The 144,179-nt window shown below is 43.8% G+C and overlaps 1 protein-coding gene and 1 pseudogene across 1 annotated transcript; both read right to left on the bottom strand.

The window, feature by feature from the left end:
* Positions 1-36,494: 36,494 nt before the first annotated feature.
* Positions 36,495-123,792, bottom strand: LOC126209944 (cytochrome P450 4C1-like). Its single transcript, XM_049939060.1, has 6 exons — positions 123,653-123,792; positions 108,142-108,343; positions 90,542-90,778; positions 65,344-65,574; positions 52,703-52,903; positions 36,495-36,923 (listed from the first exon to the last, which is right to left on the bottom strand). Exons 1-6 carry the CDS (start codon positions 123,790-123,792, stop codon positions 36,495-36,497), a joined length of 1,440 nt encoding a protein of 479 aa, XP_049795017.1.
* Positions 123,793-142,016: 18,224 nt separating this feature from the next.
* Positions 142,017-142,134, bottom strand: LOC126211004 (5S ribosomal RNA; annotated as a pseudogene).
* Positions 142,135-144,179: the final 2,045 nt, after the last annotated feature.

Here is a 144,179-nt window from a genome sequence, read left to right as displayed (position 1 = left end):
ACGACAATGTTACAGCCTTTCGATTATTGAGGCAAGTTAAAGAAGAATGAGGTAATAAACACACAGTCTTTATGAAAAGCACATTGTTTAAGTTACTCCTGTATGGCAAAGTATAAAACAATATCTTACCTGTTAGTCTGCGAAGTCTTGATTCAGAGACGTAGAAAATTGCAGCACGTCGCAGAAAATACTCCATACGGCACTATCGGCGTCAGTGCACTATATTTTACTTCCTAGTCGTTTGGAGCGCTAGTAGTATGCACACGGTGCTGCTACCTAGATATGGGAATTTAAACTAAATCATTTTTCATCTTGCCCCGCTCGTCAACTTGCCCTTGTCTCCCCTACGCGATTTACTGGACGGCTCGATCACGCACTGGCGTGTAACGTATTTCAAATCGAGCGCGCGGGTTTCAGTTTTCCCTACTGGGCTAAGCGACTCTTTTGGAATAACGTGATGTGTCTATCTCACGTAAAGTTTAAATGAAACTGGATTTACTCTCTATTCGAGTCAAGATAGCAAAATAAAATACACCACATACGTCAGCGAAGTCTACACATGCAGTTTTAGCACTCTAAGTGATTACTCATCTCAGAGTAAAAGCCGCACATAAATTCACGCTTTTTTATGCATACAAAATTTAAAACACCTTTATATTAAACAAATAAAATATAGCATTTAATTACTAATTAAACATTTCTGATTCTGAATAAACTTCCAGAAATTGTATTTCATAATCAATAAAATTTTATCGCCTGAGGGAAATTATTAGTTTACTAAAACCGATTCAGATTACACTCAACTCGTGTCTGGACGATGACGTCACAAATCGACACTTGCTTGGAGGGACGAAATACCTGTACTGAAAAATACTGTCCGTCGAGTAATTTACTGACTCTTATACCAAATTTGGTGCCCCTTACACCATTACAACTCTACAAACTGGTTCGAACAAGATTGGGACAAGGTATCTATGGAAAGTTCTGAGAGTCAGGTGATGCTGTCTTTGTTCATGTGTTCAAAGACAACTTGAAGCAGACCATCCATCTCTGGTGGGATGCTGTCCATCATCTGCCACTGTACCATTAGGACAACTCCAGACCAGTGGCTGCTGGACACTGAAAATTTCAGACATTTTTCTCTTCTGTACGCCAGTGCTTCGAATTCTGTTTACATAATTGTTCTGATTTTCTCATGTGTGCTTAGACAGAGCTCTCTTCCCCAACAACAAGAATGTTTTTATGATTAACAGTGTTTACGCAAGCATGCACAGATATGATCGGTAACATGTGATGGTTAGCGTGCTTCGTTAGAACCATCAGGAAGAATGCATTCAGTGCTATTCTGGTCTATTTTCGTAAACAGGTCCTGTTAATACAAGAATTTCCGTGTGGACTGGCTGAGACATCACAAAAGCTCCTACAACAATAAATGCGACCGTTAACTATTTCTGTGACACTTTATGATTTCTGAGAGGGAGACTTCTCTCCTATTTACATATAAATGTGACATCAGAATAAACTGACAACTATTAGTTGAGCCTGCGAGGGTGCGTTGCTATGCGAACATCTCTTTCGGCACTGGACCCACAGCTATGAAAGCTGAGCATGAGCCGCAGTGGCTAGGTAAACACATGAGTTGCCAAAGGCATCTCACATGTGGTATTGGCCATCCCATTAGGATCACTAGGAAGAATGTATCCAGTAACCATTCCACCTTGGAACTCTGTAGAGAACAGTTCACTGATATGTCACTGTCAAACATCTTAACGATAGACCAAGAGCGTTTTTACATGCATTGAGTGTTTGTGCACTGAATTATTTCGACTGTTTAAGCATCGTGGGCGTGTTTGCAGAGCGTTGTACATGCATTATTTTGCCAATTTTACGTGTGTATTAGTTTACAGCATTATTTTGTGAACATGTCTGTAGGCTCTGAAATGCATTATTTCGACAGTTTACAATTAGTGGGTGTGTTTGCAAAGAATTTTACATGCATTATTTTGTCAAGTTACGATGTTTTTGCATGTCTGTACATCAGTGTACTACATTTTTACGGTAATTTTCGAGCAGTTTGCGGGTCTGTACGCTATCTACTGTGACCCTAAGCACGCCAGGGAGATTGTTTAGTATCAGCATAATAAATGAACTATGTGAAATCCATCCCTAAATAAATTCTTCCATCTTCCCACTGAAGATAAATACAGTACACTCCCTCCTCTCCAGCATCTGGACACATACTGACTCCTTTTCTCGACATTTTTTCCCAAGGTAGACGTCTTGGATTACATGATGGGAGGGACAACAGTGCCCTCTGGTGGCGGTACTGTGTACTAGGTCAGTTGGACTCCATTCCTCATGGTGAACACACTGGTCGGAGCTACTGCATGGGACAACTCAAATTGTTTACATAAACAATGCATGTAAAATAAAGACTTATGTCAATCCTATCCAGCAGCCCAGCACAGGCTGAGTCCTTTTCCCACCAGTTCCAAGGAAGATGTAGTGGTTGGATGACTTAAGTTAGTGGGGGTAGCCCAATGACCTTTTCTGTCGCCAAAATTTTCCCACGATTTTCTAATGTTAGTGGAGGTAACACAAGTGACCCTTTTTCTGCCAAAATTTGAACTTCCCGCCATTTTCTTGGGGATTGGGAGGGGGGAGGACGAGGAAGGCGTTAGGTTAGTGGAGACAGCTCCGTTGACCTATTTTCAAGCCAAAATTTGATCTTACCACCATGACATCATTGCGATGTTTCTACGTCTATCGCCGCCATGTTGGATCCGCCATCTTGAATAAATTTGGCAACAATACAGAGTGGGGTGATACGAACGTTTCCCTACTACTATCTGACAGGATTAATGGAGTACATCGAGAAAGTTCAATGAAGAGCTGCACGTTTTGTAATATCTTGAAACAGTAGAGAGGGATTCACTGAGATGATACAGGATTTGGGGTGGATATCGTGAAAACAAAGGCTACAGAATCTTCTCACGAAATTTTAATCACTAACTTTCTCCTCCGAAAATATTTTGTTGATTCCTACCTACATAGGGAGAAATGATCATTATAATAAAATAAGGGAAATCACAGCTCTGTTGGGAAGATATAGGTGTTCGTTTTATCCGCGTGTTGTTAGAGATCGTAAAAATAGAGCCAAATGCACTGGCAGCCTTCCGCGAGGCGTGCATATACACAAACATACAGAAAACAGAGCAAACGCTCCCCAAATGAGTGACTGGATACGGTCGAGTACAGTGCTATATTACGCCTCCCAATCAGTATATTTGGGGTAGGTGTTGGCAGCTGTGTTACATTTACAGGCAATTTTAGAAGACAGAACGAGAGGTTGTGTCATGACCGCATGGATATATCTCACATAAAATCGATAGAATTGCGAAAAATGGCGAGTGAATAAGTATAAATTGACCAAATATACACAGATATGCAGGGAAATTGAGGAAGTACTTGAGTATCTTCTGGTTCGCGCCGAACAATTTGTGCATGGGAACAAGAGGAATCCGAGAAAACGTCGACATCGAAACGAAGGGAATCAGGGAGGCAGTCAATTTTTTTTTTCCGCCGAGGCAGCATTATACTGTATGTCTATTGAGGTACCAGTGATACACGCGAGTTGACTATTGCATTTGATGCTTTTCAGGAGTACTGAGAACCAGTCACCTCTAAACTTACTTTTATCTGCATTAAAGGATAACAGAGAGTGGACGCGCTGATCGATTGAGATGGAGCTGTAACGAGGTACGATTTAATGGTTGACTGATGCATTCTAGAGAAAGGGAAGTTGCTGCAGGTAAATTTTTCCATGTTCTGTCCAGGTGAATCAGTCGCGCGACATAGCGTGCGTTCTAGTCGTATACAGCCACGTGTTCTGTATGTGGTTTAAAGCACTGTCTGCTTGCGATCGTTAACGGTAAACCCGTCGGTTATCAGAGGACTTCCATCTCATGTGTGATGATACTTGACACATTCCACTAAATTAACTTTGATTTATGCGATATACTCCATCCCCCCTGTCGCATCTCTGGTGGTAAATCGAGACTTCAGCGTCATAACTAAGTTAGCGATAGGTGTTTGTGAGCTGCTGTAATGCCTGTGTACACATCTTCCTGACAGATGTGTTGCTTACAGAGTTAGTGACGGAATGACTTGTAATTTTCACTTGTCAGACGCTGCTGCTATGCGTTTATCTGTTTCCTTGTAGGAGGTATCCCCCGCTTCTAACGATCATTTTATATACCTGATGCAGGCATCGTATAGCTTCTGAACAACGATCAGATGTGAACAGTGCACAGAAAGCTATATTGTGCTCGTATCACACAGAGCAAGTGTTTTACGGAAGTGGTTTTTTCCGTTTTACGGTTCGATAACATAGTTTATCGTAGAGAAACCGGGAAGAAGGATGTATGTCATGCGCTTGAAATATATTTCTCACAATGAAATATAAACAACGCTACATTCCATATGACTGATAGGTCGAAAACGTAGGTGATCTAACATTATAGCCTGTTTTAAGTGCAGAACGTTGTAGCCTTAGAAGTGCGTGTGTTTTATCTTGCCAGGTACCGATCCTAGACTTTAGAACAGTACTTTAGAGTTAATAGTTTGGTTGACTTACGTAAAAGTGCGTCGGACTCCATCCATCTGGAGCTCCATCGCGCATAAAAATCATTAGTTTCTTGTTCTTCTTAACTGTCTGCTATTACATCGTGGCACTTTGAAATTTGTTACTATAAATCGATAAGGAGTGCTAAGCTCCTCGACATGGGCACATCTTGAGATGTGTGAGGACTCGGAATGGACATATTTGGACATATTGCACAGTCATCTCTTCATGTTCGCAATGATACTCGGAGAGTGGAGAGGGGGGGGGGTTAACCTATGATACTGAAGATGGGGAAACATGCTGTCACATCATTAGCCTGTGTTGAAATCCCATCCGTGCACTGGCACGGTTACCACATAATGTTTGACTGATATCGCTTGTTTGAGTTGGGCAAAGAGTTCTACTGGATCGACAGCACCTTCTGGGGTGGATAACACCGACACCGATGGCGTACATGAGGGCAGTACGAGGAATCAATAGAAAGGGAATGCAGAGGCATCAGCTATTCCATCTGTGTGAGAGACGATTCTACACTGCTGGCCACCGTAAATGCAACACCCTGAAGAAAGCATCCGAATCAAGTAAAATTTACACCATGGGTTTGCAGCGATGAAATATGCAACTGATTAGAATTTCAGCGCAGACGCACATCACGCGCGCCTGTGGCGCCACCTCATAGTGCCATTTAAGGCTTGGCGATTTCGACGAGTGTACGTTCGGCACGTGTGTTTACCTTGTGGTTGTTTCACAAGACGATCAGTTATGCCTCGTAGACAACAGCGAACATCTTTTTATCAAGTACCCGAGTTCGACAGAGGAAGGATAGTGGCTTACCGAGATTGTGGATTATCATACAGAGAAATCGCTAGTCGTGTTGGACGAAACCAAACAACTGTAATGCGGATATGTGACCGTTGGATGCAGGAGGGTACGACGGACCGATGTGGTCGATCGCATTCACCTCGGTGCACCACTGCACGTGCTGATAGGCAAATTGTGCGCATGGCAGTGACTGATCGCTCAGTGACATCCCGAACCATAGCACAGCACATTGCGTCTGTAACGCATCATCCAGTGTCTGCGCGTACCATTCGACGCCGTTTGCAGCAGAGTGGTCTGTCCGCAAGACGTCCATTGCTTCGTCTACCATTGACGCAGAACCACAGACGTCTCCGTCGCCAATGGTGTGATGACAGACGGATGTGGACGGCAGAATGGAATGACATTGTCTTTACTGACGAGGCACGCTTCTGTCTGCAGCACCACGATGGTCGGATTCGAGTGTGGAGACACCGTGGAGAGAGGATGCTGGACAGCTGCATTATGCACCGCCACACTGGTCTTGCACCGGGTATTATGGTATGGGGCGGTATTGGATATTACTCTCGCACGCCTCTAGTACGCATTGCCGGTACTTTAAATAGCCGGCGCTACATATCCGAGGTGCTGGAGCCAGTTGTCCTTCCTTACCTTCAGGGCTCGGCCACAGCCATATTTCAACAGGATAATGCGCGACCACACGTGGCACGCATTGTCCAAAGGTTCTTCGTCAATAACCAGATTGAATTGCTTCCCTGGCCGGCTCGCTCTCCGGATCTTTCGCCGATAGAAAACATGTGGTCCATGGTTGCTCAACGAGTGACCCAGATTACATCCCCAGCTGCCACACCAGATGATCTTTGCCAAAGTGTGGAAGCTGCTTGGGCTGCTGTACCCCAGGAACACATTCAACGTCTGACTCAATGCCGAGACGTGTGGCAGCGGTGATCTCCAACAATGGCGGCTACTCTGGCTACTGTTTCTGGCAGGAACCACATGTCACGGACGTCTGTAAACGTAATCATTTGATACTTGGTCAACATGTTATCTACAAAATAAATTTTGTTGCGCTACCTATTGTCTTTCTTGGTGTTGCATTTACGGTGGCCAGCAGTGTAAATGCAGAGCTCGTGAATCACCTTCGTAGTGTCGTTTGGAAACCTACGCAAACGCCGTAAAACTCTTCTGGTTTCCTTACGTTATAACTATCTTTTATTTAATATCAGTTGATGTGTGGCGTGTTATGCTATCCGCCATAAGAACATGATTTACGCTGTGCAACGTCTAGTTTTCTGGGAAATGCCGTGGATCAGAACTTCTTAATGTCAGTTTAGAACCAGGCACAGGTCTCGAAGTCGTGGCAGAAAAACGAAATGTTTGGCATTGTACAAAATCATGTTAGAAAATAGTATTTTAAACAACTAAACAGGACCAGAGTGAGCGTCTCATGCGATTTAGTATAGTCTGTGGGATACGATCATTCGCCTAGAGTATAGGTGATCGAACTTTAAAGTGGCCTCTGCAGTGCCGCACACGCGGTAGCAGCAGCAGTTTGAGGTGTAAATTCGGTGCGGGACTGGGTATACCGTTAGGAATGCTTGGAGGGCTGCACGCTGCGCTATTCTGTGGAAGCATTGCGAAATCTCCCTCTCTGCACTGGAGCCGCACCACAGATATGCGTCATCGCGTGAGCAATGGTGCCTAGGTGAGTTCTGTATCGGACAAAGTTAGTGAACTTCTATAGCTCTTAATTTTTCTCTGTTTTGGGGTAGAGAATAACGATGATAGCATGTTGGGGTGATAGATTTGAATGGACGCGGATCTGTAGAACTTGTATGTAATTTGGGGATGCACCAAAATGCGCGTATTTCCATCGAATGGTCAAAACATGCTCCTGTCGCACTAACTCCGGTCGCTCTGTTTCTACATGGGTTGCAGAAGGTGGTGGGTACGGTTTTCTCTGATTTTTGTTCAGTTCCGACTTGAAATGAACGATAACGTGCGCGAAGCTGTAGAAATGGGCACAGCTGCAAGATGTGTATGGACTGGCTAAAACCAGGTTTAATTTTACTGTTGAAGACATGTTTGAGGAAGGTGACTTGTTGCGAAATATGAGAGTGCCACAAATATGATTCACTTGTGGGTTTCATACGATGCAGGTATGTGCTTGAATGGAAAGACCTGATTCGAAATCATGGACATCATTTGTAGCGGATAGCATAACACTAGAGATCTGAGAAGCTAGTGTACATTTTCTTACGACCTCAATCAACACATCATCTACTGCTGCTGTTTGTGTTCCTTCTCAATCAGCCGTCGCCTATAGCTCAGTGGATATATCACAGAACATCTGATATGGTATCGAGACAGAATGCGCTACAAATACTATAGAATTATCTAGCTGTGGCGGTGTGAGGGAGTCGCAAATACCGCTTACATAGCACGTTCCTTAGCCGAATCACTTTCAAAATGCGTTAATTTTATCACGAGGTTGCATTGTGGGCTATGTGTTGGTCTGATAATACATATCCCTACGGTCACCGTCATGGTATTTGTCTGGAAGAAACCACCTCATTCAGAGGTAATGTCGTACCTCAATTTGTTAAGTGAGTATAGCTTTTAACGTGGATACTTGCGTGCAGCTGTAGAACCAAGACCGCTTGTGACGGTAACATACAGTAGTTGTTGTGATTGTTTTTTTTTTTAACATCTGACCGATTATGTCTTTCTTTCTAAGACACAGTGGTAGCACTCCCAAGAAAAAGGGACATGCCCACCCATCGTTGATTTTCCCCCAGTATTATTTTGTATCGTGTGGAATCATTTATTGGTCAAGTATTATTATAGTATTAGTGGGGGGTGCGTGATATGTTATCATTGGAGTATCAGGCTTATAATGTATGTGTTCCGATGATGACTATGTCCAGTCGTAAGGAAGGTACAGATATTTCAATTTCCAGAGCCACAGCCTTCACCAGGATGTATTTCCGATACTTGCCTCACTGTCGAATGCCGTTAAATTGAGACCAATATCACAACATTTAATTGTAAGTATAATGATAAAACATATATGTGACCGGTTTTCTACAATGATTCAGTGTATGCATGGCCTGTGGTGGGAATGATGCACGTTTCCCGTTAACAGCAGCAGCCGTCCGATTGCAGGGCCTGTTGGGGTGCAGGAATGTATCTGAGTTAACTTTGCCGTCGTCTAAAAGAAAAAAAATGCCAAGGGGGAGGTTACCATGAGAAAAAGATTGAATAATCAACGAAAGGATAACGTTCTACGAGTCGGGGCGTGGAATGTCAGAAGCTTGAACGTGGTAGGGAAACTAGAAAATCTGAAAAGGGAAATGCAAAAGCTCAATCTAGATATAGTAGGGGTCAGTGAAGTGAAGTGGAAGGAAGACAAGGATTTCTGGTCAGATGACTATCGGGTAATATCAACAGCAGCAGAAAATGGTATAACAGGTGTAGGATTCGTTATGAATAGGAAGGTAGGGCAGAGGGTGTGTTACTGTGAACAGTTCAGTGACCGGGTTGTTCTAATCAGAATCGACAGCAGACCAACATCGACAACAATATTTCAAGTATACATGCCGACGTCGCAAGCTGAAGATGAACAGATAGAGAAAGTGTATGAGGATATTGGAAGGGTAATGCAGTATGTAAAGGGGGACGAAAATCTAATAGTCATGGGCGACTGGAATGCAGTTGTAGGGGAAGGAGTAGAAGAAAAGTTTACAGGAGAATATGGGCTTGGGGCAAGGAATGAAAGAGGAGAAAGACTAATTGAGTTCTGTAACAAGTTTCAGCTAGTAATAGCGAATACCCTGTTCAAGAATCACAAGAGGAGGAGGTATACTTGGAAAAGGCCGGGAGATACGGGAAGATTTCAATTAGATTACATCATGGTCAGGCAGAGATTCCGAAATCAGAAACTGGATTGTAAGGCGTACCCAGGAGCAAATATAGACTCAGATCACAATATAGTAGTGATGAAGAGTAGGCTGAAGTTCAAGACAGTCAGGAAGAATCAATACGCAAAGAAGTGGGATACAGAAGTACTAAGGAATGACGAGATACGTTTGAAGTTCTCTAACGCTATAGATACAGCAATAAGGAATAGAGCAGTAGGCAGTACAGTTGAAGAGGAATGAACATTCTAAAAAGGGCCATCACAGAAGTTGGGAAGGAAAACATAGGTACAAAGAAGGTAGCTGCGAAGAAACCATGGGTAACAGAAGAAATACTTCAGTTGGTTGATGAAAGGAGGAAGTACAAACATGTTCGGGGAAAATCAGGAATACAGAAATACAAGTCGCTGAGGAATGAAATAAATAGGAAGTGCAGGGAAGCTAAGACGAAATGGCTGCAGGAAAAATGTGAAGACGTCGAAAAAGATATGATTCTCGGAAGGACAGACTCAGCATACAGGAAAGTCAAAACAACCTTTGGTGACATTAAAAGCAACGGTGGTAACATTAAGAGTGCAACGGGAATTCCACTGTTAAATGCAGAGGAGTGAGCAGATAGGTGGAAAGAATACATTGAAAGCCTCTATGAGGGTGAAGATTTGTCTGATGTGATAGAAGAAGAAACAGAAGTCGATTTAGAAGAGATAGGGGATCCAGTATTAGAATCGGAACTTAAAAGAGCTTTGGAGGACTTACGGTCAGATAAGGCAGAAGGGATAGATAACATTCCATCAGAATTTCTAAAATCATTGGCGGAAGTGGCAACAAAACGACTATTCACGTTGGTGTGTAGAATATATGAGTCTGGCGATATACCATCTGACTTTCGGAAAAGCATCATCCACACAATTCCGAAGACGGCAAGAGCTGACAAGTGCGAGAATTATCGCACAATCAGCTTAACAGCTCATGCATCGAGGCTGCTTACAAGAATAATATACAGAAGAATGGAAAAGAAAATTGAGAATGTGCTAGGTGACGATCAGTTTGGCTTTAGGAAAAGTAAAGGGACGAGAGAGGCAATTCTGACGTTACGGCTAATAATGGAAGCAAGGGTAAAGAAAAGTCAAGACACTTTCATAGGATTTGTCAACCTGGAAAAAGCGTTCGACAATATAAAATGGTGCAAGCTGTTCGACATTCTGAAAAAAGTTGGGGTAAGCTATAGGGAGAGACGGGTCATATACAATATGTACAACAACCAAGAGGGAATAATAAGAGTGGACGATCAAGAACGAAGTGCTCGTATTAAGAAGGGTGTAAGACAAGACTGTAGCCTTTCGCCCCTACTGTTCAATCTGTACATCGAGGAAGCAATGATGGAAATAAATGAAAGGTTCAGGAGTGGAATTAAAATACAAGGTGAAAGGATATCAATGATACGATTCGCTGATGACATTGCTATCCTGAGTGAATGTGAAGAAGAATTAAATGATCTGCTGAATGGAATGAACAGTCTAATGAGTACGCAGTATGGTTTGAGAGTAAATCGGAGAAAGACGAAGGTAATGAGAAGTAGTAGAAATGAGAACAGCGAGAAACTTAACATCAGGATTGATGGTCACGAAGTCAATGAAGTTAAGGAATTCTGCTACCTAGGCAGTAAAATAACCAATGACGGACGGAGCAAGGAGGACATCAAAAGCAGACTCGCTATGGCAAAAAGGCATTTCTGGCCAAGAGAAGTCTACTAATATCAAATACCGACCTTAATTTGAGGAAGAAATTTCTGAGGATGTACGTCTGGAGTAGAGCATTGTATGGTAGTGAAACATGGACTGTGGGAAAACCGGAACAGAAGAGAATCGAAGCATTTGAGATGTGGTGCTATAGACGAATGTTGAAAATTAGGTGGACTGATAAGGTAAGGAATGAGGAGGTTCTACGCAGAATCGGAGAGGAAAGGAATATGTGGAAACACTGATAAGGAGAAGGGACAGGATGGTAGGACATCTGCTAAGACATGAGGGAATGACTTCCATGGTACTAGAGGGAGCTGTAGAGGGCAAAAACTGTAGAGGAAGACAGAGATTGGAATACGTCAAGCAAATAATTGAGGACGTAGGTTGCAAGTGCTACTTTGAGATGAAGAGGTTAGCACAGGAAAGGAATTCGTGGCGGACCGCATCAAACCAGTCAGTAGACTGATGACCAAAAAAAAAAAAAAAATCATTTCAGATGGTTCGCTTAAGCCCTAGAATAGATTCTTACCTCAGCAACGGATGCCTCGGCTCTGCTATGAATAACTCAACTCTACTTTGTCTGCACATAATAATTACTTGGCTAGTGTTGGCAACAAAAAAACCTCAACACTAATTCCATTCTGCAAAAGTGTCGCCTCTCTATAAAATTAGCTCATCCTTTAGCCTTACGCATTAGGCAACATCTCTGTATGGCACGTCCACCATCTAGGTTGCTCACACTGCTATGAAACTCCATCTCTCTCCCCCCCCCCCCCCCCACACACACACACACCAACCACACACGCACATTCCCTCTCTGGCCAGTAACTGCTTCCTTCGCCCGATCGAGCTCTCTCAATAATACTGCAACGTTTGGTAGCCACAGAACACGTTTTAGTCATGTGTTCAGATGTGCAATGATGGTTACAGTGGTAAACGTTCCAAATAAGCTGTAAAATGTACCAAACAGTCATTTCACATGGTGTGTTCGAGCGGCGTTCAATAAGTAATACAACGTATCTTTCCTCGGCGAATTCAGGTTTAAAAAATGCGGAATTTGTTAGGAACATCGTTGTACATTCCCGCTTCAGATTTAATGCTTTCGTGAAGGTCCCATAGGTTCGGGTGCTATACGTAACCTTCAAAATGGCGACTTTATCGGAGATGCGATCTAAGCAGAGAGCTGTCATTGAGTTCCTTTTGGCGGGAAACCAAAGCGTCGCAGACATTCAGAGCCACTTGCAGGATGTCTACGGAGACCTGAAAGTGAACAAAAGCACGGTGAGTCGTTGTGGAAGGTGTCTATCGTCATCGCAACAGCGTCACGCAAACCAACCGGATCCCCCGCGTGCCAGGCGGCCGCACACAGTTGTGACTCTTCCAAAGTTGAAACGTGTGGACACTCTTATTGAAGGTGCTCGTAGGATCACAATCAGACACCTCGCTACTCAAGTGGACGTCTCTGTTGGTAGTTCTCACACACATTCCCACCAGCTGGGGTACTCAAAAGTGTGGACCCGTTGGGTTCCTCCCCATCTAAAGGAAGATTATAAAGAGCAACGAAGGACCGTCTGTGCGAAATTGCTTGGTTGTTACGAAGCTGATCGGGACAATATTTTGTCGCATATTGGCACAGGCGATTAAACGTGGGTTGATGACTTCGAACCGGAAACAGGACGGCAATCCAGAGATTGGCGCCACACCACCTTCCCCCAATGAAAAAGTTCAAAACTGCACTCTCGTCTCTTAACGACATGGTGTCAGTCTTCTGGAATTCTGAAGGGGTTATTCTGTTTGATGTCTTCACTCACGCTGCAACGATCAACTCTGAAGTGCATTGTGCTACCCTCAGGAAACTGAGGAAACCAGTTCAGCGTCTTCGTCGCCACAAAAAAGCAGATGAACTCCTCCTTGTCCGTGACAGAACAAGGCCTCACACATGTCTACGCTTCCCAGAGGGGCTCCGAAATTTCATTGGTCTGTTCCTTCTCACCTACCCACAGCCCGGATCTCGCACTGTTGCACTACGTGGGGAGCAGTTTGTGTATGATGGGGACGTTACTCATGTAGCAGGACGTTGACTCTGACGTAGAGCAGTGGGGTGCGGTCTTACGGGCCCTCCCAGTAAGGTGGGGTAAGAGCGTCGCATTGAAGAAATAATATGGTCTATTGGAATCCTGAACAAAACTAACATGATTTCAGGGGAAAAAAATGAGTTCCACTACTAATCGCATTCTCTGTGCGGTGCCTCTGCCACCTGAGCTTCTTGGTCTACCGTGACAGAACCCTCTCTCCCCTTCTACATCTACATCTACATTTATACTACGCAAGCCACCAAACGGTGTGTGGCGGAGAGCACTTTACGTGCCAGTCATTACCTCCCTTTGCTGATCCACTCGCGTATGGCTCGCGGGAAGAACGACTGCCGGAAAGCCTCCGTGCGCGATATCTCTAATTTTACATTCGTGATCTCCTCAGGAGGTATAAGTAGGGGCAAGCAATATATTCGATACCTCATCCAGAAACGCACCCTCTCGAAACCTGGACAGCAAGCTACACCGCGATGCAGACCACCTCCCTTGCAGAGTCTGCCACTTGAGTTTGCTAAACATCTCCGTAACGCTATCACGCTTACCAAATAACCCTGTGACGAAACGCGCCGCTCTTCTTTGCATCTTCTCCATCTCCTCTGTCAACCCGACCTGGTACGGATCCCACACTGATGAGCAATACTCAAGTATAGATCGAACGAGTGTTAAGTAAGCCACCTCCTTTGTTGATGGACTACATTTTCTAAGGACTCTCCCAATGATTCTCAACTTGGTACCCGTCTTACCAACAATTAATTTTATACGATCATTCCACTTCAAATTGTTCCGTATTCATACTCCCAGGTATTTTAGAGAAGTAACTGCTACCAGTGTTTGTTCCGCTATCATACAATAAAGGATCCTTCTTTCTATGTATTCGCAATACATTACATTTGTCTATGTTAAGGGTCAGTTGCCACTCCCTGCACCAAGTGCCTATCCGCTGCAGATCTTCCTGCGTTTCGCTGCAATTTTCTAATGCTGCAGCTTCTCTGTATACTACAGCATCATCCGCGAAAAGCCGCATGGAACTTCCGACACTATCTACTAGGTCATTTATATATATTGTGAAAAGCAATGGTCCCATAACACTCCCCTGTGGTACGCCAGAGGTTACTTTAACGTCTGTAGACGTCTCTCAATTGAGAACAACATGCTGTGTTCTGTTTGCTAAAAACTCTTCAATCCAGCCACGCAGCTGGTCTGATATTCCGTAGACTCTTATTTTGTTTGTCAGGTGACAGTGTGGAACTGTATCGAACGCATTCCGGAAGTCAAGGAAAATGGCATCTACCTGGGAGCCTGTATCTAATATTTTCTGGGTCTCATGAACAAATAAAGCAAGTTGGGTCTCACACGATCGCTGTTTCCGGAATCCATGTTGATTCCTACAGAGTAGATTCTGGGTTTCCAGAAATGACATGATACGCGAGCAAAAAGCGTGTTCTAAAATTCTACAACAGATCGATGTCAGAGATATAGGCCTATTGTTTTGCGCATCTGCTCGACGACCCTTCTTGAAAACTAGGACTACCTATGCTCTTTTCCAATCATTTGGAACCTTCCGTTCCTCTAGAGACTTGCGGTACACGGCTGTTAGAAGGGGGGCAAGTTCTTTCGCGTACTCTGTGCAGAATCGAATTGGTATCCCGTCAGGTCCAGTGGACTTTCTTCTGTTGAGTGATTTCAGTTGCTTTTCTATTCCTTGGACAATTTCGATGTCAGCCATTTTTTCGTTCGTGTGGTGAATTAGGGAAGGAACTGCAGTGCGATCTTCCTCTGTGAAACAGCTTTAGAAAAAGGTGTTCAGTATTTCAGCTTTACGCGTGTCATCCTCTGTTTCAATGCCATCATCATCCCAGATTGTCTGGATATGCTGTTTGATCTACTTACTGATTTAACGTAAGACCAGAACTTCCTACGATGTTCTGTCAAGTCGGAACGTAGAATTTTACTTTCGAAGTCACTGAATGCTTCACGCATGGCCCTCCTTACGCTAACTTTGACATCGTTTAGCTTCTGTTTGTCTGAGAGGTTTTGGCTGCGTTTAAGCTTGCAGTGAAGCTGTCTTTGCTTTCGCAGTAGTTTCCTAACTTTGTTGGTGAACCACGGTGGGTTTTTCCCGTCCCTCACAGTTTTACTCGGCACGTACCTGTTGTTGGCCTTCACTGGCCAACAGCTGCTCTTGAAACCTACCCCGCCCGAGCTCTGCTGGGCTCAAGTGTTCAGACACCCAGAGATGCTCGTAGTGGTAAACATTCGAAATTGTCAAATGTACCAAAGAAACAGTCATTTCAAATGAGACGCACATCTCCCATAACCATTTATCCTAACATCTTCACCTTTGAAAGCCCTTGACTGGCTTGCCTACTCCCCCGATTTGTGATCCACTCAGTACGTCCGGGATGCATCGAGAAGATGTAAATTTCCATGACGACCTCCAGTCAGGAAATTTCGTGGACGAACACAGTACGTGCCTCAGGCATGGCAAGAAATCCCTCAGAGCCATGTTCTTAAGCTGTGTCCTTCCATGCCACGACGATTTTTTTTCCCTTTCGTATCAATTATCTGACTGGTTTAAAGCGGACTGCCATTATTTCCTAGGCCAGTATTACACTATCATATTTCTTTGACAAAGATTTGATCAAAGATATCATCAAATATTCGTCAAATTTGTGTGACAAAGATATTTGATGTGGCGCTGAAAGGGGGACATTACATTGTCATCATATTTTTCGTTAAAGTTTAAGACGGCTGACAACAGAAACTTGTTATGCGCAGCAGTTGCATGTACCACAACTGTACTGTCTGCACATTTGGAAGAGCACCAGGAAAAAAAAAAAAAGAAACGTACCTGAACCATGGACCTTGCCGTTGGTGGGGAGGCTTGCGTGCCTCAGCGATACAGATAGCCCAGACGTAGGTGCAACCACAACGGAGGGGTATCTGTTGAGAGGCCAGACAAACGTGTCGTTCCTGAAGAGGGGCACCAGCCTTTTCAGTAGTTGCATGGACAACAGTCTGGATGATTGACTGATCTGGCCTTGTAACAATAACCAAAACAGTCTTGCTGTGCTGGTACTGCGAACGGCTGAAAGCGAGGGGAGACTACAGCTGTAAGTTTTCCCGAGGGCATGCAGCTTTACTGTATGATTAAATGATGGCGTCCTCTTGGGTATTCCGGAGGTAAAATAGTCCCCCATTCGGATCTCCGGGCGGGGACTACTCAAGAGGATGTCGTTATCACGAAAGAGAAAACTGGCGTTCTGCGGATTGCAGCGTGGAATGTCAGATCCCTTAATCGGGCAGGTAGGTTAGAAAATTTAAAAATGGAATGGGTAGGTTAATGTTAGATGTAATGGAAATTAGCGAAGTTAGGTGGCAGGAGGAGCAAGACTTCTGGTCAGGTGAATACAGCGTTGTAAATACAAAATCGAATAGGGGTAATGCAGGTGTAGTTTTAATATTGAATAAAAAAATAGGAATGCGGGTAAGCTACTACAAACAGCATACGAATGCATTATTGTAGCCAAGATAGACGCAAGCCGACGCCTACCACAGTAGTACAAGTTTATATGCCAACTAGCTCCACAGATAACGAAGAGATTGATGAAATGTATGATGACATAAAAGAAATTATTCAGATAGTGAAGGTAGACGAAAATTTAATAGTCATGGGTGACTGGAATTCGATAATAGCAAAAGGAAGAGAAGGAAACGTAGTAGGTGAATATGGAATGGGCGTAAGGAATGAAAGAGGAAGCCGCCTGGTAGAAATTTGCACAGAGCATAACTTAATCATAGCTAACACTTGGTTCAAGAATCATGAAAGAAGGTTGTGTATATGCAAGAGGCCTGGACGTACTGGAAGGTTTAAAAAAAATGGCTCTAAGCACTATGGGACTTAACATCTCAGGTCATCAGTCCCCTAGACTTAGAACTACTTAAACCTAACTAACCCAAGGACATCACACACATCCATGCCCGAGGCAGGATTCGAACCTGCGACCGTAGCAGTAGCACGGTTCCCGACTGAAGCACCTAGAAGCGCTCGGACACTGCGGCCGGCGGAATGTTTCATATAGGTTATATAATGGTAAGACAGATATTTAGGAACCAGGTTTCAACTTGTAAGACATTTCCAGGGGTAGATGTAGACTCTGAACACATTCTATTGGTTATGAACTGTAGATTGAAACTGAAGAAACAGCAAAAAGGTGTGAATTTAAGGATATGCGACCTGGATAAACAGACAGAACCAGAGGTTGTAGAGAGTTTTGGGGAGAGCATTAAGGAACGATTGACTAGAATGGGAGAAAGAAATACAGTAGAAGAAGAAAGGGTAGCTCTGAGAGATGAAATAGTGAATGCAACAGAGGATCGAGTAGCTAAAAAGAACAGGGCTAGTACAAATCCTTGGGTAACGGAAGATACATTGATTTAATTGATGAAAATGAGAAAATATAAAAATGCAGTAAATGAAGCAGCCAAAAATGAATACAAACGTCTCAAAAATGAGATCGACAGGAAGTGCAAAATGGCTAAGCAGGGATGGCTAGACGGAAAATGTAAGGATGTAGAGGCATATATCACTAGGGGTAAGATAAGAAAATTAAAGAGACTTTTGGAGAAAAGAGAACCACTTGCATGAATATCAAAAACTCAGATACTCAGTTCCAAGCAAAGATGGGAAACCAGAAAGGTAGAAGGAGTATATAGGGGCTGTATAGAAGGGCGATGTACTTGAGGACAATATTATGGAAATTGAAGAGGATGTAGATGAAGATGAAATGGGAGATATGATACTGCGTGGAGAGTTTGACAGAGTACTGAAAGACCTAAGTCGAAACAAGGCCCCAGGAGTAGACAGCATTCCATTAGAACTACAGATAGCTATGGGAGAGCCAGCCCTGACAAAAATCTACCATCTGGTGAGCAAGATGTATGAGACAGGCGAAATACCGTCAGACTTCAAGAAGAATATAATAATTCTAATCCTAAAGAAAGCAGCTGTTAACAGATGTGAAAACTACCGAGTTATCAGTTTAATAAGTCACGGCTGCAAAATACTAACACGAATTCTTTACAGACGAATGGAAAAACTGACAGAAGCCGACCTCCGGGGATCAGTTTGGATTCCGTAGAAATGTTGGAACACGTGACGCAATACCGACCCTTCGATTTGTCTTAGAACGTAGGTTAAGGAAAGGTAAATCTACGCTCCTAGCATTTGTAGACTTAGAGAAAGCTTTTGACAATGTTGACTGGGGTACTCTCTTTGAAATTCTGAAGGTGGCAGGGGTAAAATACAGGGAGCGGAAGGCCATTTACAATTTGTACAGAAACCAGATGGCAGTTATAAGAGTCGAGGGGGATGAAAGGGAAGCAGTGGTTGGGAAAGGAGTGAGACAGGGTTGTAGCATCTCCCCGATGTTATTCCATCTGTATATTGAGCAAGCAGTAAAGGAAACAAAAGAAAAATTCGGAGCAGGAATTAAAATCCATGGAGAAGATATGAAAACTTTGTTCGCCGATGACACTAATTCTGTCAGAGACAGCAAAGGACTTGGAAGAGCAGTCGAACGGAATGGACAGTGGCTTGAAAGGAGGATATAAGACGAACATCAACAAAAGCAAAACGAGGATAATGGAATGTAGTCGAATTAAATCAGGGAATTAGATTAGGAAATGAGACACTTAAAGTAGTAAATGTGTTTTGTTATTTGGGAACAAACTGACTGTAATGGTCGAAGTGGAGAGGATATAAAATGTAGACTGGTAATGGCAAGGAAAGCGTTTGTGACGAAGAGAAATTTGTTAACATCGAGTATAGATTTAAGTGTCAGGAAGTCGTTTCTGAAAGAATTTGTATGTAGTGTGGCCATATATGGAAGTAAACGTGGACGATAAATAGTTTAGACAATAGAGAATAGAAGCTTTCGAGACTTGGAGCTAGAGAATAATGCCGACGATTAGATGGGTAGATCACATAACTAAGGAGGACGTATTGAGTAGAATCGGGGAGAACAGAAATTTTTGGCACAACTTGACTAGAAGGAGGAATCGGTTGGTAGGACATGTTCTGAGGCATAGAGGGATCACCAGTTTTGTATTTTAGGGCAGCGTGAAGAGTGAAAATCGTAGAGGGAGACCAAGAGATGAATACCCTAAGCAGATTCAGAAGGATGTAGGTTGCAGTAGGTGCTGGGAGATGAAGAAGCTTGCACAGGATAGAGTAGCATGGAGAGCTGTATCAAACGAGTCTCTGGACAGAAGACCACAACGACAACAACAACCTGGGTGAAGCCGTGCGTTTTACGACGAGACGATAAAAGCATTCATCAAAATTGGTTAGGTGAGCTCTAGTGGAGGACGTTAAGTCGTGCATAAATTACTTAAGAATGGGTGAGCATACTTTTCAGTATTTGCTCAGTGAAGTGTCCCGTCATATCATATTTTCATCTGTGAAAATAAGATTATAGTTCACCCTGATTTAGTAATGCCGATGGGTGTAATCGGAGTTTGATGATGAAAGAATGATGCCGATGTGTTCTACTCCATGAGTATTGCACGATAACAACGATTATGTATTTGGGTTTCGAAGTATTTGATCAGTAGACATCGATACAGTTTTAAATACTGCTTTCAGTTTCCTTTGACAAACGGTATAGAGCAGTACTGACTTCTGCACGTACAGGAAATAATCATTCACTTTGAAGTTAATAGTATTTTGTCCGTAGTGCAGATAAACAGTAACATAAATAGTTACATAAGTTGTGGTGTAAATAGGACCGATATTGTTCCTTTGATTACATGACGCGTTATCGCGAGAGACTTCGGCCTGTTAACGATTACCAGATGCCAAGAATCCGTACAGATTCTCACGGTTTTCCATACTGTGGTTGATGATTGGCCTCTAGATTATGTGAATTCATGTACTTGGATGGACACCCCTATATATGGAGATTTGTCCGGTAATATTAATTATAAGGTAGTAGTTCATGTGTTTGTGCTCGGTTGTACCTACTATGGAGTTCACTAAGGGGTGAATTCGATAGAGAATCCGCTTTCCCTTTTCAGACTCCATACTGGACACATTATCGTCTTTCGCTGTTACGAGTCAGTTTCATCTTAATCACTTAAGAAGCCTTGTGTTCAGAATAATTTTACTTCCCACTCTTAATACTTGCTCTCGTAATCAGTGGACAGCTTATATTTCAACAATTAAATTTATACAAGAACTGATGTATATGGATAAGCGAAACGAATAAGTACCCATGGTGTAATGGTAATATTGGTTGTTAGACTTTCCGCCATTCTAATAAGTAGTGATTAAGCATATCATTGAATGTAATTAACCTAATCAACCTTTGACTAGATCACATTTACAATACGAGTGTTATACGCTGTATACTTTACTGTATGTCTGCGTTCTGGTAAGTGTTTGTTAGAGGAACAGCAAATATTTTACAGTGTGACGAATTGTTTCGACTGTCAATACATAGTTCTTTCCCTTGGAGAATTACTATTAACTTGATCGTTCTACTGACCATGTAAACATACTAGAATTACACTACTTGTGACCAAGGTTACTGCTGTCGATCAGACCAAGACGTGGAAATAAGGTATTTTAGTTGCATGTTAACTTACATTTTTATTCGAATGAGTAGATTTTAGATTGCTTAGTATGTATTGTACACCACAGACTACCTTTCATTAACTAGGTTCCATACTCGTTTTCCGGGGTCTTATTATCCGTTTTGCGACGTTATGATTGACGTTGTTTCAGTAACTTGCTTCACTGTCAAGTGGCTCTGAGCACTATAGGACTTTGGTCATCAGTCCCCTAGAACTTAGAACTACTTAAAGCTAACCAACCTAAGGACATCACACACATCCATGGCCGAGGCAGGATTCGAACCTGTGACCGTAGCGGCTTCACTGTCACTTTAGTGTGATGACAATGCAGTGTTATGCAAACATAACTCTATTTCTACCTTTCCCTCCCTTTACTATTCTTTAATAATGGATCTTACCCTATATGTGTCTGATTAGCAAGCGTAACGGCTTGTCACCTAAGGTTTTTTTATATATACTCCCATTTCATTTAATGCTTGACATTCATTTGTAATAAAAACGATCATGTATATATAATTTCATTTGTACTTATTGGTACCACATAAAATCTTAATTTCCTGAATAACTGCATTTAATGAAAACGGCCAAAATATAATTAATTTTATTGAATTCGTCCATTATGTAATATGTCTATAATATATTTGTTTACATAATAACACATAGATTACTGATGGCACATTGGTTGTTGTATGTATGGTATATTTTATAGGGCCTGAAGTTGACGTTGTTACAACGTTGAAACTAGTTGCCAAAATAAAATCGACACTTAATTTTCAATATAAATTTATACCAACTGACGTCCCGCTGCTCTCCATTTCAACTATGGATGTACGAAGATGTCAGATATGTAGTTGAGACTATTCTTAGGTTTATGAACGTATCTTTTCAACATTGATTTGGGTGCGTTAACCTCCTTAGATGCTTTTAAATCTCTCATTTCAGAAGATAAAAAGCCTGAAACAGTCATTTCCATTGTGTTAATATCAAGTTGCTCTCTACCCGTCTTTGTAATGGAAATTTACATCTCGAAAACAATGGAAAAAACAGAAATACATAGTTAGAGATCTACCCTCGCCAAAAAATGAAGGGGCAGAATGGGATACTACCCCCTTCTGCCTTGTCCTGTTCCGCTGAAGGAGCACATTTTAGTTGAATAACTTTTATGAAGCATAATAACCGACCCATTTAAATGTGTTATATAACTAATATACAGCGAATGGCATGCCGTTTAAGAATATGTCATTCAAGAGTGTAAAATTAACTGTTAACGGCTTAGCTATCAAAACACAACTGAAAACTAGATGGACAACCGTTCACTTAAACTTCACATCCCAAACCAAGGCAAAATGGCTGTCCCATCTTCCCTTTCATTCAGAGTCGTAGCTACACGTTGCAGCATTCTCCAGCCTAGAGAACAGCACATTCCCTTTGTTCCCCGCCTACCGTCCTACACCGAGTTCCACTTTTCTTCCACTTTGTCGATGAATATTTCTAATTTACGTCGTATAATCTGATGTCGTTTAATATATCTAATTTATGTCGTATATTCTCATTCCTTTTAAGATCACTTCTCGAGAAATCTTTGACAGATCTTAAAAACCTCATTAAGGTTGTTGTATGTTGCTTTTGTTTTACTTTTGTACGACTTTAGTTTTGTGTCGTTCCTCGTCTTGTTACACGAGTGTGCCTTCGGCTCCGAGAGCCCATGTCGACGATGTTGTTACACACTGAAACGCCAAACAAACTGGTATAGGCATGCGTATTCAAATACAGAGATATGTAAACAGGCAGAATACGGTGCTGCGGTCGGTAACGGCTGTATAAGACAACAAGTGTGTGGCGCAGTTGTTAGACCGGTTACTGCTGCTACAATAGCAGGTTATCAAGATTTAAGTGAGTTTGAACTTGATGTTGTAGTCGGCGCACGAGCGATGGCACACACCATCCCCGAGATAGGGATGACTTGCGGATTTTTCCGTATGACCATTTCATGAGTGTATCGCGAATATCAGGAATCTAGTACAACATCAAATCTCCGACATCGCTGCGGACGGAAAAAGATCCCGCAAGGACGGGACCAACGACGACTGAAGACAATCGTTCAACGAGACAGAAACGCAAACCTTCCGCAAATTACTGGTCCATATGTCAGCTGGGCCATGTGTCAACGATACATTAGCTACATGGGCTCTCGTAGCCGAAGGCCCACTCGTGTACTGTTGGTGACTGAACGATACAAAGCTTCACGCCTCGCCTGGGCCCGTCAACACCGACATTGCACTGTTGGTGACTGGAAACGTGTTGCCTGGTCGAACGAGTCTCGTTTTATATAGTATCGGGCGGATCGACGGTACCGGTATAGAGACAACCTCATGAATCCATGAATCCAGGATATCAACAGGGGACTGTTCAAGCTGATGGAGGCTTTGTAATGGTGTGGGGTGTGTGTAGTCGGAGTGATACGGGGCCTCTGATACGTCTAGATACAACTCTGACAGGTGACACGTACGTAAACGTCTTGTCTGATCACCTGCATCCGTTTCTGTCCATTGTGTATTCCGACGGACTTGGGTAATTCCAGCAGAACAATGCGACACACCACACGTCAGTAATTGCTACGGAGTGGCTCCAGGAACAATCTTCTGAGTTTAAACACTTCCGCTGGACGCCAAACTCCACAGATATGAACATTATTCAGCATATCAGGGATGCCTTGCCACGTGCTGTTCGGAAGAGAGCTCCACCCCATCGTACTGTACGGATTTATGGACAGCCCTGCAGGATTCATGGTGTCAATTGCCTCCAGCACTACTTCAAACATTACTCGAGTCCATGCCACGCCGTGTTGCGGCACTTCTGCGTGCTCGGGGGCCTCTACACATATTAGGCAGGGGTACCAGTTTCTTTGTCTCTTCAGTGTACGTATAGTTTAACATACGTGCTGAAAGTGATTAATTTTGTTAGCTGAGAAACGGCATTGCCCAGGTTGTCAGTTTCTTAATATTCTATTGGAAACGGAGACTAAAAAATGAACTGTTTGTAGTGCAATATCCCGCATAACTCTCACTGTCTTCCAAGTGGGAATGTCTTGTAAATGATGTACTAACTCAGGAATGTACTTTACAGTTACCTTGTTCAAGAGAAGCAATTGAGCTCCGAAAAACTGAATGTATTCCTTCAACCTAATGAGACCACCATTTTGCAACTATTACACAAAATTTCAGCTTTCAGAAAGGAACTAATATCGTGAACAAAAAGTTGGATGAAATTAAAACAATTAGTGTAAAATCCCCGACAATTTATGTATGCTGGGGGCAGCTGCTTCACGTCCCTACAGCGCAATTTTGAACACACATCTATGGCAACTCCTCTTAATAGCTATACAGACGGCGACTTTTTCCCCTGTAGCCATCACCGCTTCGCAGTTGAAAGCTGCCAAAAAGCGCTGCCACGAGTCAGGGATTTCCTTAAGTTGACTCGACTGTAGGAGTGTTTTAATAGCGAAGAATAAATGTATTAAAACTTCATCCATGACGCGACATATTATTACATATCTCAGTGTTTATGACATCGTATCTCTTGAACTATATGTCATAGAATGTATGCGAAATATGTTCCGAACAGAGCAATTAGCAAAGAGGACACAAATTTAAAAGTCGTGTATGATGTGCATCTCATTGTTTATGACGTCACATCTCTTAATCTGTGTGTCATGCACTGATATAATTTTGTAACACATTCAGCGTCATGTACGGATACTGTCTGTAAAATGTGTTGAGAATAAAGACAGTAGCACAGATGTCATAAATTTAAACATCATGCACTATACAGCAGTATTTTACAAATGTCATTGTTTGTGGCGTCATATCTCTTGAACTATGATAGGTAGGTACTTCTCACCCAGACAGCGATTGTTGCCTGATCGTAGTGCAAATGTGAACCAATTTTTTATGATGTCGGTCCAGTGGTTTAGGAGGAGATGAGGAAGTCACACACACACTTACATCCATTTTTATAATATGTGTGGACCTTGTACTTACATTGATAGCGCATACTAAATATCTTACACTGGAGATTTGAGTTAGTGCCATTTTTGGCAACAATTTTTGATCTGACTGTTTTCCACAGTGAGCTATAAGTTTAGTTTTAGTGGTTGATATTTTTAGATTGTAGTATTTTCTTCGTAGTTCACATAATCTACTCACCGAATGCTCCAAGTTGACTCTCTTATTCTGTATAAAGACTACGTCATCTGCATATAGTACAGCGTTCAGATGATAGCCTGTACTTAGTTGTACACCCCCATGTACTCTATTCTTCCATTTTTATTATGAAATCGTCATTATGGAGGTTAAAGAGTGTCGTTGACAATCTGTTTCTCACATTATGGCCAACGAGTAGAGGACTGCATCTGTTCCCATGGTGACCACACCTCATACCGGTGACGAAGATGGACGCTAGGTCTGAAAGTAATTAAAGTGTAATCATTTGATTGCCGTTGTATAATGAATCTCTGCAGATAATTTGACCACTATTTCTTTCCATTTCCGAGAGCATATATGGACCGGCGGTGAACAAGTTATCTGCTCGCGGCTTCCGCGTCTTTTGGCTGACATCACGTACGTCTCCGTCGCCCTTCTTACAAATCGGCAATGAAATTTATATCTCGACGCTGTGCACCACAGCATTATGTCACGAGTCACCGGTTACGCTGCTTTTTAACGCACGTCGCTATTTAGACGTCTGTCCATACCAGAAGCGTCTTGTATTTAGTCGTGACCAGTGAGTGAGAATGCGTGGATCGCACGGATCGGCTTGGAACACTCACGTAAACGCTTTTTAGCAGGGACACCACTTAGAAGCTAGCGACAGGTCTCCTAGTTTGGATGCGGGCAGCGTCTAGAGATACACGTTACGCGCTGAGTGAAAGCGGCTGGCTTTCCCAGACCTGTTTCTTGCGACAATCGCGCGACAACCTCGCGATATGCTGCAGATCTTGTGCGTGCCCGGGATGCGTGAGCGTCCTCACGCACTTGCGTGGCCGACATTCCACTCCAGTATAGCGGGAGGTTTTCCAGTACGGCGAAATTGCCGCGGCAATGAGGAAGAGCCGGGACTCGAAAAGACTCTAAAACAAACACTTCGTGTTACGTGTTGGTCGACTCAGCAGCTCGCCCCGACACGTGGACGCAGTACGCTGCCCATTCGCTGCGTCTCCTGAAGACATACTGTACACTATCATGAAAGCCTCCACCATTCTAGAAACTACGTTCTAAGGGGGAGGTTGGTGTGGAGGGGGGGGGGCGGCGAGGAGGGAAGGAAGGGCGCACCACGAAGGAGTTATCCGAATGGGACGAAATCAATATATGTGATGTACATGTACAGACAAACAAATGATTACAAGATCAGAGAAATTGGATGAGTTAATCAAGAGAAAGAGTTCCACAAACTGAGCAAGTCAATAACTTCTCGCCATTTCAGCAGCTTGACATTGGTTGATAGCGTTCTTGGATGTCTTCTTCAGGGATCTCGTGCGAAATTCTGTCGAACTGGTGCATTATTAGATGGTCAAACCCCCGAGCTGGTTGGATGGCACTGCCCATACGTTCTCAATTGGGGAGTGATCCGGTGACCTTTCTGGCCAAGGTAGAGGTTTGGCAAGCACGAATACGAGCAGTAGAAACTCTCGCCGTATGCGGGAGGGAATTATCTCGCTGGAATGTAAGCCTAGGAACAATTACCATGAAGGACAACAAAACGTTGCGTAGACTATCGTCTGTTGCTGTGCTGCCAGAGTTCTGCACATGAAAACCAAAGACGTCCTGTTACGAAAATAAATGGCGTCCAAGCTCATCACTCGTGCTTGTCGGGCTGTATGGCGGGCAACAGTCAGGTTGGTATCCCATAGTAGTGGGACAAAGTTCGTACCACACTACGTTGTATTGCTGCCATATTTATTCAAGATGGTGTATCCAAGATGGCGGCGATAAATATGGCTACATCGCAACGACGTCATGGTCGGAATTTCAAATTTTGGCGGTAAAATAGGTCAATTGGGCTACCTCCACTAACCTACCACCTTCCCCACCCCCATCCTCCCCCCATAAAATGGAGGAAAATTCTAATTCCATCACAACAATGCAACACACCATGGCTACCTGCACTAACTTAAGAAAATGGCGCGAAAATAGGTCACATGGACTACCTCGACTAAGTCTTCCTACCGCTACCTCTTCCTAGGAACTGGCAGAAAAAGGACTCAGCCTGTGCTGAACTGTAGATGAAGCCCGACCAATAGCCATTACATGCATTGATCAAAAATGATAGTGCATTGAGAATGGCTAGTTTCTAGCTGAAATATAGATTTGCCAATAAAAATTCCAGAGGATGACAGAGTTGAAACCTATTATTTACAAGTTTTTTGAGTGTTATACTTATGTCACAGAACTCCAACACGTACACCCACCACCCGCCGTCCCCTGTCCACTGGACTGCACAGGACACTACCGCACACACAGGTTCTCAGTGTTATTCTGATGTCACATGTCTATGTAAACAGCAGGCAAATCCCCCCCTCTGGATGCGCTATAGAAATCTGTTCCAAAATAACATAGACTGCTTTCTCACTACAAATCCTAACGGGACATGCAAACTGTGTCTAGCTGTGCATGTGTGCTTACATGCTCAGCATGGCTGACGCATCACAACGAAATGATCATCCTGCTGTCACCATCCACTTCAGAAACGTAAGTGTTCTCACCGCTAAAAGCCTTCATCATGTCTGTGCACACCCACAAAATCACCATTAATCATAAAAGCATTCTTGTTGTTTGGAAAGAGAGCACTGTCTAAGCACAGACGGGTGAAAGTCAGAATAATTACGCAAACAGAATTCGAAGGTCTGTCTTACAGGAGAGAAAAATGGCGGGAATTTTCGGTATCCTACAGCTACTGCTGTGTGCTTGATATCGAGAAGTACCGCTAAAATGGTATATCATGGTAAACCGTGCGAAAATACATGAGTTCTTGTAATCCCGGAGTCTGGAGATGGAAGTAGAAGAAAAGCAAGCAAGCAGGAGCGGACCAGAAACAGTAACGCGTTAGTGCCGATGGGGAATGAATCCGAATTTGTAGAACGGTTCTGAGAGTGACTTCAGTCCACTGAGGGCTCTCTAGTCACCTGTCGGGAGTGAATGACCGCTGAACTTCGTAGGGAGATATACAGTGCTGTCTGTCTTTGCAGTATATGTATGAATGATGTAAAAGGGATGCGTTGGAGATCGGTTTCGCACTCTAATATTCAAACTCCTGTCCTCAGTGGGAGAGCAGTGTAACTGAGTAAGGGTCTTTCCGTATTTGACGATATGTACTGGACCTTTGCACGTTTTAATTGTCGATGCAAAATAGCGATATTTTTTTTTCCTCCCTGAAAGTCTCGTCTGCAGAAAGAAAGAAAAGGCGGATAGTGCTTCCACAATGGCGGAATCAGTAATTCGGAGGGTAAGTTCGACAAGAGCCAATCATAATGCTCAATTCATTCACATGACATTGTTTGTGCTGGGATATAGGAGTCTCTACATAGGTGTGAGAACATATTTCTAACACCTCGAGCTTAGTGCATAATTTACGATCTATTTCTATGTCCGTGGGATCCACAGGGCATTCTCGAGGTCTTAGAATAAAATTAGAGACCCTGTACAGTGGCTTTGATCAGCCCACCCTAGAGCACCATTACTGATTTAATCTGCAGCTGATCAGACGTAGACCGCTACATTCCACATCTCTTGAATGAATGGAGCTTAACAAGAGGGAGAAGTTGTAGCAGGTCATTTGACCATTATTTCCTGATGTTCTGTCAAGATGCATCATTTGTGTGAAATAGCCTGTGTTCGACGAGTATACAACTGTGTGTGCCGTGTGGGTCTTAGATCAGTGTCTACTTGCGATCATTAACTGTAAACCTCTCAGCAGAGAACTTCCATCTCAAGTATGATGAAATGTGACACATTCTTCTAAACGAATGAAGATTTATGGGACGTACTCCATTCACCTGTCGCATCTTCGGTGTAAAATCGATACTTCAGTTTCATAACTAAGTTGGCGATAGGTGTTTGTGAGACATTGCAATCCCCGTGCATACATCTGCTTGACAAATGTGCTGTTTACAGAGTTAGTGGCGGTATGACTTGTAATTTCACATGTCAGACGCTGCTACTATGCGTCTATGTGTTTCCTTGTAAGAGGTATCCTCCATTACTAATGATCATACACTGAACTCGCATTCGGGAGGACGACGGTTCAATCCCGCGTCCGGCCATCCTGATTTAGGTTTTCCGTGATTTCCTTAAATCGCTCCAGGCAAATGCCGGGATGGTTCCTTTGAAAGGGCACGGCCGACTTTCTTCCCCGTCCTTACCTAATCCGATGAGACCGATGACCTCGCTGTCTGGTCTCCTTCCCCAAAACAACCCAACCCAACTAATAATCATTTTATACAGAATTGATGTGGGCATTATATAATTTCTGAACCATTATCGGACGTGAGCAGTGGACGCTATGCATCTGTGGAAAGCTATATTGTGAATGTATCACACAGAGCCACTGTTTTAAGGAAGAATTTTTTTGTTTTACAGGTCGTTACCATAGTTTATCGCGGAGAAACCTGCAAGGAGGAAGGAGGATGTATGTCATGCGCTGGAAATATATTCCTTACATTGAAATGTTAACAGCGCTGCATTCACGCGATTGATAGTTCGAAAACTTAGGTGATGTAATATTATAGACTGTTTTACATTTCATTGTATTCATCACGACAGCCACTATCAGCAAATAAGAACAAACTATAGCATCCCAGTTAAAAAAACAAAGTTGACTATACTGTGATGCGACCCCACCTAGCAAAAAATAACCAACGTCATATTATGTCCCCCTTTTTCCCATGCAACATTTGTCCCACAAATTTTTCAGCTCCTATAATACTTTCGTAGTTATTCTAGGTGGCAGTAGTTAGTGACTCACAATATATATAAGTCCTACAAATAAATGGAAAGGCTACAAAGCTCATTCACTTCGAATTTTTAGAAATTAAGAAACAGATATTTATTACTGAATGAACAAACTCAATTCTAGACAATATTGCAACTCCTACATTTCAGAAAAAAAAAACTTGTTTCCTCATCCACATAACAAAAAATTCCATTACTGCGCATAGATCTACCCCAATGTATGTTTAGTTACAGTTATTGGAAATGCTGTACAAATCAGGTTCGTAATATTGTCCTAATGAATTTTGGTAAGGAATGTGTAATTTGTCAAAAGTGTCAACGGACAGCTTTTACAGTTTAAGTCAAGAATCAATAGATTTAAAAAGGTGACGTGTTTGCCTTTGCTTCGTTCTCATCCTTGGGATCAATCATGTACTAGAAAATGGACTTAAAGCCCAAAACATCGGTTATTGAAATCAGGCTTTTCATTTAGTTAATACAATTATAAATGAGTTCTTCCTCTAAAGTGATAAATCTTTCATCGTTTTACTAGCTTTAATCATAATTCTGCTCTAATAGTTATAAGTTCATAAATATGCATTTACTCCACTGTTCTTAATAGCAGCGCCGTATTTTCTTGTCACCACAGAGTTCTGTCAGAGATAAGAGCTCAGAGACGACGAACCGACGAGTTAAAATTCCGCAGAGTGGCCAACAGAAGTGTTACGGCACTGACAACGTTAACTCGGCCGCCACTTTCACGGCAGTCCCAGGCCGCAACGAGTTCAGATCACAAAGGCGCGTCAATTCCTGGTTTTCATTAAGTCTTCAGAAACCGACGCATCCCGATAATTTTTGTTGAGTAAAATTGTTATTATAACCTCATGGTGGCATTTCTTTCTTTTTTGCTCAATGGATCTGTTTACAATTGTCACAGTTAAGGTCTTCCAAGTCCAAAAATAGCTGAAAGCACAATACGACAGTTCAAGCAGACAATGCACTACTAGTTTGCTGAATAGTGAAAAAGTAACAGATCTGTCGAAGGAAACTTCAAGCTAGTGGAAAAGTATATATTCTCGTAAAATAAGGAAATTGGCTCTGGCTCTCCATTTTTATTCTGAAGTTAAAGAGAGTTCGTTATTTATAATCAGTGACCGTGTTTTTACGGAAACAGAATTTCAGGAAAAAGCGCATTATGTGTAATAAAAAAGTTCACCTCAAACACTATTCTATCTGCAGAGTAAATCGTTTATGTGCTCCTAAATCTTTTGAGTAGACATTTAAAGCTGCAAGACAACTATATAGCTAGCTTATTTTATTTAAAGGTTAGAGAAAACATTACCCAAGCAGAACGTCATTGAAAACACTGTAGAATGAAATGCCACAGTGAACATTGTAGAAATGAAATATAAATAAAACATTGTAAAATGAAACGGCAATAAGTTATTTGTTTGCGCTTTAAGTCATAATTATTATTATTGGGCTACTTGTGCTAATTACTTATAATACACGATTTTTTCAAAGATATATCACTGATAGTGGACTAGTTTGCTAATTAAGACACAAACAAAAGTACAAAATTTTTGCCAGAGCCGCCGTTTCTATTAGCTAACCCTACAGCGTTTGGAAGATTACTATATAATCTTCATGTAGTAACTACTGAAGTTTCATTGATTTACTTCCAGTGTGCGAGTAACGGGAAGTTGTCGCGAGCAGACGAAGAACTATTCAGCCGTATTGCAGGTTTTCGATTGAAACTTTACTTACAGTTGCTGTTTTACACTGAATTCGCTGATGTTTTCTGTTTTCTGAGAAAAAATAAAATTTGCGTGAGCTATTCGCAGTTAGTTGCAGGTAATTTCATAGAGGTGTGACAAAGCACACGACGTCCTTGACCACGGAAAAAGTCGCGGACGGGAAATCGATTTGCTTCAGACATGGCGGATGTATAGCCACCCTATGAAATTTAAACTTGTTGTGGCATACCCTCAGGATTGTGCGGCCTCGCTGATGCTGCAATAAACTCTGCGATCGACGGTACGCCAAGACCAAACGGACGATCTTGGTAATGGCTTTACTCCAAAATTTCATATCAGAAAGTATAAAAATAAAATTTAATGTGTTGAAATTCCTCACTGGCTGTCCACAGTTTGACAATTTCGGGATTGGAGTTTGATGTTTATTTAGGACAAAACACAGATAGTGGTGTCAACAGCACACAATTTTTCCAAGTTTATTTTATCACAAAGTGTACATTTAGTTTAGTTCACACACACACAAAGTGTAAAATGCGCGAGTGGCCCATACAGTCGGTCAGATACTATCTGCCTAAACTTCATTTTTATGCACACAAAAGTCGATTGCTAAAAATCTCTGAGGAACAAAATTACTGTTTGATACACTTCAGCATTTAATTAATACAATTCACAGAGTTCTTATCAAGAATTCTCTCTTATTAAAACTCCATCTTCCAAGCAGCTCAAATTCACGAGCACAGTCTTTTAATAATATTTGTGTTTAACACAGCAATAACCTCCATTTGCATTATAATGCAGCATAGAAATTACTATACTGCAGCCTTCACATCGCTTTCATTTAGCCAAATACTGAAAACAGTCATATCATAACATCCTCATGGCACTCTGTATATATTCTCGCGTCCTCTGACATATTGTATTGTTTCAGCAACGAAATATAATCAATACTGACAACATATTGCATAGATAAAATCTATCCCCAATTGGCCATCTCATTACTTCACATAGAGTATAATACTTCCAGATTAGCTTATTAATTACAACATAGACAATACCCAGACACATCAAAAACAGAAACAGTTCTATACTTGGTCAGAACACATGCGTTAACAACAGAAGCGATATTTTACACAATAAAATTGGTGAATCAACAGATTATTGCATATACAGATCAGGATGTGCATCTTAATAGAGAAATCTCCGTTTGAAGTGCTCATCAGAAACCACTCATCAGATAAGCTGCAGCTTGTTGCCCATCAGTGTGGAGAGTAGTCATATGAGCTGCCTGCTGGAGGCACCTGCAGAGATGTGTGGGAAACCATGTCAGGTGGACAGTGTGGAGGCTGGCAGGCGGTGCACTGTCCCCTACATCATTCTAGCTGCTCTGCAGCAGAAAGCAGAAGCACCTCCTGATAATGAGCAGGAAGACCCTCAGCTCCATCCGTGCTGGAATCCTCCAGAGGCATGAAGGAAGCCCTGATTGTCCAGTGTGTATGGTACTAAGCGGGCGTTGTGGTGCAGATCATCACAGCCCCAGTGTGGCAGGAAGTGGGAGAGGTTCAGGATGGCGTCCATGAAGACCTTGAGTTCCAGTAGTGTGGAGTGTTACGGTACGCAGTTGGCTCCTATAGAGGTATGCAAAACACTCCATCTGCGTGGATGGTGTACACTCGGTCCGTGCATAGGCACATACATACAGGAGGCCCTGATCAGCTGGATAGTGTACTGTCTGATAGAGAGTACACTGTCTACCAGGTCTATTCCAGCAGCTGCACAGCAGGAAGCGGAAGCACCTTAGGCCATTGGCCAGGAAGACCTTGGCCACCATCAGCGTTTCTTATTGTGGGCCACTGCAGAAGCATTAAGCATCTCTAGATTAATGAACTGGATGTTGTGCGCTCCAGTGGAGAATGCACTGTGTGCCAGGCCCTGCCATAATACCTGTAGTATGAAGGGGAAACACTTCAAAATTTTGGCCGGGAAAGATTTCAACTACAGCAATATGATTATATTAGGCTTTTCGAAGGCACAGACGAGACGTTCATCAGATAGATGATCTATAGGGTGATGAAGAACGTATTATCCTGCAGTTCCTTCCAGTGAGCATGTAGTAGAAAACAAAACCTCCACTGGGCACTGGTTATGGAGACTGAGGGATTTAGAAATTTGGAGGGTGATTTATGCGATGAGACCCTGCTTAGGCACACAAGAGACCCTGACTGAATGCATTAAAGACTGATCAGGCAGAACATAATGATCACCGACTTACTGTCGATACAAAACCGTCGAGGCGATACCAACGTCTCCTGGCGAGGAATGACTGTTAGGCAGACACACGTATGGTGCATGTGGCATCAGTGAGTGTGCTGTCTGTGTATAGAATGGGGAAGGCGAGCAATGTATCTGTTTCACTGAGGGCGGATTGTGATGGCCTTGAGGCTCAGCACGAGCGTTTCGGAAACTGCACGACTTGTTTGGTGTTCGAGGAATGCTGCAGTGAGTGTTTCAACAGGTGGCGAAAACAAGGTGAAACCACGTCCAAACTTCGTGGAGATGGGCGACCACCCCTTGTCACATATGTCAGATATTGTAGGCTGGGCAGACTGGAGAAATAGGACAGGTGGAACTAAGATCTGGCTTTAATACTGGGCAGAGTACAAGTGTCTCTGAACACACAGTGCACCGAACATTCCTAACGATGGGCCTCCGCAGCCAACGACGCATGCATGTGCCAATGTTAACCCCAAAACACTGGCAACTATTGGTACTTGACGTTTCAGCAGTGGTGGACCATTACATGGTCTGATATATCGTGAAACCTTCTTCATCATGCCGATGGGAGGGTGTGAATCGGTCGTCTTCCAGGGGAACAACTCCTCGACACCTTTACTGTGGGAGAGAGACAAGATGGTGGCGACGCCATTTCGCTCTGGGGAACATTCACATGGGCATCCATGGGTTCAAAGGAGCTCGTGCAAGGCACCATGACTGCCAAGGAGTATCATACAGTGGTTGCATTCCATGTACACGTCTTCATGATGATCATGTTTTCCAATGGCAGTGGCACTTTTCAACACGATAACTCTCCATGTCAGAAGGCCAAGAGCGTGAAGGAGTGGTTCGAGGAACACAGTTGCGAGTTCCAATTGATGTGTGGGCTCAACAAATCGCCCAAACAGATCTCGGGTCACTGATCGTGGCGTCAGAGCCCAGAATTTGTGGGAGTTAGGTGACTGGTGTGTGCAGATGTGGTCTCAACTACTTCCAGCGACCTACCAAGGCCTCATTGCTTCCATGCCACAATCCGTTGCCGTTCTTATCCACACCAACGGTAGACATACCGGCTATCAGGCAGGTGTCCATTAAGTTCTAGCTGATTAGTGTATACAGTCTGAAGGAGAGTGCATTGTCCTCCACTTCCTGTAAGCTGCTGTGTAGCGGGAACTGACAGTGCCTCACACCAGGCACACTTGTTTTTCAATTTACTGGTTGGCTGGTTGGTTGGTTTTGGGGAAGGAGACCAGACAGCGTGGTCATCGGTCTCATCGGATTAGGTAAGGATGGGGAAGGAAGTCGGCCGTGCCCTTTCACAGGAACCATCCCGGCATTTGCCTGGAGTGATTTAGGGAAATCACGGAAAACCTAAATCAGGATGGCTGGACGCGGGATTGAACCGTCGTCCTCCCGAATGCGAGTCCAGTGTCTAATCACTGCACAATTTACTGGGCCTCTGCAGAGACACACTGGTGACCCTAATCACCTAGACAGTATATAGGCTGAGAAGAATGGGATGTACTCCAGGCCATCCCAATAACTGTGTGGCAGGAAACTGAAGTGCTTCAGGATGATAAACAGGAAAGAAGAACTCCAGCAATGTGGAGTGCAGTGCTATATGGTTGGTAGAATGCAGAAGATGTGATGTTAGGAATGTCACGAGAGCGAACCTCTGCAGAAACACACAGGAGTACCTGATCAGATGTAGTGAAGGCTGGGTGGATGGTGCACATTCTCAAGGAGAACGCGTTATCCTCCTTGGCCTAGCCTTCAGGTTGTCCCTGATCAGAGGCTGTGAAAGTTGTGTTTAGTAGGAAGCACATGACTTCTTGGATATGTACCAGGAAGTCCAGTAGTGTGTTAGGTGGTGATACAGGCTGGGCTCTTCTATGGGCATGCAGGAGGCCATGATGACACTATATGGATGGGTGGAGAGCTGTGCAATAGGAAACTGAAGTGCCTCAGGACGATGGCGTCAAAGAGAATGAGTTCCAGCAGTGTAAAGTATATTATTATGTGGTCGGTGCCATGCAGTAAAATCTGCTCAGATGGACTGTGTACAGTATTAAGGAGAATGCGTTGTCTTTCAGACCTTCCCAGTGGATGTGTAACAGGAAGCTGAATCTCCTGTGGGAACTGGCAAGGAAGACAATGTCACAAGAGCAATCTAATGTGATAGGTCCAGCAGGAGCATACAGGTGTCCGTGACTCTTTGGTGTGAAGGCTGATGTAAAAGGGTGTAGCACTCCAAGTGGCTGTTTAGCAGGAGATAGGAATGGCTCTCGCTGTTCATCGTGAACATACTGAGGCCCAGGGGCATATTGCGCTCCTACACAGACGACACCTGCAGACGCACACAGGAAACAGTGATCAGCTGGACTGTGTGCAGGCTGAAAGAGAGTGTGTTGTGCCCCAGGTCCTCTCAGTGACTGTGGATCTCCTGTTAACACTGAATAGGGAACAATGAGCTTTAATAGTGTCATGAGAGCGATTCTAGCAGGAGCGAACGGGAGTCCCTGATTGTAATGTGTGAAGGATGATGGAAAGTATGTAGCGTTTCAATTCCTCCCAGTGGCAGTGACCAGATAGCAGAAGGACCTCTGGTTGTTCACAACCCAATGAAGTCCGAGGATGTGTCGGGTGGTAGCACTACAGGCCAGACTCTTGCAGAGGCACACAGTAGACCTCGATCGGCTTGACGGTGTGTAGGGTGATGGTGAGCGCGGTGTGTTCGAGGTCCTCCCAGCGGCTGTGCGGCAGGAACCGGTAGCGTCTCAGGACGGTCGCCAGGAAGACTTTGATCTCGAGGCGCGCGTACTGGGAGCCCACACAGCTGCGTGCGCCCAATCCGAACGGCAGGTAGCTGCAGGGGTGGTCCTCGTCGCCTCGACCCTCCAGGAAGCGCGAAGGGTCGAACCTCAGCGGCTCTGGGAAGAACTGCGGCAGGCGGTGCGTGAGGAAGGGCACCATGGCCAGCATCGCGCCCTTCGGGACTAGTACCCGCCCTCTGGATAACCAGATGTCCTCCGTGACCATCCGAGGGATCAGCGGAACCACCGGGAACAGCCGCAGCGTCTCCTGTGGTATCATCCCAGGCACTGAGATACAGATTGAGTATACAGGCTTCTCCTTTCCCTACGTACCAACAACACCCTACTCCAGATTCTTTAAGGAATCGAAGACCCATGTATAAAACAGCATCAGACGTCTGTTCCTTTGCAAATCGGCTTTGTTAAATATATGATGTTAAGCGGGTAAAACCTTTATGCTTGAACACACAAAACAGTAATTATGTTGGTTTCATTAGTTTCGGGTTATTCACCCATGCACTAGTGAAAAATACGATACCATTTTTTTAAATTCGGTTGGTAAGCATAGACCACATACTTTCTTTAGTAGTTTACTTATTTAACCTGATCTGATTAGAGCCAACAGGCCCTGTCTTACGTCAGACCATGATGCTACACATACAGCACCTTTTTTATATCATAATTACCTAAGAAATAAATGAGAGTGTGTGAGTCAATGTCAGTAAGTAACACTGACTATGAACTGCGATACTTCTACTACTGTTGCTGCTGCGACTGGTAATAATAATAATAATAATAATAATAATAATAATAATAATGACAGTAGTACCAATAAAGATAGTGGAACATACAAAAAGAATTTATACAGATGTTTTCTAATACAGTGAGTTCTGAGGAAAGGAAATTTAAGAAGACTGCATCAGATAAGTGTACAGAGAAATGAGGAAGATGTGTTTGGAAACAAGTACGTACAGGAATAACGAGTGCGTACAGGGAGAATGGCTGTCATTATTGTTGCTCCAGGAGATATGCCATTAACTGCATTCTGAAGCTAGATATGTTATTCCGTTCTCTAACATAACGCAGGAAGTTATTCGGTAGAGTCATATGAGCATTACCTTCCAACAGACATTTTCTTATTCCGTAACTATTTATATGAACGATACTGACACCTATTTACATTTCTTTGGAAATGTAGTTCCTCTCCTAAACTACGCGTCGTACAGTGATAAAATATTGTAGGTATCATCAGTGGTATATGTAGGTACTGCCTGCAAACTGAATACCGCTTTGAGTTAATAATAAAGAAATAATAAACTGAGGTATCATGCTTAATGCATTTTTAATTATTGTATCTAAGTAATTCTATTTAATTGTGCTCTTACAAAGCATATAAATACATAGCAACATAATTAAACAGAATTACTCACATACAATAATCAAAAAGAAAAAGAAGATTTTAGGTCAAAGACAGACTAGCGACAAGGTTGTGTTGGCAACACTACGAAACGCAAACCACTACACATACTTAGAAGTGTAAAAACAAACAGAAAAAAGTGGTGTGGGAAAAAGTGTGGTGTGAAAAACAAAAGAAATGCATACTGCTGATAAACAATTAAAAACTAGACAACAACTACCACTGTCTACAGAAGAAAAAGATCAACCATGGGCTAGCAGACGGCATTTCTCGATGTTTAGCGAGAAATCAAGCGAAAATCACCGTAAGTACAAACAAACGTACTGTTAACGAACTGTTTTTCGATCTTAAAGCAAATCAAATTGTAAATAACTTAATTACATATTACTGATGATGCTTTACCTCAATAAAGCGAAACGTGTCTGGTGAAAAAGAAACGGATTTTTGTAGTTCAACGACCGAACACAAATACCCTGGAACTTAATGGACTGGTTGATAATTAATAACAGAAATTAGGTCTTAATACTTAAGCATTGGTTTAGCACATGGAACGAACCCTCATGGGCCATTGAAATAACTCTTGGAAGCATTTGTCACATCCTGAGAGGCACTTGTTGATCGATTGAACATTCCATGACCTATCGAAAAATGTTTTTCCTTACTGCGTTCGTTGAAAGACGTCTGCATTCCTGATGTTGATAAGCTTCCTTCTCAGTCACTGCATATGTGAACAGATGCGTTTCACAATCTTGTCAGCTTTTTCAACAATAGTTTCTATGGGTTTGGTCAATGTTTTCCATTTAGATGTCATAACACGAAATGCACATTCAAAGGTCCTCCTGAATCTTGAAAGACGATAATTATACACTTCCTACTCATCTGAAAGCTTCATAAGGTGCGGTTTCAGTGGGTGGGCATCATCACCGAGTAAAACAAAAGGCGCGTCAGCTGCACTCCCTGGAAAGCCAACAGTCAGTGGCAATGTTTTATCATAGTTTCCAAGAAACCTGTACAGACTGGAAGCAGGAAAAGTGCCTCCGTCGCTTTGCTTTCCATATATGCCAACGTCGTGATCTGTGACACCTTGCAAAATAATAGAGAAATGTTTTAGTAGTTATAGTACATAGTTCCACTGTTAGTAGGACACTTAATCACAATGTGCTTTCCATCTAAACCGCCCACTGCATTTGGAAAATTCTATTTTTCTCTGTAGCCATTTTCAGTTTCCGTCCATTTTTTACCGTCTGGTATTGCTAGATGCTAGGCAACAACCTTCTCCAAAACAACGTGGATAACCTGGATGACTATTTGTCCTACAGTTGCGTCGTGCATTCTGAACTGTTCTCGAATGGGGCGAAATGTCTGGAATGGATGAAAATACGAATCAGAAGATACAAACGACCGTGGTAGCATCCGTATCCAAGAAGAAAGTTCCAGTGTCCAAGTAAACATGAAAAGTATTAATTTCAGAGGAAACAATAAAAAGAACAAAACGATCATGGGACAGGAAACAGTGGAATTGGAAGAGCGAAAAGTACAGCTTCTAGAAAAGCGCTTTGAAACCAAGCGATACGATAAAAGTGGTGATGGTGATTACCATTATTTAATGAGTCTTTTGCCATCCATAAGAAAACTGAACAAAATGCAAAAAATCGGCTGTAAGATGGACGTTCTTGGTGCAGCTGCCAAGAACGTGAAAGAAAACGTAAACAAAAAGGAAAATTTTCAAAATAACAATTCTACATCACTAGCACAAGACTACGGTTCAAATGGCTCTGAGCACTGTGCGGCTTAACATCTGAGGTCATCAGTCCCCTAGACCTTAGAACTACTTAAACCTAACTAACCTAAGGACATCACACACATCCATGCCCGAGGCAGGATTCGAGCCTGCGACCGTATCGGTAGAGTCTTTCCAGACTGAAGCGCCTAGAACCGCACGGCCACAGGGGCCGGCCAAGACTACGGAGCAACTAGCAATGGTTCAGTCACTGGAGGTAGTTCAAGAAGGTGGAAGTACTGAAGAAACAGGGACCACTGCCATACTGTCAGCAGCGAATGCAGATGAACTGTTGGTGCTACACAATTGTCATTTTGTATGCAGCCACGGCGATTCCACCCACTTGCTTGGCCGACAGTGGAACAAGGCTGACCGCCAGAATGGGGACCCATTAACCACTGCCCTCCCATATCCACGGCCCTTTTTGGTGACTACAAAGGAATCTCGGACTTGCTTGCTGCTCTGGAAAAGTTCTATAGCTGCCCCTAATGCAATGGTCACGTCCAGCGTCCAAAAAACTGTATATATAGTCGAGTTTAACTTTACTACTGCTACTCAAGTAATGCAAGTACTGTGAGATCAATCAGTCGTTTACCCTGACCCTAATAGTCCATCAGATTAATATCAACCAGGAAACATTTAGATGCACCAAAGGCAAATGAAATTGTATGATAACCATCAAAACAGAATGAAAGGGGAGGTGCTTGACTGGTATTACCATGGCAGTGGCCTGCCTGGAAGGCACCGCCGTCTTTCAGAAAATGATCGTTTTGGAGGTCCAAGTGCTACACAGTGTGGAGGCGCAATGTCGGATGGGCGTGCTGACCTCCTGATCTTTGAACGAGGTTGGCTCACCGGTCATCGTAACTGTGTCGCTGTACTCTTTCCCCATGAGCGTCTTTTCAGGGGTGCACTCGGCCCTGACTTCATTTTTTACAGGTAATAACACCACATCGAACAGCGCAGGTGGAGGACCTCTTCGAAGTAGATGATATTTGGCGAATGGACTGGCCTGCCCGTTCTGTCGACTGAAACCCATCAAGCACACGCAGTGTGCTTTGGGGGACTATACTGCATGACACCCAAATGCATCAGCGACCATTCAGCAGCTGTCAGTACAGCTGGGGGGAGAAGTGGAACCGCCTGCCATTGGAACTCCTCGCCAGCCGCTTGGCCAGCGTGGGAGCATGATGAAGAGCACGTTATGCCATCCACGGTTGTTACACACCCTACTAAGAACCATGTCCCACCTTTTGTAATGTCCACGGGGCCATCGCGAATCACAGTGGCTTCAGTGTAACTATACTCCATTCATCATTAGAATAAACATCATGTAAGCAACACACTATGTATTCTTCTGCGTTTGCTGAAACCTAATTGGACTTCGTTTCACGTGGAGCAGAAGCCAATCTGTCACGATTACAGTCAAGTACGATAACGAGGATGCATTTTATGCTGTGCGTTACACGTACAATGACTCAGAGATAATAGAGGAGAATAGCTATACCGACGCATTCAACTTGGAAAGCACTGGCCAGCTACTTGGTCCAACTAACCTACAGTGATGTGAACTGAAGTATCTGTGCTCGCAGAATAAAAGCGCAGTGCTGGGATTTCGCCCCGTAATTAAATATTGAAGCCACTGAAAGTATTAGAGCCAGTCGCCTGGTAATCTCTGAACTTCTTCCATATCGGACTCCGAGGAAACCCGTGCATTTCAGTACTGCTACGCTGATAACGAGGCGATCAACAACAGAATCTCAAGCCACCATAAAGTCCACATTTCCTCCTGTTCTGCATTTCCCCATCGTTCGGCAGTGACGTGTCACAAAGTTTCGTGCATTATTTCCAGTGAGTTTGGCAGCTTAAATGTATTGTTACTTCTCGGGACAACTACCTTAACTTGGCTCCAGATCAGTTATGTTGGGTTCAGACAGCAGTAGCACGGTGACAACTGTAAAAATGCAGCATTTGTACCGTGTGCTCGACGCCGTGAAAATTACTGTTTCCCATTATTCTGCAACGGTTTTCACTCTGGCTCCTATGAAACAGTGGACATAGAGTACTTGATTTTTCATTTTTCACAAAAAAATTGTGTACTGTTTCCTTAACTTCAAAATCCGTAACAATCTTTTACAATGCATTGATAATTAGGAATGTGTATTTACAATGAAAACCAGAAGTCTACGTGTGATATGTAATTAGAAAGCGGATGACGTGCATATTTCTTTAAAATATGATGGTTAACTATATGTTACTTACCACATATTGATAAATTTCATATTTAAATCAGTTAGGTATTCAAACGGAACAAAAAAAAATTGTTAGATAACAGGATTCGAACCACCGCCCACCCGTTCTAGTTTGAAACAATGACGCTACCGATTACGCCAACATCATAATTAAAATGGCTGTTCTTATATTTAGAACATCATCTTTCTCAACAAAGATTAAAGTTCATTTTTCTCTGTAATGTGAAAAACATACTTCAACTTCTTTCTAGCCATTAACGGTATTCCGAGCGCGTGGTTCTGTAGGAAGCAGGAAGCTGTGTTATCCATTTTCACAAGCGACTTCTAATCAAGCTGCGGGCCTACGGGGTATCGTCTCACTTGTGCGACTGGATTCGTGATTCCCTGTCAGGAAGGTCGCAGTTCGTAGTAATATACGGCAAATCATCGAGTAAAACTGAAGTGATATCAGGTGTTCCCCAGGGAAGCGTCCTGGGACCTCTGCTGTTCATGATCTATATAAATGACCTGGGTGACAATCTGAGCAGTTCTCTTAGGTTGTTCGCAGATGATGCTTTAATTTAGCGTCTATATAAATGACCTGGGTGACAATCTGAGCAGTTCTCTTAGGTTGTTCGCAGATGATGCTTTAATTTAGCGTCTAGTAAGGTCATCCGAAGACCAGTATCAGTTGCAAAGCGATTTAGAAAAGTTTGCTGTATGGTGCGGCAGGTGGCAGTTGACGCTAAATAACGAAAAGTGTGAGGTGATCCACATGAGTTCGAAAATAAATCCGTTGGAATTCGATTACTCGATAAACAGTACAATTCTCAAGGCTGTCAATTCAACTAAGTACCTGGGTGTTAAAATTACGAACATCTTCAGTTGGAAAGACCACATAGATAATATTGTTGGGAAGGCGAGCCAAAGGTTGCGTTTCATTGGCAGGACACTTAGAAGATGCAACAAGTCCACTAAAGAGACAGCTTACACTACACTCGTTCGTCCTCTGTTAGAATATTGCTGCGAGGTGTGGGATCCTTACCAGGTGGGATTGACGGAGGGCATCGAAAGGGTGCAAAAAAGGGCAGCTCGTTTTGTATTATCACGTAATAGGGGAGAGAGTGTGGCAGATATGATACGCGAGTTGGGATGGAAGTCATTAAAGCAAAGACGTTTTTCATCGCGGCGAGATCTATTTACGAAATTTCAGTCACCAACTTTCTCTTCCGAGTGCGAAAATATTTTGTTGAACCCAACCTACATAGGTAGGAATGATCATCAAAATAAAATATGAGAAATCAGAGCTCGAACAGAAAGGTTTAGGTGTTCGTTTTTCCCGCGCGCTGTTCGGGAGTGGAATGGTAGAGAGATAGTATGATTGTGGTTCGATGAACCCTCTGCCAAGCACTTAAATGCGAATTGCAGAGTAATCATGCAGATGTAGATGTAGAAGTATGAGCTGCCACACAATCAGAGCACAAGTTGCTCTTACAGAGACTGTGACTGTTCACGATTTTTAAATAAAAGTTACGTAGCTAAAGTAGGATTAAGAAAAGCGTTGATGGCTGTTAATACATCAAAATGTCTTAGGTTTTCACTTACACTGACACAGTAAAAAGATATCTAATACACATGTAAAACCTACTTCCGAGACCGGAAAAAGACCAGTGTATGATAGCTACGGCTGCTGACCAATCATCACGTTTGTGTTTGTTTGCATCTTACCATGAACGGAGTATATTGTCTTTGAATGAAGGTGTCATTTCCATTCGTCACATTGCGTATTTCTTTCAGTTACCTCCTGCACTATACCGTAGCAGTTCTTTGCCTGTAAGGCCCAAGTTCCATAAAGCTATGTTAGTTAGCAGAGACACATCCTGCGGAAGCCACTGCCATCTTTAAGTTTTGCACAGCAGCGTATTATACCCTCGTGCAGTATAAGGTCAAATGTAGTATACACATCAAGAGAACTTTTGCATTACCTCGGTTACGAGAGTTCCGGAACCTGTACAGAAAATTGGAATAGAGATCAACATAAACATTATTTCCGCCATTTTTATTGCTCATGAATACCACACACGGCATACACCATACAGTGAGTTCAGAGGTGCTGGTCCTGATAGCTGTACACATCGGTACCTCTAATACCCAATAGCACGTCCTCTTGCACTGCTGAGTGCCTGTGTTCGTCGTGGCATGCTATCCACAAGTTCATGAAGGCACAGTTGGTCCACATTGTCGCACTCCTCAACGGTGATTCGGCATACATCCCTCAGAGTGGTTGGTGGGTCACGTCGTACATAAACAGCCCTTTTGAATCTGTCCCAGGCATGTTCGACAGGGTTCATGCCTGGAGAACATGCTGACCACTCCAGTCGAGCGATGTCGTTATCCTGAAGGAAGTAATTCACAAGATGTGCACGATGGGGGCGCGAATTGTCCTCCATTATGATGCCGATATGGTTGCAGTATCAGTCGGAGGATGGAATTCACGTATCGTACAGCCGCTACGGCGCCTTCCATTACTACCAGCGGCGTACGTCGGCCCCACGTAATGCACCCGCGAAACAGAAGGGAACCTCCACCATCTTCACTCGCTGGACAGTGTGTCTAAGGCGTTCAGCCTGATCGGGTTGCCTCCAAACACGTCTCCCACAATTGTCTGATTGAAGGAATATGCCTAATCGGTGAAGAGAACGTGACGCCAATCCCGAGCGGTCCATTCGGCATGTTGTTGGGCCCATCTGCACTGCGCTGTTGTTGCGAAGATGGACCTCGCCATGGACGTCGAGAGTGAAGTTGCTCATGATGCAGTCTATTGTGCACAGTTTCAGTCGTAACACGACGTCCTGTGGCTGCACGAAAAGCATTACTCAACATGGTGGCGTTGCTGTCAGGGTTTCTCAAAGCCATAATCCGTAGGTTGCGGTCATCCTCTGCAGGAGTAGCCCTTGGGCGGCCTGAGCGAGGCATGTCATCGACAGTTCCTGTCTCTCTGTATCTCCTCCATGTCCGAACGACATCGCTTTTGTTCACTCCGAGACGCCTGGACACTTCCCTTGTTGAGAGCGCTTCCTGGCACAAAGTAACAATGCGCACGTGATCGAACCGCGGTATCGACCGCCCAGGCAAGGTTGAACTACAGACAACACGAGCCGTGTACCTTCTTCCTGGTGAAATGACTGGAAATGATCGGCGGTCGGACCCCCTCCGTCTAATAGACGCTGCTCATGCGTGGTTGTTCGTATATTTGAGTGGGTTTAGTGACATCTCTGAACAATCAAAGGGACTGTGTCTGTATTACAGTATGCACAGGCAACGTCTGTCTTCAGGAATCCTGGGAACTGGGGTGATGCAAAACATTTCTGAAGTGTGTATTTAAAATAATAGTGGGCGCATGCTACGGATCTGTTTAAGAATGTTCTCACAGACTTGTACTACTGGAGTGCCATGTTTTCTTATTGTGACATCACGGCAGAGTGGTAACATTGCGCTTCACGTAATTGATAGGACTACTGTGATGATCATGTTTACACACGAGATGATGATTGCCACAGCATTTAGCATTTAGCAGCTTTGTAACATGTACACACGATGTTCTGTGTACTGGAGGGAAAGGTACGGTAGCTATGATTTTGTGGAGGATTACACGGGGGGGAGTCAAAAAGTAAAGCTACTATTGCAGTTTATCGTCGTAGGGCTTGGTAGCACTGCAAGAAATTCTGTACAACGTTTCAATCTTACTTACGCGCTAGTCGCCGTATTGCAGCAGGCCGTGAAACGTGGCAGCTCCATCGTCGATCTGCACCGAGGTGGCAATGAGGGTTGTGATTTGCTTTATGTTTGGGAAGGGTGTTAAACCTGCGGAAATTATTCGTCGAATGCAAGCGCAGTACGGTGACAGCTGTTTATCACCAGGTAAGATATACGAACAGATAGAGCGCTTCAAACAGGGAAGAACAACTATGTGTGACGGGGAAAGACAGGGCAGGCCATCGACGTCGATAACTGAGGAACGTTTGGAAGTCGTTGAGGATTATGGCGATCGAAAACAGACGAATCACATTGCACGAAATCGACAGTACTTCACAACCAGTCAAAGTTCAGCGATAGGCTAAGTTTTCGGAAAGTGTGTGTAAGGTGGGCACCGAAATAATTCTCAACTAAACATGAGTTGCAAGGGCGGACATCTTTTGTAAACATCTGGCCCATTTATCATCGCGAGGAGATGGATTTTTACAGCAAATCGTTACTGCAGACGAAAGTGTGTGTATCATCACGAACCGGAAAGTAAGTTTGTGAGCACGGTTAGGAACACCCATCATCACCAGAAATTAAGAAATTTAAACGTCAACCATCAGCTGGTAAGATTATGCTGATAATACTCTGGTACATGGAAGGTGTGGTAGCCGTTCATTTTAGCCCCAAGAGTGAGAACTGTTGTGATATGTTGCGGACTGAACTGAAATCTGCAATCAGATCTAATCGTCGCAGAAGACTGAGAAAAGGTGTCATCTTGCAGGAAGATAACGCTCGGTCACATTCTTGCAAACGGACGGCCGAACCGGTAAAGGAGCTGGGATTCAAATTGCTGGAACACCGGCTATTCAGCCCAGACCTGGCTCCAAGCGACTTCCATATATTTAGACCATTGAAGGAAGCGCTCAGGCGAAGAAGATGCAGAAGTCATTGACGTGGTGCGAAGCTGGTTACAGGTGCAACCAAAATCCTTTTTTATCCACGAATTAAAAAAAATTGTATCATGTTGGACAAAGTATGTTGATGTGCAGGGACGTTATAAAGAAGAGTAATGTATACTTCATTTTTCTATCATTAGAATAAATATTCCTTTTCTCAAAAGCCCCTTTAATTTTCGACTTACCCTCGTAGTTAAATGATAAATATTTTCGACATTCTTTGTTTTCTAGAGCGGCATCATTTTTAATCAGTATGGAAAGTTTATACTTTACTCATACATCGTTTGATGTTCACAAGCACAATGTGTAAGTAATCTTACGTCGCCCTCCCGGCTAGCTGCGCGGTCTAACGCACTGCTTCCCGAGCAGGAATGTGTGCCGGACCCCGGCGCGCATCCGCCTGTAGGGGTAAGTGTCGAGGTCCGGTGTGCCGGCCAGCCTGTGGATGGTTTTTAAGGGGGGGAGGACGTCAAACGGGCCGACTTGGAGCAGGAGAGGCACCACAGGACATTTTATATTCTACTGTCTATACTTTTACAAATTAATTCATAAAACTTTGTCAGCATGACCAGGAAGGATTCGGAATTCACACTCATAGCAGTGGAAGTTCAAAAACATAACAAAATAATTTTTTTTACATGTGAAATTTTTTCGCTTACTATTGGCTGCATTTGTTGATATAGGAACATTTTTCTTCACAAGTAAGAGAGATTCCTCGATGAATTTTGCACAGCATACAAACCACACTTACAGGTGTATGAAACTCTAGAATTTTCCAAATCTATTAGAAACTGTGGTAAAAATTGAGATAATTAACCATAAAATTTGATTTTTTTTCTAAACATAAAGTTTAAAACGTAACAGCTCATTCATTTTTTCATAAATTAAATAGATTCTAGACTTTCAGACACCTGTAAGTGTCGTTTGTATGCTGTGCAAAATTCATCGAACAGTCTCTCTTACTTATGAAGAAAAGTGTACCTATAGCAACAAATGCAGCCAATAGTAAGTGAAAAAATGATAAAACATCGCATGTAAAAAAATTTATTTTGTTATGTTTTTGAACTTCCGCTGCTACGAGTGTGAATCCTGAATCCTTCCTGGTCATGCTGACAAAGTTTCATGAATTTATTTGTAAAAGTATAGACAGTAGAAAATAAAATGTCCTGTGGTGCCTCTCCTGCTCCAAGTCGGCCCGTTTGACGTCCTAGCCCCCCTCCTTAAGGCGGTTTTTCATCTGATTCGGCGAATGCGGGCTGGTTCCACTCATTCCGCCTCAGTTACACTATGTCGGCGACTGCTGCACATACACGGTCTCCACGTACTTGCACACCGTAATTACTCTACCACGCAAACACTCGTTTGGTATAAGACGTTCCTGGGGCAGAACCGCACATTAACACTGGGTTCGGTATGGGGTGGTGGTGGTGTGAGTGGACTGCTGTGGCCTGTTGTGGAGTTGAGAACCACTGAGGGCTACGGAGGTACGAAGCCTCTCCGTCGTTTCTAGGTCACTGGTTCAATACACAATACACAAAATCTTATGTCTCTACTTTAGTGTACACAAAGTGTAATTACGTTAACCGCGCTGCTGCTACGGTCGCCGGTTCGAATCCTGTCTCGGGCATGGCTGTGTGTGATGTCCTTAGGTTAGTTAGATTTACGCAGGTCTAGCCTAGGGGACTGATGACCCCATATGTCTAGTCCCATAGTGCTTAGAGCCATTTGAACCATTTTTGTAATTGAGTCATCGGCGTAGCTCTTTGTACATCGTTTGTTTATCCTCTATACCAGATTCCACTGATGAAGGGCTGTATGCCTAATTACCAGTCTGGCTAATAAACGCATCTGAAGTCAGCAACCACGAAAAGTGGTTGAAGGATAGTGAAACCGTTGGTAGGAGACAAGTTGTTGGGTATCAATGCCTAAAAACAGATTGTAAAGGTAACTCTGTAAAGCAGGCGTGACGACAGAGTGCAACGCTGGCGCAAGCGCACGTTTTCCGGTGCACACCGCTCAGCGTGCATTGTTGAACACGTGGCTCAGCGGGAGACGACGACCGTGTGTTCCCATGGTGACTCACCGACATCGTCAACTGCGACTGCTGTAAATGCGCAATAATCTAGACCGATCTGTACCTGATGGATATCTCTACTGGCACCACCTATGCACACATCAGCTACAGGACTGTAATTCATGCATTCTAAAGGTAGACCAACACACACATGGTCATAATTGTTGGGCTTATTAGTGTATTTAGGTATTGACTGGAATACTCTCTTTCAAATTATAAAGGTGGCTGGGGTAAAATACAGGGAGCGAAAGGCTATTTACAATTTGTACAGAAACCAGATGGCAGTTATAAGAGTCGAGGGGCACGAATGAGAAGCAGTGGTTGGGAAGGGAGTGAGACAGGGTTGTAGCCTCTCCCGGATGTTATTCAATCTGTATATTGAGCAAGCAGTGGAGGAAACAAAAGAAAAATTCGGAGTAGGTATTAAAATCCGTGGAGAAGAAAGAAAAACTTTGAGGTTCGCCGATGACATTGAAATTCTATCAGAGACAGCAAAGGACTTGGAAGAGCAGTTGAACGGAATGGACAGTGTCTTGAAAGGAGGATATAAGATGAACATCAACAAAAGCAAAACGAGGATAATGGAATGTAGTCGAATTAAGTTTGGTGATGCTGAGGGAATTAGATTAGGAAATAAGACACTTAAAATAGTAAAGGAGTTTTGCTATATGGGGAGCAAAATAACTGATGATGTTCGAAGTAGAGAGGATATAAAATGTAGACTGGCAATGGCAAGGAAAGCGTTTCTGAAGAAGAGAAATTGATTAACATCGAGTATAGATTTAAGTGTCAGGAAGTCGTTTCTGAAAGTATTTGTATGGAGTGTAGCCATGTATGGTAGTGAAACGTGGACGATAAATAGTTTGGACAAGAAGAGAAAAGAAGCTTTCGAAATGTGGTGCTACAAAAGAATGCTGAAGATTAGATGGGTAGATCACATAACTAATGAGGAGGCATTGAATAGAATTGGGGAGAAGAGGAGTTTGTAGCACAACTTGACAAGAAGAAGTGACCGGTTGGTAGGACATGTTCTGAGGCATCAGGTGAGCACAAATTTACCGTTGGAGGGCAGCGTGGAGGGTAAAAATCGTAGAGGGAGACCAAGAGATGAATACACTAAGCAGATTCAGAACGATGTAGGTTGCAGTAAGTACTGGGAGATGAAGAAGCTTGCACAGGATAGAGTAGCATGGAGAGCTGCATCAAACCAGTCTCAGGGCTGAAGACCACAACAACAGGTATTGCAGATTCTTCTAGGGTGCATGGTTTGTTAATGCAGTTGCAAGACATGGGAGATAAAGGGTAATAGTTCAGCTTGGTGGTGCTCTCCAATAGCACCACCTTAAGCAACAGTAAATCCAATATAAATTTAAAAAATATCCACTACCTTCGATGCATCCTCTCATTGTATATTTTGTGACAGCAGTCCCAAAACGTGGAAGCCAGTGGGTACTCTTCATCTCAGAGGTGCTTCCGAAAACTACCACAACCAACAACATAAAACAAGTGTAGAATGAAGTCCAAAAGCAATTTGGAAACTTAAGGGCCAGGGGACGGGGGCGTAACATTCTCTCACTGCAGACCTTGCGCCTTCAGTTTGGAATACCGTAGCTCGTGTCTAACAGCTCAGCTTGCTGGTGTCCTCTGACAGCACCACAGCCGAAGACGACGGTAAATCTAATATGAGGTCCCAGAATAGTGGTCCACATGTGGAACCTATCAACTGACTTTCCTCACAACTGCAGTCATAAGCCGTGCTACATCTACATCTACATCCATACTCCGCAAGCCACCTGACGGTGTGTGGCAGAGGGTACTTTGAGTACCTCTACCGGTTCTCCCTTCTATTCCAGTCTAGTATTGTTTGTGCAAAGAAAGATTGTCGGTATGCCTCTGTGTGGGCTCTAATTTCTCTGATTTTATCCTCATGGTCTCTTCGCGAGATATACGTAGGAGGGAGCAATATACTGCTTGACTCCTCGGTGAAGGTATGTTCTCGAAACTTCAACGAAAGCCCGTACCGAGCTACTGAGTGTCTCTCCTGCAAAGTCTGTTCTCCGTTGGATCTTCTCTATCTCTTTTATCAACCCTATCTGGTGCGGATCCCACACTGGTGAGCAATATTCAAGCAGTTGGCGAACAAGTGTACTGTAACCTACTTCCTTTGTTTTCGGATTGCATTAATTCTTCCAATGAATCTCAGTCTGGCATCCGCTTTACCGACGATCAACTTTATATGATCATTCCATTTTAAATCACTCCTAATGCCTACTCCCAAAAAATTTATGAAATTAGCTGCTTCCACTTGCTAACCTGCTAGAAGAGGATGGGACCTATGTCTGTATGGGGAACCAGAGGTGACATAAGCGTAAAATTTGTCGTAGACCACGTTGCACACTATTTCTGTTCTAGGTATTGTCGTAGCGGCATCTTATCATTTAGAAGGCCCGCACAACATACAAGCAAGGTGGGCTGCTGACCTCCCTTCAAGAGTTCATATCAAAACATCGCCAGTGAATGTAAACATCAACAGACTTTCCTCATAAACACGGAACTACTTAGTGAAAAGCCGTTTGACGGAGATCCAACAATTGGAAGTAATGTGACTAAGTGTAGCACTGCGCAGAATCGGTGTTATAAGCATGCCAGAAGAGTCAGACCGTCAGTGTGTACCTACAGCTAGGACAGCTCTGGCCAATACCTACACCAGATCTAGCCCAGTAAACACTCGCCGTAGTCTTTTGTAGAAATTTGTATCTTGTTGGGCGTAACGCCACTTTGGAACTATGTAGCGTAATATTTTGGTTGTTATTATTTCTTTTCATTGTCTTGTAACTTTTATCCAGCTTTCACCACCACAAGATTTATTGTCTTTCTTGTTGTTCTTGAGTCTGGAAATTAGTGCACGCCAACAAGTTGTTTTAGTTAAATAAAGCGTGTTCAAACTTCATCGTTTGTTCGTTCCTGCCGACCGCAGGACGGCAGAGTTATGGATCAGTGCCTTGGCGAAGCTACTGTAAGCAGTAATTCCTAATCCTGTGTTGCATGCTGTTGCCATTTTGCAACAAAACCGTAAAATTACGTGTAATATTAAGTATACCACTTGTATCTCCGTAATGTTGGCATATGGCAACATACAATCCCGCACCATCGAGCCACACTCCGTTGGGCGCCATAATGTTGGCAGAAACAGTTCAAAATCGATAATCTTTGACAAAGGTCGAGTGTAGCTAAACGAGACTGTCAGCAAATCTAAAGTACTGAATAAATCAAAAGTTCAGTATTCAAGCTATTACATAGTATTTTGTCTGTCTGACCCTATCCTCAGATACTTTTTTTCAGTGAAATTGGTTTCCTAAAGAAAAGCCGTGCAGTGGTGGGTTAAATGGTTACACTAACTGAAATACTTGCTTGTAAAGCTTCTAGATGTCGCTCTCCAGCGCAGCTATCACTAGCAACAACAAATTCAGTCTGAAGTCTCAAATTGTGGACATTCTCTGATGAGGCAAGGTCTGACTGTATTTGTGAGACATAGCAATTACTGGCTAACTGTTTACCTCGGTACTACCGCCATCAACAGCGAATCAAAGCTGAAGTCTCAAAATAGAGGTACACATGTACAACCTTATGCGCATACTCCCATAGCGTGATTACTGACTACAGGTGTGAGATATTGAAATTAGTGGGTGACTGCCCACCTTGATGGTGTTCTCCAGTGCTACTTCGACCACCAACAAAAAATCTACTCTGAAGTCCCAGAATGGTGGTCCACACATGAAACTTAGTGGGCTCCTCTAGATGCACGACTTGTGACCTCACGGATCGATTAGTGAGTAGCGGCTCACCTTGATGATGCTCTCCAAGACCCTGAGGCTGGCCAGCTCTGCGATGCTGGCAGCACGCAGGTAGTCGTCTCCCTCGCCGAAGACGTCCTTCAGCTCCCGGTGGGCCGCGTCCTGCCACTCTGGGTGGAGCGCCAGCACCGCCAGCACGTAGCTGATGCACACAGCCGTCGTGTCGGTGGCGGTCAGTGCCATAGTCACCAGCTGCAAAAGTGTCACAGTTACTTTAGCTTCGAGGCACGGTTCACTGCGCACAATGACCACAATTAATCCTCATGGATATTGAAAATACAGACTCCAACACCACCCCAAAGCTACTCACGAATGAGGAGAGGAAAATTGTTAAAACTACTGTACAAGGAATGATAGAACATCAAAAAATTTTGCTTATTTGGCGTTTGTAGTATAGTGCATTTGAATACAAGATTAAAGTTGCAAGTGAGTTGAGGACATAACGGTGCGACATGTAGCGCGCAGAACTGCCAACTCTGGCGGCAACAGTAGCCCTGAATGATATTTTCACTCTGCAGCGGAGTGTATGCCGATATGGAACTTCCTGGCACATGAAAACTGTGGGCCGGACGGAGACTCGAACTCGGGACCTTTGCCTTTCGCGGGCAAGTGCTCTACCAACTGAGTTACCTAAGCACGACTCACGACGCGTCCTCAGGACGGTAGGAGACGAGGCAGTGGAGGAAGTAAAGCTGTGAGGACGGGTCGTGAGTCGTGTTTGGGTAGCTCAGTCGGTAGAGCACTTGCCCGCGAAAGGCAAAAGTCCCGAGTTCGAGTCCCGGTCTGGCACACAGTTTTAATCTGCCAGGAAGTTTTCACAACAATGGCCCTAACTGGGCTTGTGATCGAGTCGAAGTAGCCGCGTGGGTCCGCCACTTGCTGTCGCCTGCCTTCCCATTGCCCTCACAGCAAAGGGGATAGTGTGGTGGCGTAAACCCCCTGATCACCAGTCTCTGCAATGATATCCTGCCTTAAATTCCAAACCTCTCCACAGAGTCATATGAACTGAGAACTTCAGACACTGGTGATGTGAACTGTCCATCGAATGAGAACATTAAGCTCATGAGGGGACTGTACGAACTTTCCCTTACCGATTTGATTCATACTGACAGGATGTGTAGCGCACAACTAGGACGTCAACATATGCAAACAGGAAGACGCAACTCTCACCCGTTTTCATGAGAGTCCGATTGCATCTACATCTACATCCACACTCCGCAAGCCACCTGACGGTGTATGGCTGAGGGTACCTTGAGTACCTCTATCGGTTCTCCCTTCTATTCCAGTCTCGTATTGTTCGTGGAGATATTCGTAGGAGGGAGCAATATACTTCTTGACTCTTCGGAGAAGGTATGTTCACGAAACTTCAACAAAAGCCCGTACCGAGCTACTGAGCGTCTCTCCTGCAGAGTCTTCCACTGGAGTTTATCTATCATCTCCGTAACGCTTTCGCGATTACTAAATGATCCTGTAACGAAGCGCGCTGCTCTCCGTTGGATCTTCTCTATCTCTTCTATCAACCCTATCTGACACGGATCCCACACTGGTGAGCAGTATTCAAGCAGCGGGCGAACAAGCGTACTGTAACCTACTTCCTTTGTTTTCGGATTGCATTTCCTTAGGATTCTTCCAATGAATCTCAGTCTGGCATCTGCTTTACCTACGATCAACTTTATATGATCATTCCATTTTAAATCACTCCTAATGCGTACTCCCAGATAATTTATGGCATTTTCTGCTTCCAGTTGCTGACCTGCTATATTGTAGCTAAATGATAAGGGATATTTCTTTCTATGTATTCGCAGCACATTACACTTGTCTACATTGAGATTCAATTGCCATTCCCTGCACCATGCGTCAATTCGCTGCAGATCCTCCTGCATTTCAGTACAATTTTCCGTTGTTACAACCTCTCGATATACCACAGCATCATCCGCAAAAAGCCTCAGTGAACTTCCGATGTCATCCACAAGGCCATTTATCTATACTGTGAATAGCAACGGTCCTACGACACTCCCCTGCGGCACACCTGAAATCACTCTTACTTCGGAAGCCTTCTCTCCATTGAGAATGACATGCTTTGAAAATTTTAGGCGTCCTTATACAGGGAGTTTCACAGTTTATGTTGCTCGCTTCCAGACGTTGTAGAGGGCCTTAGTAAATCAAGTTTTACATAGGAACCAATCTCCAGAAACGGTTGTTTTCTATGTCACATGGAAAATAATATGTACAGATTTCACTCCTATTTACTATGATGTTATAACAGCTGTTCGATATGACAACCACCAAGTTCGATGCACACAGTGTGAGTCGTGCTCACTCCGAACTATGCGTTTCCTTGACTTGGCTACCTGTGTTTGGTTTCCCGTCGTTGTTGCGCTTATGCTGTGGTTCTTCATCCTTCTACGTGTGGCAGCAGCGATGTGTATCGATATTTGCACCGTGTACCATCTTTCGTCTTGTTCATATAGTTTTCGGCCAGGGGGTGTGCGGGCAGTCGGTCGGTTGGTGAGGACCAGAGAGGATATCTCAGTGTGCTGCAGTCGGCTGGTTCCGCTGGCGGTGCCTGCGCAGTGTCGGAGCGTGTGTGGATCTGTCCGATAGCTACGAGCTTCGTGGCCCACCGACCCAGGACGTCAAAGTTGGGTGGTCTGTTAAGTACCCAAGTCACGTCGGATCATGTTGTGTCGTTCGTTTCGGTGGTTCGCTGTTCGGGAGCTTTTCCTGTGAGCAACACCGAGTGTTTGTAGTGGTGAAATCGAACCGCCGTGCGGTAGAATTAACTATATTGGTTCACCACAATTCAAGTGCACTAGCGAAATTTTCTGCATTGTGGCCATTAGTGTTCCGGTTACCCGCCCTGGCCACTGACGTTAATTCAGGCAGTTTTCCTTTTTGGTGAAGTTAACTATATTACCTTATTTCAAATTTAAGTGTACCAGCGGAATTTTCTACCTTGTGGCCACTATTTTTTAAGTACCGGTTGGTGGCTAGCAAGTCGTTCGGTCGGTCGGTCCGTAACTGTCTCTTGGTTGGGTTACCGACGGATCAAGTGTAGTTGGGCCCAGCACCTGTTTCACCTAAGCAAACGTTAATGTGTCGAGGGCAGCCACCCTCCCTCCCTGTAAATCAATTTATGTAAATCAATTGTGGGCCTTCAGCCGCTTAAAACCTTATTCTTAAATTTAGTTATTGTCGTTGCGTTGCTTTTCCATTTAGTATGCGTTCAGCCATTGAAAACTTAAAGGCTAAGGTATTTTTTGAATTTTTGGAAGATCAGCTGTGGGCCTTCAGCCGCTTAAAGCCTTATTCTCAAAATTTCCACTTAAGCGAAAACATTGCTGACTTCTGCCTTAAGGGGCTCCGGAAAGGCTCAAAATCATGAAAACAACTACTTTAAAAATTTTTTTGAAATGTGTTCTACATGGGCGTGACCCACTGTGGCGCTGTTAAACTGTTGTCAAATGGTGTTATTATTAACGTCCGTGTTCATCAGGTACATTTTAGTCATGTGAGATAAAGTATGTGTTGTGGCTAACCTGTGATGGTTCAATATATATCGCTGGTGTGATTGTCGATTGTTTCATGTTTATTTACTCTGTCGTTATCTCGAAAATATTCGTAATTAATTCTGTTTCTTGAGTCTCTGTTTTGTTGAAGTATAATAATGAGTAAAAGTAAAGTTATTAGAAATCCTCTGAAGACTTTTAAGAAAAGGAGAAATGTTGAAAAGCCAAAGGTATGTGTTATTACTGTAAACAATAAAGACGATGAAAATCCCCAACATAGCTTGTGTCCCAAAGAAGAAGACAGTTGGTGTAAATATAACAAAGGATTGCTAACTGGTGAAGTGTACACTCATAAGCATAGTCAGTCTCATGCAATAATGGCGGTGATAAAACCTATTTTCAGAGACTTAGCAGCACCTGAACTGTTGAAAAAGTGTATTCACGGAAAAACTCAAAACCCCAATGAAAGTGTAAATAGTGTTATATGGTCGAGAATCCTCAAGACTCTATTTGTTGGAATAGAAACACTTCACTTTGGTGTGTATGATGCTGTTGCGACTTTCAATGATGGCAACATTGTAAGGTGCAAGGTATTTAGAAATATGGGAATGAAGATAGGTTCTAACATGGTACGAGCGATGCTTGCTTTAGACAAGGAACGCCTTCGGGCTGCAGACAGGGCTGTAAAGAGTCTAGAAATACAAGCAAGAGTAAACAGGAGGAGGAACAAGAGGAAGCTGGAGGAGGAGTTTGCAGAGGATGAAGAGAATCCATCTTATGGACCTGGAATGCAATAAAAAGTTAATCCAATCTTTGTCGCTCGATACCCAAAACTTTTATTTTCTCATACTAATTACATGTTTTCTAAGGATCTTCCAAACATATTTGTTTCAAACTTTCAGTAAATGTTACACAGTACCTTCTGCATAATTTAACACAGCCTTTTTCCAAAAAACTGTATATTTTTGAATATATAAATAAAAAATTGCAAAAAAATGTTGTGAATTTTCATTACAATTGAAAAAAAATCATCTTTAATTACTGAACTAAAATTTTGTAAAATCCCTGTGTTAAGTTGTAGCCCATATTCCAATAAATAATCTGTAAAATGTTCAACTTCCTACCTCAAATACTTTGTGAGGAAAGATGTAACTTATAAGCGTTATTTTAACATTGCAAGTATAGGGCGTTCCGGAGCCCCTTAAAAGATTATGGTAATATATTTCAAAATTTTGAAATTTAATTGTAGCCTTCACCCGTTTGTATTGCACCTTATATATGATATTTTTGTCAACTTTTGCCTTGAGGCTTTCCGCCTAGCTGTGATATATATATATATATATATATATATATATATATATATATATATATATATATATTTTAATTATTTTATTTGCAATTATAACTGCATGTCTTCAGTCACTTTACATTTATCTTGTTGCTTTTTAAGATTTATTGTTTGGAGACCTTCAGCCGTGAAAGAATTGGGTTTTGAAACTCGTAGTTGTAAATGTTCGGCAATGTGCCGTTTTGGTTTAAAGGTGTTATTAAATTACAATTTTAAAAGTGAAACTGACCGACAGCTTATTTGGCCCTTTCCACAATCCTAATCACCTCTTCTGCCCAGCGGGTTTGTGTTTGCGCAGTAAGTTCGCATAAACTCCGTCGAACATGCGTGGTGTAAGGTTCATCACTTCATCAGCAGCCACGATCTGTGGAACCAGATCCTCCTTCGACTGGACAGGGGTCTCGTCTACGAGACTCTTCATGTGGCCCCACAAGAAAAACTCCGAAGGGGTTAAATCTGGGGACCGCTGTTACCGAGCACGTGATCCACCTCGACTGATCCACCTGTCCCCGTGATTTCAGACGAGGACTACAAAATGAATTGCCACGTCATCGGGCTGGGACCACAATTACTGCCGAATGTCCAGTGGCGCACCTTTCAAAAGCTCCGCCATCACTTGTTGCAGGCATATCGAGTACCTGACACAGGTTGGGAGCAAGGATGAACGGCCCAGTCACACGACCATCGCGGATACGAGCAGCTGCCCGAACACTGGTGCCGAAGGTATGCGGAAATCTTCGTGTGCAAATGGCTTTGGAGTTTTCTTCAGCCCGTATGTGGTTGTTTTGAGCGTTCAAAACAGTTTCCATGTTTAAATACGCTTCATCGGTGAACAAGATTCGCGTTGGAAACTGAGGAAAATCCACGCAATGGTGTAGAAACCAAGTACAGAAATTGACAAAAGGCACAAAATCCGCCGCGAGCGCCGGCCGAAGTGGCCGTGCGGTTAAAGGCGCTGCAGTCTGGAACGGCAAGACCGCTACGGTCGCAGGTTCGAATCCTGCCTCGGGCAAGGATGTTTGTGATGTCCTTAGGTTAGTTAGGTTTAACTAGTTCTAAGTTCTAGGGGACTAATGACCTCAGCAGTTGAGTCCCATAGTGCTCAGAGCCATTTGAACCATTTGAACCGCCGCGAGCATAGCGTGTGCCTTCTGAGGCTGTATGAGTGGTGTTACTTCTCGTGCAGAACACTCCAGACAGACGAGTGAGAGACATCCAAGTCACGTGCAGTGGCTCGAGTCCTCGTCGATGGGTTCTCTTCAACTTTACGAAGCACCTCCTCTTCCAGTATGACAGTGTGTTGCCATCTTGGAACACCCCAGTTTGCTCTATTGCTTGCGAATTTCTCACTTTCGCGCAGCCGTTGTTCTACTCTGGCAAACATGCGATGTGATGGAATCACACGATTTGGAAAGTACGCGTGGCACAGACGTTGAGATTCTCTTGCAGTACTACAAGCTTCACCATAAATTAAAGACATATCGGTGTGTATATGTATGTATGTGTGTATTGCACCAGGGACCTAGAAACTACAGGGAGACTTCGTCTCTCCGTAGCCCTCAGTGGTTCACAACCCCACAAGAGGCTACAGTAGTCCACCCGCCCCACCGCCGCCCCATACCGAACCCAGGGTTCGGCCCCCAGTGGACCTCCCACTCCCAGGAACCCAAATGGTAGAGTAATTATGGTGTATGCATACGTAGAGACAGTGTCTACGCAACAATCGCCGACATAGTGTAACTGAGGTGGAATAAGGGGAAACAGCCCGCATTCGCCGAGGCAGATGGAAAACCGCCTTAAAAACCATCCACAGGCTAGCCGGAATACCGGACCTAAACACTAATCCGCCGGGCAGATTCGTGCCAGGGACAGGCACGCCGCCGGGCGGGATTAACCGAGCGGTCTAGGGCGCTGCGGTCATGGACTGTGCGGCTGGTCCCGGCGGAGGTTCGAGTCCTCCCTTGGACATGGGTGTGTGTGTTTGTCCTTAGGATAATTTAGGCTACGTAGTGTGTAAGCTTAGGGACTGATGACCTTAGCAGTTAAGATTTCACACACATTTGAACTTTTTTTTGTTTTAATAGGCACGCCTTCCCGCTTGGAAAGCAGCGCTTTAGGCTCGGGGCTAGCCGGGCGGGCTCATATCGTTGTACTCTGCAAACGTGTACTCAGGCATCCTGTCACTACAGCACGACTGTAGTCACTGTGATGTGAACTGACGCATCACCAGGAACATGAACACAAGGCAGACGGAAATAGAGGACATTATGTGACATCGCATCATCGTACCATTTGTGAATGTGAGTAGTCTACCATAACAGGCGAACTGCGTAAGAAACATCTAGCGCGCGACTGGGTAGCTCTTTTTCTCCTTGTAATATAGAGACGAAACATTTCCGGACATGGGTTCCTATGTATAACGTAATCTACTAAGTCCTCTCTATAACCTCTAAAAGTCCGTAACATTAACTGCGAAACGCCCTGTATCAATTGTATGGTCCCTAGCCCCCCATCAGTTCGCAGCCGAGCGAGATAAACGTTAGCTCTGTAGCTCCCTTTCACAACTGTTATAAGTTGGCCTTCTGTGTAAATAGTAGGTGGAAGGGGGAGAAAGAAAAGGAAATAGAAGGGGTTACCAGTATCAGCAGCATCGAGACATTAAGTGGACTGTTCACTAGGTGGGTGTGGTAACCACCGTGTCATTACGGACGCAGCACTCAACAAATCTCCCTGGAAATCTCGGCACGCCTCACTGCCGACCCATACTCCCACTGAGTGCCATATACCCGCAAAACCTGTCCATATATTCCATGCTCGCTACTCTAAAGGTTCTCGTAAGAGGTTGGACATACTTGTGCATCGACATCGAAGGAGGTGGACCCATTACCCATCTGAGTGAACGAGTTACCTGAATGCGTGGTGTGTCGGTTTAGTTAACATGGTAGCTTTCTCCAAATTTTTGGGTGTTCACATTGATGACAACTTTAACTGGAAGAAGCATATTACTGAGCTTCTCAAACTATTAAGTTCAGCTTCTTTAGCTTTTTATACAATCGCTAGTCTTGGTAATAAACAGATGAGCCTCCTAACGTACTTCGCATATTTCCACTCAATAGTGTCTTATAGAATAGTTTTCTGGGGTAACTCAGCACTTAGACGTAAAGTACTTATTGCACAAAAGAGAGCAGTGAGAGTAATTAGTGGTGTTCACCCAAGGACGTCATGTAGGCACCTATTCAAGGAGTTAGGTATTTTAACTGCACCATCAGAGTACATATATTCGCTAGTGAAATTCGTTATAAATAATCCATCTCAATTCGCGAAGAACAGTGATGTTCATACGTACGCCACTAAAAGGGAAGAATGACCTTTCCTATCCGTTATTGAAGCTGTCAGTTGCTGAAAAAGGAGTACATTATTCAGCAACAAAAATATTTGATCATTTCCCCAAGAACATAAAGTGTCTGGCTGGTAGCAGATCAAGTTTTAAATGTAGCTTAAGATCATTTCCTTCGGACAACTCCTCCTATTCCATGGACGAGTTTCTGTTTCAGAACTGGGTGAATATATATATATAATCTTGCAATCTGACTTCTTCTACATCATATCGATAAAATAATCGTAAAAATGATCTACGGAGCTTGACATAACTAAACTAAACTAAACTAAGTCAGAAGTCTTCAGGTCCCCTCTGACCGATCCAGCGCTGAGGAACGAAGTCATCCAAAACGCTACATCACAGTGCCAATGCGGTGCAGCTGCATCCTGCTGGAAAATGAAGTCCTGGGAATCTTCCATAGCTTGAGAGAATAGCCATTGTTTCAAAATGTCCGGGTGTGTGATTCCCGATACAGTTCTTTCCACAAGGAAAAATGGTCCATAAACGTTTGTGCGGGATACGCCACAGAACACATTGATCTTCGTTGAGTCTCTTTGGTGTTGCAATGCTAAATGTGGATTTTCCAAACCCCATATGCAAACACTGTGTCTGTTGGCTTTTCCACCAAGGTGGAACGTCGCTTCATCGCTAAAAGTTACACATTGTAGAAGTGCGTCATTCTCGAACTTCGCTAGCACATAACCACAAAATGCGAGACGCTTCTCTTTATTATTGTGGTTGAGAGCCTGCACAAATTGTAAACGGTAGTGGTTGTACAGCAAACGCAGTATCAGAACCTTCCATACAGATTGTGACGTTCACCTGCTTTATTTCCTCGCTGATTGTGTCGACATACTACGTTGCTATGGGGGGTGGAAGTTCAACACTGACTACATTAAAAGATGTAGCCGACAGGTGAAAAACTGCGTTTCACAGTTCTTTACTTTCACTGTTCGCAACCCTCCCCCTCACCCCTCCTCCCCCCCCATAACACGCAGTTATATTGCCAGTTAACTACTGGCAAAATTTGATAAGCCTCATTAATACACTCCTGGAAATGGAAAAAAGAACACATTGACACCGGTGTGTCAGACCCACCATACTTACTCCGGACACTGCGAGAGGGCTGTACAAGCAATGATCACACGCACGGCACAGCGGACACACCAGGAACCGCGGTGTTGGCCGTCGAATGGCGCTAGCTGCGCAGCATTTGTGCACCGCCGCCGTCAGTGTCAGCCAGTTTGCCGTGGCATACGGAGCTCCATCGCAGTCTTTAACACTGGTAGCATGCCGCGACAGCGTGGACGTGAACCGTATGTGCAGTTGACGGACTTTGAGCGAGGGCGTATAGTGGGCATGCGGGAGGCCGGGTGGACGTACCGCCGAATTGCTCAACACGTGGGGCGTGAGGTCTCCACAGTACATCGATGTTGTCGCCAGTGGTCGGCGGAAGGTGCACGTGCCCGTCGACCTGGGACCGGACCGCAGCGACGCACGGATGCACGCCAAGACCGTAGGATCCTACGCAGTGCCGTAGGGGACCGCACCGCCACTTCCCAGCAAATTAGGGACACTGTTGCTCCTGGGGTATCGGCGAGGACCATTCGCAACCGTCTCCATGAAGCTGGGCTACGGTCCCGCACACCGTTAGGCCGTCTTCCGCTCACGCCCCAACATCGTGCAGCCCGCCTCCAGTGGTGTCGCGACAGGCGTGAATGGAGGGACGAATGGAGACGTGTCGTCTTCAGCGATGAGAGTCGCTTCTGCCTTGGTGCCAATGATGGTCGTATGCGTGTTTGGCGCCGTGCAGGTGAGCGCCACAATCAGGACTGCATACGACCGAGGCACACAGGGCCAACACTCGGCATCATGGTGTGGGGAGCGATCTCCTACACTGGCCGTACACCACTGGTGATCATCGAGGGGACACTGAATAGTGCACGGTACATCCAAACCGTCATCGAACCTATCGTTCTACCATTCCTAGACCGGCAAGGGAACTTGCTGTTCCAACAGGACAATGCACGTCCGCATGTATGCCGTGCCACCCAACGTGCTCTAGAATGTGTAAGTCAACTACCCTGGCCAGCAAGATCTCAGGATCTGTCCCCCATTGAGCATGTTTGGGACTGGCTGAAGCGTCGTCTCACGCGGTCTGCACGTCCAGCACGAACGCTGGTCCAACTGAGGCGCCAGGTGGAAATGGCATGGCAAGCCGTTCCACAGGACTACATCCAGCATCTCTACGATCGTCTCCATGGGAGAATAGCAGCCTGCATTGCTGCGAAAGGTGGATATACACTGTACTAGTGCCGACATTGTGCATGCTCTGTTGCCTGTGTCTATGTGCCTGTGGTTCTGTCAGTGTGATCATGTGATGTATCTGACCCCAGGAATGTGTCAATAAAGTTTCCCCTTCCTGGGACAATGAATTCACGGTGTTCTTATTTCAATTTCCAGGAGTGTAGTTTGCAGGCATACGTCAGCATACTGCTACAATATTTACTGTTGAATATCTATGAACAGTAAAACCTTAATCACACAGTTCACAATTCTTGCAGAATAATATGGTACGTATTGAACAGACAATGTTATTGTTTCAACATACAGCCTATTTACCTTACATTTATTTCACAGTTAAGTTGATGCATTGTTGTTGACCTAACCAGCACGGGTGACTCGTCTGAAAATCGGCCGTGGACTGTCTCGAGCCCAAAAATTCTGGCCTTTATATATCATCACAATAATACGTACTGAACTATACATTGTTCGATATTTAAGTTACAGAAATTACAAATGAAACGTACTTCATTCAATTGACTGCATATGTAGAAAAATTGCATCTTTTGAACAGAATTTATATTTGTTTATACGTCAACAATAGACCTAAGTTAGGAAATAATTACTGTTTTCATCCTATAACAAAAGATACTAACTATGAATGGTCAAAATAAATTAGAAAATCAGTTACATACATAAAAGTAAGCACAAAATTAGATCTGGTGTTATATTATTTAAGAGAGTCAACCTTTCTATTTTATGAAAATGCCGATTTTACTCACGTATATTAGTGGTAATTAGTAAAAAATGAAAAAATGAATTTAAGGAGGCAGATGGTGTTGTGTCGATTCCCTAAGGTCTCGACACAATGAGTGGCTAGGTGCACGCGAAACTAACGCAGACGGGCGTAAATTCTGAAACAGGAGACTGGATGAAAAACTATAAAGAAAAGAAGAGAGATTGTCATCTACTTAACTTTTAATGATGTTCTTCTTGTTGAAATACATCTCTTGCATAGTAGTAAGCAATTAGCAATGATACACATGGCGCCTTGCTAGGTAGTAGCGATGGACTAGCTGAAGGCTATTTAATCTGTCTCTCGGCAATTGAGAGGAATACTTGGTAGGTCTAGTCGCAAGCTATGTCGTCCGTACAACTGGGGCGAGGTCAAGTCCGTGTCTTGTGACCTGCCCTGTGGTGGCGCTACGTTTGCGAATACACAGTGGCGACACGCGGGTCCGACATGTACTACAGGACCGCGGCCGATTTAAGTTACCACCTAGCAAGTGTGGTGTCTAGCGGTGACACCACAGATGGCAAAACAAGAGAGGAAGTAAAAAGATCCCAGCTTGCTTCGCCAGAAGTTGGTTAGGGTATTTCAAGTTCTCGAGTGGTACTATTGATAGACTTACTGGGACTGCACACAAAACTTCCTTGAATCCGTCGGACATCATTCTCTGACACACGTGGTCGGCTGTCCTTTTTCCTTTACATACACTCCCAGTCTGTGTAAATTTCTTAAACCAATGACTAATGATTTTGCGAGTTGGTGGTTGAATACCGAACAAGGTGCGAAATGCCTGCTGCAATGCAATTTGCAACACACTTTTCGCGAACTGAATAACGCAGAAAACCGTATGCTCCACCGTCGCCGTATCACTCACAACTGACAGTGAATTGGAATGACGGCCCTATTGCCGACCGAGCTCTACCGGCCGCTTCTGAAACTATCACCATCCGCCCGCCAAGAACTTTGAAACTTCCTCTTTCGATTGGTATAAAGGTTGTTCATTTTGGATCTGTACTTGAATACAGACAAATTTTTGAAAATTGGTCCATAATTTAGAATAACCCTGCAATAATAAGAATAGTAATAAAGAAGTGGGGAAGAAAGGCAGAGAAAAACAATCAGGATGGAGAAGAAGAGGAGGAAGAAGAAGTTGACAGAAGAACAGGAATGGAAGAATAAACAGAATTAAAGAGAAGGGGAAGGAAGAGGACAAGAAAGGTTGAAATGAAGAAGGAGAAGTCAGAGGAGGATAATCATTGAGAGGTGTGATTAGAGAGTAATTAGAAGAACAGCGTGGCACCAGCCCAGCCGCCTACGCCTCACCTCGTCCCGGACCTCCGAGACTGGGAGGACGGTCTGCCCACCAGGCTTCACCAGAGTCTCGAGCAGACGCCGCCGCGTCTTGGCTGGTCCCTCCTTTGTGGCCGCCGACCTCATGGCGATGACCTCCTCTACCCGCTCCCGCAGCTGCGCGTAGTACTTGAAGATGGCGCGGCCCTGTGAAGTCAGACGGAGCAGCAACTTGCTCCGCAACCACGGCCGCACCATCATCTTCTGTGAACACCACCGACATTAGACAAACATAGTTTCCATTTGGGATGAGGTACTCCCTTGCAAGACTGGTCCCCACTAACCACATAAGTCACAATAGTATTTCATGATGAATAGACCCATTCCAACTGTTTCGACAAATCCTTTACTTGGATAAGCCAGGTAAAAATGAAATGTCGTGTGGCTAGGGCCTCCCGTCGGGTAGACCGGTCGCCTGGTGCAAGTCTTACGATTAGACGCCACTCCGGCGACTCGCGCGTCGATGGGGATGAAATGATGATGATTAGGACAGCACAACACCCAGTCCCTGAGCGGAGAAAATCTCCGTCCCAGCCGGGAATCGAACCCGTGCCCTTAGGATTGACAGTCTGTCGCGCTGACCACTCAGCTACCGGGGGCGGACATAAGCCAGGTTTCAGGAAGTAAATCTCATCTTCAGGCGCCACAAAAAAAGACAAACTGAAAGGTATCTTATTTAGAATTCATTAACAGTAAAAGGGTCCCTAAAATGTGAATATTATGTAATGCCTTGATTGCGTACGAGAAAATCGTACAAGTCACGTAAAAAATCCATCAAAATTTATCACGTAACGTGCGAGATCCCGCGCGGGTGAAGCATGAAAATGTTCTTCGACAGAAGCAGTACTGCATTAGCTGAACGGGGCCTAAGTGGAAAAACCATGAACGTAACAACAAAAAAACACTCACTGTCAGCCTAATGTAACGTATCAACCGACTGCAAACGACAGGATATGTGGCATGGCCTAAGAAAGTAAGATCAAGGCATAAATGCCGTTGAACGCCAATTTCTGCACCTCAGAAGTACCTTACCGTGCAAGTGTCGATCCCGCACCACGTTATGGACGCCCAGCAAGAGCGATCAACACACTGACGGGCTGACAACAGCCACTTCGCTCAGGTCACGCTTACGTCACAGAGCGGCAGCCGCCAGAACGAGCATCGAGGGCGCGAATGACGACAGAAGAAATCGTAGCTCAAAACACGGCCGCATCCCCGCGTTTTCTACCAAATCCCACCCGCTACTAACTGCGTTAACACCACATTACTTTACGAAAGGTGTTAACTGAGGTAGAGCTGATACAGAACAAATACTAAAAGAAAAACATGCAATGTGTATTGCAATTGTCAAGAAGTAAAAATATTAAAAATGTGTTATGAAATTCTATAACAACAAAATAATAAACATTCATAATGACATTGTCATGAAGTAAAAATAATAAGGCCATAGTACAACATAAAAAAGGGGACAAACCGACACACCACAAATGAAACGTAATAGTGGAACAAAATCAATATACAGAGTATGAAATATTGAAAATACAAGGCTATGGATGTCGACAGTGCAATACTACGTAAAAGGTAACCTACGTAATCATGGTGCATAGAATCTCCAGTAACGGAGACGTCAATGTGACTGATAAACACCTAAAAATACTGGATATATACAAAGCTGCAGAGCTCAACATTAAATACAAAACTGAGGAACGATACACGCTGGTGTCCAAAATTAAAGCAACAAACCATAGTTTCCCCTTCCTGTGTATAATTGACGATATAATCATACAAACTGTCAACCAGATCTCCGTACGACCGTGTCCTGCGCGGAAGATGGCATTCTGGTCAACGGGCAACCACGCCAACGATGACGTCAGGACACGTATCAAACGGGACAGTGGTTTTCGGATAGTCGCGCATCCACAACCGCTGTTGCACGGTCACATACGGCGCAGTACGGCTCGGAGAAGCCGCCTACCAGGCTCTCTGCGGTGGCCTCGGCAGAGTTGTCTTTACTGTCGGGGACCTGCTGTATGTGTACCTCTGACCCGCCTTCACAGAAGGGAACGACTAGAGAGGAGTCGTCGACATGGAACGTGGATCGTCGAAGAGTGGACCAATTTTCTTTTCACAGAAGTCGCGATTTGGTCCGGACAGTGGTTCTCGGCGGATTCACAGCTGGAGCGGGACGCAAACATTGTGGAAAGGGACCGATATCGAGAAGAATCCCTAATGGCGTGGACAAGGATTACATTTACTACTCGAACCCCTCTTCATGAAATTGTACTGGTGAATCGGCAAGATTTAACTGCTGTCAGGTATCGTGACGGAATCTTAGGACATCATTTGCGTTGTTGCGAAGTGCTGTGGGCCAAGACTTCGTATTGATGGACAATACTGCTCGACCTCAGAGTGAGCGTAGCTGATGTTTTCTTGGAAACAGAAGATATTTCACGCATGCCATGGTTTGGTCGCTCTCTTGATTTGAATCCCACCGAGCACGTCTGCGGTGCACGAGGGATACGGCTTGCATCACGCCAGCACTCTCCAATACTTGCGAGCAGCGCTGCAGGAAGGATGGGCGTTATTGCTTCGACATGAGGCTGATGACGTCATTCACAGCATGCTCCGTCGTTTGTCAGGCCTGTATTGCTGCAAGAGGTGATCACACCCATAGTGAGCGCATGAACCAGCTGTCTGAATGTGTGTGTGCAAATCCTTTAAGTTGGAACAAACGAAGAACGTTTTCCGTCTACCGTTATGTATATGGCAGGTGTTTACATTCTATATTCTTGTTTCTACTTTACTATCACCTGATTATACTGTTTAGTGGCACAATAAACGCAACCTTGCAGGATTTCGGTTGGCCGGCTGGTGTGGCCGAGCGGTTCTAGGCGCTTCAGTCTGGAACTGCGCGACCGCTACGGTCGCAGGTTCGAATCCTGCCTCAGGCATGGATGTGTGTGACGTCCTTAGGTTAGTTAGGTTTAAGTAGTTCTAAGTTCTAGGGGACTGATGACCTCCGATGTTAAGTCCCATAGTGCTCAGAGCCATTTGAACCATTTTTGTTTTGTTTCGGTTGCTTCAATCTTGGACACCAGTGTATTATGTACAACCCCAGAAGAGAAAAACTGAATCTAGTTCTGTAAACGTTGTGTGACACCTCGCAATTGACATGACATGCAGCCTCCAACATTAACGTACGACATGTTAAAGACACAAGTTACGTGATGATGCCATTGGCAGCTTAGAACCTCAACTGGCCAGATTTCTTAAGATGGCAGTTAATTAGCATTATTCTTTTTTCACAATCATACACGTTTAAAATAGAGGGGAGGTTATTACATGCTTAAAAGTGTCCAGAAGTTTCGAAGGCTGGAGGAGGCGTACTGACCGGGACCTGACTAAAAAGACAGCATAGTTCGCGCAGGCAGACAACCCACTGGTAGAGCCTGGTTGAAGAGCCCAGGGTAGAGGAGAAGCGAAGTGGGAAAACAGTGCGTGATAAAGTTAGGCTTGTCATCACGCACTGACAAGTTAATACGAAGAAGAAATTCTGTCAGATCTGAGAACGTCTTCAATGGAGCAGATGTTCTAGACTACCATAATACGGGGGGCTCTAGGCTAGAGGTGTACCCAGACAATTTACGTTGTTGGGTAAATTCGCAATCGATACCGACATTGTCCAACATGTGGCCGTCACGATTTCGTTAACAGTACTGAGTAGTATGGTGTACGGCGCATGTGCACAAATGTTTACTGTGCACTAGGCATACACCTGACAGTTGACGGCACAACGAATGGTGCAGTGTCTGATATCGCTATCAGAGTTACAGTCTGTAAAACGTGTTCAGTGGCGCGCAAGAAGAGAATGGAACGTTAATTCTGCTACGCATAAATAGATTTATCAGTGTGACAGAACTCTTTGAGAAATGGGAAGTTTGGTTTCAAAAGCTGGAAAATATCCTAAAACTCTAGTGAATAAAGAGAACGTATACGTGAAGCATGAGCGAGAAACACTCATAAAACTCCACTAGACAAGCTAGTAATGAACATTGTGTACAAACGACTCCGGTTACATGCTTACAAACTACACATTTTGCATCACGTTAAAACTAAGGAGCATCGCAGACGACGTGATTCTGCTGCTGAAACGTTGCATCGTGTAGTGTGTAGACGAAAACAACGACTACTGCAGTGCAGTGCTGTTCAGTCATGAATCTGCCTCCCACGTCTGTGGCGAAGTTACCAGACATAACTGTCGAAAATGGGGAAGTGCGGGAGAACTGATTCAGTACGAAAGGGACACACCAAAAGTTAATATGTAGGTGCAATTAGTTCATAAACTAGAGTCTACAGTTACAGGACACACCTATCCCAACACGTCGGCGAACTGTACAGTTACACAGGTGCCTCCCGACGTCGTTTTCCAGTTGGACACTGCCCCACCGCACTATCCAGAGTTTGTTACCACAATTCTCCATGAGATATTTCCTGAACGCAAAATTGCAAAGAGGGAAGAGTTGCATTGCCCCTCTCGGTTTCCCAATCTGGCTCCACTGGATTTCAGTGTGAAGGCGTTTATCACGACACTGTTTACAGAAAAAAGCTTCGAGATCTGATAAATCTGAGACAATGGATCTACACTGCAGTCAAGACCATAACTAGCGACAGCAAAAAATACTTTTATTTCATGAAAAAATTTGGTGTTATATTTTGATAAATTCGATGTTATTTTTTGCCATATTCGGTGTTGTTATCTTTGCAAAATTTGGTGATTTTGTGAAATTCGGTGTTTTTAGCAAATCTGGTGTTTTTTGCAAAATTAGGTGTGTTTTTTACCAAATTCTGTCTTGGTTTTTTGCGAAATTCGTTGTTGTCTTTTGCCAAACTCGGTGTTCTTTTAAACCAAGTCGATGTGTTTTACCGAATTCTATATTTTTTTCCAAATTCGGTGGTCTTTTTCGCAAAATATAGTGGTGTTCTTTTGTTAAATTCGATGCTACTTACGTAGTAAAATGAGAGTTCGTTACACAGGGAAGGAACTGCAATTTTAAGATCATACACCAACCCCAGTCTTGAGGTGAATGGAAGCCAAAACGCAGTTTTAACTTTCAGTAACAATCAGAATATTCGTACATTGCCGTCCTTTTTTGTATGACAGTTTTACACATTGCAAAATTACAAATTTCGCAATATGTCGCAAAAACCGGTAATTTCGTGTTATTTTTCGCGTTGTTGTTTTCGCGAAATTTTCCTCCACCTAGCTATGACACACATCATGCTTACGAACATGTGGCGAGAAGTGGAGTACCATTTCACTATTTGTCGGGCTATAAACGATGCCCGCATTGAATTGCAGCAACACACATAAAAATTAGTTCCTAGGTTCAATGTTGAACAAATAAAATTGTAAACCGACATAGGTCCTGAAATATGAACGGATGTTTTTCCATACGTCTAGCCCGGACTCACTGTACTAGAATCATTAACGATTCTTAAAGTGTTCAGTGTGACGTCACTGATACGCAGGACGGTCCGGACTGGGGCTGATGCGGAGCTGTCAGGGGAGAACGCGACCGTTTTCACGAGCGCTTGACCATGGAACGAAAGTCAGATCCACAGCTCTGCAAAATTAAAGTTTGTTTTTGCTCTCATTATGTCAACAACGCCAAATCTAGTAAAATCGGGTCGGCAGCGAATTTTTTTGATGTTTTCAAAGTATGTTTCGATTCTTGACAACACAGGCAGGCTTAGACGATGGCAGACAATGCACAAAGCTTATACCTGGCGAGACGCCCAGACAAACTTTGATTCCATAAGGAGACGCCAGCACTTCTGTTCATGTTGGCAAGTGGGACGCCTCCACTATTCCAGTGTGCATTGTCTCAGAGACGTGGTTATATCATCGCTGATGACCACATGTCTCTGACAGTGGGCTTAGTTTATTTACCTTTCAGTGTTTTGGAGAATATTGGGTGACTGATTGCCAGTTGTGGTTTGAATTCCCGCGTAGCAGGTGGCAATGCACGAGTTCAGTAATGTCAGGCCCAGAGGAAGAAGTTACAGTCGCACTAGATCAGTGAATGCGGATAAAAGCAACATTTATGACTGTGCAACATATGCAACTAATGAAAATCTACAAAATTAAAACATTTGTGGATAAAAATCTTACTCCAAGACCCCGTTTTTTTACCGAATTACCGGTTTCCGCTGAGTTCGGAGCCATCTTCAGATCAATCTAAAATGTTTTTCAGTGTGTGTCACTCCTTGCACAACGTTGTATTTTTCAGAGCTTAGTCGCCTGGTTACATAAAATACTAAATTTAAAATCTTAACTGGTTGTGTAAATTGACAACGTCAGTCAATAGTCACATAACCAACTAACATGTTCACTTTAGGATTTTATTTAACTAAGGGCACTTAGCTTTAAAAAATATAAAAATACGACGATGTTCAAGGAGTCTCCCACACTGAACAGCATTTTAGATTGTTCTTTAGATGTACCAGTAATGAGCCGAAACTGTTAATCAGTAAAGACAATTTCCGATCCTAACATAAGATTTTTACCCACACATGTTTTAAATCAACACATCGCATCTCTCATCCGATGGATAAAGTGAAAGAATGATGTCTACGACATTCGAAGACACTTTACCACTTACTGTTATTAATTTACGTTGTGCCAAGTTCCTGCAAAGTGCTGTTATTGTATGTTGTGTACATAGTTCCGCGCAGTCAGCGCGTATACAACTTTCCCACTAGATCGCGCCCCACTAAGCACAACAGCTCAGGCGCAGCGCTCGTCCGTCTTCGCACTACGAGATGGCGCTGCCTAAGAGACGGACCAAATTCTGCTTCCGCCGATCCGCGTATTAATATGTAACGCAGCCAATGAGATTGCTGCTAACATAGAACCTTTTCTCCTCGCGGATCACACTCACGCAGTGATACCTGAACGAGCGAGGTATTATAACGAGTGTACAGACCTCCGATTAGTCAGTCTGCATTTGTCTGCACCAGTCTGTGCCAGTCTGCATTAGTCTGTAGTCAAGTTTCAGTCTGCGCCTAATAAGATTATCATATTCCTATACATAGCCATAAAGATAGATATATAGACACTTAGTCAAGTATCAGAGATATGTGAGAACAAGATTAACGTACCAAGACCATAGGAACTTCAGATTGTCAATTGTAAATAGCATCCAGAATCAAGTTAAGTAATTTTATGCTTGTTATTATTTTAATAAATATGTGTGAAAATTAATCAAGTTCTGTTTAAAATTGGTCACTGTCAATCTGCTACTCTAAGCGTGCAAGTGGCATTTCTATCATCTGACCTAATGGCAGAAGATAAACACGCCACAATAAGACCACGAGACATATTGCTGACACTCGCCTACTTCGTTAGAGCGACAAGTCAAATAATCTGATGGTGTGTGTACCAAAGGTTTTACAGTACGCACACCACATTGTACAAGGGGACCAAGCCTACCCGTCGTCACCGATTGCGTCCAAATTTATGATTTATGCAGGGCTCAGCCAGAAACGGACTCTTGTTATGCTATAGTTTATGATTTACAGACGCTGGGGTGATATAGTAAAAACAGGGGAAGCATTAATTTTCTCGGCAGTTTACTCGCGCCAAAAGCGCCTCATTTATGTAATTGCTTTTACGTTTTTATACAAAAACAAACTTCGTTTACATTCACAAAATTTTCTCACAAATGGAGTACTTTGGTAACAAACCACACGTAACGCATCATTTCGCCAAATACTGGCAAGGATAGCTTGTGTTCAATGAACGTATTTCGACGCAGACTTCTTGGGATGTGATTTTTTTAGTTTTCTCTCTCAAAGAGATAAGGGAGTTTTGAAGCTTCTTGATATTTAGCTGACAATAAAATTGGACATCCCAGGATTGCCATGCCGGAGTACATTTGGGGAGGGGGCGGCCAATTTAGTACTTTTAATACTGCCCGATAGCAATCATTATTCATCTTAAAAAATCGCGTTTTACGATTGTGGATTTGTTTATCCTCACCACGAGTCAGTTAAAAGAAGATTTTTTTTCTGCTGGATAGTGGGTTTCATCACGTAAGATACGCACTGCAGAAACGTAAAAATAGGAAACAATAATATGTTTCCTAATTTGCACTCCGTCTCAAAACCTTCGAGTTGCCGTTCTACTCCCCCTTCCGCTACTCCAAACATTGCCAGAACTTCACGATAACATACAGGGTGACAATTATTGAACTATGTGAAAAAGAAAGTTAGTTACAACCTACGGGGTGCACACACTTTATTCAACATGTAAACGTCACTGGCCTGGGTGGTCGAGCGGTTCTAGGCGCTTCAGTCTCGAACCGCGCGACCGCTACGGTCGCAGGTTCGAATGCTGCCTCGGGCACGGATGTGTGTGCTGTCTTTAGGTTAGTTAGGTTTAAGTAGTTCTCAGTTCTAGGGGACTGATGACCTCCGATGTTAAGTCCCATAGTGCTCAGAGCCATTTTTGACAAAATCTGGGAAACGGAGTCGGCGCTCTCCTCTTATTAGAACAGGCCTCTCATCGTATGCTGCATACGGTGAAGCGCAGCCTCGGGCCAGCAGCTGCAGTACGGGCGTAGAGGTGGGATGAGGCGAGGCGCACGGGTGGAGGAGGAGGTGGGGCTGGACGTCGCAGAGGCGGGCACGGCTGCCAGTCAACAGGGCCGCACACGCCGGTTTCGCTTCCGCTTCCCTGTACAGTCAGTTTGTTTACGGTACGTTGTCTGTTACGGTTTGGACACACATTATTTTCTCTCACTTTCAACCGATGCGTTTTGTTTCGATTGGTACTAAACAGCCACAAAACAAATTAACGTACAGCACAAGAGGAAGTAGCGGCGAATGTTTCAACCGGGTTGCGTGTGCCTGTGATTGTATGGTTGGTCCCTTCATCTTCCGGGAGATTATAACTAAACTTTCCCCATTTATCACGTTATAACACTGAAACTAGTTACCGTACGAGTACCAAACTTGGTAGTATTAATGTCCAGAGTATGGAATGCATGATTTGCATGTGTCGCAGCGCCATCCTCCAGTTCCAACTATGGCCATCAAGTGCCGTGATCAATCATAATCATTCATAGCATCACACACCTGACCAGTCGCAGTGCACATGTTGATGTGTCAACATGAGCTTGGACAAAAGGAGCTCTATTATCAAAACAATAGTACTGCTGCAGCTGCGCTTCGAGAATATCGCTGGCTGAAAGGATTACGGAAGGGTCCTCTTTCTCCACCTGCTGTGTCCACCACCATGAAGAAGTTCGACGGCCGGTTGCACTACAGGTCTTTGATTAAATCGCTGTTACTATAGCAGACATCGCTGGGCGCAATTCCCGATCGTCAGGCAGTGCGTCTGTTGTGTCACGACAGTTGAACATCCCGTGGTCCACCATACGGAAGGTGCTTCGAACAATTCTCAAATGGTATCCGTACAAGGTCCATATTGTACAGCAGGTTGCACCACAGGACGCACAATGACGTGTTGACTTCGCTCTCCACTTTCTCGCAAGGACTGAAGTTGATGAGGGCTGGCCCTAGACTGTCCTATGGACAGACAACATTTTCTCTGACGGGTGAGGTGAAGACACGGAATTGCCAAATGTGAGGATCTTCACCTCCATTCGCTGTGCACGAAGTTCCTCCGTACGGTGAAAAATTTTTAGAAATTTGTGGTAAGGTCTTATGGGACCAAACTGCTGAGGTCATCGGTCCCTAAGCCTACTCACTACTTAATCTGACTTAAACTAACTTATGCTAAGGACAACACACACAACCATGCCCGAGGCAGGACTCTAATCTCTGACTGGGGATTTGTGAACGTGTCACCGTATGGTCTGGCTTTACTGCTACATCCGTCATTGACCCATTTTTTCTGAAGTGTTGGCGCCCAAGGACCAAAGACGTGCAGAGTGACTGGCCAGCGTTACTGCGATATGCTTCGGCAGCATTCCATACCCGCCCTACAGGAGAGAGACGTATTGAACTCAACAGTTTTCGCGCAAGATGGGGTACCACTACACATCGCTCGCGAAGTTCACCTACTTCTCCGAAACACATTTGGAAACGATCGAATTATCAGCTGATGGTTGTGGGTCTACCTGAAGGACACATTTCACCAAGGTGTAAGGTAGCAGTATTTTGCACCTTACTGTAATATAATAATTGTTGCAAAGACGAGTTAGATATCGGTTATAATGTTATTTATCAGGCAATTAGCCTATTGAAATTAATATAGGGAGTATCAGACGGCATAAGACGCGTATTAACTTAAAGAAATTCGCATGTTCCATGAAGTCGGGGTTCAGATGATATTTTCACGGAGTTTGGCTGGAGCGGACGAGCCGCAATGCTCAAAGGCATGCGAAAGCGTCCCACTGGGGGAGACGCGCCGCCGGAGCAGGTAGGCACCCATTGCGCAGATAACAGAGGCAGGCCTTCGAAGGACGGCGCCTCGTTGGCTGGCGCCTTAGGGAGACTTCCCACGAATCTTAACGTTTTCTGGGGCTTTCTAAGAAACGCGGTTAAGCTAGTGCAATGACCTTTTCCCTCGCGAGGGCGAACAGAGAGACACGATTGGTGGGTTCAATTTTGAACGGAGTTTCAGTTTGTTCCAGAACATTCTAGGCGCAGTAAGGCGCAGAATGTTTTAATGGGCTGGAAGAAGCCAGGAAATAATAGTGGGAGCGAACTGTGCTGGTCTAGAGCCACGGGAATGGCCAGCTCGAAAAATAGCGTGGGGGTTGCTGGTTTTGCAGAGGGAAGCTTTTGGAGCTATTATCGGGGAGAAGCGTCTTAGCTCCTGTAGCGAGCGGACGTCGTGCTTTCGGCTCTGCTGTAGGAGAGTAAATTCTTTTCAGTGTGCTGTGCAGAACTTTGAATAAGTCTGCCAAATGCAACTGAAACTTGTATCCAATTAGGGGTACTGTCATGTTTTACTGTTAGAGACAGGTTGATTCCGCTAGTTACGGTTGGGAATACTGTCTCACAGGAAGCAGACAGGAGCAGAGCAATTTCCTTGAGCCACACTTTATTAAAGACGTTACTGGATTCCGCCTTTGGGCTGGTGAGTCCCGTCTTAAAGAGTGCGAGACGATTGGAAAGAAAGCAGAAATAGCTTTTGAATAGGAGTTTACGAACAGGAAGCCTGTTTTCGAAAATAAATTCATTTTTGTTGCAATTGAGGCTCCTCGACGACGCAGACGCCATCGGCAGCTTGCCGACCTGTCCACGACGCTGCATTTGGTAACGTGATGCTCGGTTTCGGCATTTAATCCGATATTACGCACGCCTGTGATTACCAGAGCTCAGTTTTCCAGCCACGCTCTTACTGAAAATTTGGTAATTGAAGTAGGTTTGTCTGAAGTATTTTATGCCGTATGACAAGGGGAGAGAGTAGAAAATAACAAATACAGATGCGTTATCCGACCTTAAGAGTTAGTTTTGGAATTTAAGGGCCATTGCCATTACTAGCTTAATTTTATCACTTATAAATGTATGTCATTGTTCAGTTTGATGTTAGGAAGATTGGCGTTCAATAAATGTGTTCAATGCTATCCTTGTTTGTTTAGTAGTGATCAGTTCCCTGAACACTATTTAGTTATTAAATATTAATCAAAATTAGTGAAGGGGCAGTTTTAATTAACAGGTTGGGTCTCATAACAGGCCTTCAGCCAGAGCCAACGACACGATCCAGTAGGCAAAGTGAACAAGTAAAAGCATTCTTGTTAAAAACCCCCGACATTTGGCTGACCCGCCTACGGTCCCTAATCATCATTTTATTGAAAGAAACCCCTTCCAAAGGTAACATTTACACATGTACTGATCTGAAGCGCAGCATATCAAGAGAGGTAGATAGCTTACCTACAGACATTCTTCGTTCTACTGTGTACAATGCAATCCTGTACTTTCAGACCCTTCTGGACACCGATGGGCGCCATATTGACCCCTTTTGTAGCAGTAATGGTACCGGTATGTAATGGTATGATGCACGGTAGCAGCACATTAAAAGTGTTTCAATTGAACTGATTCTGCTTTATTTCTCTTGCACATGTACATGACATTAATGCTACCAAGTCGGGTACTCGTACGGTAATTAATTTCCATGTTATAACGTGTTAAATAGGGAAAGTTTAATTATAACCAGCCGTGTTGCTCTCAAACCTTTTCTGAGGCTTTTACGTTCTATTTTTTTCTGTCTCTGTGATACCTTTGCGGTATCGGCCGCTATCCAGCCGGCCGCACTTCTAAACACGCGCGCCACCAGTTATGCCGCTGTGTTTCCCACAGTCGCCACCATGGAACGAGGGCGCTGCCTGCCACGAACGATTACGCCGCTGCCAATGAAATGAGAGCATCCCCTCTCCGAAGCTCAAGCGGCGGCTTTACTTAAGTTCAAACATTCATGCACTGAACCCATTTTGTGTGTTTGCCAGTTGAATAACATTTACAAGCTTTCATAGTGGCCAGGAATCGACATCTTCTGAACAGAAACGTGACTGATTTGTAAATTTGCGGTATCTGAATATGTTTCAACACTCAAAGCTACTTTCAGCAACTGACACAGCAACAACAGCAACAAAGCTATGTATTATTTTTACTATTTAATATTAGATGTAGAATAAATTAATTTCTGAATTCTCTGTTCTTGAACAGTGTCTTTCTCGCTCCTGTATCCATTAAAGAACCACGCAGCATGCAAAGGAAACTGTAACAACGTCATGTTGCGATTTTACGTGTATCCGCCTTTAATTTATCAATATGGAAATTTTTCTCCAAGTCTTTCTGTATTTTCTGCGATCCTGTAACAATGGTATTTTCCCGTAGGCAACAGGGTACCAAGAATTGAAGAGGAACGCAGAAGACAGAGAAGCATGGAGGGCTATGCAGTCGAAATCTGCTGCAAGGCAGAGAACCCAATGATGATGATGATGATGATGGTAATGATGAACAGTACTGTCAGAAAATTTTCATAGAGAGCTGTGGATATTATCAGATAAAGGGTTTGTGTGTTATGATTGATCTTGCCGTACTGGTACTGTGCACAGCTGATTCCAAGAGGGAAACTTCTGCTGTTTTTCTCGACAGCTTGCAGCTCTACTATATGTTTAAATGCTGAAGACATCCTCTTGGGTAAAATATTCCATAATCCCCCATCTGGATCTCCATGCCTGACGTAATCAGGAAAAACGAAACTGGGTTTCTGTATGTTGGAGTGTGGAATGTTAGCTACGTTAATCCGATAGGGAGATCAGAGAATTCAAAAATGAAAATAAGTTGTGTTGGAGTTAGACATAGTGGGAATTAGTGGAGTGCGTTGGTTTGAGGATCATGGCTTCTGATGTGTTGGCTATTGGTTTCTCAACACAAAATCAAATGCCGCTAATGAAGGAGTAGGCCCAGTAAGGAATAAGGAAACAGGAATGTGGGTAAGCCACTGGGAGCAGTGCGGTGAACGCTTATCGTAGCGAAGACAGTCACAAAGGCAAACATCCACACATACGACAAGTTTATAGTTGCACAGATCACGAAGATACTCAAAGAATGTTCGATGAGGTGAAAGAAATTATTCAAATAGTCGAAGGAAAAGAAAATCTGATTGTGATGGGGGACAACAATTCAATAAAAGGAAAATGAATGAAAGCTGAAGCCACCTGATAGAATTTTGCACAGAGCATAATTTGATAATGATCGGTTTGAAAATCATGAAAGAAGGTTATATACACATGGAGGTTTACAATAGATTAAATAATGATAAGACATAGGTTTAAAAGTAAATAAACGACAAAACGTTTCCAGGAGTAGATCCGGTTTCTGACTACAATTTATTGGTTGTGAGCTTCTGAGTACGTCTGAAGAAATTGCAAACAGAAATTAAAAAGGTGGGACAGGATAAATTGAAAAAAAAGGGACTGTTGAGATATTCAGATGGAGCATTAGGCAATAATTGACTGAAACAGGAGTCAGGAGTACAGTAAAAGAAGAAAGGGTCGAATGAGTAATAGAACAGATCTAGTAGAAATCTTTCGATATCACAGTATATATTGAATTTAATTGATAAAATGAGAAACTAAAAATACTGCAAATGAGGCAGGCGAAAGGAAATAGAGTAATCTATAAAAAATGATATAGACAGAAAGTGAAAAACAGCTAAGGAGGATCGCATTCGGGAGGACGACGGTTCAATCCCGCGTCCGGCCATCCTGATTTAGGTTTTCCGTGATTTCCCTAAATCGCTCCAGGCAAATGCCGGGATGGTTCCTTTGAAAGAGCACGGCTGACTTCCTTCCCCATCCTTCCCTAATCCGATGAGACCGATGACCTTGCCGTCTGGTCTCCTTCCCAAAACAACCCAACCCATCTAAGGAGGAAAGGCTAGAGGAAAAATGAAAGGCTATAGAAGCATACATAAACTAGGGGAAAGGTAGACACTGCCAACAGGAAAATTAAAGAGACCTTTGGAGACAAGTGAAGTAGCTGCATGAATTAAACAGTTCAGACGACGCTCCAGCACGAAGCAACGGAAAGCTGAGAGGAGGAAGGGAAGTACAAAAGGGCTCTACAAGGTAAATGAACCTGGAGACAGTATTGTACAAAGGGAGGAGTAGGTTGATAGTGAAAAAATGGGAGATATCTTACTGCGGGAAGACCTAAGGGGAAGTTACGTGCTGGAGAAGACGCCGTTTCCTAAGAACTATTGTGATCCTTGGGAGAGTCAGCCATGACAACTATTCCATCTCTAGTGCTATATATATGAGACAGGCGAAATATCCACAATTTTCAAGAAGATTGCAGTAATTCCAGTTCAAAAAACGGCAGGTACTGCCAGGCGTGAATGCTACTGAGCCATCAATCTAATTAGTTATGGTTCCAAAAAACTGATTTATTCACAGAAGACAGGAAAAACTATTAGAAGGGTCCCTCGTAGATATCGTTTGGATTCAGGAGAATATATGAACACCCTACAACCAATAATAGAAGAGAGGGCGAGGCAAACGTACGATTATAGCATTTCCAGATTTAGAGAAAGCTTTTGACAGTGTTGACTGGAATACCGTTTTGACATTCTGAAGGTAACAGGGATAAAATACAGAGAGCGGAAAGATATTTACAACTTGTACAGAAACCACACCGCAGTTTTAAAAGTCGATGAACAAGAAAGGGAAGCAATGCTCTAGAAGGGAGTGTGTAACGGTTGTGGCCTATTCCTGATGTTATCGAATATCTACATCAAGCAAACAGAAAAGGAAACCAAAGAGAAATCTGGAAAGAGAATTAAACTTGAGGGAGTCATTTCGACATTGTACGAGTGCGTGCTGAAAAGTAACGCCTCCGAACTTTTATGTGAAAATTCTTAATGATTTTTAAATAAAATAAACTTTGTTAACATTTTACATCTTTATTCTTCATGTGTACGTATTTATTCCTCAACATAATCAGCCTGGGGACGAAGACGTTCCTCCCAACAAGACACTAGTTTGTTGATGCCGTCGCTGTAGAGTGTTTGACTTTGTTGATGGAGTCACAACCTCACCTCCGCTTGCACAGGTGCATCACTATCGCCTCAAAAGTGTTATTTACGTTTTGGAAAGAGGCAAAAATCAGATGGGACCAAGTCGGAACTCTATGGATGATGACTGATGACAGTGAACCCGAGTCGTGGAATTGTTGTAGATGTCATAGCGTTCGTGTGTAATCTGTTATTGTCATGCTGCAGAACAGGGTGCACCATGTTTAGAAAATTAGCGACTTGATTGTAACGCCCTGTTTATCATGCACTGCGATAGTTACATTAAACATCGACGGTACAAGCTGGAACCCTCTAGTTGCAGAGCGATGTAACTTGCACCAGCGATGCGAGAAAGTCGACCGAGTAATATGCATGGAATGTAATGACTCAGTCGATATTGAGAACAGAATAAAAATTTGGGGGCATTACTTTCCAGCACAGTTTTCTGCCAGAAACATCAAACGATTAGGAAGTGTAGTAGAACGGCATGGATAGTGGCTTGAAGAGAAGCTATCTGATAAACAAACAAAAGTCAAGCAATGGCAATGGAATGTAGTCGAATTAAACCAAGCGATGCACAGCGAATTGGGTTAGCATATGAGCCACTGAGTCAGTGAATTTGTTATTTGGCAACAAAGTAACTGTTGACGGCTGAAACAGAGAGGATGTAAAACGAAAAAAATATAAGTGTTCAAATATGTATGGAATCTTATGGGACTTAACTGCTAAGGTCATCAGTCCCTAAGCTTATGCACTACTTAACCTAAATTATGCTAAGTACAAAAACACACACACACACACACACACATGCCCGAGGGAGGACTCGAACCTCCGCCGGGACCAGCCGCACAGCCCATGACTGCAGTGCCTGAGACCGCTCGGCTAATCCCGCGCGGCAATGTAAAACGGAACATGGCCATAGCAAGAAAAGCATTGTTTTTAAAAACAGCCATTTGTGGAAGTGGGATACAAATTTAAGTGTTAGGACGTCCTTCCTGAAGGCATTTTTCCGGTGTGTATCCGAGCACAGATGTGCAAAATGGATGATAAGGAGTGCAGAGAAGAAGGGAATAGGAGCTTTTTAATTGTGGTGCTACAAAAGAATACTGAACTAGGCGGGCAGATGAGAAGGTACTGGATCGATTTAGGTCAGTTTTGGTAAAACATGTGCGTGCGCGCGTCTTTCTCGCTTTTCAGCCTCCACGAATTGGATTACCGTCTTCAGGAGATGGATCCTGCTTTCTTTTTCCCTCTGGCATCTACCCCTATACCTTCTTTGGCTCTCTCTTATCATCCATTCTGGGCCGTGTTTCTGCTCGATTTGATTCTAGCACCGATCATTCATACTTGATGTCTTTTGTGGTGTCACCGCCAGACACCACACTTGCTAGGTGGTAGCCTTTAAATCGGCCGCGGTCGGTTAGTATACGTCGGACCCGCGTGTCGCCACTATCAGTGATTACAGACCGAGCGCCGCCACACGGCAGGTCTAGTCTAGAGAGGCTCCCTAGCACTCGCTCCAGCCGACTTTGCTAGCGATGGTTCACTGGCTACAAACGCTCTGATTTGCAGAGACGACAGTTTAGCATAGCCTTCAGCTACGTCTTTTGCTACGACCTAGCAAGGCGCCATATTCAGTTACTAACAGATAATATTGTGAATCATGTACCGTCAAGAGCGACGTTCATCATTAATGGATTAAAGTTAAGTATCAAACTAATTGCGTCCGTTTTCTGATTTCTAATTCCTTGCCATGTTCCAGACCTCAAGTCAGTATAGTTCTTCCCTCCTCACGCCAGCCTGCGTGAGCTAAAACGCGTGCATTTCGGCCTCAACTAGTAACACGGTGTTGGCTCTTCTGCCAACACAACATCTATTCTACACGTACGTTCTGCCCGGTCTTCGTGTGGACACCGGGAGCGTCGCAGTAAGTGTGTACTTAGCGCCTGTGTGGAAGGCGACCGCTTCCCTTTTAGGACACCGATGCGGCAGTTTATAGACGGCAACACGGCCGGGCGCCGGCGCTGGCTGAGCTGTCAGCGCCACCTCCTCTGTGTGCGACCAGCTGCTTGAACCGCCAAGTGGGAATTTCCGGGCCAGGTCGCTCCTGAGTGCGCTCTACGTTAAGCGGCTGTTCACCAGTGGTCGCTGTCAGGTGGGTGCTTTGGACTATTACGTGTCGATTTGTGCCGCCATAATTGAAACCGGTGAGCAACTGTCCCTGGGAAAATCTTGTGACTGTGTTCTTGTAATACCTCCTGACCGTATTCTAACATTTATTTTCTCAGAGTTAGTCTGCTTCCCCAGTGAAATAGAGTATGAATTTCAAGATGGGCAAACAATTACACTGTGTGATCAAAAGTATTCGGACACCCCCAAAAAAATACGTTTTCATATTAGGTGTATTGCACTGCCACCTACTGCCAGGAGCTCCATATCAGCGACCTCAGTAGTCAGTAGACATCGAGAGAAGGCGGAATGGAGAGCTCTGCGGATCTCACGGACTTCTAACGTGGTCAGGTTGCTGAGTGTCACTAGTGTCATTCATCTGTACGCGAGATTTCCACACTCCTAAACATCCCTAGGTCCAACGTTTCCGATGTGATAATGAAGTGGAAACGTGAAGGGACAGGTACAGCACAAAAGCGTACAGGCCGACCTCGTCTGTTGACTGACAGAGACCGTCGACAGTTGAAGAGAATAGCGATGTGTAATAGGCAGCCATGTATCCAAACCATCACACAGGAATTCCAAACTGCTTCTGGATCCACTGCAAGAAGTATGGCAGTTAGGCAGGAGGTGATAAAACCTGGATTTCATCGTCGAGCGGCTGCTCATAAACCACACATCACACTGGTAAATGACAAACGACGCCTCGCTTGGTGCAAGGAGCGTAAACAGACCCCCTTGCCGGAAACTATATGCACCAAACCAAAGATGGTACACCTCGCAAATATCGATACACATCACTGCTGCCACACGTAGAAGGAAGAAGAACCACGACGTAACCGCAACAATGGCGGGAAACCAAACACAGATACACAGCGAATTCCACGAAAACGCATAGTTGGGAGAGAGCACGGCTCAACCTCCCCCCCCCCCTCCCCCAAACGTAACCCAGGAAGGGGTTAATTGAAGCCCGAGCTACTTAACTTGGCTAAGGTGAACCCGATATTGCTATTCTTCTAGACCAAGAGATTTACCGGGCGAAATATATGCATAATAGTGCAAGACCCCAGAAAACGCAGAGTAAATTTACAGCCGCACACCTGTCTCCCTTGGAAATTGCGGATGTAAACTTGGTCTCCCGGCCTGCCCTTAAAGGTTTCCCGATTACGATTATAATCCTCAGCCTGCTTATTATGAGCTTTGAATATATTACGCCTGGCTTGATTTCCTTTATGACCTGCGGATTGACGTCAGGTAGAATAAGATCCTGAATCCCCCACAAGTTGGAAAGAAGGGAATTAACTGGGTAGGAAAATATCAAGGGTGCAGGCGTACTTCGCGAGACTTCATGAAGGTATTAAAGTCGAAACTGAGCCATTGAAGCCTGGAATCCCATTTTCTGGGTGTTTTCTGATGATAAATAATCAAAGCGGACTTAATATTCCTATCAACCCTTTCCGCAAAGGACCCCTGGGTATAATACGGGGTGGTGGTGACATGCTTAACTTCATTCTGAAAGCAGAAAGCCTTAAAGGGACTAGAAAGAATGGCTGGTGCGTTATCACTAACGAAATGCTTATGTGGCCCGAAAACACTAAAGACACTAGTCAACTGATTAATCGTGGTCGTAGCGGTAACGTTGCGGCTCGGAAGGAGCCAAGTAAACTGAGGAAATTCATCAATCAAAACGAGTACATATCGATGACCCTTTTGGTCCTAGGCAAAGGTTCCAAACAATCAATACAGAAACTTCCTGGCAGATTAAAACTGTGTGCCCGACCGAGACTCGAACTCGGGACCTTTGCCTTTCGCGGGCAAGTGCTCTACCAACTGAGCTACCGAAGCACGACTCACGCCCGGTACTCACAGCTTTACTTCTGCCAGTACCTCGTCTCCTACCTTCCAAACTTCTGGAAACATCCCCCAGGCTGTGGCTAAGCCATGTCTCCGCAATATCCTTTCTTTCAGGAGTGCTAGTTCTGCAAGGTTCGCAGGAGAGCTTCTGTAAAGTTTGGAAGGTAGGAGACGAGGTACTGGCAGAAGTAAAGCTGTGAGTACCGGGCGTGAGTCGTGCTTCGGTAGCTCAGTTGGTAGAGCACTTGCCAGCGAAAGGCAAAGGTCCCGAGTTCGAGTCTCGGTCGGGCACACAGTTTTAATCTGCCAGGAAGTTTCATATCAGCGCACACTCCGCTGCAGAGTGAAAATCTCATTCTGGAATCAATACAGAGTTTCTGCATGGGAGAACTCAACCAGCCATGTTGAAGGGCATTGTTGGGTTTGGCTGTGCTACACAAGCGACATTGAGCTACCATATGTCTAACCTGCTGGTACATAGGGCCAAGTTAAATGTTCCTTGATCTTTTGGAGCGTCTTATGAGTCCCTAAATGGCCGCCCACCAATGGATCATGAAAATAACGAAAGACCGGACGCACCAAGGTAACAGGCAAACAGATCTTAAACTGCTTAGCATTGCCCATCTTCCTGCAAAGAATCCCCCTATTAATCTCATACTCTTCTGAGAGCTCTCCGGCCAACGCACGCTGCTTAATACCAGCCCACACAGGGTCCCGATCCTGATGGTGCGCAATGTCTTGAAACAGGAGTGGAATTTCACCCAACGCCATACAATTAAGATTGTCGCCGTCTATCTTCTTGCTTCCCTGGCTAGACACGTCTTCGGTAAACATCCGGCTGAGAACATCCGGAACCTAACTTCAAACTGAAATGCCGAGATACGTACTGCACACCTGGCAATACGGCCAGTCTTACGCGGCCTCACCAGTACCCAGCTCAACGTTTGATTGTCGGTTTCCAACTGGAAAACCCCATGCTCAAGGTAGAACCGATACTTCTCTAGTGCGAACAAAACGGCCAAGGCCTCGCACTTATAGACAGAGTACTTAAGCTCGGCATCTGTTAACCGCCGAGACGCGTAAGCTGTTGGTTGTCACTGCTCCTCAAATTCTTGGAGGAGAACAGCTGAAATGCCGGCCGGTGTGGCCGTGCGGTTCTAGGCGCGTCAGTCTGGAACCGCGTGACCGCTACGGTCGCAGGTTTGAATCCTGCCTCAGGCATGGATGTATGTGATGTCCTTAGGTTAGTTAGGTTTAAGTAGTTCTAAGTTCCATGGGACTTACGATCTCAGCTGTTAAGTCCCGTAGTGCTCAGAGCCATTGGAACCATTTTGAACAGCTGAAATACCGGCATTAGAAGCATCAGTCTGCACAATAAACCTCTTGCTAGAATCGGGTTCCGCAAGAACCGGCGGGTTGGCTATCGCAGTCTTAATATGTTCAAAGGCGGCCTCCTGCGCAGGTCCCCACTCAAAACGCACGTCCTTACGGCGTAACTGATTTAAGGGTGCCGCCAACTGAGCAAAATCGGGCACAAAGTCTAAAGTAATTCGCCATACCTATAAATTTAGCGATTCCCCGCTTATCAACAGGAGGAGGCAATGCCCGCAGGGCTTTCGTCCGCTCTTGATCAATGCGAATACTCTGACCCGAGACAATATGGCCCAAGAAGGATACCTCCCGCCTAGCTAGCGTAATTTTACTAGGTTTAACAGTTAGACCAGCTCGCTGTAACTTCAAAAGAACTTGCCAGATATGCTCCAAATTATCCTCAAACGAACGTCTATAGCTAACCAAGTCGACCAAATAATCATAGACACGAACTAACTTCAAATCCCCAAGAATATTATCCAACAAACGAGTAAGCACCGCCGCTCGGGTAGCTAACCCAAAGGGGACTCTGTTAAACTCGAACAAATTCTAACCAGTACAAGAGGCAGTGACATGCTTGCATTCCTCAGCCCGAGGAATTTGATAACAGGCCTGATTCAAATCAAGAACAGTAAACCAATTAGCGCCGGCAAACTAGGTAAAATAATTATGCAAATCCGGCAAGGGCACTGATTCGAGTACAACCCGGCCATTCAAACGCCGGTAGTCAACAACAGGTCTAAAATCGCGACCCTGATCCTTAGGTACAAGAAAAATTGGAGAAGCATAAGCAGAAGTAGAGGCTCTGCTGACTCCTTGTTCCAACATCTGAGGTATCTTAGCCTTGAGTATCTTAACCTTCGGGGGTGACAGGCGGTATGGAGATTGACCCCCTACTCGAGAACAAACATAAGGCAAAGGGGATGATGCAGGTGCGACTACGGGAGTACACCAAGGCCTAAAGATTGGAACCCGGGTTCGCGTACCAAGCCGGCGTCATCTGCTAGCTCTAAGAGCACGAGGCTGATCACAAGAGCGTACCAAACGAGCTGAACTACCGCATCTGAAACAACGCCTGGGTTCCCTTCTGTGTTGTGTTATGTCCGCACTATAACACAACAAATATTCCGTGATAATCAAATTTATTTGACCTTCTGTCACTCAAGTTCGACTACACAACACTTCTCTGGCTGTAGCGCCAAGGAGAAATCAGAGTCACCGGTAGACAATACAAGTCCAAACCACTGCCAACCAGTCGATACCGACGCGTCGCAAGTTTCCAGCCGGAGAGGCCACAGTACGGTTCGGTCGTCGTGAATCCAGCAGCCGGGTAGTAACACAGTCATCGGCGAAGATTGAACTGGTTAAACGGCTTCAGGGAGCTCGCTTAAATCCGCAGGTCCGGCCAATCAGAGTTTCGGTAGATTGCGCCCTTATACGGTTGCTCACTCTGGTGGCTAGGGCAGCGCCGCCAGGGTACTCCGTGTCGATAGTGGTGTGTTCGCTGCCGCTAACCCCGCGACGATGCGTTCAGTGGCGCCAGTTGTTGACATCGTGTGCGGCGCCAGCGGTACTCGCTGTGTGCCGCGCGTGTTGTAGCACGCCGCGGCGAGTTGACGGCTGCTGTGCGTCGGCCGATACGACATTCTGCTAACTCCCACGGATGCGTGTAATCCGGAATCGGCCCAATGTCGCGCCCTACAACCTCCCGACGCCCGTGGCTCTCAAGGGGTAATGCGGATGCTGCTACAACCACATCACGGAGTTCTCCCCAGGTCTCAGGCTGCTTACGGAAAACAAAATGCGACTGATTCGCGGCACGCATTCCCTTGAGAATGATAGAAACTAATTCGCGTTCAGAAAATTCAACAAGCAGGGCCAAGGAGGCTGTGTCTGTTGACGCTTGTTTCATCTCATCACGTAAGTGCGCGGCCGAAGTTCGGAAGACCATCGATGACAAGAATGGACATACGAAAACGTTGCACATCCTTTCCTAATTTTTATGCCATCGTTATCTGTTCCTCTCAGTAACTTCCATTATCTACGATAATGATGGAAACTGAAGAAATAAATTAAAATTTGTACCACAGGCAGGATTTGAACCCAAGTCGTCTTGCTTTCTAGGCAGAAACTTCTGACCATTACACCACCACAACACTATAGTCCACATTGCTGCCCAACACAACACTGTGGTGCTATTCCAATGCCGGAGAGCCCTGGCTATATTGACAATTTAGGGGGAAAATAGGATGAGGATGTGAATTGTTGTGTTGGGGAGGTAATGGACTGGGGTAGTTCGTGCAGCACTGCGACACGTAGTACTTCTCTGGTGTAATGGTCTGCATTGCTGTGTGGCAAGTAACAAGACTCGGGTTCGAGTCCCCAGCTGTAGCACAAATTTTGATTCATTTCTTAAGCTTCCATCATCATCGTAGATAAAGATGAGACGAAATACCCTGGGGAAAATTTAATCATAAGATCATTGAGCCGTGCTCTCTCCCAATTATGCGTTTTCGTTAACTTCGCTGTCTATCTGTGATTGGTTTCCCGCCCTTGTCTCGGTTACGTCGTGGTTCTTCTCCCTTCTACGTGTGTATAGATATTTGCGCCGTGTACCATCTTTGGTTTGGCGCCTGGAGGGGGGGTCGGTCGGTTGTTGCGGACGAGGGAAGTTATCTCCGCGTGGTGCAGTCAGCTGGGGCCGCTGGCAGCCCCTGCGCAGTGCCGGAGCGTGTGTGGAGCTGTCCGATCGCTACGGGCTTCGTGGTTCACCGACCCAGAACGTCAAAATTTAGTAGTGGTTTCAAGTACCCAAGCCACGTCTATTCATGTAGTGGTGGTTCGCTTTGCTGGTTTGCTGTTGGAGAAGTTTTCCGGTTAGCAACACCGAGTGGTTCTACTGCTGAGATTTAGCCGCCATGCGGTGCAATTAACTATTTTGGTCGACTACGATTTGACTGCACCAGTGGAATTTTCTATCTTGTGGCCGTTAAGTGTTCTTGTTACTTGCCCTGGGCACTAACGTAAATTCAGGCAGTGTTCTTTGGGCGAAGTAAACTATTACCGTGTTTCAAATTCAAGTGCACCAGTCGAATTTTCTGCGTAGTGGCCGTTAGTGTTCCGGTTACCTTCCGTGGCCACTAACGTAATTTCAGGCAGCGTTCTTTCCTCATCTGTTGGTGCTGTCCAGCCTGGTGTCTAATTTTGGCAGCTAATACATACTCCATTGTGGATTATCACGTTCGTAACATTGCTAGTTAGAGTTCTCATGTACTGATTGACAGGAAGCAAGTCGTTGTGTCGGTCGGTCCGTGGCTGTCCCCTGGTTGGGACAACTTTAACACTGCGGCCTTCTGCCGTTAAACATTATGGTAGTATATTTTAAAATTTTGAAGTTTAATTGTGGCCCTCAGCCATTGGTATTGCACCTTGCATATGTTGCTTCTTTAAATTATTTTATTGCTATCTTAATTGGATTTTTATCTTGTTGATTTTTAAGATTTCTTGTTAAACATGCTGGCCTCCTGCCTTTAAAGGTCTATGGTAATATATTCTGAAGTTTTAAAATTTAATTGTGGCTCTCAGCCATTTGTGTTGCACCTTGCTTAGCCGGTCGGGGTGGCAGTGCGGTTCTAGGCGCTTCAGTCTGGAACCAGACGACCGCTACGGTCGCAAGTTCGAATCCTGCCTCGGGCATGGATGTGTGTGATGTCCTTAGGTTAGTTAGGTTTAAGTAGTTCTAAGTTCTAGGGGACTGATGACCACAGATGTTTAGTCCCATAGTGTTCAGAGCCATTTGAGCCATTTGAACACTATTAAGGCAAATACAGTGTTTGTTCTCTATCAAAATCTTTCATTTGCTAACTATGCCTATGAGTAGTTAGTGACTTCTGTAGTTAGAATCTCTTATTAAGCTGGCAGTATTGGCGCTCGCTGTATCGCAGTAGTTCGAGTAACGAAGATTTTTGTGAGGTAAGTGATTCATGAAAGGTATAGGTTATTGTTAGTCAGGGCCATTCTTTTGTAGGGGTTTTTGAAAGTCAGATTGCGTTGCGCTAAAAATATTGCGTGTCAGTTTAGTGTTGATCAGAATAGGTAAAGAGCGAAATGTCTGAGTACGTTCAGTTCTGCTCAGCTGTTTGAAAATCAAATAATGTAAGAGGTTTACCAGCACAGCAATTCATTAATTGTTCCAAGGGGACGTTTCACTGTGATAGGGCTTACCTGCATGAGGGTCATGCCGTCTGCGACCATCGCAGAGACCTCGTGCTCCGATACATCGTCCGGTATGAGCCGGTCGGGGTCGACGCCGGTGGCGGCGCTGCAGATGCTCCGCAGCGCGGCGAAGAAGGCCGGGGCGTGCACGTCTGCGGGGGCGGCGCCGCCCGCGCTGTCTCTGGCCAGCCGCTCGCTCAGGAAGAGGCCGCCCTCGTGGAACGCCTCCAGGAAATTCCCCAGCAGCTGCAACACGCCGCCGTACAGAGCCGCTCCACGGCGGGGGCGCCGCTCTCACAGAGTCCAGCCAGCAGGCGCACCCCCCCCCCCCCCCCCCATCTCGCCGGGGTGCAAAACTGGTGCTGTGCTGCGCTGGCCCAGCAGTTTGCAATACTGCGCTCTTCTTTAATGACTTTTGTGGTAACCACAACCAACAGCGGGAACGCCTTGGGCTGCGGACCGGAGCCGCCAGGCGGGGAAGCCGCCGGCGGTGGAGCACGCACAACCGGGTAAACACAGGACGAGTCGGACGACAGACCAACGACAACTGACAACAACCGACCACGACCGACTATGAGCGACACAACAAGGAAGAGATAAACAACGGAGGCTTGTGGAAACCACAACACCAAACACCGAACGTAAATCCACTCGGAACCAGAGCCAGGCAAATGTCAACAACGCCCAACGACCAGAACGCAATACCGCCAAGATAGAAACGAAATCGAGAGCGAGTACCAGACTGGATGGACTAGGGCAGAGCGGGTCCCAATATACGAAACCGGAGGGAGCGGCTATTGGCCGCTGTGTGCACGTGGCCAGAGGTGTACAAATTCCCCTTGCAGCCTGCTTGCCCCTAGCTCCTCTGCAACCGTTCATGCAGGTCAGCCTGCCGCGACGTAAACACAAGAGTGCGCGTGTACTGAGGCATAGTGGGCAATGCGGGCGATACGGGCTCCCGCAAGCCCGGCCTACCTGGGTTCCCGCAAGCCTGCCAAGCTTCACGGGACCCGCTCAGCTTGCTGCGCCTGACAACAGATTGCGCTGTCAAGCTACCGTGACTAGAGTAGCCAGGTAGTTAGCCTGCAGTTCATTTATCGCAACGGTGGAGGCAGCACAATGAATAGGTCGAACTTTAGTGAGATTGAAAAAAAATTGACAACTGGCGAATACATGCTGGTAACGAAACAGAGCACAAGTGCCGCATGGGAAACGTTTTCGTGTGTTTATGAGGCCGCTTCAAATAAATCGGTAGGTGTGTCTCAATGCAAACTATGTAAAAAGCTCTTAAGTACTTATTCGGGAACCTCGAGTATGTTACGACATGTGTGCAAATTTGACAAGCAGTTCCCTCACTCCGTAAATATCTTGAAAGAGGACAAAGATTTAGTGGCCGAAAAGTGCGTCGAAATGTGTGCTAAGGACCTGAGACCATTTAGCAGTATAGAGGGAGAAGGATTTCTTAATTTAGGGCAGACACTGATCGACATAGGTAAAAAATATGGCTCAGTTGATATTAAAAATGTTATGCCTTCCCGAGTGACAGTAGCTAGGAAAGTTCAAACCTTAGCTGATAAAGTGCGCAGCAAAATGCTCCCAGATATAGTGCATGCGATTCGTTCTGGTATATGTGCCAGTACAATTGATATATGGACAGACAAAGTGGTGCATTACATGTCCGTGACAATGCATTACATAAATTCAGACTGGCGTTTGAATAAATATGTACTGATGTGCTCTGCGTTTCCTGACTGCCCAAAAACTGGCTCGAATATTCGAAACGAGTTGGAAGATGGCTTAGAAACTATGGGTGTTTCTCGTGAAGACATTGCCAAAATTACGTTTGTCACAGACCAGGGCAGTAACATTGTCAAAGCTCTCGAAGTATATCAGCGTCTTCCATGCATGGCTCATAGTATAAACACAGTCTTGAAACATGTTATGAGCGAACAGTTTTTGAAAGAAAATGTTCCAAATATATTAGCCATTCTTAATACAGTGCGGGCTACGGTTTCGTACTTCAAGAGAAGAGGTCTCTGTGTGAGACTGAACTCATCTTTAAAGCAGTGGGTTTCAACTCGTTGGAATAGTTATTTTGACATGCTTGTATCAGTCCATTCTCAGATTGATTCAGTGAAGGCTGTTTACATAATGAAGGTGCCTCTGATAAAATGCTGGGTTATGACCACCATATAACTGGCCAGCTTATAGAATTTCTTAAGCCGTTTAAAGAAGCCCCAGTTGATCTAGAGAGTGACAAGGATCCAACCCTACATTTAGTTCTACCGTGGTTTTATGCCTTAAAAACTCACTGTACCGTACGGGATAACGATGAAGAGGTTTGTAATTTTGTTCCATCTGAATATTATAGAACCACTTGTGAAATATGTACGTTGAGAAAATGTATTTTCAGGACATGAAACCTTTGAAACAAGCCGCTGATGCCTTCCTAGAACAGAAAATGTGCGTTAGTATGTTGCATAAAATTGCAACGTTTAAGGTGGCTAACTACCGCACATTAAGAAAGTTAACCGAGGATGAAAAAATTGAAGTTTACCAAGCAGCACGACAGATGTGTGCTGAAGGTAAGCTCCTAAGATAATGCATATATTCTTCATCTACATGTACATGGGTACTCTGCAAGACACACGCAGGTGCTTAGTTGAGGTTTCATCGAACCACTTTCAACTTATTTGTCTCCTTTTCTCGAATTTCGCGCGGGATAGAACACCTACAGCTCTCCGTCTGAGCGCTGCTTTTTTGTATTTTATTCTGATGATCATTTCTTCCAATGTATATGGGACTCAACAATATCTCTTCGAATTCGGAGGTGTAAGTTGGTGATCGAAATTTCCTATATAGATAGCGCCACGTCAAAAAACGCCATTGTTGTAATGATTACCACCCCAACTCTTGTGTAATTTCCGCGACAGTCTTTCCCCTGTTTTACGATAATACCAAACCAGCTGCCCTTATTTAGACTCTTTCGACCTCTTCCGTCAATAGTAAGGCTCTCCAACTTCATAGCAATGCTCCAAATGAGTGTTTTGTCATTAAAACGCCTACAGTATTTTCTGTGTGTCCATTCCTATTTAAGTAGGTCGTAATTGTAATCAGAGGTATTAAGTAGAATCTACAGCCTTTAGATTTGACTGGTTGATCTTGTAAACGAAGTTTAACGGACTTAGTTTAGTACACACAGGGATAACCTCGCTCTTGTCATTATTTATTGCCAACTGCTAATTTTCACACCAAAAATATATACCTTATTTAAATCGTCCTGCAGTTAGTTTTGATCTTCTGGTGACTTTACAGGACGATAAATGATAGCATCATCTAAAACCTATTATAATTTCAACTATGTGTAGTACGATCTTCACATTATTCTGCAAATATTAATTGGAACCTGTACAGTTTCAGTACAAGTGCCCAATCACAGCAACCAAGAAACAAATCCAGGGCCGTACAAAATGGCGAAATTTGAGGACTGGGCAGAAGAGCCTCCTCTCCTACATGATGAAGTCAGCAGATGCTTGCAAGAACACTGTGTGAACGAGGGAGATATTCTACAGTGGTGGAAAAATAACTCCCAACGACTTCCTCGACTTGCGTGTGTGGCAAAAAAAATATTAAATATACCAACCACAGTGCGTCTAGTGAGAGAATTTTTAGTTGCGCTGGAAACCTAATTAGCGAAAAACAATCACGTCTTAATGCAGACAGACTTAACGATCTCGTCATAATTAATTCAAACACTAATCAGCAGACACATTGAAAATACAGTAGAACATTAAACGGGAAACTATGAGTTTGAGCGCAAATGTACTAATTAAGAGTGCAGATTTCTTTCTTGTGCTTTCTGGGCGTCAATTTCTGAGATATAAATTTTGTAATGCATACAGTTCATTTTTATTTTAGACTAAACTTTTTGATTTAAATCCTCCCAAGTGACATTAATTATTGTTTGTAAACCATTTTCTGTTACTTGGGTTTGCAAAAGTAGCCAAATATTTTTAGGAGTATCTGGTTTGGCCTAAATAATACTTTCAGGGGAACTGAAGGAAAATTTGTAAAGATTTTATGTTGAAAAGTGTTCTGCAAAATAAAATACTATTTGTGGAGTAAGGCAATACACATTATGAGTTTGAATTACCATTTTTTTTTTGAGTTCCACACACATTGCAAAATGTAATTTTATTCTTGTATTTCTATATTAAGGGGAATCCCACATGCAGAGTCAAGATGCTGAAGACCTAGACACTACAAATACTCCTAAAATGAAGAGCGTCTTTTTCCATGAATGTATTGTAGTAGGAATATAATGGAAACTCTGAGCCACTCTCCACAGCGTCTATATCTGCGTCATGAGGATTCAGACTCGTCGTTTAGGTCTGTGTTATGAGGGTCTAGAGTCGTCGTTTAGATTTGCATCATGCAAGTAAACACTCGTCGTCTTAGTCTGCATCATGATGGTCCGAAATATGGTCCCTCATGATGCAGACCTATACTACAAGTATGGACTCTCATGACGCAAACGTAGGAGCCGCGAAAAATGGCTCAGGGTCGCCATTGTATTCCCAGTACTATAGTTTTTAGACGAACTGGATACGAAACAAGTCCTTCGATTTTGTTAAATTGCATTTTGGCAATTTAGAATGATTTTGCCAACTTCGAATGAATTCACAGAACCAGTAAAATACATCCTGGAAACGTAGTTAAATATTTATATACGAGTAATTGGTGTCATACTTGGCTGAAACATACTAAAGTTAAAGAATCTAGATCTAAAATCTTAATTTGGTTCTCATGGCAGTACAGTGGTTAATAGGGGCGTAGATAATTTATTCTTCTGGGGAGGTGACCAATCTTGTTTTTTGGGGGTGGAGGTTCACTTCTTTAGTACAAATATCCATCCGTTTCGGTGTTGAAAAGTGCAGCACAGACTGCATTGCGTTGCCTGGGAATTTATTTATTCCATACTCTCGTAGTCCATCTTCCCTCCCGTATTTTCTCTCTATCCATTTAGTCCTGTCCCACTATCTCTTTGATCACCTCCCCCCCCCCCCCCCTCCCCATCCCTTGGCCGGCCGAAGTCGCCAAGCAGTTCTAGGCGCTACAGTCTGGAACCGCGCGACCGCTACGGTTGCAGGTTCGAATCCTGCCTCGGGCATGGATGTGTGTGATGTCCTTAGGTTAGTTAGGTTTAAGGGGCTCCGGAACGCCCTATACTTGCAATGTTAAAATAACGCTTATAAATTACATCTTTCCTCACAAAGTATTTGAGGTAGGAAGTTGAACTTTTTACAGATTATTTATTGGAATATGGGCCACAACTTAACACAGGGATTTTACAAAATTTTAGTTCAGTTATTAAAGATGATTTTTTTCAATTGTAGTGAAAATTCACAACATTTTTTGCAGTTTTTTATTTATATATTCAAAAATATACAGTTTTTTGAAAAAAGGCTGTGTTAAATTATGCAGAAGGTACTGTGTAACATTTACTGAAAGTTTGAAACAAATTTGTTTGGAAGATCCTTAGAAAACATGTAATTAGTATGAGAAAATAAAAGTTTTGGGAATCGAGCGACAAAGATTGGATTAACTTTTTAGTGCATTCCAGGTCCATAGGATGGATTATCTTCATCCTCTGCAAACTCCTCCTCCAGCTTCCTCTTGTTCCTCCTCCTGTTTACTCTTTGCTTGTATTTCTAGACTCTTTACAGCCCTGTATGCAGCCCGAAGGCGTTCCTTGTCTAAAGCAAGCATCGCTCGTTGTTGTGTTCGTAGATTTTGCTACCATTTTCTTCAGTTGCAGTTACTGCAGCACTGTTCCAAAAGGTGGTCATGTATGAACACTTATCACATTTCAGTTGTATTTCACTAGCAAGTCCTACGTGCTCTATTATGGAGAGTTCCAGACCAACTTCACTACAATGAATACATCTTACACAGTTTGAAAAAATTCCTTTGAGAACCGACATATCAAATATTTCATTCGCATCCGATTCGCCCATAAAACATTCATAGTTTTCACTCATTGAACCAAGCTTCTTCTGTGAAGTATTTTCTTTCCCACTTTGACTGCTATGGGAAGGTGTACTTGAGAAGTTAGGTTCACTCACTTGGTTATCGTCTTTATTGTTTACAGTAATAACACATACCTTTGGCTTTCCAACATTTCTCCTTTTCTTAAAAGCCTTCAGAGGATTTCTAATAACTTTACTTTTACTCATTATTATACTTCAACAAAACAGAGACTCAAGAAACAGAATTAATTACGAATATTTTCGAGATAACGACAGAGTAAATAAACATGAAACAATCGACAATCACACCAGCGATATATATTGAACCATCACAGGTTAGCCACAACACATACTTTATCTCACATCACTAAAATGTACCTGATGAACACGGACGTTAATAATAACACCATTTGACAGCAGTTTAACAGCGCCACAGTGGGTCACGCCCATGTAGAACACATTTCAAAAAAAATTTAAAAATTGTTGTAGTCTTCGGAATTGAATAAATTATATATGTATTAAAAGGTAATAGTCTGCAGATTCAGAAAACGCAAAAAAGTAAAAATTGAACTTTTCATGATTTTGAGCCTTTCCGGAGCCCCTTAAGTAGTTCTAAGTTCTAGGGGACTGATGACCTCAGAAGTTAAGTCCCATATTGCTCAGGGCCATTTGAACCATTTTTGAACCCATCCCTTGGCCCATCTCCCCCCCCCCCCCCACCCTCTATCCTTCTCCTCTCTCTGTTGGATTCCGCCACCTCAGTTCATCTCCTCTTCACCTATCTATGAAAACTCATATATATCTGTCAACTTTTGTGGTGATCAGTGAATCAGTGTCAAAGTTTATTGCTAGGTAGCATTTATTGTAATACGTTTTGATACGCAGCATTGATAGTTTTGTTTTCTGGTGCGTAAACAAATAAAGTTGAAGGTGTCCCGACAGGGGAATATGCGACATACAAATAGCCATGTGAAAAACATGATTTTCAAGATTGATGCCACAAACATATAACAACTGCCCTTGTGATTTATCTATCGACATGGCAAATGTAAGCTGCACTGGAAATTATAACCGTTTAAAGTCGAATGGCATGTCGGTCGGAATCTTAGTGATACTGGAATCAAACTGTCCTCACCTTTGTACTTTCCTTTTAAAATTGTGGCTTCGATTACGTTGTTCTTTAACTTCTTCCCCGCAAGCCGGGTGCCAGTACAAAGACGTGGCTGGTTTACCTTTCGCAACATGATTGCCGATCCGACTTAATTACAGATTGGGAGGCGGTAATCCGGGGAAATCCAGCGAATTTAAAAATTCCGTAGGATAGTTGAGTACATCATCTTGGTTAGTAACGGAATAAACCGACTTGTATGTCAGCAATTCGCCAGGTGTCATATTTTTAATCTGAAAATTCATTTCGTTAACATCAAGGTTTTTTGCAGCCAATATAACACGTTCACTCAACCAAAAATGGTTTGCAACTGTTAAACGACATTTGCTGTGCGCGAATTGTCCAACACGATGACTGTGAATGTCAGACAGCTCTCAAATTTCAAAAAGATCATAGACATTTCGTTTAAAAGAAATGTATATATATACACACACACACACACACACACACACACACACACACATATATATATATATATATATATATATATATATATATATATATATATATATATATATATATATATATATATATATATATATATATATTCAAAAACCTTCTCCATGGAAACATGCGTACATAGTGAACTTTCACGGTAACACGCAAACGATGTCAAAATCTTTTGTAAGGTACTCTCTTCAATGTACTGTCCGAAATTTTATGTAGACAGTGATGTTCCTCTTGATGGTCAAGTGTGCAAAATTTCTTCAAGATCGGAATAAAATTGTAGGTTGGTGTAGAAGTGTGTAAGTAAAGTACCCTCCGCCATGCACCATTCAGAATTTTAAGCAGACAGCGCCCTTCATCCTGCTTTGAATATCAAGTGTGCCAAATTTCAAGATGGGAATAAATACGTACAATTTGTCGAATTCCGTTATGTAAAGGAACCTCTGCCATGCACCATATGAAATTTTATGTAGACTGTGACCTTCCTCTTGGTTTCAAGGTATAGTGTGCAAAATTTCATCAAGATTGTATGGAATACAAACACACGGACACAATGAAAACGCACTTTCAGTTTTTGTCAAATTTTCCAATTTTTCGGTCGATTTTCGAAAAATTTTATTTCATAAAAACCTTGTCCTGAGAATTACGAACACAGCAAAAACAATTTAGCCGAACTGGTACAGGCGTTCTCGAGTTTTACGCTTATCAACTCATTTGGCAATTAATTTTTATTTATATAGATAAGAAGCCCGAAATATACGCGTAAAGGAAGAATATACAAATAAAACCAATATTTTTTTACCTGAAATTAATACATATATATAATGTTGGGGTTTGTCTTTTGGTGCTCAGGTAAAATAAAAACTTTTGATTAACGTTCATAATACGACAATGACGCGCGCAGACTAAACGGCTGCGTAGCGCAGCTCAGCAGTAATATGAGCAGGCAAGCAAGTTTCCCGCAGCCTGCCCAGGTTGGGTTCTGCTTGGCTTGGCTGGGAGTGAAGCAGCCTGCCCGTTCTGTTGACAACGAGCGGCGGCCTGCCCGCCTGGCCACCGGGCAAGCATGGGCGGGTTAAAAGCGGGACATGTACACCTCTACACGTGGCGTAGCGGTGGCGTCCTCGCTGCGCGAGAGCCGCTGCGCGGAATAGTCGCCGCGGAGGCGGAGCCCTCTATGGGCTGACCACGTCCATTTGTTCTGGCGCGTGTTCGACTTCCGCGGCGGAAGGTACTAGAACTTCTCTTAAGTACTGACGACATATTCATTACACCATGTGATCAAAAGTATCTGGACACCCCCAGAAACATACGTTTTTCATATTAGGTGCATTGTGCTACCACCTGATGCCAGTTACTACATATCAGCGACCTCAGTTGTCATTAGACATCTAGAGAGAGCAGAATGGAGCCCTCAGCGGAACTCACAAACTTCGAACGTGGTCACATTGTTCGGTGTCACTTGAGTCGTACGTCTGTATGCGATATTTCCACACTCCTAAATATCCCTAGGTCCTCTGTTTCCGATGTGATAGTCAAGTGGAAACGTGAAGGGACACGTTGAAAGGGTACAGTACCGCCCGACATTGAAAATAGGTACAACATACTTCATTATTTTTGTCAGAACAACACATTTTTTTGTAATATAACTCAATTTCAATTAATACAGCGAAGCCGGATACCAGTGTGGGAAAGAATGACAATTTATTTGTTTAATTGATCACATGTGCACTCCCTCAAAATAAATCCCTACATCCAGTTTGGTGAGATCTGTGAAATGAATGAATGTATGGTCGTCTGCTAACCGCAGATAGTGAATGTGAATATATGATCATCTTTGAGACGATCCTTTGGCCACCTTTTGTGGGACCAAAGAGATGAAATTTACCTGAGCTTTGAGCGCCTGAAATGTGGCTGACCAATACGGTAGCATGGTCTTCCCCCACCTCGACAGAGGTGCGAGATGACCTGAAGAACGGCCATGTTTCAGCACTCTACCGCTGGATCTTATGCTGTTAAGACCTGTCTTAGTTGTGCTCCGTAGAGACAAAAGAGTGGAGACATGGTATGCATGTGGAATATTTAAGAGTAGTTGGAAATAATAATTTCTCTATTTCAGGAACTTTCGTGGGGAGAATTAAATGTCAGGCAGGTAATATTAATGGGATTGTAGTAATCTTCGGAAGTGACCAACGGTCACAATGAAACCACGTGTAGCAATAAGTTGAAATACTTCCGTGTGCTTAAGTTAAGCTGAATTACTAGCGTGTGTACTGTAAGTTGAAATATTTAAGAAATGGAGTGTGCAGGACTTGAAATTAGAGACGAGTACTTCCACGTGGTGAGTACTGTGTGAGGCTCAATCTGTGCATGAGACAAAGGGTAATGAGAAGTACTCGTCCATGGTATCAGTTGAGGACTCGTGTGCGTGATGAATATGTTCTTAATATTACTTTGCGAGATATGTTTCCGTGTGACGCTTGATTCAAACTATAATACTCTGAGAGAGAAGCAAGGTGAGTCAGCCGTCAATCCAGCAATGCCACATGGCTTGCATTGCTCAGGAAGACGTGCTTATATCTCCAGAGTTCATAGTAGGAAAGTAGAATTACGAAGTGGGGCAGTGTCGTGTGAAACTGGGACAAATACTAATTGAAGTGGGAAAGCTGAAAGTGATAGTGTTGTGACTATTTATTGTATTGTATTCCATGTTGTAGTGTGGTGTATGTCATGTAATTTGGGTATGTGTGGTTTGCATGGGAGAGTAGCAAGGTAGTTTCAAAAGATTAGTGGGTTATGCTTGTTCCTTCTGTACCGCTCGATCTGGAGGAAAGTTTCGTGATGATGATTGTGAGAGTCGAAGTGTGAGATATAATAAAAGATCCACCATCCTATCCAGAAAGTGCACTGTAGCGTTAAATAATTACGAGACCATAAGGTAGAGAATCACCAATGTAAAGCCATGCCCACTGGGCGGAATTTCTCATGTGTTATTGTTGTAGGTTATAGAATTTGTGTCTTTAGGTTATAGAATTTATCGGAATAAATAAGATAGTGGAAAGAAAAAGATTGGTGGACTTTTCCTTCGAATTGCATGTCGTCATGATATCCAGAATTTATAATGTGTGCGCCACTCATATTCAGTGCGATGGCCAGGTGTTGATAAAAGCCGTTAAATAAAATAAGAAAATGTGGTATTGCCAGTGCGTAGTGAACAGTCAGAGTTCTGTAAATTACTGATAGTCAGATGTGCGTTTCCGTTGCGTATTATTCATATAGGAAGATAATTTGTAACTTAATTGTGAGTACGAGAGTTCATGTTACTCGGTAAATAAGAATGAATCCACTCGCTTGGCAGACCACTCATATTGCAGGCCTGGCTGCTTGATGCCACAGTATGAGCAAGGCATGTGGGTGCCTCTCAACGTACAGCACAAAAGCGTACAGGCCGACATCGTCTGTTGATTGACAGAGACCGCCGACAATTGAAGAGGGTCGTAATGTGTAATAGGCAGACATCTATCCAGACCATCACACAGGAATTCCAAACGGCATCAGGATACACTGCAAGTACCGTGACAATTAGGCAGGAGGTGAGAAAACTTGGATTTCATGGTGAGGACGGGGCGTGAGGACGGGACGTGAGTCGTGCTTGGGTTGCTCAGATGGTAGAGCACTTGCCCGCGAAAGGCAAAGGTCCCGAGTTCGAGTCTCGGTCCAGCACACAGTTTTAATGTGCCAGGAAGTTTCATATCAGCGCACACCCCGCTGCAGAGTGAAAATCTCCTTCTGCAATATCAAATCTACCTTAGTGAACCGATATTTCTAGTTCTTCAAGTGCATCAACTTTTATTCGTTCCTTCGCCACGTGTACGACTTCTAAATCCTCTTCAGTGCTTTTTTTTGTGTGTGTTCGGCTGCCGCAGACATACCATAACTGTCCAGTCTATGAGCATCTGTGTGCTCTTTGCAAATTGTTGGAAATTCTCTTCCTGTCTTCCCTACGTTCCTCGCATCACATGAGTCACGCTGTTTTCTCCTTTCCTGCAGCACTGCTTATTCCTGTTCATTTTTCCCGCTCCTGACTTAACGCCTAAAACCATATCCAACAAAATCTTTCAGTTGGAATGCGAATTGGACATTTAATAAAATAAAATAAAATTAAACTATGAATAAGGTGCTCTGTTTATAATATGAAAACCACTACACCTAAATTAATATCAAAATTAAAAGTTCCCAAAGAGAATCACCCTCTCAGATCAGTCATTAATACAAGAGAGAGTCCTGCGTACAAATTAACGAGCTTGCTCTACCCGTTCCTTATGTGCGTAGTAACAACTACTAAAGGTGTAACAATATTGCCTAGATTAACAAAATTAAGATAAGCCGACCACTGAATTCTCCCGACTAGTCTGCCTGTTACGCTACAAAATCATTATCGTTATCTTCAGACCAGACCTTAAGATGGATTATATTAGACATTACTATTAAATGGTTATTTATCATAGTTGAGTTGTTTATAATGATTTTAGCCTGATGTCACAATGAAGCTACTTTGTTTTGTAAATATCGGCGTTCTCGTTGCAGCAGTGTTATTACTTTTTCTTTTCTGGTACTTTCGCTGCCAAATCCACTTCACTTCCTATAGAAATAGCTCTCGTGAGACATTCTGTAAGCGTTTCAGTGTTTGTATCAATACTGGAATTTTCACTCATCTTTTCAACCTTAAAGTGACGCAGAGGTACGGTACTTTTTACTTGCGTGTCTGGATGAACAGTCACTAATGACGATTGACAGCCGTCTGAAATCAACTGGAAATAGACTGGCCTGCATGAAGTGGATGATATGTCCGCTTGCGATTAGCGGGAAATCTGGCCTCGATTCCTTGCCGTCACAAATGTTCAAATGTCACCAACAGGTTCAAATGGTTCAAATGGCTCTGAGCACTATAGGACTTAACTTCTGAGGTCATAAGTCCCCTAGAACTTAGAACTACTTAAACCTAACTAACCAAAGGACACCACACACATCCATGCCCGAGGCAGGATTCGAACCTGCGACCGTAGCGGTCACGCAGTTCCAGACTGTAGCGCCTAGAACCGCTCGGCCACTCCGGCCGGCTCACCAACAGGTAATGTATCTGTACCTTACACAACCGATGCCCAGATATAAGCAGTCTGTGAATTTATTCAGAATTAACATAGGTATTGCTTTAAATGAAGACAGTAGGCGGGACGCAGACTTTTAAGTTCACACTAACATATTACGCAATATGAATAATATTCGTTAAATAAATGTCGATTCAGACATGTCACAAAGAAACTTATGACAAGCTGTGTCCTAAATGTGAGACGTGTTTCAGCTTTTTGATTACGTAACTATGGTGTGGAATGTCTACTAGGTCCTCATTGTCTACATTGCAACTACAACAATAGAGCGTGGTCACTAACTTGGGAATCGTGCGTTCACGGCAGAGTGCACGCTGCTTGCACGTGGCGCAGTCCGGCAGTGAGCTCAGATAAAATACTTTTAACTTCTGTTACGCGTAGCTTCCTTACGAACTATAAAACCAATTCCGATACTTAAGCTACAGGGTGTTTCAAAAATGACCGGTATATTTGAAACGGCAATAAAAACTAAACGAGCAGCGATAGAAATACACCGTTTGTTGCAATATGCTTGGGACAACAATACATTTTCAGGCGGACAAACTTTCGAAATTACAGTAGTTACAATTTTCAACAACAGATGGCGCTGCAAGTGATGTGAAAGATATAGAAGACAACGCAGTCTGTGGGTGCGCCATTCTGTACGTCGTCTTTCTGCTGTAAGCGTGTGCTGTTCACAACGTGCAGGTGTGCTGTAGACAACATGGTTTATTCCTTAGAACAGAGGATTTTTCTTGTGTTGGAATTCCACCGCCTAGAACACACTGTTGTTGCAACAAGACGAAGTTTTCAACGGAGGTTTAATGTAACCAAAGGACCGAAAAGCGATACAATAAAGGATCTGTTTGAAAAATTTCAACGGACTGGGAACGTGACGGATGAACGTGCTGGAAAGGTAGGGCGACCGCGTACGGCAACCACAGAGGGCAACGCGCAGCTAGTGCAGCAGGTGATCCAACAGCGGCCTCGGGTTTCCGTTCGCCGTGTTGCAGCTGCGGTCCAAATGACGCCAACGTCCACGTATCGTCTCATGCGCCAGAGTTTACACCTCTATCCATACAAAATTCAAACGCGGCAACCCCTCAGCGCCGCTACCATTGCTGCACGAGAGACATTCGCTAACGATATAGTGCACAGGATTGATGACGGCGATATGCATGTGGGCAGCATTTGGTTTGCTGACGAAGCTTATTTTTACCTGGACGGCTTCGTCAATAAACAGAACTGGCGCATATGGGGAACCGAAAAGCCCCATGTTGCAGTCCCATCGTCCCTGCATCCTCAAAAAGTACTGGTCTGGGCCGCCATTTCTTCCAAAGGAATCATTGGCCCATTTTTCAGATCCGAAACGATTACTGCATCACGCTATCTTGACATTCTTCGTGAATTTGTGGCGGTACAAACTGCCTTAGACGACACTGCGAACACCTCGTGGTTTATGCAAGATGGTGCCCGGCCACATCGCACGGCCGACGTCTTTAATTTCCTGAATGAATATTTCGATGAGCGTGTGATTGCTTTGGGCTATCCGAAACATACAGGAGGCGGCGTGGATTGGCCTCCCTATTCGCCAGACATGAACCCCTGTGACTTCTTTCTGTGGGGACACTTGAAAGACCAGGTGTACCGCCAGAATCCAGAAACAATTGAACAGCTGAAGCAGTACATCTCATCTGCATGTGAAGCCATTCCGCCAGACACGTTGTCAAAGGTTTCCGGTAATTTCATTCAGAGACTACGCCATATTATTGCTACGCATGGTGGATATGTGGAAAATATCATACTATAGAGTTTCCCAGACCGCAGCGCCATCTGTTGTTGACAATTGTAACTACTATAATTTCGAAAGTTTGTCTGCCTGAAAATGTACTGTTGTCCCAAGCATATTGCAACAAACGGTGTATTTCTATCGCTGCTCGTTTAGTTTGTATTGCCATTTCAAATATACCGGTCATTTTTGAAACACCCTGTATATTTAGTACACAGCAGCGTAGCACTTAAAACGAGCAAAAAGTAAAAACGCCGTGGCCACATATTTCGCGGAAACCCTTCAGATGTTACGGTGGAGAGTTCTAAGAAGTATTACAGTAACGATGACCAATATCGTAAAAGATACTTGATCATCGAGTAGCGATACGAAACTGTAAGACATGAAATAAATCAATTGTGTGTGCTGGTTAGTTCCCCAAAATCGTACAAGAAGTCTTATATACAGTAGTGAAGAAAGCGCACAAATGCGAAACAAGTCTTTTTTAATTTTTGAAGGATAAGGAGAAGCTCTACCAAGAAACTAACTCCAGGAGTTGATGTAGGTTTGCTTCATTTACATACAGTATTTTGTTACAGTTAAACACCAGGAAAATCGGAAAACTATTTTTTCTCATGTGCTGCTGCTAACAGCCGCCTCATGGGAACCGCCCCTTACTTCATTGTGTGGTCTTCTCTGTAACTTTAACTTCAGCAGTACATCAAACAAGTGATTGCACTTGGGTAAGCCCAGCAGCTAAACGGCATAATTAATAGAATAAACGAAACGCATCCTTTCGCCTTTGGCTTCAGACATAACTGTTGACTCGATTTCAATATGGCAGCCCACGCGCATGTGCACTAAATTTTCGCGCTTGGATTACAGCAGAATTTCCATTCTGCACATTCTCTGTTCTGTGGTAAAGGCATGCTTAGTTTGCAGATGTCACACTAGAGTGCATTAGAATATGCTAACATAAGAGTCATTATTCGGCTAGAGTTTCACAAACGGTTGGATGAAATAAGAGCGAGAAGCGTGTGCCGGTACTTTCAGTTACTATCAAGTTTTTCACTGGCAAATAGTGTTATTTACTTTTTTGTTACTTCAAGTGCATTTTGATGGTATTCACAACGCGCTTATTAGGCTGAAATATCCAAGATAACGTTTCTTCAGAGACAACTGAAGAGGAGTAAAAATTCTTCAGGCCTCGCTGTCAGTAGAAAATTTGATCACATTTGTAACTGTATCCGTATGCTTTACATTACTCTGTTTTAGTTCCTCACAAATGTGTTTCTGCTACTGATTTTTATTTCAGTGCCAAATTGCATTTAGAATACACGTGTAAACATTCAAATACACAACATGGGCACCTCATAATTCTACAAAATATTATAGTTTCTGCTAAGTAAAATTGTAATACGCCAATTGCAAGTTGTTAATCACTTTATTATTGGTTCCAAAATATTTTGTCTATAATATATCGTTAGCTGCAAGGTATCTTGCATTCTTACTTTTTAAACACATGGGCTGCAGCACAACGAAATAAATATAAAGTCGAGCAGCATGTTGTTCCTAGCTAAGCACTCGTGGGACTGTTTACATTGTTTATTTTTGCTGTCAATGGTGTCGATGTCCAAAGATATATGCAAGGAAGTTGCGCCTAATTCGTGACGTATGAAAATGGCGAGTTACGATGCAATCTCTGGAACTGTAATCAGTATGGTGTCTTGTTCTCTTGAATGTAACGTTACTCGCTCCCTACTGAATCGATATGATTTATGGGCAGCTGTAATGTAGTAATTTCTTGAAATTCAATGTATGTAGAACAGTGAATTGTAAGATGTTCGAATGGGACAGAGATTAAATGCTCATATGCACTGAGTTCATTCATATAAGATAGCACACTCATTTTATATTTAAGCAAATGGGAAATAGTTTACTGTGGTGTCACCGCTCGACACCACACTTGCTAGGTGGTAACTTAAATCGGCCGCGGTCCTGTAGTACATGTCGGACCCGCGTGTCGCCACTGTGTAATCGCAAACCTAGCGCCACCATATGGCAGGTCACAAGACACGGACTAGACCTCGCCCCAGTTGTACGGACGACATTGCTTGCGAACAGAAGTACGACGCCTTCCTCTCATTTGCCGAGAGACAGATTGAATAGCCTTCAGCTTAGTCCATAGCTACTACCTAGCAAGGCGCCATTTGTATCAGTGCTTATAGCGTACTAATATTCAAGAGAGATGTATTCCAACAAGAGAATAAAGTTAAGTATTATAAAACTACGTACTTTTCTTTAGTGCATTAATAAGTCTCCTGTTCCAGTACTTCAAGCCCGTCTGCGTTAGTTTAGCGTGCACCTAGCTACCTCATTGTGTCTAGACAGTATGAACTAGACACAACATTTACTATTAACAACATTTATACCGAAGATTTACCAAGGCATATCCTTCTTTTCTCTAAGTAAGTGTAGCATAACATAAAACTCGCTGTGCAACAGTTACTTTTAAACATTACAACACGACCTCTGACAGTTTCCTCTTATTGCACATCGCTTTTGACACCAATAATAAATTTTTAGTGTCTTGTAATAACTTTTGCGTTTCTCGCCCGTAATACCGCCAACTAGTTCAACGAACGCCGTTACTTGTCTCTTTCCATTCAACAGTCTTTCGACTGTCTTCCTCTGATTTCACATCTTTTGCTTTTTTACTGGGTATTGGCCTCATATTAGAATCTATACAGGTGGAGTGTTTTATATATAAGTTTACGCATGTTACGTAACACAGATAGCATAAATAAAAAAGAGAAAAAAAAACCAAAGAAAATACCGTCACACGTTGACAATTTTGCAGCTTTCCCTAGTATTGACACCACGAACCGCTTCTGTCCCCGAGATACAGATCACAAAAAGCGTACAGTTTGTGCAGGATGAAATTAAAGTGCCCTTATCTGCGACCATAACATGATGATGATGCCTTATCATTTTCCACCAGTGGATTTTAGCGAAGCTTTGTAAGTCTTGAGAGGTTGGTTTTGACTCACCTCAGAGTGGAACGTGGGGTTGATGAGTTTGCGGTGCGTCTTCCACCGGCTACCGTTGAGGGTGAGTAATCCGTCGCCGACGATGGTCCGCATGACGTTCGTGGTGAGGGGATCTCGTTCTACCATCTTGGACGTCACCAGGACGTGTTGCACGTCGTCCGGGTGAGCGACCATTATCACCAATTTCGGGCCCACGTAGAACCTGCCACCACGACCACAGCACCAAGACTTTTCATTTGCTGGCACGGCGGGAAAATAGCTGTGTATGTACACTCGAGTTTGCAGAAACTGTGACACTCACTGGAACAAAACTTTACAGAAAAGCTGAAGCACACAAGAAGAAGCATTACTGCACTGCTCTAGACACTTCCAGTACTCCGCCCACAAAGTCCTCGGAAGGCGCGGCTGTATCGACCGACCACCCTGCTTGCCAAGAGGGCTCACCAGACCCGCCCCACCACCTACCCGAGTGCTGGCCAAGCACGGTGGAGCTTAACTTCGCTGATCTGACAGGAACCAGTGATACCGCTGTGGCAAGGCCGTTGGCAGATACATCCAATACTCTTAGATAAACCGAGGGTTTATGAATTTGGTGGTACAGCTAACCAGTCAATAGCATATTTAAAGAAAAGCGAGCACAAACTTGTACTTAGTAATTGAAATCATGAACACAGGGGAGATCCTTCTGATGTCCAACAATGTAGGCCTTTCTATTGTTTCGATCTTCCACCTAATATACAACAATCATAATCAGTTCTTTTTATAACTGAAACTCGTACTGTAATCAACCCAAACATACAGCAACAGCAAAAATGCTAAATAACGTACTTAAAGGTACTATTGCTTTTCTGCAAACGCTCTCATTATCAATTTCAAAATGACACAAGATATTCAGTTCTGCACATTTTGAGGTACTACACTAACGATAAATGTAGCACATGATCACGGAATAAAAAGTACGATGGAAGCTTAAAAAAATTTAGGTGTCCATAGATGAGAATTTTAACTGGGAAAAACACATTTCTGAACGCCTAAAACAATTCAGTTCAGCGATATTCGCGCTTCGAATAATTGAAAAACTTTAGGAGAGACAAATGAGTAGGTTAGAGTAAGTTTTTAGTAAGTGGTTGGTTCAAATGGCTCTGAGCACTATGGGACTTAACTTCTGAGGTCATCAGTCTCCTAGAACTTAGAACTACTTAAACCTAACTAACCTGAGGACATCACACACACCCAATCCCGAGGCAGGGTTCGAATCTGCGACCGTAGCGGTGGCGCGGTTCCAGACTGTAGAGCCTAGAACCGCTCGGCCACACAGGCCGGCTTTAGTAAGTGGAATCATGTGTAGTAATATAGGGTGTGTCAGAAAGAATATACGTATTTCAAATGCAAATATTTGTTTAAGATGTACGAATATGAAATTTTACACACATATTTACGAACCTCTCAAGTGCAGATTACAGATGTTCAATATGTCCTCGATCAGCGACCTGAACAATATCACATTGATACTCAAATTCCTCCCATACTCGGGCAAGTTCGTCCTTCGTCACTGATGTTATGGCAGTACGGATCAGGTTCTTCAACTCTTCCATGTTTTGTAGGAGTTGTGGTACATAAACGTTGTCTTTAACGAAACCCCGCAGGAAGAAGTCAGACGGTGTCAAATCCGGTGACCGTGGAGCCGAGCTGAGACATGCTAAGTCGCCAGTTCCTTGACGACCAATCCGACGGTTCGGTAGAGTTTCATTCACGCACTTGGCGACTCCAGTGAGGTGTGCCTCGACTTGTCGATAAATGACGTTGTCTTCGTGCAGCCTCGGAAACAACCAGTTTTGTAAGAGAGCGAGATACTGCTGGTCGTTAACCGCGTTTCCATCAAAGAAGAATGGGCCATAAACGATCAAAAAAATGGTTCAAATGGCTCTGAGCACTATGGGACTTAACTGCTATGGTCATCAGTCCCCTAGAACTTAGAACTACTTAAACCTAACTAACCTAAGGACAACACACACATCCATGCCCGAGGCAGGATTCGAACCTGCGACTGTAGTGATCGCGCGATTCCAGACTGTAGCGCCTAGAACCGCTCGGCCAGTCCGGCCGGCAAAGAGATGATCGGGATATCGCACAAAGCACATTGACTATGGACGAATCCCGTACCTGTTCAGTGACTGCATGTGGGTTCTGTAGGTCTCAAATTCGATATTGTGTTTGTTTACCTGACATCTAACACGGAAAGTCGCTTCATCACTGAACACTATGCGTTGTGCGAAAGTGTTATCATTGTCAATAGTATCAAGAATCTCATTGCAAAATGCCACACGTTTGCGTTTGTCATCAGGACGCAGAGCTTGTAAGAGCTGTAACTCGTACTGCTTCATAACCAACCGACGTCTCAAAACACGCCGAATTGTTGCTGTAGGCAGTTGTAACTCCCGACTGGGATGACGAGTTGATTTTGAAGGACTACGTTGGAAAGCAGTTTGAATTCGTGCAACTATTTTCTTCAGGCACTACGGCAGCCAGGACTCTTTCCTTTACATACACATCCTGTCTCTAGAAACTGTCGATACCATCTGGGAATGTTCCACTCTTTCGGAGGATCAATTTGGTGCCTCATCCTGAAACGTCTTTGCACTGTAATCACGAAACTGTAATTCGCAAACTCGACAACACAAAATGATTTCTGCTGCGGAGTAGCCATTTTATACATACGACGGTTACCAAGCAAAACAGAAGACAGCTGAAATCTATTGGATATTAATATAAACTAGACTATGTAATCTTTTCTCCAATAACCGAGCCGAGACGTAGCGATCGACAGTTTGGAAAAAAAAAAATACTTTGTAATACGTATATACTTTTTGAAACGCCATGTATTATGTATTAAGAAATATAGTTTCCAGCTCTCAAAAGCGTCCAGTATATGTGGTGCTGATCCATGAGCATATTGAGACATCTTCTTGAGTAACGTTTCACAGTAAATTTAATCCGTCATGAAACTTGTTGTAAACAAACCACTATTGTCTAAAAGGAACAATTATGTCCATAATTACAGCTCCGTCAATTCGTCGGGTGGATTCGATACAAGACCGGAAATTCCCGACCAAATTCCGGAAGCGGCGAGCTAATGCAGGCAGCTGTACAGACGGATAGAGACTGTGAAGGATACGGTGTCCAACGCGCAGTGACAAGTTTTTGCCCAAAGCGATGGGCGAGTTAAAAAAAAAAAAAAAGGTTCAAATGTGTGTGAAATCTTATGGGAGTTAACTGCTAAGGTCATCAGTCCCTAAGTTTACATACTACTTAACCTAAATTATCCTAAGGACAAACACACACACCCATGCCCGAGGGAGGACTCGAACCTCCGCCGGGACCATCCGCACAGTCCATGACTGCAGCGCCTCAGACCGCTTTTTTTTCTCATTGTTCATTATTGATCGTTGTGTTTGGTCGTTGCGGACGTCGCAGGACATCCTGTTCAAGTTCGGTGGTAGATGCTTCCACTCAGTTTTTTTATTACAGAGGCCGACCGGCTCTCTGACCGAACACGCTGAGCTACCGTGCCGGCTCGGCTAATCCCGCGCGGCTGGGTGAGTTCATTCGTTTGTTTGGAAGGGGGCTATGTGCTGTTGATGTGTATGAAATTTATCTGATGTGGCACAATCATTTGCGATTGCGCGCGCGCTGACAATGAAGCCAAAATGATATATGGTGTTATGCCATACAGTTATTATGCAAAACTTCATTATCTATCATGTTATTCGACTAACTACGGACTTTTTAGATGAAAGAATGCAATTTTTAAGGGCCGTCGATAGCTGGTTAAATAAGAAATGGTGTAAGTTTTGCATCTGGTGGCCAAAACTGTATCATTAACCGGTTGTGCATTAATGCATTAGCAGCATACCTACCAAGTTTCGCTGCCGCATGGTAATTGTGGCCGACACCAGACCTCCGTGAGTATCTGTACTTTAGTTATAACTACCCAGTACGTATGGATGTGTAAATCTATGCACACTTTTCTATACTGCTAGAGGGGTAACTGGAAATGAAATGGAAATGATCGTTTGGCGTCATTGGCTGGGAGGCCCATTACAGGGTAGGTCCCCCGCCTTGGTGCAGGTCTTATTACATTCGACGCCACATTGGGCGACCTGCGCGCCAGATGGGGATCAAATGACGAAGACAGCACCAGTCCCTCAGTGGACAAAATCCCCGACTCAGATGGGAATCGAACCCGGGCCCGTAGGACGGCAATCCGTCACGCACGCCACTCAGCTATCGGGGCAGACGAGGAGTGACTGATTCTTAGGCATATGGTACGACAGCCGCAGTGCTATTCCGTGAAAAGCAACTTGCCCCCATCATCAGATCCGCTCGGTTTTCATTTTCAGACAGACTATACCCTCACAGCATTTCCTATCCAGTTGTCTTGTGTGAATATACAAAATAACTTCACTGAGTTCATGTTTATACGGAGGAGTTAATCTCACGTTATTAAGTCAGTACCAATTTGCAGTTGTTGATGAGAGTTCATGTAAAATACGTTCCGCCGGCCGAAGTGGCCGTGCGGTTAAAGGCGCTGCAGTCTGGAACCGCAAGACCGCTACGGTCGCAGGTTCGACTCCTGCCTCGGGCATGGATGTTTGTGATGTCCTTAGGTTAGTTAGGTTTAACTAGTTCTAAGTTCTAGGGGACTAATGACCTCAGCAGTTGAGTCCCATAGTTCTCAGAGCCATTTGAACCATTTTTTGAAATACGTTCCTATAAACATACCTGAGAAGTGTGTATTTTTTAAGTGTAATGTTGGTTGTCGGTGGGAAAAGAATTGGATTGGTAAATGTGGTACCTGCCATCTACGTATCATTGACAATATATCCTGAAGCAGTCTAATTTGACGAATTAATGATTGACCAAAAGATGCTACACTTCTCTCACCATTAATTGTGTTACTGGTAGACTGAAGAAATCTCTCCCACTTGACATGTGGTATCACACATCGATACTACCCAGGACCATAGTGCAACGGAACTGCAAATTCCTGCTAGATCCGGATAGCAGTCGTGTGGGACCCGGCAGATCCAATGGCGCGCGCCCGCTGAGCCACTCGTCCAGTGACTTCGTACCGCGAGCGCCCTCTGCCACCGCAATACGGGACGGCCAGTGGCAGCCACCACCCACTACCACGTGGAGCCTCTTTGCTACATCACCGTCGTTTGTGCTTGTTATAGCGAGCCTCCCCTTTGTTGACAATGCTATTATTGGACTCTTCATATGCTTGGAAAAATACCAGCTAATCTTCTTTTTACTGTGTTGTCTTGCTCTCTAATCATTTCTGCTCCTCTCCATATTTCCTACGACGAAAGTTGATACACTATTCTGCATCCCACCTCTCCTTACCATTGCGTATGAAGCTGTATGCCTGGCATGTGGTCAAATTGTGTTGCTGCTCTTACCTTCCTGTCGCTCCCAGCCTTGCGACGGACCATCCCTGGGGTTGGCGCCTTTGCAACTCGTTTCAGTTGCTGCACCTGCCACAGCAGGCATCATACACTCTGCCCAGACAGGCAAAGTATCAACATAACGATTCGGTCTTTTACAGGTTGTGTGGTGGACAAAGGTGCTAGGAGCGAGGTACCATTGCACATTTGCTTCGACATTTTATGTCTCTACTGCACAGACCAAGAGTTTTGTGACGGCTCCCAAACCCAAGATCCTCGACGGTACTTTTGGGGCAGCCACCACAAATTGTAGAAAGCGTGGGTAGTGACCAGGATGTAGCTATGTCTGTTGACCGAAAAATAATTAATGACAAGAATTGCGCCGGCTAGAATGAAATAACTTATTTTTATTTCTGACGAAACGTGCACCAGCAATAAAAGTCCAAGTAATATCCAAGAGTAGTCCGTGTACTGAGCCTAGTCGAATATAATAGCAAATATCACACTGCAATGGCTCCGCTATAAACTCCACGAAAGGCTAACAATAGACAATCGACAATAGACTGTCCGTCTCGGGGTCAGCGCTCATCCTTATATGCAAAAGGCAGAGGGCGCTGCGGACCCGAGCTCAGCCATGGCGCGACCTCTTCTGTCGGCGGTAACGCCCTGAGACGCCGACGGCCGCGACAGGAACTGTGGCCAGCGATGTCACGGTCAGGGCACCCGTGCGCGAGTTGGTTGGTTGGTTGGGGCCGTGGGTACAACAAAGAGAACTGCTGAGTTACCACCAGAGTCGATTTCATCTGTGTGAATAGCGTGATCCTGCCATAGGCTTTGTGTTTTAAGCTTCTGTGCCTGCCCGAATGGAGCAGCCCTCACTGCATTCGGCTTCCGCACACTCTGTGCCATTGACATCGGTTACGGAGCCATTGGAAGCTGAAGCCCTCTCACGGTCGTCGCTATCTTGGAGTCTTGACAGCTATCGTCCTCTGGGGATCGGCCCCTCTTCCCACCAATTGTTTCACGTCGCTCTTCAGGTCCCTCTGCAGTCATCGAGATGGCTCTGTCTTCGTTTGCTGCCCCATCTGTGGACACGTTTGTGCCCTCTGACCACCTTTTCAGCCGGTTTTCCCATGCGGTGTCAGGGCGAACACCCAGGTGCAGGCGGAGGCTCAACATTGGTCTCTGTTTCGGCTCCCATCTCCTCATTTCCACCTGCATCCTCCCTTCCCCCTCTCGTCGTCCAGTCATCCACACTACACAATGACGAAGATGAGGTTTTGGAGGGAGGGATGTGGTATCAGTTATCGATACCACCCTACGGGCATCATAAAGTTGGCAACAGCACTGCAAGTTTCCATTAGACCCTGTTAGCGGGTGCACGGGATGTGGCCGACCCAAGGGGAGGCCACGACGTTTGGAACGCGGATTTACTGTAAACTTCGTACACTCGTAGTACTCCATGAGGACAACAAAATGTGTAAGCAGTAGCACGTACTTCTCAAGCGTTACTGAGAAAATCGGAAGATAATTTCGGTCGTCAAATATATATCTGTGCGTGACCATTTTTATCATGAAGCCGGCACGGTAGCTCAGCGTGTTCGATCAGAGCGTCAGCAACCCTTTCTAATAATAAAACTGAGCAAACGCATCAACGAACAAACTGAACGGGTTTCATCGGACTTCCGCCCTGAACAAATTCAACGAACAAGAGAGAACAAAATGCTTTCTAAAAGACTTATTAAATTTACAATGTTATTTGGCAGTCTACTAATTTTTATTGTCACAAATAATGTAATATTCATACCAATCGACTAGTAAACGACCAAACGCATAAAGTGATACTGAAAATGTATGCTTGTCCGTGTCTTCAAAACTGTTCGTATTTAATCGAAAGAGAACGAGAAATTGCTTCTCGGAAGACGCTATTACAATACACTCGATACTGCATAACCAATAATCAGCGCCGATTTTTAAGGAAATACTGCGTTATGCATGGTTTTCTTCCAAATTATCGTCTGAAATAGAGGTTTTTGAAAATGTTAACGAGGTTTGTTTTTCCACGGAAAACGTCAAAAGACCTTGCGTATGCGGAAACATAACATTTATTCTATGCAGCTGGTGCTGTTTAACTTAAGGTTTTTCGTGTTTTTACGAAAAATACCATCCTGTAACTTGCACTCGTAATGTCGAAAGCGAAGATTAATTGTACATCTTTCGAAAGCCGTCTGTGCCGGTCAAAACTTGGAGGTAACAAGTCGTTTCGGGCTCCTTCCAGGTATAAGGGATTTCTCAAATCACGGACAAGCATACATTTTCAGTATCACTTTATGCGTTTGGTCGTTTACTAGTCGATAGTTATGAATAATAAAAATTAGTAGACTTCCAAATAACATTGTAATTTAATAAAAGTTCATCCGATTACACGTATTTTCCCCATTATATCAATTGTAATATAAATAGTAAAAAAAAAACCGACTCTGTTGAAAATAAAAAAAAACTGACGACGGAACTCGATCCAGCGGCTTGGACGCCAACCACTTTTTTTTTTTTAAGAAAAAGAAAAAAACATTTTGTTCTATATAGTTTGTTGAATTTGTTCAGGGCGGACGTTGGATAACACCCGTTCGCTCGGTATTTTAATTACAAAGTGTAGATAACGCTCTGATCGAACACGCTGAGCTACCGTGCCGGCATCACTCGGCTGCAGCCGTTTCATGGTAAAAGTGGCCACGCACAGATATGTACAAGCTGTTACTAAAAGGTACGGCCAAAATTTCAGGAAACATTCCTCACACACAAAGAAAGAAAATATGTTATGTGGACATGTGTCCGGAAACGCTTACTTTCCATGTTAGAGCTCATTTTATTACTTCTCTTCAAATCACATTAATCATGGAATGGAAACACACAGCAACAGCACGTACCAGCGTGACTTCAAACACTTTGTTACAGGAAATGTTCAAAATGTCCTCCGTTAGCGAGGATACATGCATCCACGCTCCGTCGCATGGAATCCCTGATGCGCTGATGCAGCCCTGGAGAATGGCGTATTGTATCACAGCCGTCCACAATACGAGCACGAAGAGTCTCTACATTTGGTACCGGGGTTGCGTAGACAAGAGCTTTCAAATGCCCCCATAAATGAAAGTCAAGGGGGTTGAGGTCAGGAGAGCATGGAGGCCATGGAATTGGTCCGCCTCTACCAATCCATCGGCCACCGAATCTGTTCTTGAGAAGCGTACGAACACTTCGACTGAAATGTGCAGGAGCTCCGCCGTGCATGAACCACATGTTGTGTCGTACTTGTAAAGGCACATGTTCTAGCAGCACAGGTAGAGTATCCCGTATGAAATCATGATAACGTGCTCCATTGAGCGTAGGTGGAAGAACATGGGGCCCAATCAAGACATCACCAACAATACCTGCCCAAACGTTCACAGAAAATCTGTGTTGATGACGTGACTGCACAATTGCGTGCGGATTCTCGTCAGCCCACACATGTTGATTGTGAAAATTTACAATTTGATCACGTTGGAATGATGCCTCGTCCGTAAAGAGAACATTTGCATTGAAATGAGGATTGATACATTGTTGGATGAACCATTCTCAGAAGTGTACCCGTGGAGGCCAATTAGCTGTTGATAGTGCCTGCACACGCTGTACATGGTACGGAAACAACTGGTTCTCCCGTAGCACTCTCCATACAGTGACGTGGTCAACGTTACCTTGTACAGCAGCAACTTCTCTGACGCTGACATTAGGGTTATCGTCAACTGCACGAAGAATTGCCTCGTCCATTGCAGGTGTCCTCGTCGTTCTAGGTCTTCCCCAGTCGCGAGTCATAGGCTGGAATGTTCCGTGCTCCCTAAGACGCCGATCAATTGCTTCGAACGTCTTCCTGTCGGGACACCTTCGTTCTGGAAATCTGTCTCGATACAAAGGTACTGCGCCACGGATATTGTCCCGTGCTAATCCATACATCAAATGGGCATCTGCCAACTCCGCATTAGTAAACATTGCACTGACTGCAAAACCACGTTCGTGATGAACACTAACCTGTTGATGCTACGTACTGATGTGCTTGATGGTAGTACTGTAGAGCAATGAGTCGCATGTCAACACAAGCACCGAAGTCAACATTACCTTCCTTCAATTGGGCCAACTGGCGGTGAATCGAGGAAGTACAGTACATACTGACGAAACTAAAATGAGCTCTAACATGGAAATTAAGCGTTTCCGGACACATGTCCACATAACATCTTTTCTTTATTTTTGTGTGAGGAATGTTTCCTGAAAGTTTGGCCGTACCTTTTTGTAACACCCTGTATATTTGACGACAGAAATTATCTTGCGATTTTCTCAATAACGCTTGAAAAGTACGCGCTACTGCTTACACACTTTGTTGTCCTCATAGAGTACTACGAGTGTACGAAGTTTGCAGTAAATCCGCGTTCCAAACGTCGTGGCCTCCCCTTGTGAGCCACGCCCTCAGCGGCTCTGTTCCACAAGCTCTTATTTTAATTTTAATTTTGTTGTTTAGCTTTGTGACTGTGTTACTATCGCAACCATTGTTTTGTGCTATCTGCATTATTCTTCTTTTTGGTAATTTTCTTTGCTGAGTGGCACAGTGTTGAGTCTATGGAGCATGTGTCGAAGTGCTGCTTGCTTTTGTGAGTGTGGGTTGGGAATGATAATGTCCGTTGCTGTGGGTTTGCGGTAAATTTCAAACATGCCGCTGGGACGGCTGGCAGCAACTCCTCAGCCCACTCGCTCTCAGAGCCACTTCTCTGGGACACCGTCGTTCGTGCTCGCTGCAGGGAGCCTAATTCTTGTTGACACTGATATTGCTATTGCTGCTTATTTGTAATGAGTCTTTGTGCACTGAGAGAAACACAAGTGAAGTAAATCTTCTGTTTAATGGCGTACCTCAATCGCTAATCGTTTCTGCTCCCATCCGGCTTTCTTACGACAGCATTTGCTGCACCACTCTGCAGCCCACCTCTCCTCACCGTTGACACAGGAACTGCTGGCACTTGTGGAGTGGGCTGCGCTGTGTGGAGCCGCTTGCCACATATTCCGACGTGGGTGCGAGTACGTCTGATAGAATGGGACTGATTGTGTTGAAGCCTAGGAAAGTAATCCGTTGCAATGCATTGCTCGATTTATGGTGAGATGTCGGAAGTTCAGTAGCATCTGGCTGACCTGCTTCTGCTGCAGAGGGACACAGTTTAAGCCTCAGCGCCTCTTCAGATGTTGGGAGAGTTGGGCTGAGGTGACGCGTTTCATAGCCGTCATTCTGTGAAAAGTATTCCGGGCGGTGGTAGTGCGGACAGTGAAATCGACATTGTCGAATACTGACTGACTGCGTGTCATACTTGAGAGGCTCTTCGCTGTGGCAGACACTTGACAGCTCCAGCTGGTGAACATTTTTACGTAAAAGCTCACTGTGCGTGTGTTACGAGCGACTCCACTCAGCGCAGCCCACTAAACAAGTGCCAGCAATTCCTGAAAGGAAGAGATGTTTGCAGTCTACCAGTAACACAATTAATGGTGAGAGAACGGTAATATCTTGAAACTTGCTGGCAGATTAAAACTGTATGCCAGACCGAGACTCGAACTCGGGACCTTTGTCTTTCGCGGGAAAGTTCTCTACCGACTGAGCTACCCAAGCACGACTCACGCCCCGTCCTCACAGCTTTAATTCCGCCAGTACCTCGTCTCCTACCTTCCAAAGTTCACAGAAGCTCTCCTGCGGACCTTGCTGAACTAGCACTCCTTGAAGAGAGGATATTGCGGAGACATGGCTTAGCCACAGCCTGGGGGATGTTTCTAGAGTGAAATTTTCATTTTACGGTGGAGTGTGTGTCCTGGCAGATTAAAACTGTGTGCCAGACCGAGATTCGAACTCGGGACCTTTGCCTTTCGTGGGCAAGTGCTCTACCGACTCAGCTACCCAAGCACGACTCACGGCCCGTCCTCGCAGCTTTACTTCCGCCAGTACCTTGTCTCCTACCTTCCAAACTTCACAGAAGCTCTCCTGCGAACCTTGCAGAACTAGCACTCCTGGAAGAAAGGATATTGTGGAGACATGGCTTAGCCACAGCCTGGGGGATGTTTCTAGAGTCTCGGTCCGGCACACAGTTTTAATCTGGCAGGAAGTTTCATATCAGCGCACAATCCGCTGTAGAGTGTGGGTTGGGAATGATAATGTCCGTTGCTGCGGGTTTGCGGTAAATTTCAAACATATGCTTATTGTTTTATTTTTGGATTGTTATATCCAGAAACTTAATTTGGCTATTGTGTTTGCTTTCTAATCGGAATTTTATATTAAACTGAAAGTATCTCCACTATCCAAACACAATTTTAGTGACGTTAATTTGTCCATTCACGTGAGAGAACTTATTTATTCCTTGACTTAGCCGGCCGCGGTGGTCTAGCGGTTCTAGGCGCGCAGTCTGGAACCGCGCGACTTCTACGGTCGCAGATTCGAATCTTGCCTCGGGCATGGATGTGTGTGATGTCCTTAGGTTAGTTAGGTTTAAGGGGCTCCGGAAAGGCTCAAAATCATGAAAAGTTCAATTTTTACTTTTTTGCGTTTTCTGAATCTGCAGACTATTACCTTTTAATATATATATAATTTATTCAATTCCGAAGACTACAACTATTTTTAAATTTTTTTTTGAAATGTGTTCTACATGGGCGTGACCCACTGTGGCGCTGTTAAACTGCTGTCAAATGGTGTTATTATTAACGTCCGTGTTGATCAGGTACATTTTAGTGATGTGAGATAAAGTATGTGTTGTGGCTAACCTGTGATGGTTCAATATATATCGCTGGTCTGATTGTCGATTGTTTCATGTTTATTTACTCTGTCGTTATCTCGAAAATATTCGTAATTAATTCTGTTTCTTGAGTCTCTGTTTTGTTGAAGTATAATAATGAGTAAAAGTAAAGTTATTAGAAATCCTCTGAAGGCTTTTAAGAAAAGGAGAAATGTTGGAAAGCCAAAGGTATTTAGAAATATGGGAATGAAGATAGGTTCTAACATGGTACGAGCGATGCTTGCTTTAGACAAGGAACGCCTTCGGGCTGCAGACAGGGCTGTAAAGAGTCTAGAAATACAAGCAAGAGTAAACAGGAGGAGGAACAAGAGGAAGCTGGAGGAGGAGTTTGCAGAGGATGAAGATAATCCATCCTATGGACCTGGAATGCACTAAAAAGTTAATCCAATCTTTGTCGCTCGATTCCCAAAACTTTTATTTTCTCATACTAATTACATGTTTTCTAAGGATCTTCCGAACATATTTGTTTCAAACTTTCAGTAAATGTTACACAGTACCTTCTGCATAATTTAACACAGCCTTTTTCCAAAAAAACTGTATATTTTTGAATATATAAATAAAAAATTGCAAAAAAAGTTGTGAATTATCATTACAATTGAAAAAAAAATCATCTTTAATAACTGAACTAAAATTTTGTAAAATCCCTGTGTTAAGTTGTAGCCCATATTCCAATAAATAATCTGTAAAAAGTTCAACTTCCTACCTCAAATACTTTGTGAGGAAAGATGTAATTTATAAGCGTTATTTTAACATTGCAAGTATAGGGCGTTCCGGAGCCCCTTAAGTAGTTCTAAGTTCTAGGGGACTGATGACCACAGTAGTTAAGTCCCATAGTGCTCAGAGCCATTTGAACCATTTGAACCTTGACTTAGCGTTGCTCCATGGCGAGCGAAAAAGTATAAGAAACTCGGGATGTGACTAGACTTTGTTGCGAGACAGCATACTGAGAAGACGTGTATGAAGTGTGTGCTATGAAACAGTCATTGTTAGCCGCCATACTGCCCCAATTTGTGTTTTTTGAGATTCACAAGCAATATGTAACTTTAATGTGGATTTAGTAACAGCCATAATACAGTCTGTTGCATTTCGCGTATTTATTTTTGATCAAAGGATTCTGTGATGAACTGTAATGTACGACAAGCTTGTATGGGACTGCGAACATACGGTGGTTTGCTGTAGAGCCTGCTTCGATAACACGGTCAAAAGAATAGAGAAAATTTTCTGTGCTAAAACGAACTCGTTACACTGGCAGACAATCATCGAATGGTAGTCTTCCAGTTCGAGAAGTTCCTGTAGAAGTTTTCTTTTTCTCACATTTCAAGAATTTTACAGGCAACCGTCGGAGTCGGCAGCTGCTTCTACACCACGAGAGTAACTTGTCTGCATGTACGAAATTACGTACGCTGTAGGAGTAGTCGACGCCGCTCGTTATATTGTTCTTCACAGACATACAAACAGAGACACTAAACACACTAGTTCAGTAACAAGGAGTTTAATAATTACCTTCTTAAAAACATTAATGCCTTCTTTTGAGCAATAATGTTATAAAAATGGCTGAAACGTGACACGACCTACAATGATTGAAACATAAACACTGTCAAGTATTTCATGGCCAAAAACAAGTTAATACACGATCATTCAGTTATACGTATTTATGGTATGTATTGTGATTTGTTGTGATAAATGTGTATTTTATGTTATATGTACTAATGTTGTGCTTTGTATAATTTAGTATATGAGTGATGGAATGATACTACGTGAGTTACATCCGACATCAGACAGCCACGACAACGCAGGTCCATCTAATATGAATTTCATGACATACTACTCTGCAGTAAAGGCAAGCACAAGAATGACATGCTAACCCGTTGCACACATTAGCCTGGTCTTTGCAGGTAACTACTGGGTTAGGTATATTTGTAGATTTAGTTATTATATGTTTTAGTATATGCAGAGTGATATGTGTTTTTTCGTTGATGTGTTTACAATTGTGGAGAGATATTCTGGAGTATAGAATCTGATGTGTGTTTTCGTTGGGTAAAGCTGAATTGTGTCCAGAGTAAACAACTGAATTCTTATGGTTAAAACCAGATCACAGTTTAAAATGCAGAGGGAACAGGAAGCGAACGTGCAGCCCGGTGGTGATGAAGCAACCCCAGGTCAAGCGGTAGATGCCGGCCAAGGAGAATCCAAAGATCCTATGGCTGAGCTCTTAAATCAAATGAAACTTTTGTTGAATACCGTAGCCAGTTTAGCTGCAGAACAGTCTGCTATTCAAATGACTATGTCTGCTACACATGCGAATATTTCAACAACAGTTGAAACTTTACCTTCAAAACAATCTCGCATATCTGCTACACTAGCGAATATTTCAACAACAGTTGAAACTTTATCTTCAAAACAATCTCGCATATCTGCTACACTAGCGAATATTTCAACAACAGTTGAGAATTTAGCTTCGGAACAGTCTCACGCCTCCTTCAGCTCTAATTAAGCTCTAATTAAGATCTTCCTTTTTGTAGAGAATGTAGCCACGTTGCTAATGGGCATCAGATAACTTAAGATGAGCCTTCTGCTGCTCTGGTCTACCCTACACTGTTAGATGTACTTTCTCCACATGTATCCTGAACCCAAGCTAGTGCCATCAGGGCCGGCCGTTGTGGCCGAGCGGCTCTAGGCGCTCCAGTCCGGAACCGCGCTGCTGCTACGGTCGCAGGTTCGAATCCTGCCTCGGGCTTGGATGTGTGTGATGTCCTTAGGTTAGTGTGGTTTAAGTAGTTCTAAGTCTACGGGATTGATTACCTCAAATGTTAAGTCCCGTAGTGCTCAGAGCCATTTTTGAGTGCCATCAGGAAGACATCAGTGTCCAAGGTCTCAGAGTCTTATGACTTGAACTGATCGTTTTGGCCCGTTATTTCCCATCCCCAGCTTGGATTCTGGGAACCTCATTTAAGAGCACTGCAGGCTGGCTCAGATATGTTCCAGGTTTTTGTCACTTGAAGGAAGGAAACTTTCATTTTCTTATGTTCTAGGTATGAAATGAACCACTGATCAACTGTTGCCCTAATTCCCTAACTCTCCAACCTCAGCAGAAGATACGCTTGGGCCCCTACTATGTTATTGTTTTCCAAAGATTAGACAGCTGGCAGTGCCCAGTGTGGACCAGCCTCTCAGAAATATTTGAGTGAATAAATCTCCCAGCAGACGCCGTAAGCTCACCTCGTCAAGTCTCCGTACTGGCGGTGGAAGTCTCGAATCTTGTGGAGAGTCACTGGATCCTCGAGTAAGTCCAGAACATTCCCGATGATGGGCCATGTGGGCGGCCCTGGGATGTCGACGTGGGGTCTGGTGGCCCACATCCACCACAGCACCGCCACCACGCCGGCGCAGAACCACACCACCAACTGGACCAACAGCCACGACCACCATGCCATCGCTCAACAGCTAGCGTGGTCGCCTGAGAACGAACCTGCAACGACAAGCTCAATTGGATATATTCGTGTTAATACTCTGCTTCCGCGTACAGATAGCCCTGAACATAACGACCTAAGCCTAGTTCTTGACTGAAAGTAAATAGAAGTTTGGAACACTGAACTAAATTCTACAAAAAACTTGATAAATTGATTAGGTGGACAGCCCAATTAAGCGAAAATTATGAGGCATTCGTTGGAAAAATTGCACCAACAGCAAACAGTGTTCTCCTAGAAGATTCTGGAAGGAATATATTCTAGGCTGGAGTAATGACTGAGGAAACTATAGGTCCTATTTAGCCAAGGATTTTACGAGGTCAAGCAGAAGGCATGGAATCTCTTAAAAAGTAGGAGGAAGTCGACCTCCTACTTGCAAAGACCCTGAAATAACGCCATGCCATACTGCAAATAGATCTCCCTCCATAGCCTCTTATATAAACCACATACAATAATGGTTAAGAAACAGCTTTGCAAACTGTAGCACTAGGAATCCAAGAAATCAAAGTGTTACAGGGACTTTACCTTACATGACGTGATACAGCACTCGAAGAAATGACAAACCTCAAATTTCCAGAATTCGATGCGATACGCCCAGAGTTCCTCATCAACTGTTACAATGAGACTCGTAAGCGACTTGCGATATTGTTCATCAATGTTATGCTGTTGGGTAACTTTCCGAAAGCTTTCAAAAGAATGACTGTCATTGCTACACTGGAGCCTGGTAAACCAGTAAATAAATAAAGCTGAGGTGCTGATACAAGATTCTGGAAAGAGGCATCCTTAACAGAATGGGACCAAAGATCCATGAAGGTACTACCATGCAACAAGCAGTATTCAGAATCTATACATGTCAAGTAAGTAGCTTAAACACACACATGAGAGCTGGGCTTCAACGACGACTAAACAACGTTCTCATTGATCTCACAGTCGCCTATGATGCAGTATGGAAACAAGGACGCCTCTACAAACTCTTAAGTGTTATATATTGCCATAGTACAGGGTGATTCAAAAAGAATACCACGACTTTAAAAATGTGTATTTAATGAAAGAAACATAATATAACCTTCTGTTATACATCATTACAAAGAGTATTTAAAAAGCTTTTTTTTCACTCAAAAACAAGTTCAGAGATGTTCAATATGGCCCCCTCCAGACACACGAGCAATATCAACCCGATACTCCAACTCGTTCCACACTCTCTGTAGCATATCAGGCGTAACAGTTTGGATAGCTGCTGTTATTTCTCGTTTCAAATCATCAATGGTGGCTGGGAGAGGTGGCCGAAACACCATATCCTTAACATACCCCCATAAGAAAAAATCGCAGGGGGTAAGATCAGGGCTTCTTGGAGGCCAGTGATGAAGTGCTCTGTCACGGGCTGCCTGGCGGCCGATCCATCGCCTCGGGTAGTTGACGTTCAGGTAGTTACGGACAGATAAGTGCCAATGTGGTGGCGCTCCATCCTGCTGAAATATGAATTGTTGTGCTTCTTGTTCGAGCTGAGGGAACAGCCAATTCTCTAACATCTCCAGATACTGTAGTCCAGTTACAGTAGCACCTTCGAAGAAAAAGGGACCAAAAACTTTATTGGCTGAAATGGCACAGAAAACGTTCACCTTAGGCGAGTCACGTTCATACTGAGTTGTTTCCCGCGGATTCTCAGTGCCCCATATACAGACATTGTGACGGTTGACTTTCCCGTTAGTGTGGAAAGTTGCTTCATCACTAAACACAATCTTTGAAACGAAAGATTCATCTGTTTCCATTTGAGCAAGGATAAAATCACAGAAATCGATTCTTTTAATCTTATCAGCTGCAGACAGTGCTTGAACCAATTTCAGACGATAAGGTTTCATAACTAACCTTTTTCGTAGGACTCTCCATACAGTTGATTGTGGAATTTGCAGCTCTCTGCTAGCTCTGCGAGTCGATTTTCCTGGGCTGCGAACAAATGCTTGCTGGATGCGTGCTACATTTTCATCACTCGTTCTCGGCCGTCCAGAACTTTTCCCTTTGCACAAACACCCATTCTCTGTAAACTGTTCATACCAACGTTTAATACACCACCTATCAGGAGGTTTAACACCATACTTCGTTCGAAATGCACGCTGAACAACTGTCGTCGATTCACTTCTGCAGTACTCAATAACACAAAAAGCTTTCTGTTGAGCGGTCGCCATCTTAGCATCAACTGACGCTGACGCCTAGTCAACAGCGCCTCAAGCGAACAAATGTACAACTAAATGAAACTTTATAGCTCCCTTAATTCGCCGACAGATAGTGCTTAGCTCTGCCTTTTGTCGTTGCAGAGTTTTAAATTCCTAAAGTTGTGGTATTCTTTTTGAATCACCCTGTATAATTAGGCATATTATCTGAGAGATACTTCTTAGTAGTCCTTGGCAATCGATTAAAGAGACACAAAGAGCTTAATAATGGTGTTCTCCAGGGTTCAGGTTTTGCACCAGTTTAGCTCACCGTATGTATCTGATCTCCCTGCATCAGAGTCGAGGAAGTTCATTAATGCAGACGACGTGTCAACAGGTAAATCTTAAACCTGGTGAAGAGATACTCTCTATAGTCCTAAGTACACTGCATGAATATTTCAAAAAGTGGAGATTAACATCGAATCCGCTGAAGACTGAAGTTAGCTGCTATCATCTTAACAATTGAATGGCGAATGAAAAGCTAAATGGAATCTTTAATGGTCACGTTCTCCACCACAAAGACTTCCCAAGATAGGAGCTTGTCGTACAAAAAACATACACAACACCGCAGCAAAACTGAGATCGCGCAGTAACATCACACAGAAGCCGACAGGTTCTTTATGTGGTGCAAAGCCACAACGCTTCGATGTTCTTCTTTAGACCTTGTCTACTCTGCTGCCGAATATTGTGCGTAACCCACGTATGAGTAGAATCCAAGTTCAGACAAACACAGCAGTGAGGGTAATAACAGACTGCACTACATCTATTCCTCTTCACTGATACCACGTCTAAGGCAAATCGCGCCGCCAGGTCTGCGAAGACAGAATACCATTCTCAAGCAATATGCACTTAGGAAGGGCAGATTAAAAACCAGGCAGTCACCCGTTGTCTTGCGAATACGCAGTGTTTAGTATGTGTCCAGCATATGTAAACAGATGTGCTATTGTGTACCGTGTTTGTATGATGTAATAGGCATCTGTGAGCAATAATTATACGGACACTGCCTTTTGGACAAGGTGCTTTATGTTTTTAAATATTTTAGCGGTGATAAACGTTTATAATGTGCTGACTTATATTCGCTTGACATCTTGTGCGTGAGGTTCAGGGTAAAATGAATATACACTCCTGGAAATGGAAAAAAGAACACATTGACACCGGTGTGTCAGACCCACCATACTTGCTCCGGACACTGCGAGAGGGCTGTACAAGCAATGATCACACGCACGGCACAGCGGACACACCAGGAACCGCGGTGTTGGCCGTCGAATGGCGCTAGCTGCGCAGCATTTGTGCACCGCCGCCGTCAGTGTCAGCCAGTTTGCCGTGGCATACGGAGCTCCATCGCAGTCTTTAACACTGGTAGCATGCCGCGACAGCGTGGACGTGAACCGTATGTGCAGTTGACGGACTTTGAGCCAGGGCGTATAGTGGGCATGCGGGAGGCCGGGTGGACGTACCGCCGAATTGCTCAACACGTGGGGCGTGAGGTCTCCACAGTACATCGATGTTGTCGCCAGTGGCCGGCGGAAGGTGCACGTGCCCGTCGACCTGGGACCGGACCGCAGCGACGCACGGATGCACGCCAAGACCGTAGGAACCTACGCAGTGCCGTAGGGGACCGCACCGCCACTTCCCAGCAAATTAGGGACACTGTTGCTCCTGGGGTATCGGCGAGGACCATTCGCAACCGTCTCCATGAAGCTGGGCTACGGTCCCGCACACCGTTAGGCCGTCTTCCGCTCACGCACCAACATCGTGCAGCCCGCATCCAGTGGTGTCGCGACAGGTGTGAATGGAGGGACGAATGGAGACGTGTCGTCTTCAGCGATGAGAGTCGCTTCTGCCTTGGTGCCAATGATGGTCGTATGCGTGTTTGGCGCCGTGCAGGTGAGCGCCACAATCAGGACTGCATACGACCGAGGCACACAGGGCCAACACCCGGCATCATGGTGTGGGGAGCGATCTCCTACACTGGCCGTACACCACTGGTGATCGTCGAGGGGACACTGAATAGTGCACGGTACATCCAAAGCGTCATCGAACCCATCGTTCTACCATTCCTAGACCGGCAAGGGAACTTGCTGTTCCAACAGGACAATGCACGTCCGCATGTATCCCGTGCCACCCAACGTGCTCTAGAAGGTGTAAGTCAACTACCCTGGCCAGCAATATCTCCGGATCTGTCCCCCATTGAGCATGTTTGGGACTGGATGAAGCGTCGTCTCACGCGGTCTGCACGTCCAGCACGAACGCTGCTCCAGGCGCCAGGTGGAAATGGCATGGCAAGCCGTTCCACAGGACTACATCCAGCATCTCTACGATCGTCTCCATGGGAGAATAGCAGCCTGCATTGCTGCGAAAGGTGGATATACACTGTACTAGTGCCGACATTGTGCATGCTCTGTTGCCTGTGTCTATGTGCCTGTGGTTATGGCAGTGTGATCATGTGATGTATCTGACCCCAGGAATGTGTCAATAAAGTTTTCCCTTCCTGGGACAATGAATTCACGGTGTTCTTATTTCAATTTCCAGGAGTGTATTTTACCACTAAAAGATGTTTAACACCTGAAAATGGCAGTAAAGACTGTTGAAACCAGTTGTCTTAAATAAAAAAAAAATTGTGTGATCTTGGTCTTTGAATGGTTTTTAACAATCAAAACAGATCGCCCTTCAACACTCTAAAAATGAGAAAAATCTTTATTTCGATAGAATCCTTAACGGGGCGCTGTCCCAGAAACTTGGTTTTCACCACAGTAGTGGAGTCAGAATTCCATTTATTAAGATCTCGCCAACCATAACATTCACAATAATTGTGAGACGGTGAGAGATTGTGTGTTTCACGGACTATCAGTGCGCACACTGAAAAAAAAAAGAAAAGGGGGCATCAAAGGGCGTAGAGGGCTTTGGAAGTCGAACTGTGCTATAACAGCGGGACGAGATCGATAACGGTTGGAAGTCTGACTGCGATCCAGGCAGCGAGGACAAATAACAGCAAAACTCTCATTACCTGCAGAAGGCGGCTGCGTCGCAAGTCGAAATATTGTTCAGAAAATGGAAACAACAACTCGGCAGAGCACACATGAACCAGAGAGTCAGTCACACAGGGAAAACCAAAGAGATTGTGCCCTGGTAATGTTTCGAATACCATGCACGTGATGTTTAATAAATATCGCTAAATATCAAATGTTACGAGAAATGGTTTCGAAATTACAGAGTATGAAGTTCTTCTGAACTTTCAAATTCATAAAATGTCCTCATACTTCAAGAAGACTCTAATAAATTTAATTCCAAAGAAGTCAATTGACAAATCTTCTGCTTAATGTGTCATAACTACAAAATACTGACCCAAATTATTCACAGACAACTGGAAAAACTGGTAACAGACGATTTCGGTGGAAAACAGTCCGGTTTCTAGAAAAATGTTGGATCATCCGAGGTAATACTACGATCTATCTTAGAAGATGAAGATTCATCTATAGCATTTGTAGTTTCAGAAAAAGTCTGTTTGACAATACTGATTGCAGTATGACTACGAATTATGCCCATTAAAATTCCGAAGTTACAGCTTCTAACGATTATATAGTGATCGAGAATTATTTCACGTCTTAGTACACATCCAAGAGTGTCCTCAAAATTCTCAGAGAGTGATTCAGCCAGAAAGCGAGTCGGTCAGAAACTTCTCCTTCGACTGGTTCTTGAGTGTTTTCAACTAGTCGGACTGCTCTCGCAAGTTGATTAGAGGGAGGGATACAGAATTTACAAACAAGGCCTGCGCGAGCCATCTCGAGTTTATTTAGTGAGAGTGAGAGGACCAGAGAAATGTGCAATAAACGCCAGGGAAAAGGGGAAAAAAATTCTACACGAATCGTATGCGACCCGCAAGCGCTGGTTTTTCTGTCTAATTCTTTTCGCATTTTGGAACTACAGACAACTATTTACATGATTATTTACTAGAAAGGAACAAATTTATTTAATGTTACTATGGAAAAGCTTACATAATACTCATCCGTAAAAAGAACCTGTAACTTTTCAGACACATCACCAGACTGTCCCAGAAATGACATCTACACAATTGTAAGTAGGCTGTTTAGGTTTTCTTATTGGTAACGCCACGTAGCGCTCTGTATGAAAATCACTAGCTGTGCTGTGTGCAGTCTGTGGCTAGTTTGCGTTGTTGTCTGCCATTGTAGTGTTGGGCAGCAGGATGTTAACAGCGCGTAGCGTTGCGCAGTTGGAGGTGAGCCGCCAGCAGTGGTGGATGTGGAGAGAGAGATGGCGGAGTTTTGAAATTTGTAAGACTGGTTGTCATGAACTGATATATATATTATGACTTTTGAACACTAGTAAGGTAAATACATTGTTTGTTCTCTATCAAAATCTTTCATTTGCTAACTATGCATATCAGTAGTTAGTGCCTTCGGTAGTTTGAATCTTTTATTTAGCTGGCAGTAGTGGCGCTCGCTTTATTGCTGTAGCTTGAGTAACGAAGATTTTTGTGAGGTAAGTGATTTGTGAAAGGTATAGGTTAATGTTAGTCAGGGTCATTCTTTTGTAGGGATTTTTGAAAGTCAGATTGCGTTGCGCTAAAAATATTGTGTGTCAGTTTAAACACAGTCATGTATAATTGTTCAAAGGGGACGTTTCACAATCCCGAAGACAGCAAGAGCAGACATATGTGAGAACTATGGTACAGTCAGCTGAACAGATTATACATCCAAGTTACTCACAAGAATAATACGCAGCAGAACGGAAAAGAATCCTGATGATAATTTGTTAGGTGACTATCAGTTTGGTTTTAGGAAAGACGAAGGCACCGCAGAAGCAGTTGTTGCGCTCGCCGATGGAAACAAAGCTGAGGAAAAAATCAGGTAATCTTTATAGTATTTATCGACCTAAAAAAAGCATTCTTCATGTGAGAATTGTGCAAGATGTTCGTAACTCCCAGGAAAATACGTGGAAAATATGTGTAAGCGATAGGGAAAGACGGGTAATATTCAGAATGTACAGGAACCAAGTAGGAAGAATAGGAGTGGGCGTTCAAGAACAAAATGCTCGGGTTGGAAACGGTGTAAGGGTGGGATGTATTCCTAGCCTCCTGCTGTTCAGGCTACACATCGAAGAAGCAACGACGGAAATACAAGAAAGGTTAAGGAGTGGGATTAGCATTCACGGTGAAAGGATATATCTTCTACATCCACATCTACATCTACATGATTACTCTGCAGTTCACAATAAAGTGCTTGGCAGATGGTTGATCGAAACACTTCCAAACTGTTTCTCTATCTTTCGTATTTCTAACACCTCAGGTGAAAACGACCGCTTAAATCTTTCCTTGCCAGCTCGGATTTCCTTTTTTTATGACAATTTTCATTTCTCCCTATGTAGGTGGGCTCCAAGAAAATATTTTCGCGTTCGGTGCAGGAAGCTGGTGATTGAAATTCCAAGAGAAGATCCTGCCGCAACAAAAGACGCCTTTGTTTTAATGGCTGCAACCCCAATACGTGAATCGTATCAGTGGCACTCTCTTCCTTGTTTCGTGGTAATACAAAACGTACTGCCCTTCATTGGACTTTTTGATGCCTTACGTTAATCCTATCTCGTAATGATCCTATACCCGAACATCAATACTCCTGAATAGTACTGGCAAGCGTAGCATAGTCAGTCTCTCGCCATCCTCTAAGTGTTCTGCCAATCCGCTTCGCTTACCCCACAACATTATGTACGTGATGGTTCCAATATTTAAGTCAGTTAACTGAAATCCCTATACGTTTAGAAAAATTCACAGTCTTTAGTTTTGTGAGATTAGTCGTGTAACCGAAATTTAGTGGATTCCTTGTAGCGTTCATGTGGATGACCTCACATTGTTCATTAATTACGGTCAGTTTCCAATTTCCGCACCGCGTGGATATCTTATGTAAATCGTTTTGCAATTGGTCTTGATCTTCTGATGACTTTACTGTACGATAAACGACAGCATCATCAGCACACAAACGAAGGCGGCTTCTCGGACTGTCTTCTAAATCGTTTGTATCTATCAGGATCACTTCTCTGGGGAACACCAGATATCACTTTCGTTTTCCTGGATGAATTTCTGTCAGTTACTACGGACTTTGTGATACGAAACGACACGAAACCAGGGTTCCATTGCCACAACTGTGACGATGCTCCACAGCCACCAATTTGATTAGAAGCCGCTTGTCAGGAGCGAAACCTTCTCGATATGTAAAAATATGGAAGCAATTTGAGATCTCCTGCCGACAGCACTCATTACTTCGTGAAAATAAAGAGCTAGTTGTGTTTGACAAGAACGATGTTTTCTGAATCCGAGCTGACTATGTGTCGATAGACCATTTTCTTTGAGTAATTCGTAGTGTCCGAACACACTGTACGTTCCAGAGCCCTAGTGCAGATCGACGTTAGTGATATGGGTTTGTAATTCAGCAGATTACTCCTGTTTACTTTCATTGGTGTGATCTGTGTAGCTTTCCAGTCCATAGGTACGGACCTTCCGTCGAAGGAGCAGTTGTATATGATTGCTAAATATGTAACTATTTTATCAGCATCCTCTGAAACGACTCTAGCTGGTATTCTATATGAATTGAAGACCTTGCCTTTGTTAAGTGATTTAGGGTGCCTCGATACATCGAGGATATCTTATGCTAGGTTAAGCATGTTGGCAGTTGTTCTTGATTGTAATTTAGGAATATTTATTTCATCTTCTTCGGCGAAGAAATGTCGGTAAAGTGTGTTTAGGAACACTGATTTAGGGTCACTGTCATCCCTAACATCATTATTCTTATAGCTCAGTGATGATATTGATTGCGTCTTCCGGCTGGGGCACTTTAGCTACAACCAGAACCTCTGTCAGATTTCGAGACAGGGTTTCCTTAAGGAAACTTAACATTATCTCGCATTAAAGATTCGAGCTTCAGTATAAATCATGGCCAATCTTGGAGATTTTGCGTTCTTTTTAATTGGCATGCATTTTTCATTGCTTCTGCAACAGTGTTCTGACCCATTTTGTGTATCATGGGGGACCAGTACCATCTCTCATTAATTTCATTGTTATATATCTCTCAGTTGCCGTCGACACTATTTCTCTGAATTCTAAACGATATCTGGTGTACGCTTACATAGTCTGGGAGGAGTGCAGACTCTTTCAGGAAGGTGTCAAGTGAATTTTTATCTGCTTTTTTAAACAGATATATTTTGGTTTGTTTTAGGTTGATTTGGACGTTACGGTATTCAGTCTTTCTACAACGACCTCCTAGTCGCTAATCGCTGCATCACTCACGGCGCTCCCTATTTGCACAAGATTAGTTGTCGCTGAGAGGTGAAGTATGCTTTGGCAACCATTAACACTTCGAGTGGGCTCCTGAACTAATTGTTCATTGAAAGCATTGTTTTCATTGAAAGCATTCCTTACGATTTCGAACGACGTTTTATGCCTACTATTTATGATTCGCGATACAGTAATGAAATATTCAATAAGCTGCTTTGGTGCCCAACAACATCATTCTGTGATATGAAGCACATCAACGTAGCTGCGTTGTCTGATGAAGACAAGAGACGTGGTACTTAAGAAGGCTCGTCGGCTTTATCTGGTTTTTGCAATAATTATCATTTAACATATCGGCTGGCTCAGGACTGAAAAGAAAGATACTTCGTTAGCTGAAGAAAACGGCCGGACAGGTTGAAGTGAAGTAAAAGAAAAGTGGAAGAAGATAATGGAGAGGATCTGGACTAAGAATGTAGTGGTTATTAAGAAACAGCGCAGCGTATATGTGGGCAAAGTACAAAGAAATCTTTTAGTGTCATTTATTTATTTTACTTACACGTCAAGTTCGGTAGGACCAAATTGAGGAGCAAATCTCCAAGGTCATGGAACGTGTCAGTACATGAAATGACAACATAAAAGTAATAACAGACAAAAATAAAATGTTTATGCACTCGAAAAACGTCAGTCCATAAGTTTAAGTAAACGCAGTCAACAATACGACAAGAATCGGCTTAATTTTCCAAGGAATTCCTAGACAGAATAGAAAGAGTGACGCATGAGGAAACACTTCAGTTTCTATTTAAAACCGAGTGGATTACTACTAAGATTTTAGAATTCTTGTGGTAGCTAATTGAAAATGGATGCAGCAGTATACTGCAGGTCTGATTTGTGCCGAGTATTAACTGGGTTAAAGCTGCTTATTATTGGGAACAAACTAATGTTGTTTACAAGGTTCAATTGGCTCTGAGCACTATGGGACTTAACTGCTGAGGTCATCAGTCCCCTAGAACTTAGAAATCATTAAACCTAACTAACCTAAGGACAACACACACATCCTTGCCCGAGGCAGGATTCGAACCTGCGACCGTAGCGGTCGCGCGGCTCCAGGCTGTAGCGCCTACAACCGCTCGGCCACTCCGGCCGGCTTGTTAACAAGAAATGACAGCAAGGGATATATAGATTGAGAGGTCAATGTCAAAACTCGTGAACAGGGGTCGACAAGAGGTTTTAAGTTCTAGGCGACTGATGACCTCAGAAGTTAAGTCTCATAGTGCTCAGAGCCATTTGACAACAGATTCGTGAACTTACACCAGTTATTACCCAAACTGCCCGTTTCTGAGCCAAAAATATCCTTTTAGAATGGGAAGAGTTACGCCAAAATGTAATACCACACGACATAAGCGAATGTAAATAAGCAAAGTAGACTAATTTTCACGTCGAAGGCTCACTTTCTTCAGATACCGTTCCAATAGTAAAAATGGAAGCATTAAGTCTTTGAACAAGATCCGGAACATGGGCTTTCCACCACACTTTACTATCTGAACACGTAGAAATTTGAACTGTTTAGTTTCACTAATCATATGCCCATTCAGGGAAATTAAAACGTCGGGTTTTGTTGAACTGTGTTTTAGAAACTCTAAAAACTGTCTTATGTGATTTAGCGTTAGTTTATTTTCTACAAGCCATGAACTTATGCCATGAACTGCAATATTTGAAACAGAGCCAATGTTGCACATAACATCCTTTTACTACCTAGCTAGTGTCATCAGCAAACAGAAATATTTTAGAATTACTCGTAATACTAGAGGGCGTATCATTTATACAAATAAGGAATAGGAGTGGCCCCAACACTGGTCCCCGGGGGCACCTCCCATTTGACCTTACCCCAGTCAGACCCCCCATGACAGCCATTCTCAACACTGTGAATAACGACCTTTTGCTGTCTGTTGTTAAAGTAGAGGCGAACCAATTGTGAGCTACTCCCCGTATCCCATAATGGTCCAGCTTCTGGAGCAATATTTCGTGATCAACACAATGAAATGCCTTAGTTAAACCATAAAATAAGCCTAGCGTTCGAAATATTTGCTTTACCAATCCAGTAGTTCACAGAGAAAAGAGAATACCACATTTCCAGATGTTAAACGACCTCTAAAGCCGAACTGTACATTTGATAACAAATTATGTGATATAAATTGTTCAAATCCTTACATACACAGCCTTTTCAATAACGTTATCAAACCCTTATTGCATACAAGTAGGTCTGAAACAGTCTACATTATCCCTTTCTCCCATTTTATAAAGTGGCTTTACTACTGTGTACTTTAATCGTTGAGGAAACTGACCATTCCTAAAGGGAAAATTACAAATATGGCTAAACACAGTGCTAACATGTGCAGCACAGTACCTCAATATTCCGCTAAGCACTACATCATATCCATGAGAGTCCTTAGTCTTCAGTGATTTAATTAATGACTCAATCTCCCCCTTGTCCGTATCACAGAGCAGTATTTAAGAGCCGGCCGTGGTAGCCGAGCGGTTCTAGGCGCTTCAGCTTAGGTTAGTTGGGTTTAAGTAGTTCTAAGTTCTAGGGGACTGATGACCTCAGATGTTAAGTCCCATAGGGCTCAGGGACATCTGAAGTATTGAAGACATCAGTCTCGCAAAGACACTTGCCCAGATAGTTATACGAATACCTGTAGAAACTAAATTTTTATTCAATTAACGAGCAATACTCAAAAATGAGCCGCGCGGGATTATCCGAGCGGTCTTAGGCGCTGCAGTCATGGACTGTGCGGCTGGTCCCGGCGGAGGTTCGAGTCCTCCCTCGGGCATGGGTGTGTGTGTTTGTCCTTAGGATCATTTAGGTTAAGTAGTGTGTAAGCTTAGGGACAGAAGACCTTAGCAGTTAAGTCTCATAAGATTTCACACACATTTGAACATTCGAAAAATAATTGTTGAATACTGTACATATATCTGATTAATCAGTAACAGAAATATTTTTACTGCGTAGTCACTTTATATTGTCGACCTTGTGCTGCTGACCAGACACTTTCTTCACAACTGACCATACGGTTTTAATTTTGTGCCGTAAATAACAGTTTTTCCAGCACTCAGGTACCTGTTCCACACGAACTGCAAGGAATAAGGGCCTGAAATTCTATGGGATGATTTATGCAGACATGTCACGATTGTTTATAAAGACTTATGATCTTTATTTTCAGATATTTCTAGTAATTACACTACGTGCTTATAAAAGTATGCGGTCAGGTGTTAGCGGGCATTAATGTGGGGGTGCTGTGTCCTGCCTTCGCCTTTATGGCAGCGTGAACTCTGCTGCGGACGCTTTCTGCGAGGTGTCTGTACGTCTGCGGAGGGATGGCGGCCCGTTCTTCCTCGAGGGCCGAAACTAGGGACGGTAGTGGTATTGGGCCGTGGGGTCTGGGGTAGCGTCGACGTTCTGGCTCGTCACAGGAGTGTTTCACGGCCTCGAGGCTGGGTCTCTGGACAGGCCGGTCCATTTCTGGAATGTCGCTCTCCACAAAGCATACCTCACAGTTGCTGCTTTATCACAGGGTGCGATGTGATGCTGATACAACCACCGTTTCTGGGCTGTTCCTCTACTGTATGCTGTACCGTAACGCTGTAAAATGTGTTCACATCGTTCCACGTTTAGGGTCACACCACCTGGCTCTCTTCTTGAGGCTGTTTTTGTTCTGTCGTTGCAACTTCAAAAATGCGTGACTTTTTTCGCCAGACGCATTTCGCTTTATTGAAGTAAAGCATCACCAGTGATCTGTAATTAAGTTATTTACATTTTGATTTGCTTTTAGATCGAAAAACAGTTCGTTTGTGTAATGGTACATGAATTACGTAACCATTATGGTACCTCACCTCAACCTCTCGATACCAGAGGTATTCTACTGTGTTTCTGTAAAACAGTTAACATATTTCTGTGACAACATTCAGATTTGATTTCATGAATGTAGAGACACTTCGATACATCGATATGTACACTCCTGGAAATTGAAATAAGAACACCGTGAATTCATTGTCCCAGGAAGGGGAAATTTTATTGACACATTCCTGGGGTCAGATACATCATATGATCACACTGACAGAACCACAGGCACATAGACACAGGCAACAGAGCATGCACAATGTCGGCACTAGTACAGTGTATATCCACCTTTCGCAGCAATGCAGGCTGCTATTCTCCCATGGAGACGATCGTAGAGATTTTGGATGTAGTCCTGTGGAACGGCTTGCATGCCATTTCCACCTGGCGCCTCAGTTGGACCAGCGTTCGTGCTGGACGTGCAGACCGCGTGAGACGACGCTTCATCCAGTCCCAAACATGCTCAATGGGGGACAGATCCGGAGATCTTGCTGGCCAGGGTAGTTGACTTACACCTTCTAGAGCACGTTGGGTGGCACGGGATACATGCGGACGTGCATTGTCCTGTTGGAACAGGAAGTTCCCTTGCCGGTCTAAGAATGGTAGAACGATGGGTTCGATGACGGTTTGGATGTACCGTGCACTATTCAGTGTCCCCTCGACGATCATCAGTAGTGTACGGCCAGTGTAGGAGATCGCTCCCCACGCCATGATGCCGGGTGTTGGCCCTGTGTGCCTCGGTCGTATGCAGTCCTGATTGTGGCGCTCACCTGCACGGCGCCAAACACGCATACGACCATCGGTGGCACCAAGGCAGAAGCGACTCTCATCGCTGAAGACGACACGTCTCCATTCGTCCCTCCATTCACGCCTATCGCGACACCACTGGAGGCGGGCTGCACGATGTTGGTGCGTGAGCGGAAGACGGCCTAACGGTGTGCGGGACCGTAGCCCAGCTTCATGGAGACGGTTGCGAATGGTCCCCGCCGATACCCCAGGAGCAACAGTGTCCCTAATTTGCTGGGAAGTGGCGGTGCGGTCCCCTACGGCACTGCGTAGGATCCTACGGTCTTGGCGTGCATCCGTGCGTCGCTGCGGTCCGGTCCCAGGTCGACGGGCACGTGCACCTTCCGCCGACCACTGGCGACAACATCGATGTACTGTGGAGACCTCACGCCCCACGGGTTGAGCAATTCGGCGGTACGTCCACCCGGCCTCCCGCATGCCCACTATACGCCCTCGCTCAAAGTCCGTCAACTGCACATACGGTTCACGTCCACGCTGTCGCGGCATGCTACCAGTGTTAAAGACTGCGATGGAGCTCCGTATGCCACGGCAAACTGGCTGACACTGACGGCGGCGGTGCACAAATTCTGCGCAGCTAGGGCCATTCGACGGCCAACACCGCGGTTCCTGGTGTGTCCGCTGTGCCGTGCGTGTGATCATTGCTTGTACAGCCCTCTCGCAGTGTCCGGAGCAAGTATGGTGGGTCTGACACACCGGTGTCAATGTGTTCTTTTTTCCATTTCCGGGAGTGTATATTCTGCAATAATATTATGCTTCAAATGGCTCTGAGCACTATGGGACTCAACATCTTAGGTCATAAGTCCTCTAGAACTTAGAACTACTTAAACCTAACTAACCTAAGGACATCACACACACCCATGCCCGAGGCAGGATTCGAACCTGCGACCGTAGCAGTTCCGCGGTTCCGGACTGCAGCGCCAGAACCGCACGGCCACCGCGGCCGGCGATGATATTATTCTTATGTGTATTCTTTCTTTTGTCACTATGATCTTTGACGTACTTGTAACTCTGATTTTTGGGCGCGTAAGCGGTTATTAGAGAGTCAAGTTTTGGTAGTCATGTTAAAAAGACGCAAATTGTAGACAGTTTATGAAATATGAACTTTAACAGTGAGGAAGATATTTTCAAGTATGTTTTATATTGTGAGGTGATGTTTTGGAACGAGTTACGTGATATTGCAACAAAAGTAATAAAAAAGAAGTTTAACTTAAATTCGGAGTGCTGATTATTTTTTTACATCACCATTGTCCTAACTTGCAAAAGTTTGATCTTCAAGAATGGTTTATGAAACATATCTATAAAACTTTTGAATATCGCAGAATAACACCTAGGCCTCTTTGCATCCGAGCTTGGAATCATCACTACCTAGATTTTCGACGATTGAGCCATGAGTTCACAACGAGACCAGCGTGGGAAACACGAAAGATGAGCGCCTAGTTTATTCATTATTTCAAGAAATGACTTTATTAACTGTGCTTTAATGATACCTGCCACATAATATAACTTTGTTGTTGCCCGAAATTGCAATATTTAGCAGCGTGAGCAACACTACAATCATAATTAATTTTTGACCGTTGTTGTGGTATGTTGCTAGAGTTGAGAATAAGTTGACTTGTACTTACGGTGATTTTCGGTTTATTTCTCGCTTACATCCAAAAATGCCGTCTGGTAACACATGGTTGTTTTTCTTCGTTCAGCACTGATAATTTTGGTCTAACGTTTTGTTGTTCTGCAGTAATATGCATTTCTTATGTTTTTCACTACACACTTTTAAGCACATCCCTGTATTCTGTTTTTTTTTTTTTTTTGTACTTTTAAGTATGTGTTGTGGTTTGTGTTTTATAGCGTTACCAACATAACCTTTCCACTACTTCGTCTTTGACCTACAAATTTTTATTTTTTGTTAATTGGATTATTATGTGAGTATAGTTCTATTTGATTATATTTCTGTGTATTTATTACTGTGTAAGAGAAGGGAAGGAACAGCGATGGAGGCACTTTTTATTTTTTTACTTTTTAATTTTTTTTTATAGGACGGAGAAGTCATGATGAGTGGGCATAAGAGTATATCAGTCTGATGGAGTATGGGTTTCACACTCTCATCTATGCCTAACGCAGAAAAACAACGATGTGCTAGCAGATGGCATTTCCCGATGTAAGCGAAAAATCAACCGAAAATCACCGTAAGTACAAACAACGAACTGTTTTTGGACGTAAAAGCTAATCAAAACGTAAATAACTTAATTACAGACCACTGAGAGTGCTTTACTTCAATAAAGTTAAACGTGTCTGGTGAAAAAAATCTTCCTTTTTTGTAGTTCCAACGACAGAACAAAAACACCCTCCAGAGTTATGAAGCAACTTCGGCCAGTATGGTCACACAAATGAAGAATTTACCTGCCCTGAACTTCGCTGACGCCACTACACATGACGACAGTTTACGTTCACCAGACAACCGCCGGACACAGACCCTTCCATCGGACTGCCACGTACAGCGCGATTCGTCGCTCCAAATCACTCGTTTCCAGTCGTCCACTTTCCATTGGTGTCGCTCACACTACCTGGAGCGTGGCTCAGCACAGAGTACACACCTGTGTGGCTTATGAGCAGCTGCTGGGCCGTTTCTCGCTTTCTTTGTAACTGCCTGGTAGCACTTTGAAACTCAGGGGTGACTCCTTCGACTGATCCCATGCGCTTCTTTGCAACCACTCTCCGCAGAGCTCGAGGTGCCCTGTTTGTCAGAACGTGAGGTCTGGCTGGTCAACGTTTATCTGTGGTCCCATCTTCGCATTTCCACTTCACACAACAGGATCACCAACAGTCGACTTTGGCAGCTCCAGAAGGGTTGAAACGTCCCTGGTGGATCTGCTACTCAGGTGACATCCAGTGACTAGTTCGAAGCTCTCCTAACCGACCCATTCTGCTGTCATTGTCTCTCTGCTGAATACACAATACCCCCTTCTCCTTTTGTACTACCTGGTCACCTCTCGTTTGCAGCTAGTGATCAACTCCGCATTACACACGTTTCATAACAGTGTATAACGACGATTTTCTTATTTTTTGATATATGTGGGCTGTTTTTCTACCCTCAGTCAGACAAAGCAATATCTCCAGCAGCTGACCTGTAATACGTAGCTACTCAAGACAGGATCCGCTTTAACTGAATATACCGGCGCCAGTTTTTTCTGTATGAGTCTCTGCGCATCTGGTTACAACAATGCCAATAATTATAAATAATTGTGCAATAATTTTAACTCTGTGTTAACATGTTAGTAACGGTACCAGTTCCTTGGTGTTGTTTCGTGAATGAGACTTCTGTGGGAGCGCACGATACCATAGGGTCACAGGGATAAAGGGAATTTTGATCTTGTGTGTCTTTAAAAATTTCGATAATATGGAAGCAGGTGGTAAAGGAATATAAACTGCGGCGATGAATAATCAGCTGCACATGAAATAAACAAGACCGAAACCATCACGTTTTGCACGTTCGCAAAAATATCGTCTACTATCATTGAAACCAGTCTATTATAGAATTTGAGCTAACATATAAACCGATATCTCGAAGATAATGATAAACTCCACTGCAAATAGCGTGGAATCGAGAAAGATCGGTCGCGCCCTTCCTGCTTGATATCCTCAGGGAGGCCTTCAGCTTATTAATGCGCCAGCTGTTGTTTACGAAAGTATTCCCATTTTGGGTACCTAATAATCGACGATAATGATAAAAAGCACTCCGTCTTCAGGCCACGAGTGGCCTAGCGGGACCATCCGACCGCCGTGTCATCCTCAGGGAGGATGCGGATAGGAGGAGCGTAGGGTCAGCACACCGCTCTCCCAGGTCGTAAGATGGTATTCGTGACCGAAGCCTCTACTATTCGGTCGAGTAGCTCCTCAATTGACATCACGAGGCTGAGTGCACCCCGAAAAATGGCAACAGCGCATGGCGGCCTGGATGGTCTCCCATCCAAGTGCCGGCCACGTCCGACAGCGCTTAACTTCGGTGATCTCACGGGAACCGGTGTAGCCACTGCGGCAAGGCCGTTGTCGTCGACGATAATGAATTTATACGTACGTAGGTTGCAGAATATTGCCTTGGTTACATGTATCGACAGGCGTGTCCCAGGAAAGTGTTTCGGGACCTTTGCTCTTCATGCTGTATGTGAAGAACCTGGCGAACAATTATTTAGTCAGTTGGTTACATCTTCATCACATCATTTGAACGATTCTTCAATCGCAATGATGACGAAGTCAGTTTACAGTATATGTATACATAATTGGTGTTAAGCCGGCCGGTATGGCCGAGCGGTTCTAGGCACTTCAGTCAGGAACCGCGCGACCGCTACGGTCGCATGTTCGAATCCTGCTTCGGGCATGGATGTGTGTGATGTCCTTAGGTTAGTTGGGCTTAAGTACTTCTAAGTTCTAGGGGACTGATGACCTCAGATGTTAAGTTCCATAGTGCTCAGAGCCAATTAAACATTAATGAACTGATTATTTTTTTAGTCGTAGCCATGCAACTGTACTTGTACAATTTTTCTGTCTTTTATTACGGTACATTGATAATTTTTACTTTTTGGACCGTCTGACTACAACTGAATGAAACAATTTTTATTCTCTGCAAGGCATCTTCAGTGGCCTGTAATATGTACATATTTTTCTATTTAGATTACATTTTGGGGAAACGTACCTATAGGTTATAAACAGTTCTGGTGGTTGGTTCTTGCTACGATGTAGTAATATTTTAAATTCCACTTACAGATTGCGTGGACGATTCTCTACATATTATGTTCCTGTTCCATTTTTGGTGCCGTTCCTCTTTTTGTAATTGGCACTTCCGTTTGTTTTCCACATTTCACAGCACTAGGAACTGAACACTCGTTTTTATGCAATGTTTAATTTTGTGTTGCCGACTGTCGGATGTTACTGCCAAACATCGAATGTTATTGCCAACTTTCGAGTGTAATTTTTGAATTATCTGTGATCTGTCTGTGTATGCATGTGTTTAAATGGTTCACCAGTCCCCTGGACTTAGAACTAATTAAACCTAACTAACCTAAGGACATCACACACATCCATGCGTGAGGCAGGATTCGAACCTGCGACCGCAGCAGCAGCGCGTTTACGGACTGAAGCGCCTAGAACCGCTCGTCCACAGCGGCCGGCTTATGCATGTGTGTGTGTGTGTGTGTGTGTGTGTGTGTGTGTGTGTGTGTGTGTGTTTCTTTTGGCTGCTTGTGAGAGAGGGGAGATTTCTATCCGCATTTCTTTTATTATGTATAGTAGGGAGGCTGTGCTGCTGTGTTATCACATCTTTTGTTTTTTTTTCAGTGACCGCTTTCTAAATGTGGAAGTTTCTTACATTTGTATAAGGTATTTGTGATGATTGTTTATTCTCATTATTTTCTTTTCTAGTTTCAGATGCTTTTTACTGTGTTTTAAATGTTCTACAAATGTGGAATGGTTTGTTTCGTAGTTCCAACACCTGATATGTTCTCTGTACTGTGATTTAAAATTTCTGCATATGATGCCTATGTATACTGCACCACAACTTTGACATTCACGTTTATATATTTCTGATCGCTTGAATTTCTCCCTATTGGTAGCTGGTTGGCTTAGGTGTGATTGGAGGGTTTGTCCAGCCTTATATGCTATTTGGAAGCCCTGTCTGTTTAGTATGTCTGCAACTTTGTGTGTTGATTTATGAGTGTAAGTCGTAGTGTACCATCTGGTTCCTTTCTGTGTGATGCTTTCATTGTGTATCTTTGTTGAGTGTGTTTGTAAGTTTGCAGCTTGTGAGTTATGTTGTGTTCTGGAAGCGTTGTCTTTGTTTTGTATTTGTGTTTGTATTTTCTGATTGAGCCCGTGTGCTACCAGTGTTTCCTACCCGTTGTTTGTAGCTATTTCTATGAATCTACTCATTTCTTTTTCACAGTTTCTCTTGTTGAGTGGGATCTTGTTTAATCTATGTAACATGTGGCTTAGTGCTGCAAGCCTCTCGTTGTGAGAGTGATTAGATGTTGATTGTTTATTGCGTCTGTGGCTGTTGGTTTTCTAAAGATGTTAGAGGTAGGTTTGCCATTTCTTTTATTGT

This window comes from Schistocerca nitens, chromosome 10, assembly GCF_023898315.1.
Source record: "Schistocerca nitens isolate TAMUIC-IGC-003100 chromosome 10, iqSchNite1.1, whole genome shotgun sequence".
In the NCBI taxonomy this organism is placed as follows: Eukaryota; Metazoa; Arthropoda; class Insecta; order Orthoptera; family Acrididae; genus Schistocerca; species Schistocerca nitens.
The sequence above is the reverse complement of the archived record's forward strand: the minus strand, read 5'-3'. Positions and strand labels throughout refer to the sequence as shown.

Excerpts from the sequence above, each read along its gene's own strand:
- LOC126209944 (XM_049939060.1), bottom strand. The coding sequence starts at position 123,792 with ATGTGGGCCACCAGACCCCACGTCGACATCCCAGGGCCGCCCACATGG. Across the intron at positions 65,575-90,541 it reads ACGGCATGACCCTCATGCAG|AAGATGATGGTGCGGCCGTG; the intron begins GTAAGCCCTATC and ends TGGTGTTCACAG. Across the intron at positions 52,904-65,343 it reads TCTCGGAGGTCCGGGACGAG|CTGGTGACTATGGCACTGAC; the intron begins GTGAGGCGTAGG and ends ACACTTTTGCAG.